The 144,179-nt window shown below is 39.1% G+C and overlaps 1 protein-coding gene across 8 annotated transcripts; it reads left to right on the top strand.

The window, feature by feature from the left end:
* Positions 1 to 31,849: 31,849 nt before the first annotated feature.
* Positions 31,850 to 124,031, top strand: SATB1 (SATB homeobox 1). Of its 8 annotated transcripts, XM_079300632.1 has the most exons (13): positions 50,674 to 50,887; positions 50,980 to 51,049; positions 53,792 to 54,027; positions 57,836 to 58,012; positions 58,814 to 58,940; positions 59,670 to 59,793; positions 77,536 to 77,647; positions 79,949 to 80,403; positions 88,719 to 88,931; positions 97,156 to 97,311; positions 119,026 to 119,229; positions 119,704 to 119,799; positions 122,305 to 124,031. In XM_079300632.1, exons 3-13 carry the CDS (start codon positions 53,817 to 53,819, stop codon positions 122,785 to 122,787), a joined length of 2,358 nt encoding a protein of 785 aa, XP_079156758.1. In that variant the 5' UTR covers positions 50,674 to 50,887; positions 50,980 to 51,049; positions 53,792 to 53,816; the 3' UTR covers positions 122,788 to 124,031. The 8 variants fall into 8 exon arrangements, with proteins under 8 accessions (XP_079156757.1, XP_079156761.1, XP_079156760.1 ...); XM_079300631.1 differs by lacking the exons at positions 50,674 to 50,887; positions 50,980 to 51,049 and adding an exon at positions 31,850 to 32,267; XM_079300633.1 differs by lacking the exon at positions 50,980 to 51,049 and having other exon boundaries at positions 122,308 to 124,031.
* The last annotated feature ends 20,148 nt before the right edge of the window (positions 124,032 to 144,179 follow it).

Here is a 144,179-nt window from a genome sequence, read left to right as displayed (position 1 = left end):
TCCTCCCATATGCATGGTTAAGAATTAGAGCTTTCCTAATCCTGCATAATTATTAACATGAGAGCAATTAGACAGAAAGATCAAATAGCTTGTTATTAAAAGACCAATGAAGAACATAAAGAGCTACCAATTGACATAAGAAATCTTGATTCCAGAATACTAAAACCCATAACCTATGGAATGTTTATTTTAAATTATATGATTTATATGCTATGGGACGTATCATTCAAATTCCACCTGTGCTGTGTGGGAACAGTATAATTCATCATGTAGATCTCCAGGTAAAGGAGAAATGATATCTTGCGTGGCTGTGTAGCCTAATCCCACATTTTTATGGTCAGACTTCAGAATATTATTTTAAGTTCAGCTAAAACATTAGTTAGAGATTCTGATTTATAGCTAATTTTTTTTTCATCATTGAACTGATAAAGTAAGCTATAATGAGAACTTTCTGGATGATAGATGTCATTCTTCTGAGTGGTGCTATTAGCACTTGTCCAGTTTCAGGAATATTTATTAAAAAAAAAAAGACACACATATGGCTTGGTATAATTATGTAGCCCTTCAGAGTAAAAGAACTGTTCAAGAGAACACATATTCCTAAAGCTATGTTTATCTCCTTTTAATTTCTTTTACTTTTTCCAAGTCTGTCAGCCTTACATATAATTTTACATTTTGTCAAATGAAGTTGATAACATTTATTTCACAGAAATAAAGGCCAACATTCATAAATTACAATAACAAGCCAACACATACTGGCATCTGTGAATGGAAAGGGGGATAGGAAAAAGGCCTTGTTTTGGTAGGCAAACAAACTTCAGTTTGCATTTCACAAGGAATTATCATTAGTCTTGAGCAAACTCAGTGTCTGTGAACATTTTACATTATTCTTGTGGGTTTTGAAGAGCTAGCTTGACTTTGCAGACATTTCTTTGATGTAACCTAAACCCTTCCCCCCCCCCCAACAGGAATTGGAATTGTACCATAACTTAGCATGTAGGTAAAAAAACCTCACACAGCTACCTAATCTGCCAGATATTTATTTGGACCATGAATAGAAGGTATTACTAGTATTCTTTCACAAGTATTTAATATTACTAGTATTTCCTTTCTTCTGTCCATATTATTGAATTAATTATTCACACAATGTTGATATTTCTTTTCCTATTCTGCTTTCTTCCCTTATTTTATCATTAGGTATTATTCTATGTCATCATCTTCTGAAAAGAACAAGCAGCTAATAATATTTCATGATTAGAAGTGGTCTTTGAATGGGCTTGTAATGAGGTAAAATGAGTTCACCCATCTCTAGTTGTTTTGTATACAATATTCTCCTAATAGTGAGAAATACTTTGACAGAATCCCCTTAATTAAAATATTCAACAAACTGAGAGCCTCTAGTAGCTGGCTTCGTAGGTTTGCACAGTACTGTACCTTAAGCAGTGGTTTGGGCTGAATTCAAGGGTAAATTCGTGTGGTCTATGATTTCTTTAGGCCAAAGGTATTTTATACTGTCTTAGCTTTTTTTTTTTTTAGTGTACTTAAACACCTTCTGAGTTACTTAATTATCCAGAATAATTTTGATTCACAATCACTAATTAATGTATGAGTTACATTCTTGTCCCTTTACACTAATCCTTCACCCTTAGTCTGTTTTACTATAAAAAGCTTTGACAATTTTGGGGTGTGCTTCACAGGATGTGCTGTTGTTTCACTAATGAACTTCTTGTGAATAGTGTAAATATCCAAGAGTTTTTTCTTTGTTTTAGGAATCAATTACAATTCCTTTTCCTTGCAAGCAACTGTGGGGTTTGCAGCTTTTTTCATAACATGGGGTTTTTTAAGAGAAGAAATGCAAAAAACTACTGATAGAAAGTTACTTTCTCATTGAAAGTTACTACAGCTTGTCTGTGGGCAGAGAAATTTTCACTTAATTTAAAGAGTCCAGAAAAAAGAGAGATGTTATAAAGAAACAAACCAAAACTACTATTTCATTGTAATATCCATGTCCCTTCTCCATAGATGATCTAAAATCAAGCCAGGAACACAAAACTGCCAAACTGTATACCAGCCACTGTTAGTAAAAGCAAAAACAAGATTAGCACATTGAGAAAGGAATAATACTGCACTTTTGGTGTCAATCTTTCTCTGGACTTTTCTATACCTGTGGCAGTTGCTCCAGAGAGGTGTGATGGACAGTGTGATGGGAGAGTGCTTGGCATAAGTGGTGCATTTGTCTAAAGTTGTAGGGCAGCAGCTCAGCTGGGTTCAAGTGAGTTCGTTGATGGTACTTCTTGGAATTACTTGTTCTTGGTGGTATACTTTGATTAACTCTTTGAAAAAAATAGTGTTCAGATGTTATGAGGCAGGAACTGACAGTCATTCTGCAATAGCGTGGGAGTTTATAGTTTACTCAGCAAAAGCTTGCATGCTGGTGTATTTTAAAAATGTTGGTCACCTCAGTACTTGAGAACTCATTCTTTTTGGAGTCTCTTAGTTCTCCAGAACAGAAATTAATTGCATAGTTTCAGAGTTTGGATTTCACTTATTATTTTGTCATATTCATAGAACCACCATTTGAGAAAGGTCTCCACTCTGTAGTTGAGAACAGTTATGAACTCACATGAACCATCTGTCCCTGACCCAGCAAACTCACCTTATTTACTCAGCACTGATGAGGCTAGGGTGGGGTCTTTCTCTTGATGAACTGACACAACTTGTCCAAAGTTTTCTGATGCCAAGGGAAGACCCTAACAGACCTCAGAAGTCTTGGGATCAAGCTGTTGTTTCAGACATCCAGGAATGAAAAAGGGCAATAAAAAACAGAAATGTCATTAGTACTGCAACCTTAATACAGCATATTTTATAGAAGCATGGTGTAAAATTCTTATGAACCACATTTTTACACATATATGTTCATGATCAAATTTCAGCTATAGTTGCTGAAGAGCAGTAATCACTGGAAAAGGCACACAGCATAATTTTAGTCTGCAAGGAATAAAAAAATGCTTGCAGCAGCATGCATTGGAGAAGAGCTTGTCAGTTTTATGAGGAAGAGAAGTGATGCACTGTGATGATAACAGCTCAGTCACAGTCTGGTTTTACCATGACCAGCATTCATCTGTATCCCCATGTGTATCTGCCTCCTATGTTGCCTGGGCTGGACATGTGTTCAGTGGTGTTAAACTCACATTCCCAAAAGCCTTCTTTGGGAAACCAAGGTTCCTAACATGTCTTTCCTCCTGTCTTGTGGGCATGTAGGAAGTGAATAATGTTCTCCACGATGTGCCCCATGCCCACATCATTGTGTTGTCAGTTGTTAGTCAATGCAGATCATTTAGCACAATCTACTTCACCTGCCAGGAGAACGTGGATCCAGTTTGACCCACTTATTTCACACTCTGCTGGAAATATCAGACAGTGTATCTATATATATCATACGTGTTTACTGTAACAATAGGAACAAGGACAGATCTAGCTGGTTTTGCTGCTATCAGGATAATGCTGCTGGCTTATGCAAGGCTTTATGGGAAAACTCATTGAATAATTTTTGAGGTGAATCACAACCACTAGGTTTGGAAAATGATTAGGTCATTTCGACCAGAACTTCTCAGTATTGCAGTGGACAGTAATACCATTGCAACATTTAATTACCAACATTTACGTAAGGAGGGAGTCAAACAAAAAGGAGGTAATAGTAAAGAAATACTGAGAGCTGTTAGTTTTTAAATGAAAAGTGTTGTAGTTGCACAACGTGAGGAAATTTTTTTTTTTTTCCAAAAACAAATACTTGTTAGTTTCTCCATTGATTTAAAGTGGCTGAAAAACTGTAGGCTCAGAAATGCTGGCAGAAAATTTAAAAAAAAAAAAACCTAAACGTTCTGTATTTGCGAGGAACTATTTAGTTGTTAAAAGTAATTGATAGTCTTCCTTTTAAAAGTAATGAACTATGTCCATATTTACATGTTGTTTTCACTGAGAACCACAAAGGCAGCATCATTTTCTCTAGTGTGATTCCCTAGTTGCTGCAAGAAGTTTCAAGTGTCATCAGCACTTGATTAAATTAAAGTTTCTCCAAGTTTTGTAGCTTCATTTAAAGCTATCCTACAGATTCTTTAAATGCCAACAAGTTTGCAGTTTCTTCCACAGAATATAAATTTGGTGCTGTTTCTTTCTGAAAAGTTCTTTTTCTCCTGTGCTTCCCATAAACAGTTGCAGTAAGAGTACTTAACGAATACAAAGTCATGTATATAATTCAAAAAAAGGCAGTGTAACAGCCATCTCTTCGTGTCCACTATGTGCAAAAAGTATGAGCCACAAGCAGACATTTTCATCTGTGTCAGAGATGGCTTCTGTGATGCTCATCAGTGTTGCTGTATAATGTCATTGGTTAGGCCATTTTAGGGGTTTTACTGTAAAATTTCTTCTCCAACTGTTTGTGAAGGGAAAACGGTGATTAAATCAGTATCTTTCAGAGATGGAAACTCTGAGGCCATATCAAAATTAGTCTTGATGACCAATACCTGGCGACTTAGATTAAACTTGCTTTCCTGAGAACCACATTGCAAAAAAACAAAGGCTTTTCTTTCCTCCCTGCTCTTATGGATAAAAGTTATATAGAAAATATTAGTTAAAGTGTGATGCGCTGGCTATCCTGTGATTTGTTCCCAGTAACCACAGGAAAATTTTATCTGACCTTGTGGATGTGTGGGGAGGCTTGGGAAGAAGCACATAATGCTTGTGCTATAGACTGCATCCTCACAGCAGAAAGGTTAATGCAAGTAGAGTCCAGGCTCTGAGCTGCCCTGCCTAGTTAATTCAGATGGTCATTTAATGAAAAGTAACCCTTGTTTTGGAGTTAAAGGGTTCAGGTGCAGAAAAAAATTAGGCAGTGATGCAAGTTGTCATTAAATGATACAGAGGAGTTGGCAGGGAAAAAACTTTCTGTTTCCTCCTTCCCACTCCCCACTTCACAGTTTGCCTCCCCCTGGTCATGCTGACACAACTAGAAGTTGGGCTGTGAAATAAACCAGATCCTTGAAATGATCCAAGTAAAAATAATCCTTCAGAAGTCTACGAATGAAGTATAACTCTAGCAGAGCTCTTGGAGACCAATTTTAATGCTTATTTTATTTAAAATAAATAAGACAGAAATGATTAATTGTGTTATCAGAAAAACACTATTGTTAAGCATTATAAAGCAGTGCATCATCCTTTTATCAATTCATAGATTTTAATTTTTTTTTTTTACAGCCAGAAGGGACTAAACATTATGAAGATGATTTCAAGTTCATGGAGAACAAATAAATTGAATTTTGAGTAAAAAGTAAAAATTGACACCCTAAAGTTAAAACTAGATTGTCAGGATATCTAAAAATGCAATACTGGGTATTTTAAAAAGAGAAAGAGAGTGAGATCTAACCTTAATAACAAGGAAACATGCAGACCAAGTGTAAGCTTTTGAAAGATAAATTTATCCCACTTACATATTACTGCTGCTTGCTAAAGCTGTCTTTGCCTATTTAAAAAAGATTGATGAAAAAATGCTAAATAATAGAAATTGAAACACAGAACAAGAGAATAAGCAGATTACCTAATAATCAATGTGTACATGGTAGGCAGGGATAACTTTTAAAACCAGTGCTCAAAGTCATGCCAAAGAGAAGAGATGGTAGGTAATGGCACAGGTCCAATAATATGGCAGTGGCATTTGGTTCCTAAATTATTTGTATAACTTGCACTGTATTGCAATTCTCTTACTTTCACAAAATATATGTGAAAGTTATGCTGTTTATGCTAGAGCACTTAAAGAATTGTCTGTGAAAGGCAAAGTGAGCAGAAAGAAAGCATTAAAGGTGTCCTGATTGAAAGTGTAGTCTCAAAAGAGGGTTTTGGCCCTTTACTTGAATGCTGCAACATTCTCTTTTCAGTCTGCTTAGTTTCCTGGACTAGAGAGCACAGTTACAAAACACTTATTCAAGGAAATTTCATTTTGATTACGGCAGCTTAGGAGGCTTCAGCGTAATTTTCTCATCTGCTTCTCTGTTTCACTCACTTACTTGAACAACTTTCTCTTCTCTGCTTGATTTGAAGCAACCTTTCATCAGCATCGTTCCAACCATCTCTTTCTTTCAGCTTCATCACTACCAGATGGCATGGTTTAGTATTAACCTGTTTACATTTTAGATTCTCTCCTCCCACACAGTAGGTAGCTGGGACTTGTTTGGCTACAAAAAAAAAATAGTAGTGGGAAAACATCCATTATTTTCTAGAGAAATTTTAGGAGAAGAGTGAAAAATTCTCTGTACTTTACAAAACAGAAAATAAACCCAGATTTACTGAACCCTTCTATATTGCATAAAATTGTATAAGCTTGCCACAATTTGAGTGAAGGAGTGACAGAGAAGGGCTTATCTACAATATAGTAATATATATCTGCAATATAGTAATGAGACGTTTCGTATGTTTCAGATTATGACAGTTCAGCCTTTTCTGAAACAGAAATATACTTTTGAATGTTAATGTTTTGCCATTTCAAAATCATTTATTGCTCAGCTCTAATAATATTTTTTTCTTCAGAGTGTCATTTTATTCTTTGCATATTCGTTAGGGTCTTGTTCTCAGCCATAACTTCTCAGACCTAACCTAACATGAACAAAACAATATTTAAATCAAAAAAATTTTGAACTCAGATTAGAGCACTCATATCTTCTGCAAACTCTTTGCCTTGGTGCCAGGTAATATATTTCTCCTTCTGACATGAATACGCACATGGTTTTACTAAGCTATATGTGGTAGATACCTTTGCAGTATTTCTTTCCCACATCCATATTTATCAAAAATCTTTTCAAAATGCTAATATAATCCTAAATGTTGGGAAGAAAACATCAGTTAAACTGAAATTTTCATTTCAATTTACTGGTGTTTATTTCTTCTAAATATTGAATTTTACCACTTATTTTTATCTAGGTTCCAGGCCTTTTGTGACCATTGTTTGGAGAAAGACAAGAGAACAGGATGAAAAGGATTTACAACACCTTTTCCCTCGTTAGTTACATCCATGTAATTATAGCAAAGCACTGAGTGGGTACCACTTTGCCATGCACCTGAAGCATTTTTTCCTTGACAGTGCACTGATAGTTTAGTAACACAGCCCCTACTGTGACTGACAGTTGGTTTTGGACTAAATCATATAAAATTGAATAGGAGACAGTGCCTATTGGCTAGTTCAGCCAAAGTCTATTTGGCAGAGTAGATTAACCTCCACGAAGCTCTGCAGTATTGCACAGCTCCATGCGATGCTGGTGTCTGCAGTACAGGCTTACCCTTAGCTTGGCTACTAAGAGTAGCCAAAGGCAGCGCTGTAGAAAAGCAGAGAATCACTGGAAAGGCTTTCTTTAGCAGCAACAAAGATTACATGTGTGCCAAACACATCAATATGGCAGATGACCTGACAGAATCGGTAGTTAAAACAATTTAGTCTTCTTAGGAATGTTGTTCCTGGGGAAAAAGCTCAAACCTCAGTTCACTCAAAAGAAAATTATTCTAGAGCATCATTTAACACCTTCGGATGGAAAAATGAGTAAATGAGTACTGTTGCTTCAACACTTTTATCTACTTCATTTATTATTTTCCAAGAGCCAGTTCAATGCCATCTGAATCTGTAAATTACAGAAATGAAAAACATTTAAGTCTGTTGATGGGGGATAAAAGCAAATAAAATCTTTCTATTGAAGAAGCCAAATATGAAGGTGATCTGAGAAACTGCATTAATTGAGCTTTTGCCTGGAATCACAGATGAGTCTAGTCATTGGTCTCTAGGGAAAGATGAGAAAATGAATAGGAGAGTAAGAAGAGGTTGAATGGAATCATGGTGTTAAGTCCTGCCATCTGACCTCTACCAGAAAAGCCCAATGTTGATGGGAGCACCTGTTTGAGTTTTCCAAACCAAATTTGCACTCTTCTCAATGGTGCCAGGACTGCAAGATTAGGGATCCTAGTGATCTGCACAGACCCCATTGAGGGAGGAGATTGTTATATAAAGGCATGCTTTACTTTAGACACCTAGACCAGTTGAAATTCAAAGTAATTAGTAGTAGGAGCCCAGGATTCAATTGCTTTCTTCCAAATTAGGCATCAAGTTCATGGGATAAGTTAGGGTAGCCAAGATACCAGCCCAAGGTTGACAGGTGTAACACGGACCCTATAGGAGAGCAGTGCCCTTCTGTAGCAGCAGCTGCAGGTTAGGCAAGTGACAGGAGGGTATCTCCTGCCTTGAAAAAGCTGACCTGAGAGCCTAATTTCTCTTTGTAACCCCCAGGAAGATGTAGCCACCTGCATCAGTTAATTCAGGGTGCTGAAGTTAGAGAACATGATTACAGCCCTCAGAAAGTATTTACACAGACAGATGGCTTTGTCCTTTCACCCTTGGAAATACACATCTCTCCTCAGTGTTAATGACCTTTCACTCCTGCCACTAAAACTAAGATGGAATTGACTCTACTGTCATGGAATGCAGGATTCCTTTTCCCTCTGCTGACTCCTGTCCTTCTCCAGGAGGGAGCTTTATTGAAGTGAGGCAATGACAAAACTCTGCCTGAGGCTGAAGCCTGCAGCTTCAGGCTGTCTTAATCCAGGCTGCTGTATCTCACCTCTTCTGCCTGGCCTCTGTATGACTGTGAATTACACTTAATTTAAATTCATTCAGGATGGAGGTAATATTTGTGCAGAGAGGTGGGGAAAATCCCACCCTTGAAAAAATACTAGGATGGTGAAAAGGGGGCATATTTTGTACATGACCTTTGGCAGGTTCAAATGTTCGATGAGAATGAAGCAAAATCGGGGCTTGAAGCAGGGTCTTTACCTTCCATGTGACTGTCCTGATATTCTATACATTATTGGCTTCTCCAGAGTTGCCTTAGAACACTTGTTTAATCCTGATACAAAGAGGGAAATTTCTGAATTTTTTGGCAGGATAGTAAAACCACCCAGCTACAGTCTCAAGGCATGCACCCTCTCTTCATGGGAGGTGAGCAATCACACGCCACGTTGTTCCCTCAGGTACTGGCCCAGCTCCACAGGCTGATAAAGAGGGATAATAGGTCTACAGCCCCACCTCCTTCCTTTGCCTTTTTGACATCCTGCTCCCCAAATCTGAGCGACAACAAAGGCTACCGTAGTTCTTGGGCTGCCTAGGACACCCACAAGGCAGCCTGTCAGGTCCTGCATGGATGCCGAGGCTCAGCTGGGAGCAGATCCTCCACAACACAAACAGCTTTGGAGGCTCAAAAGCAGTTCCTTCCTTTTCCAGCCACTGGCAGCATCACCCTGGGTAACCTGAATTATTCAGGGTCCAAAGTTTCCTTTCTACCCTGCCACTCCTCTCCTGCCTCACATATCCCCTACTGGCCAAACCTCACCTGTTAGAGGGGCAGGAAGCGGGGTGAAATTAAGCAGCCACGTAGAAGGCTCACACATAAAGCGGAAAGACAGCGAGCGCTGCAGCCAGCGCTGGCAGCGGCGGCGCAAACTTCCCCGCGCAGCGCTGCCAAGGCGGCTCGCTGCTGCCCGCGGCGCACCTGCGCGCCGGGAGACGCGCTGCCCGTGCCAGGGCTGCCCACCGCCCGGCCAAGACAGCCCGCTCCTCCCTGCCCGCAGCCAAATGCAGGCCTGCGGCTCTCAGTCCTGGTGCGCTGTGACACATCCTTTGCGCCCTTAGCACCTGTGTGTGTGCCACACACCAAACCAGGAAGTCACGCTTTTCTGTCTGTAGAATCCTCTGTGTGATTTACAGAACGTCACTGAGCACGTTTTAAGTGCTGAAAAAGATGATTTTCAGTGAATCTTTTATTAATCTACGCGTGCCAAATCATATCTGCAGGGGGAAAAGAAAATTCTAAAAGAAGCCCAAACAAAAATAATGGAACAATTATTGCTTGAAAATTCTGATTGCCTATAAATTATAAGTCTATTCAGCTCTGTGACAATTTATGTTTTCATTTATGAAACCATTCTTGTTATTAACTTTCAATCTTGTTTACTGAGGGAAGTAGGAATACACCAAGCAGGCAAATCATTTTAAACCGCGTCTTGAAAACCCAGGGTTATGGCACACGGGACACGTTTATTACCACTGTTTTAGAGCACATGATAAGTTTAAAATGGGGCCCTATTTCAAACAGCAGGGGTTGGTTAGGACAAGGCAACTTACCATGACCGCAGTTTCTAATGTAAAAGTGTCAATGTGCTCGGTATATTCATAATGTGTTTATTCTCATTACAGTTTTCAATTTGTCAGTGTTTTACTGGCATGCAACCACAGAGCACAGACAGCTATTGCTGGTTAACCTTGTTATTGCAGACAAGTTACAAGTCCTGACAAGAGTCTGATAACTGTGCCTACTTATTTTAAGCCATGCATGAGGAAAGGGTAGGAGGTTCAAAGTAAGTTATGCTTTCCTGTGTGAGTCCCCATATGATCACTCAAAGTTACTGTAAATATAAAAGCAGAAGTGCCTGATTGCCATTTTGTCATTATGACATTAGACAAGAAGGTAATCAAAAGACAGAATCAAACATGAGGCTGAAGTTGCAAAAGTGTAAAACCCTGAAGTTTCAGTCCTCTAAAGCAAATGTATGGATTTAGTCACCTGTGCAGGTCTTTGCAGGATGGAGGACTCATTCACTTGCAGATAATCTGTCCTGGAATCTGTATACCGGAAGAAACAGTGACCAAACAGGTAAAGAGTGGAAATTACTATTTCTTACGGAAAAAATATGTTTTTCTCCTCTTCCTCCTAGTTTTCTTCTTGAGATATTTACTGCTTATTCATCTGTCTCAGCACCTTGTTGTATCCTGATGTAGACTTTGTAAACTTGCTGGGTCAGAATAATCTTTCTTCCCATAAATTTCACAAAACCAAAGCAGCTTGCAGAAAAACCCATGATCTAGCTCTGATCTTTGACTTTGAGGCCACAAATCACTGCTGGAATGTAAATATGATCTTACTAGTTGACCAAATGCTTCACAGCAGTTAAATAATAAATATACAGTCATGGAGGAAAAAAGAAAAAAAAGTTTAGGCAGTTCCTGGGTGCAATTTCACAGATCATGGTAAATCAGATAACACTCTTACAACTTCCCAAAAAGAGACACATAAATAAAATCTTTTTAATATTCAGAGACACTGGCCATGCGCTGTTCTGTTCTTTAAAAGTGAGGATTGTGGATATGTAGCCCTACAATTATGGATTCATTTTCTGTTTAAATTTTTCCATTTAAATTAGGAAGCCACCAAGGACTGCAAGAAAAAAAAAAAAAAAAAAAAGAAAGAAAGAAAAGTCATCAATCTCTTATAAGCATCTGCCAGTGGCCATTTGCACATAACTTCTGATTGTTTTCCTGCTGAGGAGAGAAGCAGTGCTGTCCTGTGTACACCTTTGGTTTCAGCAGAACTTCCTTATCATTAAGGTCTATTAGAGTTCATTAGTGTCCTACAGCATGAGCAGCAAACATATGGGAGATAGAGCAGAGAGAGCCAGGATTTTGCTCCCAAACTGCATCTGATGCAGCTTTGAAATCCTGCTTCTTCAGTCTAGGAGCATGCTGCCTCTGGAAAGGCAGTATCATACACATATAGCATTTTTTCAATGAAGGCCAATTATACCAGAAAAAAAAACCCAAAACAGCTAAACTCAGAGAGCTGTGGAGCTGCTGTAAAATTAAAATTAAGAAACCCTTTTCTCATTCAGCTTTTAATGTTCCTTCAAATTAGATGGAGATGAGAGATAGTTCCTTGCTTCATCCTCACCCTTCTCTACCCTATCATTTAACCACAGAAAAGACTGATTTATAACAACAATAACTTCTGTACTATCAGACATCTACAAGTTTTTCAGTCTGCAATTTTACCTCACATGGATATATACTGCAGACTTAACACGCTTCAAAAGGTTAGAACCATTTAATGAACTACTACTAATGTGACTACACTTCTGAGGACATGCAGTTCTCTCAAATGTGTTTCCAAGTGAAATAATGCTTCTGAGATTTATTATAACATATATATTTTTTTCTTGAAAATTCGGGGCTCAACTAGTTAGAAAGCTGAGAGTGATGTGTACAGACCATTTTCAAGATAGATGGTTTTAAATAGAATTGTGCTTAAATTATTCTTAAGTATTTGAAAACTGTTTATTTTCTTCTTTTAAATCTGTTTTGATTGAATCTTGGTTTAAAGAAAAACAAAGATGGACTAAATGCAAAACTGTCCATTTCTGCATTTGTTGTTTTGCAGTCCTACGAATGTTTTGCATTAGGATACTCCAACTCAGAGTAGAAATTTCCCACATCATTTCACAAAGCTTCAAGATGAAACACCTATTCTTCTGATAGAATGTTTGTTTAAAGAAACCTCCCAAGCTGCTCAGTGGCAGTTTTGCCACCTTGGTAAATATTTATAAATGAGTCACAAGCCTCTGAACAAAAAGTTTGAATTGGAAGCCTGGCTGAAGCACTGATATTAACATACATATTCTTATTTCACTTGCTGACCTTGTATCTGCCACTTTTATGGGAAAATCAAATGCTTTTCATTATTACATTCAATTTCTGTCTTATATTTCAAGCCACATCTAAATTCCACTCCTTGAGGTTCATGATGCTGTGCTTCATGAATCATACAGTTGTCAGCACCATGGGTGTTGGGTAAAGTTAACACACCTGATAAAGCTAAACCATAAGGGACTTTTTGTTGGGTCTGTGAGAGTGAAATGGTACATTTAAGTTGATTCTGTTTGTATCCAATGCAAAAAAGAAATTTATTTTTATACTCTGACATACCTTGGTATTGGGAGGTGAAACATCAAGAGTCATAAGGAATAAAGGGGTCACAGACATTCCATGAAAACCACCAAAACAAATACACTTTTTTGTACATGAGATGCCATGCCAGGGTTAATCCTATTTTTAGCTCTGTGGCTGATAGTCCATAGGGACTGTGGTGTCTCCACACAGCTATGCTACATAGACAGCCCATGCAACTCTCATTGGGCCAGTAGATCCACATGGCAAAACACTGTTTTGGAAAAACATCAGACTTAAATTAACATTGTTTATTTGGGTTGTTTTTTTTTTTTTTTTTTCAATTAAGTGCCAAGGAGAACTTAAAAATGCAAGTGATTCCTGACCGCCATTTCTGTCCAGTTTTTCACAACTTTGAGAAGCCAGGCTGATTTTTCTTAGCCAGTTTTGTCTTAGGATCAAAACAGAATTCAGATCAAGGTTCTCTGAAATTAAAACAAAAACAAACAAAAAGAAGGAATATAGTGTCAGTTGCACTCCTCAAACTGATTTTCATGAGGCCAAGATCATTTCATCTATACCAACCACAACTGTCCTGATGAAACTGATGACCCAGAGATGTCAGGCTGATCACTTTGCATGTCTCCATAAAAGAATACTAGGGACATGAATTCCAACAGAAGTTGCAATTGGGAAACGAGCCTTCTACAGAAATGCAGGGAATGTGCTGGAAGGAAAAGACCTTTCTTTTAGGCATGCAAAGTAAAACCACAGTAGGTATTGTCTTTCAGGTCTCTGTAGTACCTGGACCTTCTAGTTGTTGGAATGATACACTTCCTGATCTGTAGCAGAACAAAACAAAACAAGCTTTAAAACAAAGAAAAGCATTTATTCATTTTTCCCCCTCTGTTTGGAAAGATGTGAGAAAGAAACCCTAAAGTTGAGGGTGAACAAGGCAAGGGAATTCATGGCTAAATAATTAACATTCATAATATTACAGTCACAATGGCTGATGGACTGAGGGCAGGCTGCTCATAAAAAGGTGAGGTATATAGGACATGATGGAGAAGGGTTTGAGTGGACAGTAATACAGGTGATAAAGAGTAAAAAAGAGTTATATTTCCATTAGTGTGCAACCTGCTGACATGGTTTTAAACAGCACTGCTCTTCCTTAAAATGTGCTAAAATATGGTAATTAGCCTGAATTGTAGTACAGCTCATTTTTCTAGTGCTAATAATCAGGACTGCAGAAAGAAAAACTATGAAGACCATAAACTAAGTACAATCCAATATGAGAATACCTCCATGTTTGTGGACAGACTGCCCCATTTATTGCAAAGGCATTAACTGGGACATTTCTCATGGTGTTTGAAAGTGTAACAAGATTATCCTCTGCAATATCTCAGTTAAGAAAGTGTGCAGGAACAGGCTGATTATCAGAAACAGCACAAATATTTTATTTTTCTGCCTGAAAATAGTTGAAGGCAATAGGAACAAGTATCTGGTGCCAAAAAAATACAAATATTATCACTCCAGCATGGGATTCATGAGCCAGCTCTCAAATTTGAGTCCAAACATTACTGACAATTCTTTAAAAAAAGTTCAGTAACATGTTTTTAAAAAATTCAAATGTTTCTGCAATTACTGTTTTCATCCAGATCACAAAGAAGAAGTATCAGAACATGAAGAGAAAGGTCTGGCAGTCCTGCTGAGCAAGATGAAAACACAAGAAGAGCTAGAAGACTCACAAAAACAAACAACCCCTTCTAACAGGCTGCTTTTTTTTTTTTTTTTAATTTTTTTTTTTGGTCGGTCTTTTTTTTTTAATTTTTCCCATTTCTCCAAAGAAGAAATTAGGAAAAGTGTTTGTATATTGAGGATAATATCCTACATTATTTCAAGTATTCTTCTCAACCCTGACTATTTATTAGAATATTATTTATTCATACTTGCCAAGCATGTCCTCTCAAACTGACTGAAATCAAAGGGACATTAAGGCAAATTCCCCTGCTTCACCCCATTTTCTGAGACAGCAGCAGAGAGCTGTGAGAGAGAGGACAAACCAGTCCCTGGTGGTGCCTCCATCCGCTGGGTGGCTGCAGGGCAAGGAAGGGTCCCAGGCGTTGCACAAACATCTCCTCACACACAAACCACAGAGATCCACATCCCAAATGTGCGTGTTGCTGAGCCCTGCACTAGCTGGGGTGGACTGACAGCAGCTTGTCACCATTGTCCGCAGAGAGCAGGGACAGAGGGAGATGCCTGAGCAGTTCCTGGGGTGAGAGCCGAGAGGAGCAGGGGCTGGGGCTCTGGAGGCAGACTCAGGCACAGGTGTCCACGAGCAGAGTGCCGGAGGGAGGGTCACCTCGCCAGCGTGGGTCCAGATGGCATTGCACATGGCTCTCCTCTTGCCGGAGCTGTGTCTACTGAGGCAGCACCTAAGGTCACGGCAAGCCTTGGCAGAGACCTTGCAGACCTCCCTCTCCCCCCACAGTTGCTCGGATTTGGAAGGCCAGTGGGTTTGCAAGTGACAAGCTGCTCTCCCTCAAGCTGGGGAGAGCTACCTGGTGACCTTCCAGAAGACAGTGCCTACAGACTTTGCCTGGCACGATCGACTTGCCTGCTCCGGGAAAAAAAGGAAAAGCAAAGCAAAGCACAGTGGTGGTCCTCCACCTATCCCAAAATTATGGGCAGAGGGTCAGTTGTTCCTTACCTGGGAGACCACTGCAGCATTATTTGGCTTGTGATAAGCACCCAGAGCAGCTGAGAATATTGGATCTGGGCTCAGAGGTAGCAGCTCTCGCTAGCCAGATACTGTGCAGCAGGCATGGAGTTAACTCTAGTGCTTGTCAAGGGGCCTTGGATGGTTGATATGGTGCCTGTTCTGGTTTTGATGCTCCCAACAGAACTAGCATTTTCTACTCTAGGCTGGAACATTGTGTTCTTCCTCCCTGCCTTCTCCAACCCCGAATGGCCACATACTGCAGCGAGCATGCATGTTGGTGAGACCTTCACGTGGGATCAAGTGTTAGGATGGCTTTACCAAGAAACCACAGTGACTATGAGAGTGGGGACATGACCAATGGCATGTGACACAGTGTGTGTCCCAGGGATGACACTGAAACAGTCTAGGACACTGCAAAGGTGCCTCTCTCATGAGGAAACAACAGGAGTCAGAGATGATACTCTCTGGGTCACCAATAGTTAAAGTTACCTTGAGATTGATACATAGTGACTATAGTGACTTTGATATATAGGATCATCAAACTTCTGCCCAGAACCACAAACTCCAGGAGTCTTGTGCCTTATACATAGATTTTATGGACTTTTTCTACAAATTCAGAGCATGAAAATACGACCCAAATATAATGAATGCAACTACAACTATACTATACATCACTCAAGCAGAAGCGAGAGTACTGTGCTGGACAGTGCTGTGCCCTCCAGTAAAGTATTAATATAATAGGAGGTGTACCAGCTTAGCTTATGAAACATTCCTCATTCTCATCCTTGAATTTAATTTGTTGTTGAGCATTTCAGCTCATTTAAGGAGTTATGACCCAGCACCATACCATGGCTACCATATTCCAAAAGGCTGAACATCGCTGTTAATCACAGCTTCCCAGCAGATCCAGAGAGGGAATACCATAAAATTGTTTAGTAAACAGTGCATCTGCTTTGAATAAAGATGAAAGCCCAGTTTGAAATATTTGAAAGTAATTTTTAAAGAAAAAAGAAAAGGCATAAATTCTTATTACACTTTTCCACAAAATCCTTTTCTGCTGCTGTTATGGCGTACCTTCCTGGGATAAATGTGGGGTTTACAGCATCTATGTTACAATGTATAACTTTTAGCACTTGTTTCTGTAACACATGCAAAGACATTTTCCTTTTTCTCCTCCATCTTCTTTTGGATATGATTTCTTAAGGCTTGTCTACTTGGGGAAAGTTAAGCAGCATAGCAATTCCAGGATAACTACTCTGTGATAGCTCCCTGTGGACACTTCAATGCAATAAAAAAAGAGACTTTATTTGGGAATAATTACCATGCATTGTGACTAGTGGAATAATTATTCTAAAATAAAAAACAGTCTAATTCCAAGATAAAATATATACACCCATGCAGGAGGTTTTGTCTGTTTGGGTTTTTACCACAGAATATGAATTTTGTGCAGGAGTAGCTAGAACATTTTATTTTCCCCCTAGAATAGCTATGTTAGTCCATTTTCCCTTATACATAAGGTTCTTCTTGGTATTGAGTTCTTCTTCTCAATATATTGAGTTAAATAAAAACATATGTCACCTGGATTCTTCTTGGTTTGAAATGCAGTTTTTCTCAGTCCAAAATATTTGTGTTGGCACCCAGCGACAGGCTGATGTGTCTTTCCTTGATAAGGATTTTCCATTTGGTGACAGGAGGACTTGTCCTCCCCAGTATGTTCTTTAGATAGGAAATCTGTAACAGGAAGCCAAAGTGTTACAAATTTTATTTTGTGGGATCACTCTGGGAATTATCTTCTTTTTTGTGTATCTCTAGCAAAAAGAACAATTGTCTCTGGCACATAAATCCAAAAGAATCATATTGTGACTGGCAAACTCTTATCTAATAGTGTTTTGTCTCTTTTTTCTCCCTAAATGCAACTGGCTATTTATTTTAAGCAATTGGGTAATAGACAAAGATCTGAGAAGGCCTTGATGCTTTGCCTGTTTAGCAAAGCTGAAATAGCTCTCCACCTGGCCGAGACACTGGCCAACCACAGGCATCTCTCCTGGTCTTGTAGCACCGATCTTTCTCCAAGTTCACTCAGGCATTTCCTACCTCCTGCATTTATGACCTCTCCTGCCTTTGTGTTTTAACTGGTTCTGCTCTCAGGCTGTGGGTGGAGAGAAATGTATAAAACCACCTGCCCATGATGATGTGTTTCCATTCAGCTTCAGGAAAAATGGTTTATTCAGTAATTAAAAACTCTTTTTTGTCTTTGGATGTGTCTAAGCGCTTCTAGCAGAGCATAAGACATGCAGACATTCCATTCCTCATCCATCTTGCTGGCCTGCCTTTCCCTTTTAAAGCCATGTAATTCTGTAATTTTGGTGGAAGGTGATCTTCAGGCTTCTTAGTCCTTTCATAATATGGCCTTTCATTTCCCTTCTTACCCTTTAGCATTTTTGAGATCTGGCAGCAAGGGCTGTTTCAGATACAGAATGCATTCATGGTACTAATAGTGTTTTAATACACCAGCCAGTGGAGATATTTAAAGCATCCCATCAACCATAAGGAGTTAAATTCAACTGACTTCAATATGAATCAGCTTTATGTGCAGATGAATTGCCAGGCAAAGAGCAAACTGCAAATGTTGCTCCTGATTCTGTGTACACCAGCATTTTTGGTAATTTTAAAACATTCTATATTATCTTTTAAACAACAGATGGTGTTAATAAAATTATAAACCACACCCCATAAAATACCAAACAGGAATAGCATTTTCCACAGAAATAATACAAGGTATAATATTTCTGTACTTATGAAAAGCTGAGCCTGACAAACATTCAGGTTGCAAAAGATAAGACCCAAAATACTCCTTTTCATTTCTTGTTAATGCAGCTTCAGCATTTTAATTAGTATCAATTACTGCGAATGGAGTTTTTGATGTGTTTTAACTTGTTCAAAAGTTTCAAAAAAGAAAGTTTTTATTTGTTTGGTATTAGTCTCACTGCAAGTTCAGATGTGCAATGCGTAAAAAAAAGGGATCTACTTTAAGAAATGGAGTTTGCTTTTAATCACTTAAACTGAAAGAGATGGATGACATGTTTTCTGTGAGCTCTGAGTATTAAATTACTTAATAAAAGAAAAGTAAAATTTGGCAATGCTGGGTAAGTAATCAGAAAATAATGAAAACACTCTTAAATAGGTGACAAGTCAAAGCTCTATCTAAAGGGCCAATTCATATTCCAGGAAATCTCACATTAACTTTGAACGAAGAAAGAGCTTTTGGTACTTCCACAGATGGAAAAAAACACAGACTAGTTAATGTAGAGATCTTTATTCTACTGACATTTTTCAACAGTTTATAAACTAGATGGAAGCACACTGGCTTTCTCCTTCAGACTAAACTTGTGGTCTGAATATCACTCCAGGAGAACACTGCAGTAGTTTCTCAGTTACACTATGGATATGGAGACATATGGACAAAACAAGTGTCTTCTATACATGCAGGAGAATGCCACCAAGCCTGTCATCACTTGGGTCATTCAGCACTTCCTCTGTCTATTTTGAGACCAGCCTGCTGCCATATCACACTATGCTGAAGGGAGAATCTGTTTCTTCTCTCCTCCATCTATCTTTCTGATATTCTCAAGGCAGTTCTCTTTTCCCCAGAAGCCCAGCAGTGATGGCAGTTCAGGTACTGATCTTAAAGAAATGAAAGCGGACAGTGTGTGTTAGAGAGCTGGGCAAAAAGTCTGGTAGCGAGGATGTGAGTGCAGCTAGACTGCAGCACAACGAAGTGTGAACCCAGTCAGACTCTGCACTTAATTATGGAAAGCAATGATTATGCAGGATGAAAGTCTCGTCTCAGCCAACTGCTGCCAGGTCTGCCTGTCTTAAGGTGTTCCAGCAAGGTGTGTGGCTGAATCCTCATAGCTCCACCCTCCTTTTGCAGTCTCCTGTGGCATGTGTGCATCTTCATTTTATAGTCTTCAGGGCTAGTCCTCTGAGTGCAGTTTGTATGAGTCAAGAGACTCACGCTGGCATTACTGAGATCAGAATCTAGCCATTTGTATGTCTGAGCACATATTCTCCTTGAAACAAGTTTGTGGTAGTGTATTCAGGAATGTTTCGCACTCAGGTTCAGATCTGGTTCCAGCTGGAGTTCCCTTGTAATGTTCCAAATCTCATTAAGTTAATGAGAGTTTTTTTCCAGCAATTCCAACGGGATTCCCTGTTTCTTTGCCCACATCCTCAGTTCAGCCGTGCACTCGGGAAGCCAGGGTGAGTGTTGGGAACAAGAGGTCACACTCCATCCTGGCTGCTCCCTTTGCATCAGGACACTGAGCAGGGAGGTAAAGCAGACAAGTAGCCATTCCTGCCTGCCTGTCTCATGCCTTGCCTTCCCCTGCTCCCCAGTATTTTCTGTTTATTGGTATGGTCAGAGACTTGAATTGAGGAATGCAGGGGTAGGACATTTGCACAAGCAGAAGAAAAATTATACATGAATTCTGTGGGGAGTGCACACTGACATTATGGTGATGGGCAATAGTGTGATCCCCCCATCTACAGGTCAAGTTCAATCATTTAACACATGCTTTTTTCCTTTTCCAACTATATTATCAAATAGGCCTGTCACACCTGGCTGCCTTGTTGACCATCCCAAAATAGACAGCAGATAGAAGAGCTTGCCCTCAGATGAACTGGGATGACTGGAAACCTTGCACAGCAGGTGACAAAGCTGACATTTTCATGGAAAGAAGACTGTAGCAATCAAGACAGTCAAACCAGTACCTTTAATGAGAACTAGATTCACCCACACAGACAAGTTGAATGGACTCAGAGATACGTATCTTCTCATATCCAAATCATATACTTCCTATTAGCACTACAATTATTATACAGACTCACTAAGAGAAGACAATCTTCCTAAATATTTATTTAGTGTTGATAGAATTGCTTACAAAACCTCTCTCTCATTCTGAGAATCCCTTACAAGACTCCCTTGTTCCCAAGTTCATTATTGCTACTTATATTATTACTGTAAATCTTTCTAATGCCTCAAATGCTTGGCTCAGAAGAACATTTTTATAATGAGGGTGGGGCAATGCAAAACTTTTCCTCTCCTAATTCATTGCTAAATTGTATTTGCAAGTTCAAATGCCAGAGTGATGAAATCACAATATTATTCATTGGATTTTGTTTGATTATTTGGTAGTGTTGTAGGGAACGTATCTATAAAACAACATGAAAAGCAAAGCAACAGAGCTGTAGGGGTTTTCCGGAATTTCTCTTCCGCACACATCAATTTTACTGGATGACTGTCCTGAAAGATTTATGCTTTGTGTTTTGAGGGCCAGGTTTTAAATGGCTTCACAGAATAAAAATATTAAAATTTAAATGCAACTTTAAAAATGTGTGTTGGACCTTTGGGCCTTCTGAAGAGGTCAAGTTCAAGACACTTATAAAAAGACCATTCCCAGAGAGACTGCATGGGAAAGCCTATTAACATTACTGCTTTCCCTTTATTTCCCTTTGATCATAAAATAAGGTTATGGGTGGCAAAAGCTGTAATGGTGGGAAGATCCCAAATAGGATAGTATGATTTAATCTACTGAATATAAAAAAACCCAAATTACCAACAACAATATGGTGGGTTACCGAGAAGGAGTATGACTACAAAATACCTTACTAAGGAGAAACAAAAACAATAACAACAGTGGGGGGGGGGGTGGGAAGCCCTGTACAATTCCACAGTAGGAACAAGGTTTGCTTTTTAAAAAAAAAAAAGAAAGAAAAAAAAAGGAAAAAGAGAAACTTCCTTAATTAAGTCTTATTTTGTCCATATGACAAAAAACATAACTACTATTTAAAATGTTCCTAAATATTGACTAAAGATAAACAAGCTCTGCATCTGGCTTAGAAAATTCTGAAAATTATCTGTTTATGCTAGTGACATGACATGAAATCTCCATATTCCACATAGAGGATATCAAAGCCCTTTTTTTCCTCCTTCTGTAGGTCTAATAGTGATAGAGAGTGATTTAGGTGAAGACAGGAAGAATCTACAAGTCGACATAAGCAGTTCTGAGTTAATTTTCATCCAAACAAACTGTCTTTGGACTGTTACATCTATTTTATATTAAAAGCTGTGGGCTTCTTCTCAATTTTACTGTATGAGGTAAAATGTAGAAAATATACTCTATGAACTTTACAAATTCTTCAGTTGCTGCTAAGGCCTTTTTTTACTATATGGGTATTAAAAAGTCCCTAGTGCAAAAAAAGGCTTAAACTTATTGATTTTAAATAGTCCCATCTAACTAAAAGCAAAATTTGGCTCTGAACACCTCTAACAGAAAACTCTGCTACTGTCATGAATATCTTAAATGTAATCTTTTTTCTTTTAATTAACATTCTAAAGAGAAGAGGAAGTTGGAAATCCAGATAAATCTGTTATGAGTCAATTAAGAAGCTGGGATTAGCATATGCAATCAAGATGGGTGCAGCAAGATTTAATGGAAGAGTTCATGAGGAAGCAACCAGGATGTATCATTTGCATGGGCAGCCTCCTTGGTTTGTGTTCTGCTCAACCTCAGTATTGTTGACTTGACTCACTGCATGAATATTGCCAAGCAGTAGCAAACCACAATTTCATTTTCCTACTTACACAGATGCAACTTACCTTGACATGCAGTTTTAAAAGGGACAAACCACATGAACTATGACCAACTGTAGTGGTACTTTTCTTCTTTCTGTAGATGTTCTTTTAATAAAATCTCTTCCCAATCCTCAGTTGTTTGAATGTCATCAGTAGATACTGTAGACTGTCCTACCCTTTTCTGATATGATAAATGTTATTGAATACTCCCCTGGGACTAAAGTGGGGTACTTCACACATAGGCCACCGGAGCAATGGAAGTCTTTAACAGAGTGTGCTTGCTTAGCAGACAATATAAAATGAATTTATGAACTCACAGGAGCACTATCAGCCAATAATTTATATTCTGAAGACAATGTCCAATCTACAAGAGAATGCAACACTTTTTTTTTTTTTCTTTTGTTTTTTCTTTTTTTAATTCTTATTTTTTGCTAGCAAAGTAAAGAACACATGACATTTATGCTTGAAATCTTTTTACATTTTTAGCTGATTATTCTAGAATTTGGTCATTGTGGAGCGTCTATCTGTCCATGGTTTACCTTTTCTACAAATAAACTGAAAGCATGAGTATCCTGGGACAAAAAGTAAATGTTTTCCTAGCTTCACCTTTCAAAGAAAGTAGATTTCAAGCCTTTTAAAATGTGATACTCAACAGCAATAAAAATAATTAAGTATACATGTGTGATCTCAATTGTTTTGAAGAAAGCTGTCCATAACACTGCAGAACAATACAAATTTAGCACAGCTGCTGAAAGACAGTCACTACTGAACTCATTTTCAACATATGGTGTGATTTTTGCTTAGATCTACAGATTGAGGGAGTTTGATGAAACCTAAACAATCGTTCATAAATCTCAAGCCTCGGTTACCATGGTTCACAGGACCTCACGCCAGTTAAGAAAACTATTTGTTTAGCAATGGCTACAACAAGATTATAGAACATGAAATAAGAAAAACAACTGAATTTCAGCCACCTGAAGCAGTGTTAGAAGACCATGTCTCCTTTTGCAGATTTCACATTCAGTAGTTATGATAGGCTTTGCACAACACTGCTTTCCCTCATATTGACCAAGACTTATGTTGATACTGGTGTAACACATGATTTTATCCCTTCAGATTCAACAAAGAAAATTATACTACATGACAAATGTAGTTTCCTACATTCCCTACATTGAAGTTTTTTGAAAAAAATACAATACTGAGGAGTTTGTGGGTTTTTTAAAACATGCTGCACAATGAAAGATGGCATGGCTCTGACAGTGCACTGAACACTGGCAAGCATAAGACTTTATTCTGGGACAGCAACATCAAAGTATTAAAAGAAACACATTAATATATATTCTTTTGTCTTACTAAATCATCATCATCAATCTAAAAAGAGGGAAAAAACCAGTAAGGGACCCTACTATTCAAAAATTCTCTACATGGACTACATTTTTTGAGGGTGTAAATACATTAGAATATATCAAGCTATATGAACAAATTAGGGTAAAAAGGTGTGTTCCAGAGGCTTCTGAATGTGTGCACTATTAAAATCTGTCTGAGATCTGTTTGGCAAAAGCAACAATTATATTTCTTATTAAAGAATATGCAATTACAGACCTCTTAGCACTTCCTGCTTCCTTCAACAATGAAGACCTGTCTGCACTGCAGATTATAAAGTCCTCCACTGTTTCACTGGGTCACCAGACTAAACAGGCCAATCCACTTTCACCACAATTTATTCCATATTTTCTCTTTTGGGACAACTTATTTTATAATAAAACTGGGCCTAGCTGGAGATTTACAGGACTGTCACCATAGGAGAGTTACCCCCTGTAAAATGGCATAGAATGTTCTTTAAATTTAAACACCAAAAACTTTTGTCAAGTCCCTAGTGTATTTGATCTCATATCTATTATCTTTGAATTCTTCATCAGACATTGAAAAATATAATCTGCAGACTTCTCACGCTTCCACAAAAGTTACCACAGCCATAGAGCTGGTGCAAATGCTTTATATACTAAACTATTATTTCAGTTCATGGTATATGTCTGTCATCAGAAAAACCAGAAAGTCTACAGTTCAGATTTCTCAGGATCATAAATGGTTTGATTAAACTGCAGATGTTAATTAAAACCCAAATCTGTATCTTCATGCATAGCCAGAATAACCAGCTTGTTAGCTAGGGAAAGCCCAAGATATTTAGAATATTCCATATTGTAGGATGTAGATCACAAGTGGAAGGGTTCCAGGGCAGCTTTGTAACCTACTCTTGACATATCAAGCAGGTTTGGGGAAGGAAACACAGATGGGGCAGACTGTCTGAACTGTGCCCCCACATCCTATATGTGGCAAAAGCAGTCAGTTATGCCATGGCAGAGGAAATCCATGCAATGGACTGCTGACAAGTAGTTATCTTTTTTGGAGGAAAATATTGTCCCCTGGTTTTGGAAGTTTTAAACAGGCAAAATGAAATTATTTTTAAAGAATAAATCAGCATCTTTAAATATTTTTACATTTTTCCTAGAAAAGCCAAAAATTTTAGTATGTATTTCCATTTTAATTTAGATAAATTCCATAAAAATATAATTGTAACCTTGCATCCCACAGGACTCAAAACAAATATGAGTGTCTAGCCATGCTAGCCATTAGAGCTTCTAATGGGAAACACTTACAGAGAGAATTTTCATTATAAGTAATATGCAATCCAACAGTTTCCTGTGCTGTCCTTTGTGATGCAAAATAAAAATGGAGCAGAAACTGTACCAAGAGAACAGTTCCCAGCAGATACCAAGTATTGCTGTTAATATGTAATGAACTGTTATGAATAATTAGATACTGATTTATATAGTTTATGGCCTAATCCTATAAAGGATCTTGGTGCTCCAATACTGAATTTTTTGTCCCATGGTTCCCTAACAGGTATCCAGAATCTTGTTTTGAAAGCATGACTTTCCTGCAGAGCACCAGGAGAGACACCTGGGCTGCCTGGAAAACAGCCAGCCCAGAGTGTCTTGACCTCAACATAAGACAACTGGAGTTGACAAGGAGAAAAATGAGGTTTGTCCCAAATCTACAGTCCTGCCTCCTTCTAAAGCCAAGGCTCTACCTGAGGGTTACATCTAAAGACAGGGGTCTACCCAGGGCTGTCTGAGAGATGCCTCCATCCACTCAATATCTACACCCTCGTTCTTTTTATGAAAATAGGTTCCTGTGATCTTTCCTTCAAAACTTATGTTTTATTAAAACATAGCTGGAGGAGAAGCTGGCTTCCCATCTCCCTCTATATAACAACTCCGTGATTAGAGCACTAATGCAATCATGGGATTCATCTCTGCTGCCCTGAAAGGCCCCAATTTACAACTCCTCTCACCCCAGGGAGGACTCTGACCACCAGGCTGATGGTTATTTTAGAAGAGGCAGTCTCGACCCTTCTGCTGAAACAGTGCCCTTGAGCACAAACGAATTCAAGATTCCTTAGATCATAATCTTATGTTTAGGTTATTCCCAGGGCTGGGGCGCACACACTGAGTTTTCTCGGGATTATTTTTGTCTTTACTCTGTTAAATTGTTGTGGAATACATACAACATCCCCCTAAAAGAAAATAAAAACAAAAATAAGAGTATGAGTAAAAATAAAAATAGTCCTGGGAATAAGTCCCATTATTACCACAGTGACCCCACTGCATTTTGTCAAGAATGCAGTCATGTCAGGGAGGCTGGGCACACTCCATGAGAAACCAGGAGGCCAAGCTGACCAAGACACTTGAGCAGAAGAATATTGAAGGTCTAGAGGACTTGGATGGGCATGAATGGCCACTTGGGAGTCCCAGGTGGAAAAGGAACTAACTCTAAGACAAACCTAGTGCTTTGGGGTTTAGGCAACTTCTTAGAGGAAGTTTTGTGAATCACAGCTGTTTGTTCATGTGTTTAAATTCCACCCAATTCCCACACTTCAACCCATCCAGATCACCTTACTGACCAAAATACAAATATTGACAGAGACATCTTTGTGCTCACCAAAATATCTTTTTATTAAGGAAAAAAACAGCAGCAGTTACTGAAGATCATTAACATTGAAAGCAATGAGTGGTTACCTTCACAGTATAATGCCTGTCATAGCTCATCTGACAGCCTGATTATTCAAAGTCTGGTGTCCCTATGGCTGGGAATCATATTGCAAGGCTTAGGGCTTGACACTAAAACTGCTCTGTCTGTCCACAGGAAGAATTATGCTAAATCCCATTCTCGTTTCACAATATTCCTGAAGTGAAAATATTATTTTGCCGAAGTAAAATGTTTATTTTGACATCGTGACTTATGTCTTCTACTCTATTAGAAACTACTTCTATATAGAAACATTAATAAAAGGCCTTACTAACTAGATGCTGTAAACTCCAGACCAAAGACATGTTTCTCTGAAACTTCCTTATTCTGGCCACATTCTTTTTAGGTCCTTACAAAATCTCTACATTTCTAGATACCAAGTGTACTTTTGTCTCTAAACAGCACAGTAGTGTGGCATTTTTATATTATCATCTATAGCAGGAAAAGCTTTTTCACTGGACTTACCAAAAACACCAGGAAAAAAGTTAAATTTGTCCTATTTCTTCTGGGTTTGTAAACCTACTTACTATGATCTAGTGGCACACCTTGTAATTCCTAGTTAGGTATTCAAAAGTGCAACATGACTACAAGTTAAATATAATTTGTGAAATATATGCCATATTTGATAAAAAATGCATGTAGTCAGAATCATATGATGATTTAATTTGCATAGATGTAAAACCGGAATTTATTATACACAACCTATATTCATAAAACTAGACAGTCACCTGGTTTCTCTTCACTGGTTTAATCTGGCAGTCCCTCACTAGAGGCAAGAGAATTTTTAAAAGCAGCCAAGACAAACCAGACACCAAGTGGAAGGAGAAAAGACCAGACAATGTGCAGGAAAAGTGGTTCACACAAATATTAATATATCTCCTTCAATTCTTTAAAAAATTGTACTTTTAGACGGATGGAAGAAGGAGACAGCAGCCAGGCAAAACAGATGTGAGTCTGACATCAGTGATGCACCTGCAAAAAGCTGATCTGAAAAGAACTTTCTTTTCCAAAAAGCAAAGTTCTATGAGGAAATCTACAGCATGCACTTTACTTTTTTAGGTAATCCTGATCTCCTGTAACAGAGATGTGGAGCAGAAAGTCATTACCATCATGGAGAGAGTCCTGAATGGACTGAGGTCCTGTGTAACAAAAGGGCCTGGAAACATGGGCCTTCACTGTAAGACTGGAGAGAACTTAAGCCAGTCCAGAGACAGACAGATGAGCATGTTATTATTGACATGATGCCCACTAAAAAAAAAAAAACTGAAGAGACATTCAAGTAGCAAGGTTATATAGGCCTTAGCTAGAGAGAATAGTGTCTAACCAACCAAGAGAATTCATAAATGCACTGAAGATACATTCAGAAAAAGACACCTATCTTCCACTGAGCCACTAGCAAGATGAAACACCAGAAAAGTTGTGGTACAGCTGATAATGGCCACTTGCATTTAAAATATGCACAGAAGGCTACTTCAGCATGGTTGTACCTGCTGACTACCATTTTCATCTACAACAGATAACATTTATAACTGGTTGGAACATAGTTACTCAAACTAAGTTTTAACATTTCATCAGGCTGCTGAGACATCCATGTGTAGACCATGCCAATATGCAGAATGCTTTGGTATGTTTCACAAATAATAACATATAAATAGTTTTCAAAACATAGGCTGAAGTTTTTGTATCTTAAGAAGGAAAAAGATTCAAATGTTATTTTCAGTTTCTGATGTGCTCAGCTTAATCAAACCATGACAAAAGCAAGCATTATAAAGAATGCTAGGTGGCATGTAGTGGTTTTCACTGATACAGCACTATCCACACACTAAAAGCTGGAAATAAACCATACTTGATAATGTACATATTACTTGAGAATGACATAAGTATCTGAGCACTACTGAGAGTTCTGTTGCTGTAATTTCAGGAAGATGGCTTTCTCTGTCAACCATGGGTCAACATAACTCTCAAGTAGGCACACGTTTCTGCAGCAATTCTTCTGGATAATGAACATTTCATTTAAAGCCCCAGGTAATATCAGATACAGAAAAAAACCCACATATGTATGTATTTGGTTCCTGGATCCATGTGGATGCTTTTAACCCCACTCTACTCCTTGCTGAACTTCACTTTCCACCCCTCTGTACTCATGTCTAAACATAAAGGTATTTACATGTCTGAAAGGAACTGGAAAGCAACTGTGATATTTCCCAGAGGATTTTAAAGCTCTTCTCACACAAAAGCAACACATCATTATGTCACAGTAGCACTTCAATAAGGGGCACCTCAGGAAGGGCCTCTGACATAGTTATGATTAGCAGATTCATCACTTTCACTATTTCACTTGTAAAAGAAAGACTGGAACAGAAATATTTTCAGTTAGTATTATCCTTCCCTGGTATCAGTTATGTCTGTAGCCTTATAAAATGTGCCATCAATAAGATGGTCTTTGGACAAATGTACTTTTATGCACTGTTGGAAGTACCTAAAACTGATGGGTCTTTGAAATCGTGTGTGTATCTGTTGTTCCTTGGCAGGTTCTAAATCCACAAATTCATGAGCGGCTTATTGTGATTCATATGCCACTTTCATTTTTGGCAGGTAATGCTAATGGTATTGGAGAATGACTATTTGAATGAGATCTGCACCCACTTCCCTCAAATCAGGGCTCTAAAAATGCTCAGAAAGGAGATGTCAGCATAAATAATAAAAAAAAAAAAAATTAAAAAATGCGAGCACTTATTCTGTACAGGGTTTCAACTTCACAATGTCAGGCATCAGGGATGAGCAGGATGCAGAGGAACTTTCTATAATTCCTCTAGAAGGCTGGGCAATCAAACATCTGGGGAGGGGGGATTAAGGAAGAGGTAATATCTTAATATCTATGTGTTAGTAATAGGAACGTTATACTGTACACATGGTTTTTAGGCATGCCATCTGTGCTCAGTCATAGCATATAGCTTTGATGACATGCCACAGCTAAAGGGCAGGCAATATATGTCTTGCTTCAGTGACATGAATGACACAACTTGGTGAAACTCACTGATTAATGATATATATCATAAATCTCAAACACTGTATATGGTTGTCCTGTATGTTTTTCAAAGTGTTTAGACACATACTTGCTATTTTGATAGTGAAAGCACTGAAACAGCATTATGGTGAAAACCAATGCACACTAGGTAAGCAAGAGCACCTTATCTGTACTAATGCTGGACTTCCCATCATATTTTGTTGGTTTGTAACAATACCGTAACATTCAGCTAATATTGTTTACAGTAGCCTAATAACAAGCAATTCTATTCCCATTACTGCTCACAGTCTGATATTAAATATTTGTTTCCAAAGTAAACTGCCTGATGTAGTTGAAAAGTATTACCACACTATCTTTTTAAAGCTGCTTTTAAAAACAAAATGCAACCTTCAAAAAAGTGTATATATTTTGACTAATATAAAAAGTTGATGAAAAATAAGGTTTATGTTACATTTCTATTTTAAGGAAGGATTTTTCATAATGCACTTGAGGATCTTTAAGAGGGAGATTGGTCTAAATTCAGTTCTAGTTCTGGATCTGGTCTTAAATCCATGTGTAGCCTCAGGCAAATGTGTTAATTTTCCTGTTTCAGTTTCCCTGCCTTTAAAGTGGGGATAACGTGACTAACCCAAATAGCTTAGCTGCAATTTGTAGCAATGAGTAACTTGATTATTAGATTTCTGAGACATGAAACATGATTATTATTAGGGCTTACTGACCAGCCAGTCAGAAATGTGATACAAATAAAGGAGATGGGTATTTGACAATAGAAGGATATAGGTTATTCAGTCAGTCAGTCAGAGTAGCTCTGCAAGGAGGCAACTCTAGGAAGTGGAGAGTTGGACCCATGAGAATGTCCCCTTTGTACTGATTTCCCATTTATTACCCTATGGTATCAAAAGGCCATAAAAAGCGAAGTCCTCTCAGAGAAATGAATAGGTCCAAAGCACTACAACAAATCAGCTGCAGGCAAATAAATTTTTATCTGTGTAAGTGAGCTCAACGTTATTTTCTAGTGGAAATGTCAGAATTGATTAAAGACCTAGCATTTCTATTTAAAATGAAAGAGTAGGGGATGATACATTTTAAACTGAGAAAAAGTCAGAGACATGAAGATAAAGGGGTGAATTAATTTCTGGTGTTGTTGCAGTAATTTGGTACCAACATATTGAGTCCAAATTTGCACCACTGTACTTATTATAAATAGTAGTGCCTTTTAATAACTGTGACAAAAATACTCTCCCCACTGGCAAGGTCAGTATTATTAATTGCTATTCCTATTATTAACCTTTGGGCTTGTGTATCCTCCATGGATTAATGATTATTCAATAACTGAGCTACAAGGTTAACTTACTAATAGCAATTAATAGAAGGACATACTGCAGGCTAACTAGGAAAAGCAATGACGTATCAACTGCTTGGCCTTGGTCTTGTTTCATGCAAAGGTTTACGGGAACTGTACCTGTCAGTTCCCAGAGCTGAAAGACAAAATCTGCCTCAAAGTTGAGACAAATTAAAAACGGAGCTTGGGCTGACATCCGGGGTCCGCTTTCTCCTCAGTCTCCTAGGGAATGAGGAACAGCCTCAGATTTCAGGGAAACCTGTGCTCATTCCCAGGGTCATTCTCCAGGAACTCGACTTCCAAATCCTGCATCAGCGAAGAGGGGAAATAAGGTCTTAAAAACGAGCGAGAAAAAAGAAAAAAAAAAAAAAAGAAAAAGAAAAAGGAGAGAAAAGTACTTCCCCGAGGAGAAGTTTCACGAATAAAGGCAATTCCCAAACAGCGTTACGGGGGAGCACGTGGTGCCAGGTGAAGCACCAGGCAGGAGCACCGGAGTGATGCGCGGCGGGACTCGGGCCCGCTCCGGCCCGACGTGGCAGCGGAGCTGCGGCAGGCAGAGGCCTCCGGGGGATGCTGCCCGCACCCGGGCATCCCCAGCCCGCCCAGGCCGCCAGCGCGGCAGCGCAGCTTCTCTGCCTCAGCCCCCCAGTCGCGGGGGGCCGTGGGGCGCTGCCTGCCCGAAAGGGGCTGCGCGGGGCTCCGCGAGTGGCGGCGGGGGGCGGCCAGAGGGCGCGGGGACAGCTGTGGAAATAAAGCAGCGGGGGCAGGATGGAGAGCAGGGGGAAGAGGCGGGCGGGGGCGCGGTGCCGGGGAAGGCAGTGCGGGGACGGTGGAGGGTTTCGGCCCGAGTTGCGGGGGGAAGGGGGCACGGCAGCATGGACACAGGCACAGCAGCATCCCCCGGCACTTCCACCAAGGCAGCCCCACCGCCCCGCGGGCCGGAGCCGCCGGAGGGAAGGAGCCGCCGCGCACACACAGACACACAGACACACGCCGCCGCTGCGCTCCAGCCGCCGCTCGGCTCTCCCCCTCCCACCGCCGCCGCGCAGGCAGGCGGCAGCGGGCGCGGAGCCGAGCGGGCGGCGCGGGGCTCGGAGTCCCCGGCCCCGGCCGGACCGGCCCCCAGCGGCCGCGCTGCCCCGACGGCACCGCCGCCCCCTCCCCGGGGGCAGCGCGCACTCCCCGCCCGGAGGGGCCGTGCAGGCAGCGGGCGGGGGAGCGCGGGCACACACACACTCTCTCACACACATATACACACACACACGCCGGCACACCCGCACAGACACACGCAGGCGGAGGCAGGGCTGCCCCACGCCGGTACCTTGCTGCCCTGGTGTTTTCCGTCCGGGCTCCTCCTTGCTGAGGCAGCTCGGGAGCGGAGCCGAGCGGGCGGGTGCGTGTGCGTGTGTGTGTGTGCGTGCGTGCATGCGTGTGCCTGTGTTGTGTGTGTGTGTGTGTGTGTGTGTGTGCGAGAGCGAGCGAGCGAGAGAGACTCTCCCCCCTCCCCCTCCTCCTCCTCGCTCTCCTTCCTTTAAACGCCCACTCCTGATGGGTGAAAAGACAACTTGAACTTCAGTGCAATTAACTTCGCCGGCGCCTCGGAAGCCGGAGGTGTCGCCGGCCTCGCCCGCCGCGCTCCCATGAGTGAGTCGGTCCCGCTCCTTCGGCGTCTCTCCTGGGGGACGTGGGGGACGGGGGGGGACAGTGCCGTGCCGGGGGCACCGCCGCGGCGATTTAGCGCGGCCGGCTGCTCGGGCCCGGGAGGGCGGGCGGGAGGGAGGCGCGGGGCGAGTGGCTGCGCTCGGCGCTGCCGCTGCCGGAGCCTCCCGGCCGGCACGGGCTCGCTCACACCTGCCGCCGCGCCGCTGCCGGCCGCCGGCCCCGCTCCACTCCGCTCCCTTGCCGGCTGCCGCCTCACCCGCCGCCGGCACGGGGGGAGCGGCGGGAGTTGGGGGTGGGGGCAAAGGGAAAAAAACCGCAGAAGTTTGGCAAAGTTGTTCCCCAGCCCCGCGCGCCTCCCGGCAGCGGCGGGCGCGGCGTCCCCGACGGCGCGGGGCGAAGCGGCGGGGCCGGGGGTCGCGGGGAAGGGGGATGGGGGGTCGCGGGGTGGCGCTTCCGCGGGGGCTGCGCGGGGCTGCGCGGGCGGCCGAGCGGCGCTGGCCCAGCCGGGGGCGCGCCCGTGGCGGTGGGTGGCACGTCCCCCCCGCCCGCCCGCCCGCGGCGCGACCCGGCGCTGCCGCTGTCACGGGGAGCGGCGCCGGGAGCTCGTCCGTGTGCTCCAGCGTTTTATTTTTCCGCTCCGTCTCCGAACCCGCCACCCGAGGTTTTGCTAAATCCTCTCCCCTTTGTCGCCGTCTCCGCCGGCTGCCGTGGGGAGCGCTCCTGACAGGCACCTGCCCGACCCGGAGTTTCCCTCTGCCAGTCTCCGGCTTTTTCTGACTGCGGGAGAAACTTCGCTACAATCTTAAGTTTTCTGAAACACTTTGCACCGGCTTCTAAACTGAAATGAGTTTTAACTGAGGCTCTCCGCTGTTTTTGGTCCGTGCAAATGAGCGCAGCGCTTCTGCAAAAAATAATTCACAAATTCAGATGCAGAGAGTCCAGGGCTTGTGATCTGGAGGTGCCCTTTCATTCTGGTCCGTGCTGCTTGGGTGGGAGTTAGCAGCAGCCCCTTATTTCTACTTTCTATTATTTTGGTACCGTGCATTCATATATTTGTCTGCTGTAGTCTGCTGGCAAACATTAGCATTCAAGCTTACATTTTTGACAAATGTGCAGACAGGAATAGCATGAATAGGCATCTTAAATATTAACAACCTAAGCATCTGTTGTGAAACAAATTTAATATATTTACTCTGTTTTTCTCACATTGTTAGGAAAGGTTACAATAAGTGTAAAATTTCAGCTGTAGTTAGCACAAGGAATGCTTGGATATTTCACTATCTCTTCAAGCATTTAACACAATCACCAGATAGAAATGTGTCAAATCAGGCGCACTATTCAAAAACAACTTGAAACTGTAAGCGTAGAGTGTATAGACATGAATATAGCATGTTATCTGCAATTCCTACCTTCTAATTACTCTTGAGCACTATTTGTAGAATTTGAGAATGCTCTTTCCAGTCCCGCACTCCTATATGCTCTTTAATATGTTTATACATACGCACACTCATTTTCTAATTCACTGTCTATTTGAGATCGTTATTGATATTGCATTCCTTTTCAAGTCGAAGCAATGGTTTTGCAAGGAAATGTGAAATAACATAGAGTAGGTAAAAAATGAGCAGGCAGAAAATGCAATGTGTTCACATATAAGCATGTGTCGGAACAGATAGTGAACACACATAATAAGCAATAGAAGAGAAATTAAAATCCTTGGCTAGTATGCTATGTATGCCCACTCTTCAATACAGCTAGTGGCAAAGAAACAACTGACTCCAAGGAATTCCTCTGTCCCTGTAATAAAACTGTTCAGAGTAGAACAAGAGCACAGAAGAGCGAAGCCGCCAAAAAGGCTGTAGAGTTATTTCAGGAATCAGTGCATTCCTTCCCTTTTTCCCACAAGTTCAAATATGTAATAAATAAGTCCTTTGTATGTAAAATAGTTTACTGGAACAAAAAGTATTTAAATGAAACGCTTTTTTGTGCATGAATTTTGAAAAACTGGCCATTTCCTTTTTATATTCTTTGTTCTTGATGCTTTAAATAGCAAAGTAACTCTCGCAGTTTCCCCTCTCATGCTATTTTAGCGACTCGTGTGAATCCTAACCTGCTGCTGTGCTCCTGAGAAAGCAGCGTGAATCTGTAACTCACTGATGGGACACAGTGCTTTGGCAGTGTCCGGAGCAGGGGGAGGCTGCCACGCCAGCCCCAGCCTGCACAGGAGCAGGGCACCTCTCTGCTTTGCAGCCTAGGCCCAGCAGGTCAGCAGATGAGCACCTGCCCTCTGTGGCTGCGCCTCCCAAGGCAGCACCAGCCCTGCCTGCAGCCCTGCCAGCATCCCACCACCACGTTCAGCCTTGCTGGGGACGTGGGCACATCCACCCCTGCAGCACTGAAGCCTCTTTGGAGAGGTTTCTCCCACATTAGATAGGGAGTTTGGGATAGAGAGGGGTTTACATGTGTGCAACTGCCATTTAGAAGATAATCTGCTGAGGTCTGGTGCTCTTCCTAAAAAAAAAGACCAACAAAAAACCCCACCAAATCTTTTAAATGTATCAACTACTTGATTTTTTCAAAGTATTGTCACCTTTTTTATGCCACCTTTTTTTTTTTTTTTTTTTTTTTTTTTAAATCTAAGTATTGTCAGAGGAATTTGAACTAATTCCTTAGGTTTCCAGCTGTATTTGAAAAAAAAAATTAAGGAGATTACTTTATTAATACATTAAAGTAGATTTCTGAATTAAAACTGGAGGAAATACGACTTCTGAAATGTTTTAGTCATATTTCTAGGAACTATGGTATTTTAACATAGACTCTAGTGAAGCATTTTATTGCCTTCTTGTATATAACTGCCATTGCTCTCTCTAGATATATTTAATATATATCCAGTGAAGCCACAAACTTTCCTTCTACAACAGTTTAAACACATCTGGAACATTTTACTTTCTTATAATTTATGTTAATAGATGTAGAGTGCATATACAATCTTCTCAGACATCATTGCTTTTTCCAAAGGGGAATTTTTTTACTTCCAGTCAGGGAATATATTTATAAGAACAAAATAACTCAAAGTATAGGCAATTCTATATATCATTTTATTTTCTGTTATATTAGGTTGATTATATAAAGCTTTCATTTAGAGCGATGGGATGATGAAATTACAGAGGAGTGATTGGCTTTTGTTTTTTCAAATGGTTCAAGTTGAGGGCTGCAAAAATGAATGTGTTTGGTAAAGTTCTTTGAGTGCATAGTATTTTTCATAGAATTCTGACAAATTAATTTAATAGAAAAGCCACAAGTCTCTTAGCCAGGTAAAATGGAAGTTCTGTTTTTGCCGTTATAGGCATCAGGCTTCAGTAATCTGCTCCTCTTGTGGAATGAACACTTTCTACTTAAAGCTATCATGCACCTACTGTTTATTTACGCTGCATTAAACTGACAGCACGGCAATCAGAGGAAAAAATATGACTTACTTTCCTGAAGTAAACACCAGTTTATAGGTTAGTGCCTGTATTTATATTCCTGTCGCCACTAAATAATGGCTGTCTCCATTTTAATATCTACCTGTGGTGTTACCCAGGGCAGCTGGCTCTTCCTTGTTTAAAACAAGGGGAAAAGGAAAAGCAGGGGGTGAGGAAGAGGAAAAAGTTTTGTTATCATTCCACTCTAAGAGGATCTTAATAGAAAAGTGATTCGGTATTCCATTCTGTAGCAAGCCAAAGCCAGTTTTAAAGGCATAGTATTCAGTTTTACTTGGTGTAATTGAATTGCATCTCAAACAGGGAAAACAGAATTCCTTAACAGTATTTGTCTATCCAAGACACTGAAATTGTATATTCAGGCAATGGCAGATTAAGGGCAGAAGCATTTTATTAATAACTGAAAGCACATATGTGTGTGTGATGAAAAATGTTCTGCAAATCTGTCACTATGCAATCAAGTGCATTTTTTAAACTTTAGTTGTCACAAAGTTGCTACTGATTCTAAAAAAAAAAAAAAAAAAAAAAAAAAAAAGAAAAAAAAAAAAGAAGTAAAACAGTTTGACGGTTAAAGAGTAACTTACAGCTCTTACTGCCTGTTATACGGAAATTTTGCAACTTTATAAAGTTAGTGTCAGAAAGCCCTGCTGATGTTACTTTTAATCTTGGAGAAATGAGTCCAAGTAGCCGGCATTTGAACTGAAGATAACCGCAGTCAGAATAACCTACAGTTTGCAAGAAGCTTCTCTAAATTCTCTGTTGAAGGGTTTCATTAATAACTTTCACATGAGAGGTTCATTTCTTCCTCAGATTCTGAAAGTATTATACTTAACACTAAATTGGCTTGTTGGTCAGTTCCCTTGGCTGTGGTATCATGAACTCTAAACAGCCCTGACCACAACTTGTAACTGTTACTTCCAAGAGAATATACTATGATGTTCCCTTCAAAAATGCGGGTGGTTTAGAACATTTGCCGTCCTGTGGCATCTGATTTTACCGCAGTTATCACCAACGCTTCATTACATAATGGGTATCCATTCTATTGCTTTGCAAATGTCAGCTTTCTAATGGTTGCTGCACAGCATTGCTCTCAGTAAGTTTAAGTCTTGATAGAGATTAATTTTAGGGAGTCTTGCCAGCACTGATCTTGTACATGTGTTCTGATCTGGTCCTTGTGCCCCTACCAGTTGAAATCTAGTATTAATCTGTTCTATCTGGTGCAGTGTACTAGGAATGGCATAGCAATAGTAGAGTGCAGTAGTAGAGTGTAGTAACATACCTCAGGCACCGTCTGAATTCTAAATATTTCCTTTTAAACTTGCTGAGCCTGACTTTGCTCCCATGCAGGCTGGTGTGTCACTGCAGAGCTTAGTTTTCACTGTTCCTGTAGAGGATCGGCGTTAGGTGTTCGGGTGGGCTGAGGGACACACTAACAATTAGTATTTGTGCCAAGGTCCAGCTTTTATATTTATTTAGAATGCCAACACACAGCAATCTCTTTGGAGATTGATTCTCCCCTGAAACACTGTGCATTTGTGTTTGCTGGGATTGGGACTGTAAGACTTGCTTTTACCAGAGTGCAGGCTAGCTGCTGTCTCTGAGTTGCTGTAAAGCATTGCTGATGACACCTCTGCACAGCTGTGGGTTCACAGGAGTTATCTCTGGCAGTGCTTTGCTGCTGTGAACTGCAGGTTAGAGAGGCAGAGGAGCCTGCTGGCCTGGGCTCCTGTCACCCCAGCTGCACCTGGGTGCAGAACATCAGGATGGGCCACGTCTGCCAGCTGCGTTGGCCTTACATAACTTCCAGTGACTATCTGCTCTATCTCTTTCCCGTGGCGCATTATGACATGATATGACCTGAGGAGATGAGGGAGGTGCTTTAAACCTCAAGTGCATCTTGTCTTCCCAGGATCCTGCTCTGACAGGATTTATTTGGCCAGCAGCAATCATTTGTGGGTCGTTACACTTGCTGCTCACTAGACAAAGTGGTGATGCACTCAGACCACCTATGCTTGGAGGACTGTCTCATCATCTTTTCTGGTGTCTAGACTTCTGGTTTCAGCCCTGAAAAAAAAAAAGTGCAATTTTGGGTTAATAACTGTCCATGCCATGTTTGCCATACTTGATGCTGTAACCCTTATTTTGAAAATGCTTAGCACATAACTTCATATGAAGGAAAAGGAAGCTGCAGCACACTATCCTTTTATAAATGCGGCCTTAATATGCTCCTGGTTTTATTATCCAGCTATAAAATTAGTAATATAGATGTTTCATAGAACACTAAAGGATTAAGTAATTCTTTATATTTGTAAATCAGTCCTAGAGTGGAAAACATTTTCAGCCAAGTGTCAAGAATTGCTGCTCTGAACTCAAACCCACATGCAAAGGTATGAGAAAGGTATTTCCTTTTCAGTAAGTGCACTTAGAATATGAGTCTGGTCATAATAGCCAGGTAATTAAAAACATTTTCAATGTAAAGGAAGAAAGTTCTAAATATCATACACACCCTATATTCCTACTTCTATTACATTAAATAAAAGACAGAAAAGAGAGGAAAGAGTGGGGGAGAACGTGCGTGTTTGCAGGCTCTCAGAAGGACCAAAGGCAAAAAATTAAATGGAGAGGAATTCCAGACTGAGTTTTAAAATGTTTATAATCAAAGATTAAATTAATATTTTTGTGGAGAGCAATATTAGAAAGATTTTAAATCATTAGTGCTTTTCATCATAGGTGGGCTTCCTTGATAAATGTAAGAAGTCTCAAGAATAATTAAAGGCATCTTAAAACTTAAAAATGACAGTTTTAGCTTCTAAGGATTCATTGTAATGTAATAATACTGTATGCTTTTTAGTGTTACTTCTGCACTAGACATTTAATTACAGTCTTTGTGAGACATGTTATCTGTATATTAACCAGTGCATAAAAAGAATGATATTTACTTTTACATACAAGCTCTTGCTTGCCAGCTTTCTTTTTAAGATTATAGATTAAGATCTCCAATCCAGAATGTTCATGACTTCAATGAAAACAACTTAATTTGACACAATTTTGGGGAGGATGGAGCATTTATTGCAATAGTACTGCTTCTCTAGTCACACTTTTTGCAATAGTACTTGAACTGCTGCTTAGCAGTGGGGTTGTTTTCTGTGCAAGGGCCCAAACTCACGTTTCATTGCTCGTTCAAAGGGTAGATTTTAGAATATCAAATGTAAAAGCATGTTTAATTTTTATCTTGAGGAGTAGGTTCTAAGCATAGTATGGTAGGTTTTTCCCAGGTACAGTTTATTGCTGAGAGGAATTTTGGAGCTTGCTTTTGCTGTGTCAGATATTGACTATTGTCTGAAACATACACTGGATGATATAAATTTATGGGGTTTGTAGCTTGGTCCACCTATTGCTGTGGAAAAAAAGGTGCATAAAATTAGTTTTTCTTTTGATATATTTCCAGATTCCCCTGACTGTGAAAAGTGCTTCTCAACACAGTGAACTTCCCACTAGGAAGTTCCCACTAGGTTCCGCACAGGATGGGGCACAAGGGAAACCGCATCCAGCTGTTTTAAAGCAGAGCTTTTCAGTCCATAATGTGTATCATACATCATCTTTCAGGTCTTGTTTTTCATTTCTTATCTAGAAGTCCTGTGCAGGAAAGGTATGATATAGGTTTTGAGTCTCTGGTTTCGGTATGCTTTGTAAGAAAATCCCACCATAAAGTCAATCGGTCGAAATCAATCTCTGTCCCATTGACTGTATTTTATTGACTTTCTTTTTTTCTTCACCTGACTCACTGGATACAATAATCATTTTTTCCATTACTGATGAATTTCATTATAATTTTTTCAAGACAATTTTATAGCATACTTGCATTTGAAACTTGTGATTCCACTACTTTATTTGGGCTGTGAGCCCTACAAGTAACCAACTTCTGCGCTGCCGCTTAAAATGACAATTAGGATACTCATAGGTGTAGTTATTGTTTTCTAAGCTTTCCAGAAGAATTTTATGGATACCATGCAAGAGAATTGAACCAGTAGAATTTCTTTATGTGCTTGGCAGGATGACAGATGTGCCGTAAGAAGCATTATACTGTCTGATAAATTGCATTACCAAGCACTATTTCATATAGGTTCTGTCTCTTTAAAAATGCAGTCTCCTCTATTTGCCCTATTAATTGTTGATATGTTGCCATCCACGAGACAAAAATTAGAGCTGTAATTAAATAATCATGTGATGCTCCTTAGTGCCAGTGAGAGCAAACTCATTTTTCCAGGCCCTGATGGTCACTGATTATTGTATTACTACTGGCTTGCTTTATTTTTTTTTAATGGCTCTATATTGCTGGGTTACCTAACCACTGCCCTTCTTTTCAAAATTAAAGGAATTGAAGAACATTAAGTCACTTAATTGGCCAGTAGTCTATGGGGATACAAAGTAGTCATACCTTCTCTGCTTTTTGGTCACTCAATTGGTTCTACTGGGAGAACTACATCAGTGGTGTGGTTGCGTGCCATTTAATTTACACTGGTGTTTTGGCTGGGATGGATGCATATAGGGAATGCCAGGAGAATTACAAAAGGAGCAGGGTATTAAAATTCAGAAATGATTAAAATTGAAATAAAAGGATGCTGCTGCTTTGCCAGTACTCTGGCAGTCATAATGACACATAGAGATTAGTTTCCACCTTCATCTTTTCCTTCTTTCTCATTTCCTCTTGTTTATTGTTGACACATTTTCCTTATGTCTCTGCTTCTCAGCGCTTTTTTTCACTGTTACATATTCCTACTTTTTCTCTTTCCTTAAGCATGGAGAAGCTTACTTAACCTTATTATAACAATAACAGAATAGGTTATTAATATTTAATATGCACATGATTAAAATTTCTCTCTTAAACATAGGTCAGCTCTATTATTAACTGACATGTTATTTTTCATTAAAAAATTTTTATTCTGCCCTTACGGTTTCTCAAACACCCTTTACTTTGGTGGTGATTTAACACATAATGTTTAGAAAACTGTGTTAGGCTAGTGAAAAAAAAGAACTTACCAGTCATGGATAATCAATTATGCATGAATTCAGATATAACAGATGGAAACTGGTGAGTTAAAGTTTCTCTTTAGCTTCGTGATTTTTTTGTTTTGTTTTTGTGACACCTGTCTCTTATGTATAGATAAACATCTAACATAGCATACTGCTTTTCATGCGTCTTTGTGTTTTTTTGCTTTTTGGGTTTGGGGATTTTTGTTTCTTTTTGGTTTTGTTGGTGTGGCATAAACTTATTTTCCCCTGTTTACAACTTACTATTTTTAATTTGTTTGTCTGTGAGCATTTCTATACTGCCTGCCTTTTCTAGGGCTGAAGTGTCCTGTGATGAAGCAAGCATTTAATCTTCTAGTAAACTACACAATATAATATGACCTTAAAATTGTGTCAGCACGATAGTTTAAATTATAGGAGTTCATTTTTGCCTTCAGCTGCTCATGGACTACAGTGTTATGACATTAAAGCAACAGGGTAGACGGCGGCTGGGCATATGTATTCATATATGCATATATGCACATTCTTGTGATTGTGATACTTATATAGGCGTTCCCTCCAAAGGCATTAATTAAATTTCTTTCAATCATTTGACAATGAAATAGATTGCTTTACTGCTTTTTATTAAAGTGTTCACTATGGGCTGAGCGCAATACTTCTTTTGGTCATGGAAAGATTTTTAGAGAACTGAATCAAGAAAAAATGGCAATAACTCATTGTGATATGCCCACAGCAATGACCACTCGGTATTAAGTATACGAAGATCTGAATATGTTTTCTTTTTCTTTTTATACAAAAGCATCTAAAAGAGTTTTAAGCACGGGCTTAGACGTGAGATGCGTTTCTGTGTAGTTCATTCATGACAGTGTATTGAGCGATTCTTGTCTTTGAAGGTGTCTCGTGTTTGAAAAATATGTGAGTAAGTTGATTTGGACATTATTCTTCTGTAACTGTAATAATTTGGATCATTTATTCACCTGGCCCCGTCCACTTTGGAAGTGGCACATTTGCAGATGTGGTGGAGAGAGGTTTTTCCCTCTGTATATCAATAAAAGAAAAATGAACTGAGAGAATTCACTGCATCTTTTATGAGCAGAATATTCCAAAACTCCCCTTTTTTATCAACATTTTTGAAGGAAAAATCTAATACAGGAAGGAGTTTGTAGTATAAACCAGAAGGAAATTACAGAGAAGACATTTTTCCCGACAAATTTTTGTATTTACCACAGGAACTAACTTTTTGCACACCTGTTATGGCATTTCCTTCAAGTATTTTCTGAGTATAAATTGCTATCATAAATATTAACCTAATTTTGCCCTGTACTGTATATAAAATTACTGTATTCTAGTGGGTTTCCAATTGCTGCTCTGCATCTCAGTTTGTTTCCATTGTAGCCACTCAACAGGAAATCTAGAAACATAGTTGCTTTAAGCAAATAAATACATCAAATACTTCAATACATTTTTGTTAATTTCTCTTTTGTGTATGTGTGTGTGTTTGTTTTTGTTTTGTGGTGGTTTTGTTATTTTTTTTTCCTAAATCAGAACAAGTATTAACATTTTCAAGTTATTTGGTTTTGCTTTATGTTGTTTGCATTAAACTTAGCATACTCTGACATATGTACAAATGACCTTTATCTTAGTGACATTGCATATGCTAAGCCTTTTTTAGTTAGCACCTGTTAATATTAACAGGTATCTTGTTCCTTAAAAGAGCTGTGAATATTAATAGCTAATTGCTCCTGAAAAAAACTGAAAAACTCATTTATTTCGTCTTTGTTACTGTGGAATCATCTGAGTTGGAAATTGGAAGGAGCCCTAGAAGAAAATGCTAATTTGGCCAAAACCACCAACTTTCAACTTGTTTTAGACCAAAACCACACATTTTGCATGCATTTCATGTGAATATTGACTCCTGTCAAGTTTGGCCGTAATTAGATGCAGAGTTTTACTTAAAAGGTTTTGAACCTTAGAAAAAGTATAGCAGAACATGTGCAGAGGTCTGAGTTAATAATGAAACTGGAAACAGGACATTTCATGTGGTTTTGTGTTTCATAATGAAAGTTTGACATAGTTCAATTCATCAATCAGTTCTAACCATTTCCTTCGACTTAAAACTCTTCCATGTTTTCAGTTTGTGTCAGTAGATTTTTATTTGTACTATCAGATCAATGAAGAGATTATTCTCCTGTTGATGAAGAATCCCTATGTAAGAACTCAGAGCGGTTTGAGCTCAACAAACATCTAAGCTCTAGATAATAATACTTGAATAATCCTCTGTAGGGCTAAATGCAACAGTTCAGGTGTTTTCTACTGTAATGCACAGCTTTGCTTGGGCTGTGTGAAATTCATCCTTGCCCAGAGTTGTTGGAGGAAATTTTTGTATTTTAAAAGCATACTAACTGGGATAGAAGCACTGTGGTTGGAAGTGAGGGAAAATGAGTCACATAATGGAACCAGTCAAAAAATTGCAAACAGGACTGAAAAACACTTTGGAGGTAATTTGGTGTAACTTCCCTTTTACATACTGTTAAATTAATAGAGATTCTATTCAGACACATCCCTAAAATAACCACTTATCAACTGACTCTTTTAGGTAACAATTATATGCCCATCTCATACCTAGGAGTTATCTAGTGCTGTGATGATGAGGGCTTTAACAGGAACCACTCTTTTTTAATCTCTCAGTGTCCCACATTAAGCATCTTCACATGAAAGACCTAAAAATTGTACCTCTGGGGAGAAAGCTGTGAAATTAGTGACCTGCTGAACATACACTTATGACATGGGAAACTTGACTGATCCTAAGATGCCAGTTTTCCTCCTTTCTTCCAGCTGCCTAATTGCATAAAATATTATTATATACAACTCTATTGCATTTTTTTGTTTGTTCTTTTTTTGTGGAAGTAGTTGGCTGTAGTTGCCACATGGAAATTACAAGCATGACTCATCAAGGTCCTAATCTAGTGTTAAGAATGGAAGAGAATATGGTCTTCAATATGCTTTTTTTAAAAGTTGAAGCTTTTTATTTGAAATGGTTCTGAAGTCCACAGTCATAAAATATACTGGCTGATATTAAATAACATATACACAGTGTTTGTGGGAATTGATGTCCTACTATAGATAGCAAAAAGTGAACTGTTTTTCCACATAGCAGGCAATAGACTGTGCATCTACAGAGTAAGATTTATGTGATTAACCATTAATATTGATTGCTGTGATCTTTTATGGAAAGTGGGCAACTCTCTATTACAATTTTAAGCAGCTAAGATTTTTTGTGGCAACCAGTGGTGAAAGACTCACTATTCTCATTAGTGCTCTTGTTCACCCTCCCCTATGTCAGGCCAAGCAGATTTGTTGGATTTTACTCCATAATTTTCTTCCAGCATTTTGCCTCTCCATGACTCACCAAGGGGTGAACTGAAATAACTGTAGGGGCCACATCTGCAGAAGTATGTATTTCCTTCAGTTGCACAAGCATCTTAGTCAAAATAGACATACAGCTATGAAATGACTTACACAAAATGGTGCAGTAGTTTGACTAAAAGTAACTTGTTTTATCCAAAATCACATTTTGCATATTCTTATTCAACTCCATTTTAAAAAAAGATTCTGTGATTGAAGTACATTGCAGATAATATTTGCAGGAGTAAACGAGCCTCGTCACAGAGGCAATCAATAGGGAAATGTCTGTTTGTATATGATTTTACATATCTGCAAGCTAGCTGAGACATCCAGCTAAAAAATGCTGCACCATGGGACACTGTGTAGATATCTGATGCTTCCCAGGGGCCTTGGGGTCTGTAAACTAATGAATGCACTACATGTAGCCATATATGTAGGTTTTTCACCTCTGACGAATATGGTAAGGATAATTTACTTCACTTAATATCCAATTAAGTGCAGTTCAATACAGCTGACTATCGTAAGTTAAATATTCATTTTACGTAACTGTTTCAGGACATGGTGTGTGAGAGAACACAAACGAGCAGAAATTGCTCATGCAAAATGTGAGAGGGGACGACAGCTTGTGTGCGATGCCTTTCAGTGCTATGAATTTCATTTCATAGCACTTTTGCTTTTTGACAGGCATCCTATCCAGGCTGGGGCAGGTTGCAGTCAAAAAAATCTAGGTTGGTATGTAACTTTTGAGTTCAGCGTGGGGGATGTCGCAGAATGCTGTGATTCACATTGGTGTGCATTGGATTCTTGGGTCGTATGTAAATTGCGATTGCCGCAGTCAGGTTGGTAGAAGCATTTGAGCGGTGTCAGGCAACTATTGTTGTTCAGGGCGAAGCGAAGGGGAAATTAGTCTGAGGAGACTGAAAAACAACTTCAGGTCGAAGTGTAAAACTCCTAGGGCCATGGGACTGCATTGTCACAACAGCGGTGATGTGCTGAGGTTTCACAGGCAGACGTGGGAAAGGACTGTGGGGTGCTCCCTTCCCCTTCACCCACACTTCTGTGTGACCCACATGGCAAGGAGGCACAAGCCCTCGGGGTGTCACCCACCCTCCAGCCACGGATGTTTACCTTCAGAAAGGCACGGAGTGGTACTGCCACTGCCTTGCTGTCCAGCAGTTACCAGTACCCATAGATGTGCACCCATCAAACCTCGCTGTGGGGGAAATGCATTCAGATCCCCAGTGAAGAGAATTGCCCAGCAGTCGCACGGCTGCTGCACAGCTCTGCATCATCTCCAGCACGGGATGGTGCTTACGGGCTGCCCAAAAGGCTGCAGCATTGTCAGATGTACATGTGTGTAAAAGCCAATCAGCCTGATCTCCCCAAAGAAATCTGATAAAAGAGAATGCACAGCCATGCTGGTTTTGCTCTGCTGCCAGGTCATTTCTGTTTGCATTGCACAAGAGCCAAGACTCAAGATTTGGGCCCGTATTTCCTAATTTATTTTGAACAAGAAAATATTGGAATAGAGACCTTAGGAGGCACTGAGGCAGCATGCCACACTAGAGAATTTGTGTTGCTTTGCAGCTACTGAGACTGCTGCTCGAGAGTTAATTCACCATGGGGTTGAAAATACACAGCCCAACTTTTAAAATATTTGTCTTATTTCAACATAAGATAGGGCAAAATGCATTTTTATATATAATAAAAACAGTGCAACAACTTTATTAAGGATTAATAACCTTTATTAAGCATGTATTTGCCTGCTGTATGTTGACTAGAAGCTATGAAAAATGTGATGTTACTATTGCCGCACGTGTAAATGATTGCCTGCATATGTATCCATGACAATATCTATTCATCTTCTGTTCTTTATATATATGTTTTTATTACAAATATCTTTATTCTAGCTGAACATTTTAATATCAAAGTTGACACAGTGAAGTGCAAATTGGAATAGGTCAAATGAAAATCAGATATCTGTATCTTGAATTATTTCCAAGTAGTTTGGTATTGATAAGAGATATCTGATTGTTGTCTATCTGTCAAGACACAGCAGCCTTCAGTAATTCGTGCTTTCTAGTCAAAGCAAGGGTTTCACGCTCAGCCTTCCAAGTCTGTAGTAAATACTTTACCAGGCATAAGTGGTGTATGGGAATTAGATTAATCCATGTGGTAGGGAGTTTATAAGGTTTAGTGCATATATGCAATTTCAAGAAGAGAGTTCTTTTCCATAATCATTTATCTCAAGCATAGGAAGCATATGCATGATTATATAATTAACAGAATATTTGTTTGTCAGTGTTTGGTTAGTGTGCGTAATAATATCATTATTAGGCCTTCTGTGCTCCTGTATTATCAGATTGTTATCTCCCTGCTCCTTTAATTCACCATCTCTGCTTTTTAGATTAATCACTTTGTTTTAATCCAAACATTTTGTTGCTTTGTTTTTTGGTGGGTTTTTTTTTTTTATTTTATCATGAACAGAATGATTTGTGAACACCAAAGCAAAAGTTATTTTAGAAGATTTTAATCTTTTGGTGTTATTTGTTTTGTTATTGTCATATCTAGTAATCATTTTTATAAGGTGGTATTTTAGTCTCAAATCTTGTTCCAGATCATATTTGCTCTATTCTAATCAGCTCTGCATCTCTTAAATTATCTTCAATGCCCTTTTCCTCCATCATGCTGCAGGCAGCATACTGCCAGCTGAAACTCTCATGTCCTTCATGATTTTCTTCTTTAGTGGCCAGTCTTGCTTACTGCTGAAGTTTAAGTTTACCTTATCAGGCTTTTCTGAAAATGTTGAAAAAATAAGACATTGATATTTTCCATTGTGCCCACAAAGTTTGAATTCAACTAGTTAACACAGTTTTCCTCCAAGTATTCAAATGTATTGGGAAGTACATATATATACACACACACATATATAATTTTTTTAAGTGGGACTGATTGATACTGTATCTTGTTGAAAAAGGATTGGTTTCTAAACAAACAACTCGCTAGACAGTTACCCCTTGATCATCTGTAATGGAAGATATCATCTACATTTTCCCTTGTTTTTCTTTGTGAAACATGTTTCTTTGGTTTTGGGGTTTTGGTTTTTATTTTTCCTTTTCAGCAGTCTCAGTAATGATCTTAGTAAACCTTTTCAAGATACACAACATAGGTACAACTTCTCATGTTTCATACATATGCCACCTCCACTTGCTCTGCTTTGAATAATAGTATTATGTAACAGTGTATTCATTTTCCAGCCTTGCATTTTTTTGCTTCTGAGATTATAATCTATTTTATGCACTGCAGAATATGATAAATATTTCATGCATTTTGCCCTATTACCATTTTCTTTTTCCTGCATGTTCTATATGCTGTTTGTGCTTATTTTAGTAAACATCAATGTGATTCTATACCTTGTCTTGATGTATTTCTCTTATTTGAATATATGCATAGTGCAAAATTCTCTGTTTATAGATTTAATGATTTGCCCTGTTTTCAAAGGCCGTACTATTTTGTGTATTACAGGACTGGTATTAGCCTTCTCACTCACCTACTTTTGCCGCTCATGTTTGTATTGTTTTTGTTGTTGTTTTGTCGGTTGTTTTAAAGTTACTGCCCTAGACATTTTGGTTATATACCTGTCTGTGCAGTAATTCATGTTTTTTTTGGTCGATGATGCAACTTTCCCTTTAGACATAGTCTATTCCAACACTACGCATTTTATCAATAAAGAAGTTTAATTTTTCTCTTATCTCGCAGCTTGTACAAACTTGTTGCTTTCAAGTTTGGCTAGTTGGGTTACTTTCTTCCAAGTGCATGACGGGAAAAAGCCATGTCTGTCTCGCAGTTACTTATTTTGTCAATACTTTACCACCTTTCAGCTTTCACCTTTCAGCGGTGGCTTTCGGTCCCGCGCCGCGGACTCGGCGCAGGGGCAGTTTCGTGGCGGGGGATGCGGCACGTCGCCGTCCCGAGCCCGGAGCGATGTCTCGCTGTGCCGCAGCTCGCTCTGCTGGTCGCGGCGCCCACCGGAGCTCCCGGAGCCGCGGTGGACGGTGCCCTGCGCGGAGCGGGGCCGCGTTCACTCAACCTTTCAGAACCGTGGCCGGTGCTTTTCTTTCACCCCCGTAGACACCGACGGCAAGGGGAGGGAAGGAGAAACTTCTCTTCCCCACGTGGGCCGCTGGCTTCCCGGGGCGGCCTCCGCGGCGCGGCCCCACCTGCGGGGCCGGGGCGGCCGCCGTGCACCTGCCCGCCGCGGCCCGCGCAGGCTCCGCGCCGAGGGGCGGGGGCTGCGCCAGCGCGGCGCGCCCGCCAGCGCCGGCAGGATATTGTTCAGCCTTCACCCCCGCCCCTCTTCCTCCTCCTGCTGCCGCTGCTGGTGCTGCCGTGCCCCCGCGCCCGTGCCCCCCGGCTCGCCCCCTCCGCCGCAGGCCCCATCTGCCGGGGGGGCGCGGCGCGGCGCGGGGCGGCGCGGAGCGGGCATTGTGCGCGGCGCAGGCAGGGCCGCCTCACCCGCACCCAGCGAGCTGCAAATTCGTGCGCGCCCGGAAGCCGCACGCCCTCTTCCCCCGGCCCCCCCGCTCACCTACCGCCGCCGGCGGCCGCCCCCCCGGCCCGGCCCGGCCCGGCCCGGCCCGGCGCCCCCTCCCCGCTCCTCGCTGCGGTCCCCCGCTGCCGCCGCACTCCTGCCGACCCCCCTCCCTCTGCCCGGCCTCCCCTCCCCCACGCCTCTCTCCTTCACCACCACCTCCGCCTCCTCATCCTCCTCCTCCTCCTCTGCCACTTTCTCTCTCTCTCCCAGGACGCGTCGGATGATCCGGGGCCGCTGGGGAAGGGCTCCGGGCAGCAGCAGGGAGGCTGCGTCCTCCTCCCGTCTCTGGCTGTGAAAAAAAAAAAAAAAAAAAAAAAAAAAGCCGGTGGCCTCGGTGTTATTTTGTATTAAAATGAGGAGGAGGAAGAAGAAGCAGCGGCAGCAGCGGCAGCGAGCGGTAGCGGAGAGGAGGAGAGGAGGCTGTGAGCAGGGGACGGCGGCGGCAGCAGCAGGAGGAGGAGGAGTAGTGATGAGTCAACTAATAATTTAATGGGGACAGAAACAGAGAGGGAGAGAGAGAGAGGAGGGGGGGGAGCAGAGCAGAGCGAGGCAGCTCCGTCCGGGGACACACACACATACACACACACACATATCCATGTAACATCCAGCAACAACCACCAAACCGGCCTAAATAACAACCGTACCCAGCCAGCCAGGGGAAACGAGAATTAAAAAAAAAAAAGACAAAAAAAAAAGACAAAATACAAAGCCTACCATTATTATTCTTTTTCAATTGTTACTGGGTGGTTGTGGTTTTTTTTTTTGCTGGCTTGGTTTTTGTTGTTGTTGGCTTTTTGCAACCTTTCTATTTTATATTTTTACCCCTTCTTGCGAGTAACTCTTCTCGGAGTTCCCAGATTTTCTTTTTTTTTATTTTTTTCCTTTGCAGAAGCAGAACCAGTTTTTTGTTGTTGGTTTTCTTTTTTTCCTTTTTTTCTTTTCTTTTCTTTTCCTTTTTTTTTTTTTTTTTTTTTTTTTTTTACCTAATAGGATTGGGTTTTTTTAAAATTATAATTTTTCCCGGTGTTGGTCTCGGAGGGAGTGAAACCTCGTCACTTTTTTGTAGTGGTGGTGGTGTGCCTTGTTGTGTGTTTCCTTCCTCCCCTCTGTTCTTTTTCTCTCTCCCCTCCTCTCGCTCCCTCTCCCCCCGTCACTCGCACAACAGCCCCCGGTAAATGAGAGGAGACAGGTCCTCTCTGCCTTTTTTTCTCTCTCTTTTTTTTTTTTTTTTTTTTTTTTTTTTTTTTCCTTTCCCTCCCCGGACCTCAAAGGCGAGATTAAAAGTGGCATTTTAGTGCCTTTTCCTGCAATTTTCTCTCCACTTTTTTTTTTTCTTTTTATCTCCAGTAGCGATCTCTGGGGCTGAGGTTTCCGCAGAAAGTTTGGGGGCTGTTACGGTGTATATTTTTGCGGAGGGGGAGGGGAGCGGGCTCCTTCTGTGTGTGCTGCTCCTCTGGGTGCCTATTGGAGAATAATAGTGTAAGTGACAACCTAGAAGTAGACTTTCTGCTCTTCACACTGGATAGAAAAGCTGCTTTTTTTTTTCTTTGCATTTTTTTTCCCAATAACCCCTTTTCTCACTTGATCCTTTATGCATTTGTTTTATTTTTGAAAGGATAGCTAGACTTAAATCACCCTCCACCTTAATTTAAACCTGCTACTTATTTTTAAATTATTATTATTCTTATTAATTCCTCATTTTGAGCGTTACACTTGTCTGATCAATTTGATCTGCAGCTCTGTCTTCCGTTGCTAAACCTCGAAAACTGGCTCTCTCAAAAGATATTTAATCTCTATTTTTTTTGTCCATTGCCATTTTTGCTCATGGCTACTCTGTTTCTCGCTATCTGTTTTTGCCCCTCCCCGCCTAGAGGAAAATAGCAACAAGGAAAAAAAAAGAAAAAAAAAAAAAAAGAGAATATTAGGGGAAGTAGTCCTCAGGTCTGCTGCCCCCCCCTCCCCCCCCCCCCCCCCCCTTCAGAAAGGGGGGGACCTAAAAACATCAGTCTTGAACTTCTTCCTCTTCAAGAGCTCGGGCTGCAAAGGAAACCTCCTTTGTTTTTGTTATTTATATGCTGTCAAGTTTTGAAGTGGTGAGTTTCGGGTCGGTTTTGCTAATTTCACTCAGAAAACTGCAGTGTTTCTGTTTCTAGATAAGTACTTTGCTTCTTTGTCTCTTTAAAAGGTCACAGGGAAAGCTTGGCCTGGATTGTGAGAGCCATATGGAACGGATAAGTGCGGAGCCTCTCTCAAATGTGATTATGGGTTTTTATGGGGGAGGGAGGGAAGAGGAGGGGAAAGGCATGGGGAGGGGGCTGATTCAGGAGGAGAGAAAGAAATAATATAATACCGGCAGCGTTACATCGCGACAAAAGGAGATACGGCACCGGCTCTCATTCAGAAATTGCGCGGTGTGCCTGTACGTGTACGCTGGCTCCGGGAAACTGTGCCTTGAAATCGTGCTCTTCTCTCACTGATCTGTGATGAAAACTTGTAGTTGTGAAAGATGACTAAATGCGAAACCCGGGGAAACTCTTGGCCTGGAACCGGCGGAGATGATAGGTCTTTCCTGCCACCCTCTCCCTGGGCAGGCCGTGCTGGTTGTTGCTCATCACTATTCCAAACTGAGGTTTCAGTGAACTTTAGCCTTGGGCATGGAGTTTAAATGAGTAAATTAGGTGTTTTATGTGCATGTAATTTTGCTTTGTAACATAAAGCTTTTTACAAGATGACTAAGCGGTGAAAGGATGCCGATGGGTGGGTATTCTCAGGCCAAGCGAAAATGACCCATTTGGTGTTTTGGTTGCAGTCAGTGTATTAACTAAGTGCCGATCTATCACTTTTATTCACTGTACATGATGTAGTGCGATTCTGACTCATGATGACTAGATACTTTTTGTAGCAAAGAGCCTTCGTGCCTTAGAGTACTTCTGAAGTTGCCAAAAGTGATGAGAAATTTCTTGTTCGAAGCTTTTTTGTATGTGTTTTCTTTTACTCTTTCCCACCCCCCCCCCCACATCCCCCCTTTTTTTTTAGTTTTTTTTTCTTTCTTTTTTTTTTTTTTTTTTTTTGGTTAATCCTCTTTTTCTTGAGATAGACCAGTCTCAGAATAGCAGCCCTATGGTATGTTAGCATTGTTAGAAACATCGGAAGATGTTAGCAGTTTCAGTCTGTAATTCTTTGATTAGGTTACATTCAGCACAGTTTAAAAAATTCTTTTTGAAAAGTGGCTAAAATAGGCATGTTTACTGCTAATGAGACGCATGACCTGAAACAGATGGGATAAAGATGAATGGTGAACCTTAGCCTGTCACCTAATAGCATAGGGAAAAATAACGATTGTCTGAACTTCATCTATTTGGTTGCATTCTTGAGGTTGCTTGTAAAGGTTCGAATTAATACATTGCCTCTGTCTTCACCGTATCGGGGAAAAACAGCGTGATGTTCAAACTAGAAAAGAAATATTCTACAAAATTATCATTGGCATGTATACTAGTGACATAGAAGTGTATATATATAAAGATTCCAAGATGTTTAGGCTCTAATAACTTCGCTATGAATTGTGCAGAAAATATATTGAATTACTAGGCAACTGAAAGAAAGTAGCAATTATCCGATTCACACCAGTCTTTCTAAATATGACTTCCCCAGTATTAGTATTTATATTTCTAATGTAAATACTAGTTCAAAGATTAATGTCTGCTGACCTGTCCTTAGTGCTTATATTATTTTGGTATATATACATAACATAATTGTCTGTTTAGTTATACCCTTCCCTATCAGGGAAAGGTGGGTAAAATACCTAACAATCACAACAGTATTGATTAGTGAAATCATAACCAGAAAGATGCCTTTGCTCTCAGCAAGGTTTTTTAATATAGTTGGCAAAACAATTTCTGATGAGTGGCAAAAGTCCTTAAAACACTCTCTGTTATGTTGTAGGCTTGAGAGATTTTTAGTGATTTAACTGCAATTGTTATGGACAGAAGTTTCAAAAGTTTATAGAAAGGGGAGTACAAGCATGCTTATATATGTACTTTTTCTTAATTTGTTGTTGAAATTCTGGTTTTTTGGTTTCAAATAGGTGTGTCAGCATCACCCAGGTTTTGGGCTTTTTATACTTAAGGGCATAAAAATTACTGTAGAAATTGTGGAGGATTTTTCCACAGCTTTATGTTTGGTGAGAAACTATTCAGTAATTTATCTTAATTGAATAAACTACTCTGTTTAACACTTGAAGCTTAATGTTGAAATATTAATATCTTAATATCTGAAAAATTATATGTTTTGAACCTTGCAAAAGTTGATAAACTCTGTATAATATTGGTTAGGAAACTCAAAAGCAACCATCTCCCGCCACTGCTTTCTGAAGTTAAATGTCAAATTCTTTTCTAACTTCTATTTGTAAAGGGGAGAGGAATTGTAAAGGGACAATAGTCTACATCTCTAATAAATCTGTTGCTCCTTCAACTAAAGTTTTAACAATCTCTCTATTGTTGTTCATCCATTTTATACTCAAATAGATCAAGAAATTTTTCATTAGAATCTTTATCTATCTCCACAATTAAAACATCCGCGATTAATAACAAACCTTTCTGTGAGATTTGTGACAATAGCTATCTTGGAGCACACACCTTGACAGTCATCATCACTTTATATGAGTTTTAGACTCTCTCAGTTTTAGCAGTAAATCTCCAAAGATTTTTTAATTTTAAATTTTTTTTAAGAGGTACTCTGGTTGGCTTTTAAGAAAACCATTCTACTAGATTATGATACAATCTATCTGTAAACTGGGGTATGTGGTAGTTTTTGAAGAATAAGTTTGTTTCTTTTAAAAAAGGCTTTTCTTTTTAGTTAAAATACTTATCTATTCTTCTTTATGAGCTTATGATACATATATATCTGTCTCTGTACATGTGCAGGCTGTGTACGTATACATATGCGCACACGTGTACAACATATATATATATATTTTTTTTTTTTTTTAATCATGGCAGGTGATCTTTAGAGGCGGGACTGAGTATGGATCATTTGAACGAGGCAACTCAGGGGAAAGAACATTCAGAAATGTCTAACAATGTAAGCGATCCGAAGGGTCCACCAGCCAAAATTGCGCGCTTGGAACAGAATGGGAGCCCATTAGGAAGAGGAAGACTTGGAAGTACAGGAACTAAAATGCAAGGAGTGCCTTTAAAACACTCTGGACACCTGATGAAAACTAATATTAGAAAAGGTAACACTTTTGATAATTCTGCATTGGAGAAATATGATTTATAATATTTGGGGGGGAAGCATACTTTTGCAGACTCTACTTCATTTATATTTCAGGATTAAAATCTCAATTCTAAAATACTATATATTCCCAATTCTGATATAAATCACATTTGGGAAATGTAAGGTTCATTCTTGGGTGGAGCATCTTGCTTTTCAGGGTGGAGTCTGATTTTTGTTAAGGTAAAGGCTAGCTGCTCTGATTAAAGCAAATTCTTACATTGAAATATAAGTAATTTGTTACATTAATTCTTTGCGCGCTGGGCGAAGAAATGCAAAAATATGTAAGAGTAAATACTGAACCCCCAAAACAAATTCTCGCCTTTCCTCCAAATGATGGTCCTAAGATTGGAAGTGTAGTAGAATTTCCTTAGCAGTTGCAAGTTGGTTTAAAGGAGAGAGTGTAAATCTTTAGGTATCACATTGGAAAAGTCATTTATGATGTCAATCTTCGCAGTTTATTTTCTTAAGTACAATTCATTATTGAACAATGAACAACTTGGGTGTCATATTTTTCAGTGGCTGGTTTGCTGTAATTAGACATTTACACAAGGAAAAGGCACATTTAGAATCACTGATGTTTGTACATGGATGGCTTTTGTTTGGATTGAAAATACTTTTAATGGACAATAATATACAAATTTTACTTATCAAAATTTGTAAGTCTTTTTGACCATGTCCTGTAGGCTTACTAATTTAAATCAAAATATGCTGCATGTAATTTAGCATATATTTTGAAACAGCCTCTACTTTTCCTAGTATAATCAGTTATGTTTATAATCCAGATTTTTCTTGTATTTGCTATGCAAAGTGCAAAATGCAACCAAGACTATTAAATGCACAAAGTTAGAAGGCAGAGGAATTTCATTGTTTCTGATGCATAACATTTATCGTACAATCATTTATTTTTTCCTCGGTTTGGCGAAAACAAAGAATATATTGATCCTGAAATGAACAGACACAGCAGTCCGTATTGTTAGATCTTTATCTATTAAAAATGGAAAAACAGCACTTCAGCAAATTCTTTGGCCTCTGCTCATGATTACCCTATTTATTGATTGTTTGCCAAGAATGTATGCATCTTAAGAAAGCCAGGGTAAGAGCATTAAAAATATAATTTATTACGGCTTTTCAAGCAGAGTGCATTAACATTGTACAGTGAAGCAGTGGGGCTGTATAAAAAGGACTTTCTGACGCCTGCAAACATATAAGTTCCATAAATTCCTAAATAGGAGATTTCAGCTGTCTCTGGTATTATGTGATATTTGCACAGCAAACTTTAATGCCAGGACAGTTTTAGACAAGGATTCTACAGACTTCACTGCTCCTTATGGCAGACGTGCTGTTTACACAGACTCGTAAACCTTCAGCAAAAGCTCTAACACTGCCTTCAGGTTTAAATCATGCTGTATTTTTAGCAGAGAGCACTGACCAATGCTCTCCCCTTTAATACTAGAAGGTTATGAAGTTGCTGCACTTGGAGGTCTTGCCAAGTACTAGCAGGAGTGATCAGCCAGCCGAGATTGTGCTCTCCTGTATAACATTTTTCACATTAACAGAAGGACACTAGTGACAGTTTGCTAAAAGATTTAGTGGCTTGATTTGTAGTCAGATGATACCTGTGTCACACTACAGGGATCCACCTCTGTTAATCTATGCTGTGCCTCAAAATTTGGCCAGGAGGCTCTCCTGTGTTGTTTAAAGTACCACGTTTCCCAAAATGCTGCAACTGAGGAAACTATGTACCTGGCATAAAGGGTGCTGGTAAGCAGCAAAGTACCTCTGTATTGTGTCTGATCATAGTTTAATTTGTAGGAGGTGATAAGGAGAAAAACAAATATGTTTTTGCTGATTTTGGATGTATCAGCACTGTTTGTTCGAATGAAGCTTTGCTTGCACTTTATCTTCAAGAATTACTGGTGAAACTACTTAAGAATTTTGAGCCCTTACTCTGAGTCAGATGGTAGTAGGTGAAACATCAGTTGTGAGAGCCTGGAAGGGAGAAAAAACCCAAAAAACAAACCACCACCTTTTTGCAGATGAATCGTGTTTGTCCACAGCTTATTTAAAAACAGTGAAGTAAACACTGCTTTGCATGTACTGCTTTTGCTTTGGTCTTCCTCTCCCTCCTGGCCAGTCTCACTCAGATTGCAAAAAAAAAAAAAAAAAAAAAAAAAGAGAAAAAGAAAAAAAAAGCTAGGGGAAAAAAAAATCTCCTTCCTGCACTACATAAATATTGGCAAGCTTTTGCTCTTGTCTTTCAGTCTTTCATGCTGAGCCTATTGGGCAAACTGGAGTGAGTTTTTGAGCTTTTCCTTGCAAGCCTGAAGGGGTTTGTTTGCCAGAGATTGGCTCTCTGGTGAACAGATGTACTTTAAATATACGTGCTTAAGAGGTATCTTTTTTATCATGATTTCTTACTATACATTAGAGCACAAATCAGCAGATGTGGTCTTACTCTATTGTCAAGAGTAAAGCTTCCTTTCAGACTACAGCATGTCTGGTGCACCTTAGCAGGTTAGGAGGTTTCCGTAAGTCTGGAGGGCAGTGGTTATAGAGGCATTAACATTGTAGGACTAATTGGAGTTCCTGGGTGCCCTGTTAAAATAACCCCTGTCATCATTTATGCTAAAGATGATACCCCTCTGGCAGGCTGCCATAAGACAGTTCTGTACATCTCCTTTTAACCCTTCTGCTTTCTGTCATTAAGAGATCCTAACCTGTGCTGCTGGAGGCAGCGGAACAGGATTGGAGCTTAAAACCACAGGGTCAGTGTGTCATGCATGTCCATCTGGGAGGCTGGAAGGGGTTTTCCCCAAGTCCAGGAATCTGGCTGCTGGGAGAGACTTTGTCCCTAAAATAGCTTGGGTCGTTTGTTACTTCTCTCTCTGTCATCAAAAGGGAGGAAAAAAAATAAAATAAAAGATTTTTTTTTTTTTTTTTTTTTTTTTAAAGCGTAAGGAAAGCAAAAAGGTTATTTGCTTAATATTCTCTGCAGTGTATGGAAGGGTTTGCCATATGATGCTACAAAACTGGAAATTAGTAATTAACTTTCAGGCATGCCAAAATAGCGTTGTGGGATGTAAAGTGCAGGAGACAACAACAACAAGAACAACAAAAATAAGCCTGAACTGCAGGTACACTTCTTAAAGCAGCATTGAAATCATGATTTGTTCCTTAAAGATGCGAGTGAAAGTAGTGCTCAAGTGCACTCAGTGAATGAAGCAGGAATTAGTGTTAACTTTTGCCTTGTTTCCTTGTGTACTCTTTCAGAGTGAATATATAACACACAAGGTGATTTGTTGTTGATGTTGAAAGCAATTAAATATTTTTGGCAGGACTAAGAAAGTTTTAATGTTAACAAACAAAATTATGTGGCTGGTACTAAAATGGCTTACAGTGAAGACATCTGCAGTATGTATTTAGGTTCTCATGCTGCCTGCTACTCACAACAAATCAGGCAGGACAGAGAGAATCAACTCTTCAGTCAACCCTGTTATTTCTATAGAAGGTAATTCTTTAAATCTATGTCTGATCAAGAGATAAATTTGCATTTCTGCCTTTCAGGGAGATGTATGTTTTGTAGAACTTTCTCTATTTTGGGGAGAGTGAGGGGAAAGGATTCGGGGAATATGTTGATCAAATATTTGTGATGATTCTTGATGCCTCCTCTGCCTGTTCGTACAGGTTTTATTTACATAACTCTGTATAGAGCCACCTTCTCTACTGTAACTCAAGTTTAATATGTTAAATTAAATTTTTTTTAACAGGAAGTATGCTTCCAGTTTTCTGTGTAGTGGAACATTATGAAAATGCCATTGAGTACGATTCTAAGGAGGAGCATGCAGAATTTGTGTTGGTGAGGAAGGATATGCTTTTCAACCAGCTGATTGAAATGGCATTGCTATCTCTTGGATATTCTCACAGCTCTGCTGCCCAAGCAAAAGGTAAATAAGATTATGAAATTGTACAATGAATTGTGTTTGTTTGTGGGGTCTTGGGGGAAGGGCAGGATTTCTTTCAGGAATGCAATGCAGGTTTTACTTCTTAAACTTCTTGCAGATTCACTGTCTGTATTTTTTTTTCCTTGGTGTGTTTTTATTTAGTTAGTGTACATTTTGTTCATGGGGAATGTGGAGGTAAATTCCTCTTTTTTTTCTTTTTTTTAAGAAGAAAAAAGACTTCAACTGAATCATTAGTATGCTTATTGACCTTAATAATCTGCTCCACTGAGGATCCACAAGGAAGTGTAAAGCATATTTGAGCAGATGGACTGTTGAGAGTCAACTTGCATTTATGACTGAATATCCAGCTCTGTTTCTTTTATTTTGTTCCTGATGGTTTTATAGACTGTGAAGCAAATTTTTTTTTGTGCTCAATTCTTGCATTGCAAAATCCTTTCTAATTTATTAAGAGGAATGCTAACTATTATATCATGTCCTATTGAATTCATGGGAACTTAGGAAAATATATTTCTATACATATTATAAAAATCTCTACTTCATTGCATTTGTATACTTTCATAATATAGATAAGGCCAATCCTTGGTGGTGTGTGGGTGGGGGTTTTTGGAGGGGATGGGGGTGTTCTTTTGTTTTGCCATATTTAAAAGGTTAGGAACAAAGGTGGTGATCTTGTTAAAATCAGATATTTCTTTTGCCCCCAGGAATTAGGTAAATCACTTTCTTTCAATTTTTCCTGCCCTTCTTGCCCACTCCCCCTCCCCTCTGAAAATTGTAATCTTGCAGGGCTTATCCAGGTTGGGAAGTGGAATCCAGTTCCACTCTCCTATGTGACAGATGCCCCTGATGCTACAGTAGCAGACATGCTGCAAGACGTGTATCATGTGGTCACACTGAAAATCCAGTTACACAGGTAAGTCATGTACCAGTTCATGGGGCATGAACTGTTACTTGTCTGCTCTTAACTGTTAATATTGCTTGTATTTAATTCCCACTGTGCTTTGTGCTCGAAGTACAAAGGCTTGCCTAAATTCCTTTTTAGTTACTCTAATTCTTCTTTAACTTACAGTATACTATTGCAGAAAACTTTTATAGCTCTGATACATAGATTTTCTTTGGATATCTCATTAAAACTATATTGCATTTTAGTCAATTAAATGATGCATTACAAGAAGGCATTTTACATAAAGTTTACTTAAGAGAAAAATATTTTTGCATATCATGAACAGTACCATCTGTGTGCATTTTGTTAAAGAATGACTTGCTCACACTTATTGTTGCTGTCTAGGTTCTTAAATTTCATGGCAACAAAAAAGAAAAAAACGGTTAATATATTAATGCTTTTCATGATCAGTCGTGAGAAAGCATTACACCTTAAATTGTTTTACCAAGCGCATCAGAGCAGGAAGGTAGAAGTAACATGAAAAAATAGTCGCCACATGCAGCTGATGTATAATTCATGCATCAATACAGCAGATGTGTTGTATAAAGTAATTAACTAATCGGAACAATCAGGAGACCGAGAGCAATCTCCAGATGCATCTGCTTGATGCGCAAAATGAAATCTGTCTGTCTTAAAGGAATGTTCTGCAGCAGGATGCAATCTTGTAATAATCCCTTTTCTAATCTGTGTTTCAAATAGTTGCCCTAAACTAGAAGACTTGCCTCCTGAACAATGGTCTCACACAACAGTAAGAAATGCTCTGAAGGACTTACTGAAGGATATGAACCAGAGTTCATTGGCCAAGGAATGTCCCCTTTCGCAGGTACTTAGCATAACATGTAATAAATAATAAAGCACTATAGGCAATGTTGATGTGAGATTTGAGATTTCTACAGACTGTAGCAAGTAGTACCCGTGGAGTGGATCTGCCAAAAATGCAAATGCATTTGACCACTTCATGATCTTTATAAATATGCCTGATTCATTTTGAACGTAGTCTTACAACATTTCCCATGGGGAGTTGTGAAAGGTTGTTTACACCACACTAAAATCATCTCACAGCAAACTGGATTTTAACTGGTTTTTGTCTGCAGTCTTTGAACTGCTTTGATGCAACTACTTTTTTCAAGCACATGTGTTCAAGATGTTAAAAGGCTCTTTACTTACTGCTGTCAAAAGTACTATTGAATCTGAATGCTTGTTAGATAACCTACAGTAGTTTTAAATGCTAATTCGTAAACTAAGACAGTCTTTGGCATGCTATATGAGAAGGGAATAAAGAATAAAGCTCTTTGGGTGATATGTTGTTGTTGCAAAGAACCAAAGGAAAATCAGTCATTTATTAGTTCTAATCAAAATATACCTAAGCAGAAATAAAACCTCAATTTATGCATTGCTAAATATTGAACCGATGTATTCCTCAAGTCTTAGTTGTATTGTTCTATTTTTGCCATTCTTTTTGTTCTTCTCTTGTCAAATTACTGCAAAGGCACGACTCGTTTTTCTATGCTGTATGATGTCCAATGATGCTGTGGTGGGAACATGGTATTTTTTTAACCTTTTAAATTTTAAAATGTATTTCATTATGGTGCAGTAGAGATGAATTCAGTGTACAAATAAATGATGCTAGTTGTAGCAGAAAGGGAAAAAGAGAAATTAAAGAAGTGAAGGTATTTTTATGGGGATTTTATTTCTCTTGCTTAGAATACTGGAGTCTTTGTCTCTGAAAGACTTCAGTTAATCTACAGGAGACTACTCTGCTCCTCTGTCTAATTTTAGTGAAGAGATTAGCAGACTTGTTTCCCATCACTTCTTTTCCCCTACGGTTAGATTGTTTTCAGTGATGTGGCTCCAATATAGGAAGTTTTGAAGTGGAAATAATCAAAATTATCTTCACTGGTTGCAAACCATTCCAGTAATATGTCTACAAAGTTATCTTGTATGTACCTACTGTAAAAGCATGTACAGTGCATTGCGCTGTTGGCTTATGGAGGCTGCAGATAACTTGGGATTTTTCTGCATTTTAATGTAATAGAGCTACTTTTTACTTGATACTGATAGAAAGCAAATAATTTCTATTGAGATGGAATATCCCATTTCTATTTGGACGTTGTGTTTCACAGAGGAGTTTCTGTATATGTGTATATGTAAAGCAGAAAAAAGCTATTAAAAGGAATGCTTTACTGTAGAAGGTATCATGGTACTGGAGACAATTCAATAATTACGTTTTTCTAAAAAATTCTTTTGAACTATACTGAATTTTTATGTAATAACTTTAATGGACAAAAAACTATCTTGCTTAATAGCAGCTCTTCAAGTTAATGCTTGAGATGACTAAAACTCCACAATACAGAACTCTGATTTGGGACTGTTTACTGGTTTGTATTTCTTTATTTTTAAAAGAATTTTCTGAAAGCTTCTTTCTGTTGTTAAAAGTGTGCTTATTACTTTTGCCTTCTCTTTTCTTCACCAGTGCTGCCATAGTTGAGTTTCAAAAATTTGAATAGCTTCTGATTTTCTTTTTTCTTTAAAAACCAAATAATATTAAGCTTAAAATACATTCATTTATTCTTAACGTTTGGAGAAAACAAGCTTTTACAGTAGTTGATCAAGAGCCCATCAGTCAGTCTAAATCTTCCTGTTTCCCTCTGGGAGCTTGAGGGAAGATGAGTTGATCCGACAGTGTCCTCTTCACATGAGTAAATTGATCTGAATACTTCCCATATTTGCCTTACCTCTAACTCCTTGTATATCATTTCTATGGAAAGGGCACTGATTTAAGAGTGTCAGTGTTTCATTAAAGGTATTAAAGTTTTTGAATTGCCCTACCGTGGCACGCTCCTGCAGCAGAGGTGAGAAGTAAGAGCAAGGCAGAGGTCAGGAGACGACGTTTCCTTAGGGGATCCATCAAAGTGCCAGCATAGGAAATTCTTCTGGGAGCAGAGAAGGGCTCTCTCCTGTTACGTTTTTCCACGGGTATAGGTAATGCCATATGAAGTGCTTCATCATAAATGCAAACTAATGCAGTGACACCGTACCATAACTTATTAACACTGTTATGGATATAATTTATTAACCACAGAAAAATGATTCAAAGTGGAAACGAGAGTAGTTATCGTTTTCTGTCACTGCCATTAGCAATACTCTGTTTTGTGTAGGTATGGAAGGACTGGCTTTAAAGTAATTAAGCCGCTGCGCTCAATGCATGGCATCTCTGAAGCCCCATTTTCACTTAGTTTACTGTATTTTCTGAAGCAATCTTGCATTTTGAATATTAAAAAAATTCTCATATTTGTTCAAAATACTGCAAAAAAAACCGAAAAACAAACAAGCAAACTATTTTATAGTGCAGATATACTTAATAACTTGAATATATGTGAACAAAATTTTGAGAACCAGTCTCTTTCAATTATAGAGTCTTGAAAACTTAACAGCATTATATGCTAGAGTGGTTTTTTTCTTTTTTTTTCTTTTAATATTTTTATCCATTTCATTTCTTGTCCAACTAAAACATTGAGGTGTAAATGTACTAATTCTTCACGCCTTTCTTGATAAAATGCCACTGTGGCTCTTGGTCTCATTAGGAGAGTTGAATACATGGTCCCTTTTGAAGCTGCTGTAATTCTCACTCTGTGATGATGTGGCCACCCCTGAAGGTCAGTTTTATTGCTCGGTATATGAGCCCACATCATGGAGAATCCCTGGCAACATGACTTGGGAGTGCTTAGGACGGACCGGAGCAAACGCACGCCTCTGAATTGCTGTGCAATTGCAAACAGCCGTTCAGACATTTAGCCTCAAATTTTTGGTATCAAGCAGTCAAGGTAAAAGGGCACTTCAGATTTTGCATGGAAGACCCAAGCCTGTTCTGAATTATGCGCTAAAGTGCGTATTTTCATGCTTTACATCGAGTTTGCAGATTTTATTGCTAGAGACTGGCAGCATGTGCGGAAGCCGACTGAAAGACTTTTTGCGTTTGATACGCACAGCTTGCTTCATTTCTGTTTCCTCTCCAGACCTCCTTTGATGGGGAAGGTAACTTGGAATTTAATCTAGGGCTCAATTTTGGGCCGTCTTGTGCATTCCATTAAATTGGTCTATCTCGCAAGTGGCCTAGATCTCATTTCCCTCCTGTTTTGGTTCTTCAGTCTCCAAAGGGTTGTAAAGAAATTGTTCTACCATCAATTCTTATTTCCAAACCCTTGCACAGAAGCTCTACTCTACTTTAGTCTTCTGGGAGCTGCTCTAAAGTGATCAGGCAGGCAGGCAGCTCTGTTGCATTTACTTATTTAATGTTAGTCCTTCAATGTCTTGCCTTAGTCTTAGCATTTTCATGCTTCACTTTCACAGTTTTGCTCTGTTTTGATTTTTACTGCAGAAGTTTCTTCTTACTTTCACAGTTATTAACTGAAATACTACACTCTGTATTTATTGTGATATTAGTAAGGGTTTTTTACCCCTCTTTTGCTGCTATTGAATTACTGCATCTTTCTCTGTTTCTCTGTGTATTTATATATATATATGTATTATATACATATATAGATCCATCAACTTTTATAGGGAAGAGGAGAGCAACATGGGGTCTAAGAAAAGGATAGGTAATCCTTTTGATAATTTTGCAACAAGCTCACCATGTGCTTTTGAGCATTTAGATGTATCCCTTATCTTGAATTCCTGTAACCTTTTCCATGAAAAGACGTAAGTCACCTACCAAATTGAGAGATTGTGGAAATTAATTAGTATCTAGGTACTGCTTTAAAAATATGGCAATGATCAAATGACATTGACTTTTCTACTGGTATAATCTTGCCGGATTTTTTCTACAAAAAGATATTCTAAATGGTTGTTGTTAGTATTCACAAACAGGCACTATCAAAGCACTGCAAAAGCACTTCTGAAGCAAGGTATTCTTTTTCTTATCCCATAGTATCCTGAAATGTGAAGGTATTTGGTTGGGGATTTTTTTTTCCTCCCTTTTGCTCATCCTTTGAGACTGTTTGTATCTAGTCTGACTCTCAGGACAACCACAAGTCAGTGCATTATAGATGAGAAGTTTCAGGCCTGTTATATAGTAGAATCTCAAATCTCAATGTCTTTTTTTCAATATTTTGCAGGGGACATGCAGTACTTAAAAATATGTATATCTAGAGGCTGCGATACTTAGGGACATAGTAATTTACAGACTATTTTAAAATTTTTGGATGATATTTGTTTGTTCCCCCTTTCCCTGCCTATAATGCTATTTACATAATTTTGCTCTTGGTAATGAGGAAATAGTATTATTTCAGTCAGAGGGATATATGCTTGCATTTCATGAAACCTATGCATACACAGTACAAGTACTGGTACAATACCCAAGTCTGCATAGTTTTGCACTTGTGACAAATATAATTATCCTGACTGCATTTTTAACAAGTTTTCATGCTGTAGTGAATGATTCTCTTCATCTGACATGGGCACGGTATAGTTCATACACTTTCCTTTCTGTTCAGATACCCTGGCCTGAATTTGCATGCTTTTTTATTCAGACTTTATATGATCTGGTGGAGACAACAGGCAGAAAGCTTTCTTGGTAAATCAGTGTTTCTCAGTTCACCTGATAGGAAGGCACTTGGCCTTCACAGCAAATAGGCAGCTCAACAGAAATGCTCTCGCATTTCCACCGCTGTGCTGATCCACCCTTCCAAAATCCTGACCAAAAAAGTTGTCTTTGCTAAAATAAAATTTCTTTACCTATATATAATCAAGGACTGAGCTATTAAGAGCTGCCAAAATGCATAGTTTTTATGAGCAGTTTTTGATTCATGCTTTACTAAACCAAAAGGTGTTTTTTGCCCCCTCCCCTTCCAATTTTACCTGCCTAGACCTGAGATCAAGTCCTTAGATTTCTTTGTTGCTTGTAAGTCTCTTCTGTCTTCCTCCCCTCCCCCAATAATTAATAACCTGAGTAAGGAATGCAGCTCTTTTTTCTGCTTTAGAAGTTACTGTACTTTAGATTTTAAAGATGTCATTAATTATTTCAGGAAAGTAAATCCTTGAGGGCCTGGGCTCAGCTTTTGGCAGGCAGGGCTTTTCAACCCACCCCCCAGTTGCTCAAGAGCGTTCACTGTGATGTCTCTTCAAGCTGACATGGTATCTGGATTTTTAAAACATTTGCAATTAACTATTAAAGTTAGAATTTGGGCCCATAATTTTTAATCATCCTGATAGAATGAGCAGTGCAGAGCCTATTGCTGATGGGATGAGCAAGATGCATGTAATAAGTGTTTGGGTAGAGCTGTGTGAGGACATTCACAGGATAGCTTTCAATCAATTGATTGTTTGATCATTGGTTGATGTTCTTTAGATGCATCTAAACACTCTTAGTGTTAAAGCTAGACCAGTCTAACTACAACTGTTTTATCTGCATAGCACCCTATTAAAGATGAAAATTTATAGCTTTTTTTCCAGCCTCTTTATTAGAATTAACAAGGATGTAAAGTTACTTTCCAAAACAGTTATGAGGCCCAAAATTATTGTGGGAGGAGGGGGAGAATATGCTTGATCTTCGCATAAATGCAGTGTCTGACTTCAGGGGTATCTGGAAGGTGTCAGCGTGCCCCTTGGTATCTGTGCTGTATTGAGGTCTTTTGTTTCCACTTCTGAAAAGTGGAGGAATCTAAGAGAGGAATAGCATTGAGGGGTTTTTTGGTTGTTGTTCTTGTTGTTTGATTTTTTATTTTTGTTTTTACACTCCTAAAGTCAGGAGTTATAACACTTGTCCTCCACCAGGCTCTCTTGTGAAAAGTACAAAATTAAAGCATTTTTGGGACTGTGCATCCCACTTTGAGTACTAACCATTTTTGATTGTATTTTTGGCAATTTTGAGAACTGTGTCATGTGAATGATTATCTGCATCATATGGACTTCAAGTTTTAGGGAAGTTATAGAATGAAAAAGGAACATAACAATGTGTTTTCTTCTGGTACATTTTCCTCCTAAAGCATGCATGTGCTGTAGAACTGAGCTCTACTTGACTTCTGTTTTCACTCAGTGTTCCTGAGAATGGTATATAGAATAACTTGCATTTAAAATATTTGTAGTGATGTTCTTTTTTTTTTTTTTTCTTTTTTTGTAGATACATACATATACATAACCACACTTTTCTTTTTTCTTCTGGGTACACTTAGTGGGTTAAGAGGCAGTCAAGTAATGCACTTCTACAGAATTTTGTATTCATTTCCACTCGTTCATGTTTCTTGCCTACCTCTTAACACAGTCATGGCCAAGTCAAGCCCTGGTTCATTTATATTTTCCATAACTTTATTAGAGAGTTAAGTAACCACTTCTCCAGTGTTCTTTAAAGCAAGATTGCAAATAAATATTTTTTTTTTAATTTTTTTTTTTTATTGGCAAATTTTTGGCTGTGGAATACTGCAAAAGTATAAACAACATGAGAGATCCTTTAACATAACATGAGAGAGCCTTTAGTCACTTTGCTCTCTAGCTTTGGAGCTCATTGCCAATTGAAGTAAGGAAAGCTTGGCAGTTGGGACTTTTAAATCTAGACTTAAAAGTTATTTGTTCTGTTTAGCATTTTTAAAATGATTCTATTAGGAATTGTATGTGCTTCAGTTTTAATTTTAACTCATAATGATTGTAAAGCACCCTGGGATGCTTGCATGAAGGGCGCTACAGAAACCCAAGATTGTATTGTACTGTGTTGTAATGTATTGTATTATTACATGGTACTGGAGTTGGACCACGGACAATTCATATAGAAAGCATTTGAATACTTAGCTAAAGATAAGGAGTGTGTGTGTGGGGGGCTACTGTCTTTTCTTGCTTCTTTTTCCCCTTTTCTGTCAGTTATTTTATTAAACTAAATTAACATGGCAGCTATTCCCTAAGAAATGCCAGCATAATTTACTGCTGCAAAGGGGCTCAAAATGTAAACCAGATGATAAACTAAAAATAAAAAAGTCCACATTAAGATTTAATTGCACTTCCCTTTCTATATTACGTTCTTATGTAAAATACATTACAAAACAGTACATTCTTTATCACTTCCTTCACTTTTAACTGAATTTCATTAACAATAAAGAAATATATTGTCTCTATTTTCAGTAATGTCACTTGACAGTTAATCCCTTAACTTGATGTACATGTCTTTAAGATTTTTTTTTTTTTTTTTTTTTTTTTAATAAAGAACACGATAGCACTGACTGGAGCCAAGTATTGCACAATCATGTGATTTGCAACTTTCCCAGCTCGCAGCTTTGCCAGTGCAGGTCAATTCACACCTGCCACACTTATGCCATTCTGGTCCTCATGTTGCTTTTCCTCAGTGATTGTCAGAGGTAGAGAGAGTTGTGCATGCGGCTCTTTCCTTCCCCCCTCCCTCCCCACTCCAAATGTGTGGTAAACCTTGTGCATTGGAAGTGTCTCCTCAGGAATTAAATGGAGTTTAATTTCTGTCCATTAGAAAGCTGCTATCCACATCGCCAATTAAGCCTTCTATTTAAAGGGCGAGGAGATACGTATGTCTGCATCTTAATCACTGCTGTGACTGGTTTGCAGAGACCTTCTCTGACTGGTTCAGTTATTACTAGCAGTGGTGGGAGGCACAGGGATCAGCGTGGTTATAAAACCTACCCAAAAGCTGAGCAAATTCTGTAGGTGCTGCAGCGTCACTGTCAGCAGATTTGAAGCTGAGGTACATCTGTGTTAGGGGACGCAGGGGTGTAGGCATAAAGATGCACCAGGGAAAAATCACTTGCATTGGTAATAATTTTTACCTGGCAGGAGCAGAAGCAAACAGGACCCACTTGTTGAGAGGCAATGTTCAGAGACATGCAACTCTCACCTTGTCAGACCGGACTCATTGCTTCACTATAATCATAACTTAGAAGAAAAGAGAGGAGTTTCTCAGACTGAGCAAAAGTCTGAAAGATTGCTCCCTCACCATCACCACTTTTTTCTTTTTTAATTAGTAATTAAGTTCTTCCTTTTTATATCCAAGAACTGTGGTAGGAGAACCCTAAGGCGAGGGTGAGCTTTGTCTGTCTTTCCCTGGACACTTCCTTAAGAGCAGCACAAATGGTATCAGATTCCACTGGTGCCTTGCAGCAGTGATCAGAGGACAGGTTTTTCAGGACAGTGGCAACCTCAGCTGTGCCTCACTTGAAGCCATGGAATAAACTGCTTAAAAGTGAAAAGTTCTGTTCCCCAGAAGTGGGAAAGGATGACATGTTCTCCTCATATATACCTGTCTCATTTATTTTTATTTTGTGTTTTAAGTACTAAGATTTCCTACACTTAGAACTGCAGTTCTTCTATAAACTTGGACTAGAAGAGGGGAAAGTGTGTTTGACTGTGCCCCTGTTCCAAGGGATTTGATAATTTACAGTAAACTGTCAGGGAGAAGGATGGGTTTTGTGATGATGAAAAACTGAGACACATGCAGAGGATATTGGAATCAATGGCCTTTGTGGAGCCAGAGAGAAGGTTTCAGCTCCATAAGTTTAATTAAGGTGTTTGTATTTGAATCAGTATATTGGGACTTTCTTAGAATTTTAAGGGTCGTGTGTGTATTTATATATTTGCATATATATATTGCAATAAAATTCCACCAAGATATATGTGCCAGCTCGCACATCTCCAAGTTCCTAAAGGTGTGTTCCTCACTCTGCACTTCTTGTAAGAAGGATCTTTGTGTGCTAAGTCTAATTCAGCTAATTTTTTTGGTTTTTAAAATTTATATATTTTAATGCAATGAGTACTCAAGAAAAATTTAGTAAATAGAACTATAAAGAGTACATACATATTCCTCATGGAAAGCTAGCTGGAACATTTCTCTTCTGAGATACCTTCATTGAATCTTGGATCTTTTTTTATGAGTTCTTCAGAGCATTTGTACTTTTCACAAAGTCTTACTAGTGAAAGATAGCAGCTAAGAGGCAAAACTTGGACCTTGGCTAACACAGCTGCTTACAATGTCACCTTTACCATCTTACATAGCAAAAGTTAAGAACCCATAGTGAATTTCATGCTGTAAATTACTTTTCTCCTGACAAATTTTTGTGTTTTTCTCAGTATAGAAAGAAGTGTGTTCATGTGCTTTTAGTAGCACATCCCTCATAGAATTTGGGTCTATATGATTAAGAATAATCAGATGTGCATGTGGTTCATAAAGAGGCATGTGACCTAAAACAGTAAATCTGAGACTTAACTATTTAAACAAAGGATAAATAAGGGATGTTACATTTGGCACTAGAGGGGTGTTTAAGGAAGCAATCAGAGGCATGAAAAATGCACTCACTAGGAGCAGAAATCAATGAAGTTCAAATAGCTAGTCATAAATTTTAAAAAAGAAAGAAGATGCATAAAAGGTATATTTAGAGGTTACAGAAAGAGATTACAATGAATGTGGTGGAACACATAGCACAAGAAGTCTTTAGATAAATACTTGATGAATTCTCTAGCTCAGCCACTGATAACTTGGCTGAACTCAGAAATTACTAGATGAAGTTCTAGGGTATCATTTTATGTAGATTCCAAAATGGATGCTCAAAATGGCCTCTTTTGACTTTAAAAATCTGCAAAAACTTATGTAGAAAATGGAAAAGAAATCAAAGGAAAGGCTTATCCTTAACACCAAAAGAAATTCAGCAAGACAACTGTTAGTGCTACTGAGTCTGATGACTTCTTGTCTGGACATTGTGCCTTAGGGCTCAGCTTCATGCCAGACATCTGATGCTTTGCTTAGCAGAACAGTGGAATCCGAGAAGAGACTTGCTGAAAATCATATCCTATTTCCCAGCAAGGAAATATTCCTTAACGTGGTGCGTAATATTAAGCAAAAACTGAAATTAAAAGAAACATTGTGGCTGAGTGAAGGAAGAGCAATTATCAACATCTCTATCAGGAGAATGTATATACTGCAGTTTTGTAGAAAATTTTAGCACACAGAAAGCTGACTTTAATGCATCAATAGGTCTAAAATGTCTTGTATCACACAAAGGATTTGCATTTAGGTTAGTATTTGAAAGCACTTTCATTAGGACAAGTGGATAGGAAACAAGGCAGAAGCACTCTGACCTAGCTGAAACAGAGTGAGTGGGAAGAAAAGCAATCCACCAGAGAGGAATGCTGAAGGTGTCTCATTTTCACCAAACCAGTCTGAGATCTCCAAGACCCCACCTACCTCTTTATTTCCATAGAAGAAATGCTGGTTTGTATGTTGGATTATTTAATTGTCCTCTTGGTTTCTAGTTTCCCCTAGTCCCATTCATTGCATCCCAAGAAGAGGTGACTGCAGGAGCACAGGCTTCATGTAGTAAATATCCTAGTGTAGGAACAGCAGCCTTCTGGAGAGAGGCTGAGGCTGTCACAACATGAAGCTTGTAAGGAGGGATAGATCTTGCCCTGGAATAATTTAATTCTGATTCTGTGGACTTAAAGTCCAGCACATGGCATCTGGGTTTGTCTTCATCCAGCAGAAATTCTGCCTGTACACCCCAAGATGGTGTTGTGGTGGGCACCAGTGGGGAGAGCTTCTGAAAACTTGCATCCCCAGCTCAAGCTGAAGGAGAAGTTTAAAGCAATCTATTAATTTCATAACAGCTCTTTCAAATGGATTCCTGGCTGAAATGGATAGCACATTTCTTACCCGTGGAACTCTCAAATTTCAGAGCTCTGCTGGCAAAGGCACTTGCATAATCAAAATCTTAGGGTGTAATAACTCACCCCTCAATTTCATTTTTTATTCTGTGAAGTAAACCAAGAATTAACTTATTAAATACTGGTTATTTTGCATTCTATATTTTATCCAAGTTGTTTTTAGGAAGGGTTTAGCCAGGACTTTTACTACTAAGTATCTGCCATTTACAAATCGTATGCAGTAAAATCAGGATTCTTAAAAAGATTTGTGTTGGACATCTGACAATAAAGACGAAAATGCGTTATGTCTCCTTATCTTTTATAGGTTGGGGTTGTGACTTCATTTTCTTTCTTTCTTTCCTTTTTTTTTTAAGTCTAAGGCACTGTGCCATGAAGCTTGTAACGCAGTTATGAAGTTCTTCAAATCTGAATTAACATTTCCCACCTACCTATCTTTCTCTCTTTTAAGCTTTTAACCTTTGTAGATATAAGAGTAGTATCTTGGGAAGCAGCTTTTATTTGAGCTTTATTTATATCTATCAGTGGGAGATGCTCGGAAAACATTGGGAGAATGCTGCTCTGTCATGCAGCAACTGGGAATTTACATTACAGAATGGTAAAAATAGTGCAAGGATCAGTTCCTTCAGATGCTGAATCTTCATTTCTGATTTTTGAAATCTTCCCATGTGTGGGTATATTTCTATCCATATATAAATATATGTGTATGTATGTATATATAATTTGGGTTCCTTTAGTTTTACATCTTCCCTCATTATACCAATGTAGCTCTATGTTTACATTAATACATACATTTATAATACTTAAAGACAACATAAGGCAGAAAAGGAGGAGGAGATAATTTCAGTTTTTCAAGGATAGGAGAAAAGATGAAAGGCATAGTAATGTATTGGAAGAAAGGCCTGTGCCATCACTGTAAATCTGCCTTTTACTCAGTTTTAACTTATATGCCCAGCATTTGCCATGCAGATCCTTATTCTCCTGACCCTGGCAACAGTATGGAGGTCAGATAGCCATCCAAGTGCAATGCCAAAGGCACAAACAAAAGTTTTTTTCTTCTCTGCCCATCTGTGGGTTTTTCCTAGATCCTACATGTTTATAGGGCATATGACAACAAATTCCGTTGCATTATTTGCTATAGTCTAAGCTAATGGACCAAGGAATTTAGCATAATTCTTTGTACACAGTTAAACTGTTTGTGTCAGGATTTCTTGCCCAAAAAACAGCTAGTGGCTAGATATATTTGGTCTGCTTTTATTCAGAATGGCAGATGATATTTCTCTGCCCTGCCAGAACACTAGGAACGACATTTTGCCCTGGTTGGTTTTTTTGCAGTACGTGGGCTGGTATAGGCTCAGGCAGGCTAAAACCTTTTGATTTGGGGATAATCTTGTGTTATCTGGTTGGGGCTTGAATGTTCCATTCTCATTTGAAAAATGTTAACGTGGAGCCTCCTGAGAAATAAGCACTCGTAAGAGTTCGGTGTCTGTTAGAACTGATGCTTGCTATTTCCACGCAAACAAAAGCCACTGATAGTGGCTAGAATAGGGGAAACAAAGTTCCTCTGTCCTTTCTGAAAAGATTCCCCCCCTCCCATCTGCCCCCAAATCTTTAAGTTCTGTTCTGCAACTTTATCACTATTCAAACTAGGTCTAGGGACAAAGGCTCATAGCTTTTCTCTTTTATTTTTTTTTTTAAAGCCATGTTAAGTTTGCAGCATTGGAACATGCTTCCCTGCTGGTGTCTAGGGATGTAAAGCAGAGGATTTATGGGAGACAAAATAGAATGAAGCCTTAAAAGTTTGGCTTTAAAAAATGGAGCCAGTGGTTTGACAGATTGTTCAGTAAATGTTCATTTTATTGAGAATTATAAAAAAGGTGCTTAACGCCTCTGTACCATTAATATAATACATTAAAAGGGTACTGTCAAGATTAGTGTTTCAGCTCTGAAAATTGACTGTAGGGTTTATGGGCAGCACTGTTCATACTCTGCCTGTATGATGAGGTATCTTCAACTTATCACTTTACAAAACCATTATGTTGTTACAAGCCTTTATACTGAAAACCTTGATAAATAGTAAAATGTAAATAAAATCTCATTTGAAAAGTGAGAGGATAGTTGCTGCCTGTCTTATAGCCAGATTTAGCAGATGCAGGTTTGAATGTAAAACAGTTGTGGAAATAGCCAGTGTCAAACTAGTGCAAAATTAAACTTGTGGGGTGTTCTGTTTTCAGTGTCTGTCATTGTTGAAGTACTCCATTTCAAAAGCATGCATTCCTTTCTACAGAAAAAAAAAAATCAGATTCCTTAGTTGAAATTAATTAGCATTCAGAAACCAGATAGCATGTTTTTGGGTATTCATGAGATCTCTGTTTGAAAAAATGTTTTTAACTTGTAGAAATGTGTTGCAACACACAGATGGGAAGAAAAAGAAAAAAAAATCTCTTTAGCAAGCACTGTGTGTAAAAGGAATATTACATTTTGCACGCTCCTGATTACCCTGTGTAAACAGTTTTTGACATCTGTCTTTATAGTTTTCGAGGAGAGGAAGACTTTGTTAAAAGAACCATTTTTATACAGCAGTCACCATTTCAGTCTTGCTTTACCTGTATTATGAAAGCAGATGGTCTGCATGTCTTTTGAATATTTATAACTATCAAAAACAATCTCTTGCTATTCACCCTTAGGCTTATGAGATGTCAGGACTGTTCTGGTTGAAAAAAAATCGTCTTGGGTGTTTACAGAAAGGGGATTACATTAAGCTGAAATGACTATACATTTTCCAGTTTAATATTTGTCCATCAGCTGTTTAATCGTATTTAGATAATTGTGTAAATAAGTTGTTGCAGCCCTTGCCCCTTTCACTGAGCAGGCTTGAAGCTTTAAACACCAATGAATGAGTTGCAAAAAAGCTCAGATTTTTTTTTCCTAGTTAAACAACCTGGAAGGCCTAAATAAGTTTTGGTTACAGTGCTTCTTTTGAGAAAAATGTTTAATTTGCAAAGGAATCCCTGATATCTAATTCAGCCGAGTTGTTCTAGCAAGCTGCTGTGTCTGTTGCTCTCTGCTAAGTCTGTTAGCATGTATTTGCTCTGTGTAAATACTGCTGCCCAAGTACCCCTTCATGAGGCATGAAAACAACCTTATTCCGCCCATATAAAAATAATTTTAAGGTTATTTAGGGGAAGTTTTGGGACTGTGGGGGTTAAAAGCTTTTTTGACTGGAAGCTGAGCAATCACTGATAACAGATTTTGCTGTGGTTGGTTGATTTGGCAGAAAAGCATGAACAGTTTTGGTTTAGATGATTGAATTAACCTGATTAACATTGTTTTTGTTGTTTTGCAAAAAGGACAACAGTATACTTTTAGCGATGATCGAGCAACACTTCACCTGGTTGAAGAGCAGTGTTAGAGGCAATGACTCAGAAATGCCTCCCTTGAAGCACCTGCAGCGGTGGCTGCAGCAACGAGCCGGCATGAAAGGCTCGGGTCCTTCCCGTATCTTGCAGGATGCACCTTGCGTTAGATTCTGGCACAAAACAAAAGGTGTCTGATGCTACCATTTTACTGGGTTTTGTTTGATGGGCATATGAAACAACTCCTGCTTGAGATCTATGATATTTCCCTAGGGAGTTCCCCAACTTCTTTGAGAAAAAGATGGTGTCTGGTATTTAATCTCTGGTATTTAATCTTCCAGAGAAAATGGGATTTGGTTCAATCTACGCTGGGTGAACCTCAGCTGAACCTCAGAACAAATTCTACCCCTACCTTCACACAGTTGTTGGATGCCTAATTATAATTAACTTATTTGGCTAAAAAAAGAGCACTTGGGCTGCAGCAGATGGTATCATTCCAGAATAGTGGGATTTCTGTGAAGGTGGCACCATTTCAGATGAGATCTCCCGACTCTCAGAACACGACTGCAAGTGATGTGGTTGGGGGGAGGGAAACATGGGACAGGGGAAAGAGGGAAATTTGAGATCTTGAAGGCTCACAGCTGACTTTCATGGATAAACTACAGGCAGATAAGTTAAGATTGCATATCTGTGACCAGTTTTTGCATTCTCTCAATTTTCTTTGCAACATGTGAAAAAGAAATCTGATTATGAGTGATGCATGTGATGCATTTGAATATTTGTATGATATATTTATATTCATCTTTGTGAGTGGAAGGCATCTGCCTCTGTGCCTCACAGATAAGGAGGATATGTGCAGTAGTACCAGGATATGATGTGCTTCAAATACAATAATTTTGATTATTGGTAATTTAAGACATAGGAAACTCCTCAAGTGTAATGACCCAGGTAGTATGAAAAGCTTCAATATGCCTTCAGTTTAGATAGTGAATCTCTGAAGACCACTGACTCATGGGGTTAATCTTAAATTTTAGGCCATAAGCATACCAGACATTTATATATATAGATTGGCATTAAAATGTACAGGAATTCTGTAGCAATAGGAAATTTCTATAGCCAAGTTCATCTCTCTGCACTGATGTGACTGCACGTTTGATGATAATAAATAACACATAGAAACAATGAAATTCAGTGTTGTCAAGATATTTTCTGAGTTAACAAGGTAATAATATTTTATCTGGCTTGTAAAATTTTGCCTTCAGTGAATTAGTAAATAAATCATTGATTCCTCCTGATGAGGATTCTTAGCGTAGGTAATATCACTTCATGCAAACATTCAAGTGTTCTCAAAGAAAATGCAGGATAATTTTCATTTTAAAATGTGTTTATAATGTCTGTCTTTTTTTTTTTTTTTTTTTTAATCTACTTTGAATAGCAGGAGTAACATTGCAGTGTTAGCCATCAAAGCTTGAAATTCACATTGTGTCAGAGAAGCTAAAATTCTCAGCAGTGTTTCTTAAACAGACCAGTCCCCTATTTGGTTGTATAGTAACTTCATTAAATTTATTCCTGAAGAAGCAGGGGATGTGTTGCAAACTGCCATGTCATTTGTGTATAGTTTTTGCAAAATGACATGGAAGGGAGCACTAGGAAATCTTAGACAAACATGCTCAGTAATAGGTAATTTACTAAAATTAATATACATGTTTTCATACTTTAAGTTAGTTGGGCAGGAGAACATAAAGGAAGAGAAACCCACTTTGAAGTCTAAATGACATTGACAAAATACACATGAGCTGGGGATGATGGGCTCTGACAGGTGCAGTTCCCCATTTTGCCCATACAGATCTGCAGTTTCTACAAGTAGTCTGTGCAGTCATATAATTTGCCATTTCACATCCACAGGACTTTTAAAATCATACCTTATGTACCATGTGCCCATGTTTAAGATGGTTTCATCTATAAAAGGGCTCAAAGATAATTTTGTAAATATTAGACATTAAGTATACTGTTGTTATACTGGAAGTTGAAATTGGGTTTAGTTGAGCTTGGTTCTGGTCATTCAGTCTAGGCTTGTGGTAGTCTGTAAAATTTCACTTTCCTTTTAGAAAGTGAAAAGGCTTCTAGCTAGTTTCGGAAATAGCAAGAATTTTGGTGATTTGGAGAAACATTAAAATACCTGCCTGGTGAGTAGGGGATATCCACATTTGGCACATAAATAATGCTGCCTCACTCTAGCAGTTCTGAGCCTCCACAAACAGCTTGCTACTGAGTAATACCTTAAAAAATGGTTATAATGAACTTCACTAAGATCAATAATGAAGTTAGGTTTAGTCAGAAACTGAACTAGGCTTTTAAAAGAAGACTTAGAGCAGCATTTATTGTATATTTACTTCAGAATCTTCCTTCCAGTGGCTATTGCAGTTGGTGTAACAAAGGGTTGATGCTCTAAATTATTCTTAAGACAGCACAAATATATCTAAATGTTACATGCTGAATAGTGAAGAAATGTAATAATCAAGGCTTTGTCTTCTAGACTGTCATTGCTGTTTTGATACACTGGACAATTCTTGTAGTTAAGCCAAAAGTAACTACTTTCCACATAGAAATTTAAAGGGTGGCAAAGTTCAGTCTGTTGAAATTATATTTGCTAATTTTGTTGTTTATACATCATACACTGAGTATAATTTTCAAATTGGAGCATTATCTCATTTTGCAAGGCTTAGTTTTAATTGATTTGTAAAAGAATGTACTGGAACTGAAAGTTTTATGCATTGTAAATTCTACTATTTTAAAACTGGTCATAACTGAGCAGAAGGTAAATTTCTCACTGTAGCTATCTGATATCTCGAGAACCTTTGAGAAAAAAATCATCTCGATTTTCCTTTGGTCTATTTTACAGCTAATATTCAGTTACAGAATTAGACATGACAATAAGCTTTTCATAAGCCTGTTTTTGCAAATCACTTAAAATACCCTGTTTAGGAAAAACAAGGCTGGGTTCATTTTGGGTTATTAGATACATATTTTATTCTACTATAAACCCCATATTTTATCCTGTTCAAAGGTCATTCAGATAAAGTTTTATCCTATCGTTTTTTGGCATCTACTCTGTGATAAGAGGCACAGAGCAACTGGATGTGGGTAACATGGGTCACTGCTTGCATTTGTAAAGGCAGTGTAGGAATTGTATGCCTGTCTGGGTATGTGAAGGGTCAATCAAATTTAAAAGCAGAAATAGGATGAACAAAATTCACTTTCAAGGTTAGCATCTTCTGTCCAGAGCCCATCCCATTGCATGATGTTTCTTGGTCGATAACTTTGTTCTTCCCTTAGTACATCTGCTATTTTTGCTCCCATTTACAATATACCTTGGTTTGTTTTCATGCCCAATTAATGAGTTTTTTAAAAGGCTTTGGATGATTGGATTTAAAATGCAATATGGTTCTCAAACTTTAAAAATATAATGGTTCAACAATTGAAATAATTTGTGCTTTGACTTGTACTGCTCTGTATTACAGATTTTTTTTTCTTCTCCCCTTTTCACACAGAGTATGATTTCTTCCATTGTGAACAGCACTTACTATGCAAATGTCTCAGCAGCAAAATGTCAGGAATTTGGAAGGTGGTATAAACATTTCAAGAAGGCAAAAGATATGATGGGTAAGCAAAAAAAAAAAATTGCCTTGATGGTGGTTACATACCATTATGTGTCACATTGAGGTCTGTCACAGTCATATAAGAAGCCAGTTCCCTTCATGATAAGTTTAGGATGCTTTTGATGAGTAGATGTAGAAAGTACATATATAGTGAAAGAATTCATTTAAATAAATATTTGCTATTGAAACAGCCAAGCTGACTTGGGTTGCCAGAGATGTAAAGCTGTCATTCTGTAAATCTAGAGATCTTCTACCACCCAGAATAATTGTTTAGAAAACCTGTTCCTGGAACTGTGACGAACTGATTTTTTAATGTATGTACTTTTTTCTTACTCTGGCTAATGTATATTTAAAGAAACAGGCTTCTACAGCTATCACTGCCTTCCAGCAAGAATGCTGTTATTTTTTAGAAATTAATATCTTTCTCTAACCTTGAGACCCTAATTTCAATTAATTTTAAAATATTGTTGAGGCAATTGTTTGCTTCTTGTAGTAAGCACAAGTAAATTATTGGAGGAAAAAATCTATAAATTCTATGATACCTTTTATCTTTTTTAAATCTGCTCACATAATTTTGGAGACTTTATGTCAGAAAATTTCTACGTAGATTTCAACAGAATGGAGAAATAGGACCTCAATTTGGATTGAATTTTGAGCTTGACTTAGCTTTCAGTATTTGAAGCAAAATCATTCATCTACCAAAACGGGTTCCTTGCCTTTTATAGCTTAAGGCTGTAATGAAGACAATGCATCACTTTTGTGATAATTGCTTGAATTACTGTTCCGAGTGAATGGCCCACTTGGGTTGATCTCTACTTTCCCTGAGTGAAAAAAAGCAGCTTCTTTCCTTAATCTACTTTGTACCTTCTATGCAACACAGAACCCTTCTTCTGAGACCACCAAATTTAGTGGGAAGACTTTACTTGGTTCCAGGTGGTGCATGTGTGAGGCAGCAAAGTGACCACATGGGGAGAGTGACCTTTCCACAGCAGTCTCCCCCATGTCCTTTGCAGCAGTGCTCCTGCATGGGGCAACCCATGCAAAATTTTACTTATAGGGTCTGCCAAGACAGGTTCATCTTCCATTGACTTGGAGTCAGTGAAGCCAGCAAGTAGAAAATGTGTGTGTATTCTTGCTGGCAGAAGAGGCAGCATTGCCCCCAAAGCCACCTGTATGAGGAGTAGCAGGGCCTCTGCTTGGGTATTGATCCAGGCTATGGACACCAGATCTCTGCAAATCAACTGGCTTGCTTTTTATTTATCGAATTTCTGCCCATGATAGGACAGGAGAGAAAGATGGGGATGTAGGTGGGAAGCCAAGTGGTGATTTCTTCATCCAGCTTCAATCCTTGTGGAGGAAAGGGTGGTCTTGCACTGATGACTGTTAGTAAAGATCATAATTACTGTGACAACCTCAGACACTGCATTAAAAAAAAAGTAAAGCCTTAATAATATAAGAAAAAAAAATGCTACACTTTTGTGAAAATACTGGACTTTTGGTTTTTAAATAAATCTTATTTTCTTAAGGGTATTTCCAGACCAGAGCTGTGAAAGCTTTAGAATAAAAGAAGTTACTAATGCTGATAAAAAGGAGACTCCTTTATATCAACCTAAAATTATTTTACATTGTTTAATCATGCACAAGAGGGGAACTGGAAGAACTCTTGTAGTTTAAAAAACTGTGCTGTTATTTGAAAAGGAGGGTGTGTCAAAGACAGATGAGTTAATATAAGAAAAAAATTCAACCATGTTGCAAGTCACTGAAAAAAACCATGCATACATGGTTGCAAGATAAAGCAGCCCATCTGTGTAATTTACATAAATTATACTAGTTCCTAGCAGTCCCATACAATTGATACAGCATCTAGAAATTAGCAGAGCATGGGGAGGTCTGCACCTCACCCTGCTTGTTACAGATTTCCAGTGGCTGAGAACTGCAGATGTCATGGCAGGGACCTCATGGGAGGAGCAAAACCCATCACCAGGGCTTCTCTCTCTCTGGCTGGGACATGTTTTCCCACAACAGCCCTCCCTACCCTTTGCACAGATACACTTGCTGTTTCACCTGCATCATCTGCAGCACAGAGTGGGTTTTTGTCTCTTGTCTTTGCCCCATCTCTAGCTGGTGACTGCTTTGTCTGAAGTCCCCTGTGTCTGTTACTGTGGGTCGCAGCAACCCACTCACGGTTGGGTTGCGTTGCACCATTTTAAATTTGTTTATTTTTATTAGCATGTCTTGTGAGGACAGTAAAGTTTGTGATTTTCAGTCTGATGTTGGCCTTTTCAATGTTTCTTTTCTGCTGTAGTTGAGATGGATAGCCTTTCTGAACTATCCCAGCAAGGTGCCAACCATGTCAACTTCGGTCAGCAGCCAGTCCCAGGGAACACAGCCGAACAGCCTCCATCTCCTGTTCAGCTTTCTCATGGTAGTCAACCATCAGTTCGGACCCCACTTCCAAACCTGCACCCTGGACTTGTATCTACTCCCATTAGCCCTCAGCTGGTAAATCAGCAGCTGGTAATGGCCCAGTTGCTGAACCAGCAGTATGCAGTGAACAGACTTCTAGCCCAGCAGTCCTTAAACCAACAGTACTTGAACCACCCTCCTCCTGTCAGTAGATCCATGAACAAGCCGTTGGAGCAGCAGGTCTCAACGAACACAGAGGTGTCTTCCGAAATCTACCAGTGGGTCCGTGATGAATTGAAACGAGCAGGAATCTCACAGGCAGTATTTGCACGTGTGGCTTTTAACCGAACTCAGGTCAGTCCTCTTTTTTCTTTTTTTTTTTTTTTCAAAGTCTAAGAGTCCCTTCTTTCTCTCACTAATTAGTAATTAATGTCTTCTGTCTTCTCATTTCTGCCCCGCCACTTAGCTCCTCTGAAGGAACCATGCTTCCTTGAAGGATCACTGTCCATGTTGATACATTACTGATGGAACTATCCGTTGTTCCTGCAGGAAGCATGGTTCCTCTCCAGTTTTGATGGCATATGAATAGCTGAATTTCCCAGTAAAGGAAATGAACAGCCCTATGCAGAGCCATTCACAAAATGACCCAACAGCTTGCCTTTTGTGTTGTAGAGTTGTACCTTAAACACACTAAACAACCTGTCTTCTTTCACAGGTGTACTGGCGATGGTCTTTTATCTGTACTTGCATTTTATTATTTTCCAGTGAAAGTCCTTTTCAGGCTTCTGAAAAGATTAAAAATTAAAAGCCTTATCTCTAGATCATCTACTCTCTTCCTGTATTTTTGTAGTTTGTTGCAAAAACAGTAGTTGTTGAGCTTGCCGGTGTCCACGTCAGAACATATACTTCAGCTCTTCAATGCAGAAAAAGCCAGCCCTAGCAAAGCTGATAAGTAACACTAAAATGTGTTATTTTTTACACCTGTTTTAGAAGCTAACCCTGTTATAATTTATTCTGCTCTATGAATTTAACTTAATGCCATGTTGCATGGAATTTAATCAAGCAGAAATTATGGAAGAAATGTCAGTATATTGGATGCAAATAAAAAGATCTCAAAATTTTAGAAGTATGTTATAACACAAAATAAGATATTTTTAATAGGACTTTCTAAAATGAGAAATATTTTAAAAAGACATAGGTAAAGTTGCTTTGGGTTCCACATTTTTAAATGAAAACACATACTTGGGGAACAATTTGCCATTGTAGATTATAGTATAATAAAAAAATCATAATTTGAGCTTCTCTTGAAACATTTTTGTTAGAGAATAAAACATTCTGTTTCAAATGCTCTAGTAGCAGGTTTGAACCAGCATGTCATTTATAATTGTTCTGAATTACTATTGCCTTACAATATTTTACATCCTCCTTTAGCTAAAAGAAAGTGGAGTCATTGTGTGAATTCTCTGTAGGGCTCTGTGTGTGTGTGTCTTTCCTCTTTACAGCAGAGGAGGTTTTCAAGATCTGGGCCTTTCATACCAAATTTCATGGGTTACATGAACTCATGCAGGGATTATTATTTACATTAAGTTAGGTCCAGGCAGTGTCAGTTGTTATATTTACGAATAAGTGAGTCTTGTTTAATACAGTGTTTAAAAATTTAATTATTAATACCCTAAAGTATTAAAGTAATAGTAGTAGCTTCATGTTACAGTGGTTTGCAGCTGCCATCTTACCTGGACAAAAAGCCAAGCAAGTAATTCAGAAAATAAAGTTTATTTTATATTTAATTCTTTCTCAGGTTTACCTAAAAGCACATTGTTTTATCTAAACTTTCCCCCCTCTGAAGTGGTCAGTTTTTGTCAGTTAGTTTTGCATACAGCTTTTGGCTTGTCCTTTGTGCCTAAGCAGTATTTGTTAGCTGAAATACAAGAATGATTGGTTCTGACTGGACACTGAATTTATATGACAGAATAGGAAGAAATGTTTTTTTGATGTGATGAATGCAACTGTAGAACCAGATTTCTAGTGCAAATACAAATTCTTTAATATTAGTATTATTATTAATTACTAAATATAATTAATATAATTAATTACTAAATATATATTAAAATATGTATTGCTATGTATTTTTCTTACTACAAATGTCATTAAATATTTGTTTAAACTTAAATTCTACCCCAGACTTTGTGATTAACCATCTTGGTTAAATGTGTTGAGAGTGACCCAGAACTGGGAGGAAACTCCAAAATGAACACTGAAAACAATTCCCCTAAAGAGATATTAAATACTCATATATATTTTTGCAATTTTCAACCAAATCTATTTGAAAGAACACAGAGTAGCATCCCTACATTCTACAAACTATTTTTGCTAACCAAGTCAGTATTTGCAGTTAGCAAGGTTAGATTTTGCAGTATTTGTTCTGTTTTGTGGCAAACATAAGGAGATAAAAGGAAAAATACTAGGAGCCTAGGGAGTGTCAGTCTCAGTTTTACCAATAAATATCTCAGCATACTTTTCATATGAAGCAAAGCCCTACTGAAATACAGAGGAGTTTTTTGGTGGTTCATTTCACCTTTGCAAACCTGGAAATTGTTAATTTTACCCACAGTGACAGCTAATATCCAAGGGTAAACACAGGTACAGCAATTCTTACATGAAAAACTTTTAAAATTTGTTCTGCTTGCTGTATTGTTGAATTCTTCACAACTTATTCAAGGATACATCCCATTGAGCTAAAGTTAGGATAGTGCTTTAATAACTGATGCTGTTGAGGAGTTATTTTCTAATAGTGATGTAATATCCTAAGTTGTTTCTCTGGTTTTGGCTTTTTTTTTTTTTTTTTTTTTTTTTTTTTGGCTAGAAAAGTGAAAAGGCTTGTTTAAATTCATATTCTGCTTTCTGAGATAGAAAGCTAACTCAGGCTTACCACTGACATTTTTGAAACTGTCATAAGCATATTTGAGCCGTCTCCAGGGACCATATCGTGCCATCAGTTTCTAAAGGCAAAAGAACTCACTGAAATCAGTTAGGAGTTCTGTGCAAGAAAACCCTGGTCTCAAGATACAGTCTCAGATGAGGGGAGAGATTTGCTTTCAGTGTAGAAGTTAAGGAAGGAAGCAATCTATAAATTAAGAGTGATTTAGCTTAATGTTTAGGCAATAAAATGGATTTTGAAATTTGTTGAAGATGCTTTTATTTTTCAGACTTATGCTCCACAATATCAATACAGAATTTAGGTTTTTGGGTGGGAAGTTTCTACCAATATAGTGTGGTAATTCAGCACTTGATCCTAATTTTCAAGATTTTTTAATTTAACTGCAAAAATGTCAACTAGAGATATTTCTATCTTTCCACAATCCAAGGATTTAGCAAAAATACTTCTGAAAACTAGAGTGTCTTTTTTCACTAATTATCTATAAAGCAGGAAAAAAACCCCTTAGCTATACCTTAGAAGCGTGTCCTTGAGAAAAAGTGTGACTTTGATGTGTTCTTGAATAATTTCCCCCCTACCCTTAAGTTCCAAATGGTAATTTCAAAACTGAATTCTCAGGAAGGTGCCTTGTAAGCTTTAATCAAAGTCCAGATACCTGTAACTTGAATGAAGCTTCGCATCTATACAAGTACAGTAGGACAATTGTTGCAGGGAGGAGAAGCAGTTTTGGTAGGAGGAATCTCTCTATGGTCCTTCTAGGAAGTCTTCAGAGCACAGTGGGATCTGAAGTTTTGCTTGTCCTTCAGCAGTTGTGATTCCAGCTCACTGGATGCAAAGAAACAGGTTGAATCCTGTTAGCACCTCCTTTCAGTGCACTGTGGAAAACTTTATTGAGTTAGTACTTGTGCTGGCAGATCTGAGTTTCACCTCAAGCAAGGTGTCCAAAGGTGACTACCAGTCTGCCAGAATAATTTTGGTAAATTGAGACGCTTATGTTTCAGTTGCCAGTTCATCAAATTAAGAAACATAATATTTTGGTTTTGCTGATGTCAGTGCACTGTGCAGATACCTCTACTGTCTTGAAAGAGCAAGTTTAGTATTTCTTGTGCTTTGCAGAGCAGAAAATGGTATTTGTGATCAGTTTGCTACCCTGGGTAGCCCCAAGCAGCCATTGGGTGACAGTGATGATGCACTGGGGTAAACCCCAAAGTGTTTGCCCACCACCCCACATCAGCAGACACTCTGCCTGCTGTTTCAAATGTTAAGTTAAACTGGGAGCTCCTCTACTCTGTTTTGTTCTTAGAGCTGAAATGCAGCATCAACATTTGTTGGGCTGAACTGCCCTCAGAGCCCTAAACAAATAAATAAACTCCTCTCCCATTTCTGTTGTGTGTTTTTAAATGTTAGCATGAGTCAGGAGGCGAAAGGCTTGGGTTCCCACAGGCAGCCTGACATTTGACTCGAAGGTGTAGCTTAGCCTGGTGCATGGTGGGGTGACGAGCAGGGAATTGTGTTAGTCATGGTAGTGGCTGGAGCTGGAACTGGGGGCTGCCTGCCTCTCTTTGTGCACACTTTCAGCTGTAAGGTTGCTGCAGGGACTCAGGTGCTGTTATAGTGACCTTATGGCTCTGACTGCATGAAAGAAGGAGGAATGGTTTTGCTCCCTTTCCATATCTGAATTTTGATACTTTTCTTTTTCCCACAAGTGACAACATTCGATCTGAAGGTTTTTGAATATTTCTCAGTGTTTCTAACTTTCTCTCTCCCTCATTTCTACTTGAGCCCCATGCTTGTTTAAAATATTAGCTGCCAGGACGTACTGCCTTTCTTTCATGTATAATACCTTTTCTCATATGTGAAAACTTCTGTGTATTTAGGACTGTGCTCATGCAAATTCTGGGCAATTGCTATTTCGAAGGAGAATGCTTGGATGCACTAAACGGCTCTATGTAATTGTAAAACAAAATCTTAGTTTACACAAACCACCTTCTCAGGCACTACTTTTTTTTTCCCCCTTCCACTTTGTCTTTGGCACACTTTATTTTCCAGTAAAATGAAAAATGAAGATGGATTATTCAAAATTGATAACAGTAATGGACCATCATGTAATGTTTTATTGAATTTGAGTTCTGTAAATTATGTGGTAGAGAGAAATTTGCCTGCTTAAGTATAACAGAAATTGCCACTGTATTCATATAATTCTTCATAGTGTAATTTAAGAAAAAGTACACTATCCATATCACTATTGAATAAAAGGTAAAAAGGTGCTATTACACTATCATGACAGCTCTCCTCTTGCTACCAAGCGAGGTAGATAAATGTGTCTGCTTATAACTTACTTGGCTAGGCTCCAGGCTTGAGGGTGGAGTTTGGGAATAATCTTCCACCTGGACATGGGATAGGAGCACCCTGCAACCAAGAGGGATAGTGTTCAGGGATGTTCTGCATGTTTTGGGAAGGTTTGGGCAAATTGCATGTTTCTTCTGGAAGCTTTGAAGTTCCATCACACTGATAAAAATCTATTTGAATCAGTGATTACATTCAAGGAGGAGACAAACTGGGGGCCAGACAGGCAGTGTTTTTGTTCATATTGGCAGACACTTTAATTTATCTCCATTTTTAAAGAATTTGTAATGAGCTTTTGAAAGCCTTGATAATATTTATTGAACATTTTTGTGCCATTAGTAATGAATTATACTTGTGATGACATGTAAAGCTTTTTTTTTTTTTACCAATAGAATATTTTACATTTCCAGTGCAAAAAGAATACAAAGGAGGAACCATGAGGAGGGCTCTTAGCCTAACAGTGTTGATAATATCTTTGCAAAACAAGCTTAGTTTTTATGCAACTTGAGGTACAATATCAGGAGATCACACCAAGACCAGTATCCTGGAAAACCAGTCCAAGCCTGGCAAAGTGAACAGTTAATCTGTGCACATCAGCACAGGCCAGAGTGCAAGAGCTGATATTTTCTTTCTAGGATTTTTCACATTGCACATCCTGTGTAACAACTTTTAGCTGGAGTTTTGTGCTCAAAAATTGAAGGAGTAGCAATGAAGTAATATGTCAAGCAGGCAAACTGTGTTCTAAGACTGTCTGCACCTGGTACTACATCTTCATTTTCATGGTTTAGAGCCTAGAAGCAAACTCCTTCTTTCCTTCTCTATGCTCTGTCATCTCCCCTCCTCTCTCTGCATCACTGTCCTCTGCTCTGCTCTGCTCCCAGATCAAAGCCATGACAGTGGTTGGGGAAGAGAGGAGAATGAATACTTAGTGGCATTTCTAAGACATTAAGAGGTGTCCCACAGCAGTGGGAATGCAAGCAAAAGTTAAAAAAAAACCCTGAAAAACACCAGCATTTGCTTTATTTCCTTATTTCCCTGAAGAGGGAAAAGTTATATGAGAAAAATAGCCTTTTCTACCTTTTTTAGCTGCCCACTATGTGGCTGAGGCTTATACAAGCAAATATTTTTTATTATGGCCTAAAGTATTTTTTAAGGACATTTCCTGTGGCTGACAGTGGGGCTGTTTGTAAAGAGTCTTCTCTCCTGACAATGGCCAGTCCACTTGAGTTTAGTTTTTCTTGCTTGTTTTTTCTTGGAGAGGTGTCTCCATCACAGAAACAGTCAGAAATCACTCATGTTTAAACCATCTATAAGGAGATGAACAATGTGGGCTTTGGGCTGTTCCACCAAGTAACAAGCAACAGGGTAAGAGAGAGTGTTCTCAGGTTTATGTCAGGGGATGTTTAGATTGGATATTAGGAAAAAATTATTCTTCAAAATGTTGTCCAGCACTGGAACAGGAAGACAGGGAAATGATGGAATCACCATCCCTGGAGGTATTTAAAAGACATATATATGTGGCACTTGGGGACATGGTTTAGTGGTGGGCTTGGCACTGCACGGTTAATGGATGGATGCAATGATCTTAAAGGTCCCTTCCAATCTAAATCTTTCTCTTCTGTTCTCTACATACTGTGCTCTGCAGAGAGCTTTGCCTTGTCTCCAGTAGAACAAAATAATTTTGTACCTTTTCTTGAGGTGGATTGTGTAACCCTACCACCAATAAGCATTGGTAACTGTGGGTTTGTACTTAAAAGTAGAAAAAAATGACAGAAACAAATTTATTTTCCGTGTTTGCTAATAAGTAAATTTATTATTAGACTAACCATTAAGAAAAAAATTAAAACATCACCTAAATGCCACATTTGTCAGTAACTCATTTATTTACCTTCTGAGTAATTTCTGCCTGCATACCAGAAAACAGGAGTGATCAAGAAAAGTGGTAAGAAAGTATCCCCCAAGATTATTTTTTTAAATTCTCCTACTCTGAAATATTTTTCATGCTTAATGCTGGAAAGATTGTTTGCTTTTTCCATCCCATTTCCCTGTTATGCATGCAGGCACAGACAGGAGCACACTGGCTAAGGTGTAGCATCTGTGCCTCTGTCTTCGTTGCCCAACAGGGAAGTTGAGCTCACACCCACACTGGGTGAGCCCTGGTCCTGTCTAAGCACAGCTACTTGTGAACAGTGGCTTTTCAGCAGCATCTTCCTGAGGGTCTTTTGCCTGGTAGGATAAGACCTTTGAAAGTGGTGATAACTTCCACAGGTGCTGTGGGCATCAGACTTCCCAGAAAGATTCCCTTGGCCATATCATTCTCTTGTACCCCCTTAGGAATAGATATATTCAGTATTACCTATCTTGGTTTTGGCTTTTTTATTGTCTGCTTCCCTCTCTCTATCTGCCCCTCCATTATCCTGAATAATGTAGAACAGTTCTTTAGGAGAAGAAACATTGAGTTATGTTATTTCTTGAAATTCACATGTGTGTTCCCTTGTTATACTGTAAGTATGAGCCTCCCATGCCAGTCCTCTCTCTTGCCCAGCATGGCAACAGAATTTATTCTAAGTAGTAGTTCACATCTGCTTTTCCAAGTTACCCTTCTTATCACCATCTTGTTATTCCAAGACAGTAGAGCATTTTGAATGCCTGACATTTAAATATTAAAAGGAGAATCTGGCATGGAGAAGAGACGTCAAGAACCTGTTGATATTAAATATAAATATCCCAGGTGTTGGACTGTTTGAGGATTAGGGTTGTCCTGATGATGAAGAGAGGAAGGTGCAAGAAGGAGGAACATGAGGGCATCCAACAAGTTTCCTCACTTGTTGTTAAACTCCAGTATGCAATTCTTAGAAAGAAATATTGACATACAAAAAGAGTCAGTGAAGCAGTACTTTAGGAAAGTTGCAAGTTTATAGTCTCAGATTAGTTGTGAAATATCACTTCCTTTCAAAGATCTATTTAAGTTGCTAGAAATGTGGAAAGCCTTTTTTTAAGGTTGGGTATGCATTTTGCCTGTGAAGCCTGAGAATCCCCCAGTGTATCTCACTTATCTTTAACGTCTCGTGATTGTCTGTGGACTGTGAAAGATGTCTTGGCAAGTTAAGCCAGTAAAAGGAGGAAGACCTATTAGGAAGATTCAGTTTATGCTGTATTTAAAACAGGTGCTTAATAAAATTAAGGGTACAATTGGGGTTCTCTTCTCTGCTACCTAAAATGCCATTAATATAATCCTATGTGGGGTGAATAGTGCATTTGCTGTTCTCATTCCAAGCCCAGTGGGAAGAAGAATGAGGACTGATGAGCAGTGGCTTTTCAGAGCACAGTTTTACAGACCCTCACCTAGTCTAACTCTCGAGCCTCTTTTTTTCTTCCTTCCCTACAGGGCTTGCTCTCAGAAATCCTCCGAAAAGAAGAGGATCCCAAGACTGCCTCGCAGTCCTTGCTGGTAAACCTTCGGGCTATGCAGAACTTCTTGCAGCTGCCAGAAGCAGAACGTGATCGAATTTACCAGGATGAGAGGGAAAGGAGCTTGAACGCCGCCTCTGCCATGGGCCCAGCGCCTCTCATAAGCACACCGCCCAGCCGGCCTCCACAAGTAAACCACTCTCTCTGCCTTTGGGGTTGGCTTGCTGTGTTCTCTCACTGTCCCACTGGGTGAGACCTTTCTGAAAAAGAGGAAGCCTTGTGCTGTCGAGTTTTTTAGACACTCATAGAATCATTACTTGCAGTGCATATCGCAAATTAAATTTAAGAAATATAATGGATGATAGTAGCAGTTTATTACTACCTATTTTCTAATTTTAAGATAAATTGTAGCCATTATGGTTCCTACCGAATTTTTTGCTCGCTTTATTGAGGTACAAGCTTTACTGGGCATGGAAGATGGTGGCTTTTAGCTGTCATCTTTTCTTACGATTCTTAGGTTCTTAATGTTATAGCTTCAGATAGGGATTTTGGAGGATTTGAACCATTAAACTGAGAGGGAATGAAAGCAGAAGTGTGAGTACCTTGTAGTGCCTTAAAAATTATTCTTCCAAGCAAACAGGTAAAACTAAAGTGATGGGGAAAAGTGATGGGCATGCTTTCACCAGCTTGAGCTACAGAAAACTTCATAAAACAACAGGCTTGCTATCCATCATTCTGAATGATTTGGTATGTTCATTGAAGCTTCATGTAGTATTTGTTAAAATGCAACTCTTATTGATTTCTCTAAAATTTATTCAATTATTCAAATATTGCAAAGTTTGATAGATTGGGATTGAGAGATTCACTGGTGCAGTCCTTGTGTCGATCAAGGAAACTCTAATGCTTGTTTTAAGGTACATGAAAAAGGTGCATGTGAGCCATAGGAATGCACAGGATTTCCACAAAGAAATGTTTCACTCCAAAACCTGTATATTTTCAGAAATACTCTGCATTTCTGTGGCTCAAGGTTGTACCTATGCAAGGGAAAACCAAACTGATCTGCAGATATGTGGTAATCATGCTGTATACACAGTCCAGTTTTACTAAACAAAGCAAGGATTTGAGATTTTGGGAATTTTGTGACGGGTGAGTTTTTGAAAAAAACAGCAGGTTTTTGTTAACCAGTCATAGGCTTGCGACTGTGACTATGTTCTATACCCATTCAGAATGCTATAAATTCCTCTAGAGGTTATTTTTCTAATTCTCCTTTAGCTAATGGATACTAAGGACCACACTAAAGTAACAAATAACAAAAGAGGGAGAAGATTGCCTTGACCTGCTGCAGTACTTTGCACAAGAGAAGGAATTTTTAGCAGAAAAAACAGACTGTACTAATAGTGTAGTTTTGTTATCATTAACTGAGTTTAGTCTGTAAAATCCACTATAGATATTCTTCAAGATAAAGGACAAAAATCTATTTACATAGTAATGCTTTACTGGGAAATAGTTAAATAGAGATAACTGTGTTTAAAATAACATTTGAGTTTGTTTTAATATCTGTACCTGCTCCCACAGCCCAGGTAATTCAGAGCCAAGGCTAACCCTCCTTCTTAACTTATCTCTTTCTGCCAAGGTAATGTCTCATTCTGTCTCAAGTGGTCTTGGGCAATTTCACAGCTAAAGAACAGAGTTAATTACAGGACCTTCCTGAAGGATGTCAAGTCGGAGGTAGTCCTTGTACTGGTTTTAATTCACACTTTAAACTGTATAAATCCCTTGCAGCCAGAAAGAAAGTGAGACTTAGGGGTTTTCTAAACTGACAAAACATACTGTAAGTCCAAATTCAGTGGAAAGGGGGGGCTGAATCTATCTGTCTCTACTGTGCTCTTGTTCATAATTACATTTCATTTTTTTAGTGTGAGTCAGGAGTATAGTTAACCTAATTGCGACAGTTCAAAGTGGAAGCAGCATATGTTTGTTTAATCCTTTTCAAAAGCAAAGCAAGTTTACAAGGAAGCCTTATAGACTAGTACTTGAGGTCTACAGAACAAAGCACTTATTTTTCCAATTGTTGTGCTATTCTCTGTCATTCAGCAAAACACACACATTTTCCCTAGTGAATAGATTGAGAATGTAGAAACCTCAGAGTTGTGATTCTTTGTGACCTTCTTACATGTTTCCAGAATTCCTCGATATAAACATCTGAAGCACTTTTCACCTGCTGCAAAGTGCTTAGAGTCCTAAGTTTGAAAATTGACATATCTGTGTTGGTAAGATAACTACAATACTTGATGCTTGAAATAATAGTGAAATTGCCCTAGTTGTAACACTGGCAAGTATAACTTTACAAGTCACAGCAGAAATAAATTACAGTCAGGATACTGCACTTTTTTTAATGCAAACTGCTACTGTGATACCGCCCCCAAAATGTCCACAGTTTATTGAATATTTGATACTAAGGAAATAAAACTACAATCATCCTTACTACTGTATTTATTATAAGCAATTATTTAAAGATTGCTTTGCAGGAATACAGAAAAATATTTTTCCAGCTTGACTATGAGCTTTCCGGATAACCATAGAAAGAGAAAACCAACCGTTTATCCTGACAACAGAATTTACGCAAGAGCCAACATATTTAATATTAAATCTTTAGACCAGTGTAACATTTGAAACAATTAAACTATGAAACCATGAAAAATGGGAGCTAATATGCCACACATGAAGGTTTATTTTGCAATTGCAAGTTATCAGTTTCGGAAGGATGTGAAAATAAACATCCTGAAAAGGATCTATTTTGCATTTTTGTGTTGCCAACTGGTGGCCAGACAGTAGAGCAGACTTAACCATTTAGCAGCTGAGCTTGTTCTATGCAAATTTTGCATTCTGTTGTATGCAAAAACAGAAAGTGTGACCTTGGAGGTCTGATTGGATAGTAGGAACTCACCAAGCATAAACCCTGGTGCCTGAGTTAGAAGGAACAGTGTTGAATTTATCTCATTTTTACAGCATTCTTAGTAGTTGCTACTTGAGCTAATGTATCTGGATTGTTTCCAATTCTTTTTTGAAATCCTTTAAGAAGTTCTTTGTCCCCCTTACTTCTTCCTTTCTCTCTGACTTAAACAAAATGCAAAATCTTACTTTTTTTATTTAATTTGAAATCATTAGTCTCTAATGCATGAGCTTTTGGGATGTGTGTGTAGCCCTTTAAGCTGGCCAAGTTGTAAAGTTCTGCTACTATCTTCCACACTGGTGGGCTGAGCACAAGGAGACGGCGTACACAAGGATTTTTCCCTTGGACATGGTTCGAGTTGCCACCCCTGGGGCAGAGGTCTGTCTGTCAGGCTAGTTCCTGGGGCACTGGAGTTTATAAGTGTTAGCATCTCCATCAGGTAGGTACTGCATGGAGACTCGTTTAACCTCTGCAGTCTAGAAGGAAGGGAAAAGGTCTTTTCATGTTCTATTTCTTGTAATAATTTCCCCCCTGCTCTTCAACACCTTAGCCTTGCAGATTTCCCCACAGAAGCTCTGAGGTATTCCTAGATCAAGTTGAGAGAATGACTATTGCATGCTATGTGGAAATGAGAGAATCTGAGGATACTTTAGAGAATATTGAGGTGCTAGGGGTGTCCTTTATGTCTCATCAGGGCAGTTTGGGAAGTGGGGGGAAGATGGCTCCCCCCCCCGTTATAATTTGTGGGGAAGGATGGAAACAGTGGCCAAGTTACAGATTTTCTTTTCCAAAATATTCTCTTAAAGGTTTTTAGCCATCCTGCAATTATAAACACTTCATTCTCAGGACAAGTAGTCTCCATTTTAGCAGAGCCAAGGAAGAAGTCTTTCTTATCACCCATATTCCCCAAAGAAAATTTGTGTTAACCCGTGAGGTCCATCATGATCCTGTGTAAAAATAGAGTATGTGTAATATCAAGAGATTAATATTATTTTAACAAGGCAATGTTTTAAGAAGTAGCCACAAATCTTGCATGAGTCATGGTTCTAGGTACTCATTGACCAAAACCTTCATCTCATAAATGCAATCTTGGCCTCTCTCTGAGTGCAGATAAATTACAGTTTCTTCATGTTAAAGCAATAGTGCATTGAGTCTCAGAGATATGATGTTATTCTTGAAAGATTGGTGTCTAGGGGACCACTGCTTTGATGGTGTATGAGGACCAGTGAATCTCCATTGCAGGGAGCTCTGGATAACACCAGCTTCCATGAACCTTTATGGTGGAGTCCTAGTCCCATGTGTATGTGCCATGTATCACCACCAGCAAAACTTTTACGTCGGCAAAATTTGAGATTTAGGTTGATAAACTTTGTGCCAAGTTGCACTTTAACAAAAGTAAAATGAACAAAATAATAAATGCAATCCTTTCCTCCTACCCCCGCAAAAACCACCATGGAGGAGAGTTAATGGAAACCCTGACACTTAACTATAACTGCACTTGCAGGCGCCACTGTAATAATGGAGTAGTAAACCTTGTCCTGATAAAAGCTGTTCTGAAAGCAACAGCATTTATTGTACCTCCTCTGCTATTTGCAGAGCAGAACTGAAAAGTAGTTTGTTTTGCCTGGAATGAACTACTTTATGAATTTTAATGTACAATGTAATATTAAAAGCTAAACCAGGATTAAAGAAGATTTTTGTTCCCAAGCTAAAACAGTACTTATGAGAATGTGTTATATAAATTTTTTTTTTTGTTTCAGTTTCAATGGGAAGGAGTGAGCTTCCATGTTTGTGAAAACCTCTTCATACTGGTTATTCCTTCTACGACAACTTACCCTTTTTTTAGGAATATTGAATTAATCCAAAACTTCTTGCTGCTGTAATCAGTCTCATTTGATGAGAAGATATATCTGGGTAGGCCAGGAGGAGATGGATGTGTTATTTTTTTTCAAGTATTCTTAGAAGACTAGATTGATTTGTGATAGGAAGATGGCCAAATGAATTCCTGATTCTCAGTGTGTTACATTTGTAAAATAATGCTTCCCTCTTCAGTTAGTATTTGCAAAATTTGGTTACTGTGAAAAAAAAAAAAAAAAAAAAAAAAAATTAGCTGATCTATAGTTTCTTTCCTAAACAGAAAATGTGGCTGTAGCTGTGGGTGGGGTGGGAGGTTGTGCTTAAGTGTGGATGAGATGAGAGATTATGTTTTGTTTTGTTTTTCTCTCCCAAGTGAATACTTTTTCCACCTCCTCACCCAAGTCCTGAAGTTGCACCATTAAGAGCTTTTTTGTTTTCTGTTGGATTTTTTTGAGGAGGAGGGTGTTTTTCCAACCCAGCTTCAAACAGCCTCTGTCTTGAACTCAATTCTAAATTCAACACGACAGCCTAGATGCTTGCTTATGTATAAATGATGAAACAGTTTTATGTATGGATATTCTCCAAGAGGGTAATTGGCATTATTGCATGGAATTCATCAGACCAGAGCAGACCAATAGTCCATCTAGATCAATCAGAGTCTATACCTGATCTTTGAAGAGAAACTATTAAGAGACAGGAAGAGAATTTTTATATTTGGCCAGTCAAGTGAATTTGAGATGGAGAGGGTGTGACTGCAAACCACAACCCCTGGTAATCCCCAAACGCATCATTTTATAACTTTAAGACTTTATTCCCCAGAAGATCTTTGGGCTAATACTGCTTTTTGATGCAGATATTAGTGTTTTCTGAATTCAATTAGTGTTCCCTAATTAAATATCAACAGAAGGCAATAGGAATTTGTTTGTTTGTTTTAACTTTGGTGACATATTAGATGCTGTTGAATTTATTGAACCTGTATAAAGATAGATGTGATTTGCAAACCAGAATGAGGATTTTCATTAATTCCCTTGGGTTAAATGCATATCCTTATTAAATTGGACATTGAAAAGTGTGGACTGAGTAGCATAGTTTAAATTATGTCTGCAGCATGGTGTGTGATGGTTTTTGATGATCTGGGTGTTCACAGCTCTGTTAAGTGATCTATGAAGTACTGCTACAGCATGAAGCTATCTTTTGAAGCTCAGTAGCAATCAAAAAGACAGTGTGCTTACAGAAGAGACACATTTTGATCAAGATCACAAGAGCAAAGTATTTCCTTCCCAAAAGACTTATGTATGCTAGCTGAATACCTTCATCTTCTCATCTTCCCCTTGGGTCCTTCAAAGATTAGTTACAAGTTAAAATTATTTTTGGGGGGAAGGACTGAAATTTGTTTTCCAAAATTTAAACCCAAGGTTCAAGAAGGCATGTTGACAAAGCCATCACTTTTTCATTCTCTAATTTAGCTTAGGCTGATTTTTACATGCACACAGATAAGTCTGTCTTCAGTTGTATGTTTAACATCCCCACCAGTTGTCAGTTATTTTCTTGTTTAAAGGTTAGAAAATTACCAATGGTTTTGTATTTTTAAATTTATGTTCAGGAAATGCACCTGCTCTTGCAGGCCTGCACTAATTTGTCTGGTGTGAGGCATAACTTTTCCTGCTCTGCTGTTGGAAGGAGAGAGTTTCATGGTGCTGCTCCTCATTGCCTGCTGCCAGGTGCCTCAAATGTTTCTGAGCAGCCTTTGGTCCAGCTTGGCCATCCTCTGCTGCAATGCCACTGGTAAAATGTTGCACTGCAAAAAAGGGCATGGCTTCAAAGTACTGTTTTCAGATGGAAAAAATCACATGATAACTGTATGCCACATTCTGGGATTTTCTTCATTTCTGTTTTTACTTAGGACCCTTGTTTTCAGACACCAGACAGTTCTAATGCCTGTCAGAATGGGGGCAAGGGGAAGTGCCTGTGGACACCTTGGTCTTGCTAGAATTTTGCCCCTTGTAGTTAATGAGTGTTTGTTAGCACAGTTCCTGAAAAGCCTGATGGACAAATGAGTCTTAGCAAAAGTGGCATGTACTCCCAGTTTCTGGGCCAGATTACTTTATATTAAAAGCACTGTGGATGATAGCTAACATGAACTGAGCATGGCATTTCTAGGAAAAAATGGGCTGCTGATTTGCCTAAGTACATCTCTCTTTCAAAGCCTTCAAATCCCATGTCGTGAGACCTGTGACATATGAGAGCTCGTAGAGAGTGAGATTAGAAGATGAATTATCATGTTTTCATGATTTCCTTTTGAACCTCAAGGGACTTCAGAGCACAGGAAGATGCTGACTTGGTCTGGATTAAACTGATAGTGAAAGTGTGGGTTTAGACGTACTTAAGAGTAGACTGAATCATCTTCTGGAAGTGCCAGGCTTTGTGCTGTTTAATGTTAGGCTGAATGACTGTCTTTAACTAGATGTATAACTTCAAAATAATTAAATTAATTCATCTCTCAATAATCTCAGTATGAATCAGTAGGTTTGAATTGAAATCTTAAGGTTTGATTTCGCTTGCACCATCACCTTGTGGGTTCTTGGCAGAAATCCAGTTTTCCTTTCCTCTGATCCACTTTAGGATTTGTAGCCCATTAGGTCCACTAATCTTGAGCAAGCCTTGCAAGAGTAACTGCTAAAGACAGACTATGTCCTTAACTACTGAGAATATTGTAGGATAAGCTGAGTACCTGCTGATTTTTTGTACCTCTCAACTGATATTGCAGAAACTGCAGTCTAACCTTGGTGGGATGATGCTTGGTGTTGAAACATCACTTCCATCATTTCCAGAGGATGAAGGAAAGGATAGTCTCCTGCACATCATGTCGCTACTGATGTATTTTTTTGTTGTTTTCCTTAGTGCTGCAGATGCAGCATAAAGGTGGTACTGTAATCATTCTGTCTTGTTTACATGTTTGGTGTTTATTTAATCTGGACTGCAAGAAGAACAAATACTTGATGTATGTAAGTGAAATACAACTAGAATCAGTAGCTTTAAGAAAGTCCTATCTTGGTTTCATGAAGGAGTGGTTAAAGTATGCATTATTCTAAACTGTCTCTTAAAAACAGCTTAAGAACTAAACTGATAATTTTTTTAAAAATTCAATCTAAAGCCACAACTTTACAACATTATCATGCATTTGACTGTACTGAGCATAAGACATGAATCAAGATATATCTGTCAGATTGCTGTTTCATTAGAGATTCTTTTATGTTGCAGTTACAAATTTCATTTAATTTGTGTGGGGCAAAGAAATCATGTAAGGATTCACAGGTCTCTAAAAGACTGACAGGTTTCCACCTAATTTATGACATTAAAATTTGCAATGGTCTATTAATGGTAACTCATATTTCAGATGCATTCACCTGTTACAATGCACTGAATTTTCCTGTTTCCCAGTTGCTTGAACCGTGGATAATTTATAATGTTTATTCTGCAAAATTCTGAAAGAATATCGGAGAAAGATTGGATAAAAGGAATTAAATGCAAAGGGAAGCTGCTTAGGGAGGGAAAGAGAGGAAAATAACTTTTTTCATAATGAAAAATGTCTCATATTTTCTAGGTCAAAACTGCTACTATTGCTACAGAGAGGAATGGAAAACCAGAAAACAATTCCATGAACATTAATGCTTCCATTTATGATGAGATTCAGCAGGAAATGAAGAGAGCTAAGGTGTCCCAAGCACTGTTTGCGAAGGTTGCGGCAACCAAAAGCCAGGTAAAGCTCCCAGGGCTCAAAGAGCTCCGTGTCCTGTGCAGTTACTCCCCCAGATCAGTTTCTATGTGCATTAAAATGAGTAGTTGTGTCAGTGTATCAGCCCAATACAAGAACTCAGAGCTCCTTGCTGAGTCTGGAGGTAGCCTCTGGTTGCCCTGGACCAGGCAGGGCAGAGAAGCAGCTTCCTCACTCCCTTTTCCCCACCAGCCAGACACCTTCCCTGTGTGCCCATGGGTCTTGGCGTGGCTCAGAAGGGATCAGGTTCATCAGTTCTTAGCTGGACGTGGCAAAAGCTGTGGTCAAGATCTGGGTGGGTATTGCTGCCAAATTCACCTCGAGGCTTTGGTGTTTTGCAATTACATGTGCTGGAATGAGGAACACTGGGGTGCTGGTTTTTTGCATAAAACTATTTAGTCAGACTCACTGGTGAGACTGCATGAGAGGTGGATTGTCAAAAAAAAAACCCTAAAAAAGGACCCAAAAAAAAAAAAAAAAAAGAAAATGCCTCAAAAAATTACTCTTGTTCAAGGTGAGAAAAAATGTATACTTTTGTGGAACACAATGTCTGCTTGGTTACCTGCTTGTGTGCATACATATATGTTGCATGTTCAGTTTTAAGGCTTTGTTTTGTGGTTTCCTATTCTGTTTTCTTTAACTGAAGGTTTTCTGTCAAGTGTAGTGGCAAGAGGGAAATCAGCAGGCACTTGTTGGGTGTGATTATCATAAATGATCTGAGAAAGATCACTGGAGTATGCGAAAACATTGATTTAAGTGAGTATGTACTCAACAAGTAAAGGAAAAATACATAGAAAAATAGGAAAAGCTAGGGTTCAAATGCTTGAAGGAAATCCAAAGACACCAGTGGTTGCAATGTTGAATTTTCATATTATATTGAGTATTAAATCCACTTAATCACTATTTCTTTGCTCTTCTAAAATTACTTCATAGAAAAATTCAGCATCTTCCAAGGAAAGCTAGTGAAGCTCAGTTAGACTGATGTTTCTTGGGCTGTCAGCATTTTGGTGCTGATTTTCTTTTTAACAAGTCTTTAACTTTTGACTTCTGTGCTGTTCACATTTTGGAGTTCACTTCATTGTACAGAAAGGATGTTGTCTCTTAAGTTATATGGTGTAAGGAGCACTTAAAGGGATATTTTGGAAATGTTGTATCAAAATGATTAAACTCAAGCTGTGGACTGTAAAAATTATAGCTTTATAGGCCACATGCCTGCCTACCCTTCAATCACTGTCAAAGTGATAATTTCAACAATAATATGTTTCTTTTATTGTGGGATTCTAAACACCAAGTGCTGTTTAAACATTAAACTGAATTGTTTATGTTAGTGCTGTACTCAGTGTGTCATACATCAGGCCACTATAATCTCCCATGGAATGTAAAAATTCTGTCATGAATCATGGCTTGTATATCGGAAATTACTGTAATTTTGATTGGAAATTACAGAGCTCTTGAAATGTTTCTAATTATGATAGAATGTTACAGCAGCTCCCAACCTGTGCGCTCTTCAGATGTCTTTATTTACATGTCAAATCTTGAGGTTAGAGAACTGTCCGTTTTCTGCACCTTCTCCTTTCCACTGCAGTCTTCTGTAAAACGAAGGTATGAAGCCAGTCTATCAGCCCATATAATTTTGTGCTGATCTGATTTGTGTGATAGTATATTTATTGAATTGCAAAGCCTTAAAATTTCTGGGTGGGTCAGCTCTTCCAATGCTGACTTTCAAAGGGACAGGTAATCAAAATGAAGCCTGAATGCTTCTAGAGGATGCCGTGCAGGTCTATTTGAGCAATTGTAAAAAATTTAGATTCTTGTACAAACTTTGCTACTAAGTACAGAAAACAACACCAAACACATAGTTCTCTTCCCTTTTACTCTGGTGATCATACCTGTATTCTCAGGGGTTATTTTTCTCCCCAGTTTCAGCAATGCAATGCTAATTTGTGTGTCTAGCAAGCTTTCAGGTCTGTAGTTAGATAAAGTGTAATTTGTACTCGAAAGCTGCTTTGGAGAAGTAACCTTCTAGGTAAAGTAGGATGTGTTGGGTCTTCTCAAACTAGCTGACTGCTAGTAACCTAATTAGTAACCCCACTGCTACATATATTAAAGATTATAATGATGATTATAATGATATAAAGATTATATATTTACAATCTTTTACATGTATTGCAAAAGATTATTCATTGAAGCTCTACAGTGGTTCAAGTAAATATTTATTGGGGCAAAAAAGTCTCCCAAGCAAAAAAGAGGCTTGTTCAAACATATTCTCTAAGAGAGCCTCTCTTGAGAGAGATCTCTTGCTAATATTTTCTTCATTTGGAGACATTGGTTCCATACTCAGAACTGGAAATCCCGAGATAACCCAAGTTATAGTGAAAAGTCTGAAGGACGCATGTTGGAAAATGATGTGTTGATTAACAGTTTTGTTTTTAAAAATTGTTAAAATTGAACATTGCTGATTTTATCTTATTTTGGATATAAAAGCTTGTTTAATTTCTGAGTGCAGTCTGGAGTTGTGATGTAAAACCGTATGTGACCTAAACCAGCTCTGCGAGGGTACAAAGGTAGTTATTTGCTGGAAGGTCTTGCCATTTTTTTTCCCCTTAATAAATTGATTTGGGGCAACATTAGATTGGATGTCTAAGCAGCCAGCATCTGCAAGGTGGCTGGGCTTGCCTGAGCCAGGAGACTGCAGATAATGTTCTGCTGAGTAGAGCACTTTGTACAGAATTGCTATTAAATGATGCGCTACAGGAGTTTCTATTTGGGTAGCGCCAAGGTAAAAAACGAGCATCTTCCCTTGAACTGTGTTAATGCCTTTGGCAAGAGTGGAACTGGAAATCCTAGGATAATCACTTCATTGCAGTGAAAAGTCTGGAGGAAACGTATTAGAAAATAATGTGTTGATTAACAGTTTTATTTTTAAATCCTCCTGGGTGGTGGAGGACCAACCACATGTGGACTTGATGCTCAGCAAAGCAGCTGGGTGGGTGCTGGGGCCTGGTGTGGCAGAGGTCGTGGGATCAGGCTGAGATTTCAGGGCTGTTTGAGACATTATGTGCTGATTTGTCTGCTTGAAGTTTCACTGTGGACTTTGCTGGCAGCTTGTTGGCTTTCCCAAAGGAAAGGGTCTGTCTGTTGCATGGGTTTGAATGGTGTGGGGACATTCCTTCAAATGCTGAATTCTTTCCCTATACAGGAATGCATACATTCTGTATACTTTTTAAGTTTCTATATTTTTAAGGATCAATACGCTATCTGCAGAATAAATTAAAAACCTGTTCAATTCAAAGCATACACTTTAAAAGTTAATATGATTATACTGAAAAGCTAAGGAAAATATTATAATTCAAATTCCTGCAATACATCATATCTTTGAGAAGTTTTAGAACTTTGATTGGCAAAGCAACTAATGTCCATGTTTAAAATCTTGTGATTTTATTGTAGGTTGTCTGTCCTGCATGGGTTTTTTTGTTAGATTACGTTGCAAAGAGAGCTTTGGAAAAATGCACACAAAAGGATGGTAGAAAGGGTTTACCAAGTGTTTTGTCTCTTCTTGCAGGTTGTTGGTTCTTAATGGTAGAGTGGCAATGCCAACAGTATTATTTGCTAAAATTTAATCAGCACACCTGAATAACTCTAAATTAAAAGAATTCACACATAAAATTGTGTGGCACACATTACTTTTACAATTTTGTCATATTGGATCTTTATTAAATTTATAACCTGAGAGTCTGATTTGAACAATTATGAAAGCACATTCTTAATTTTGTTATTAAAAAAAGGAAAAAAAAAAGAAAAAAAAGTTGATTTGTGTAATGATCATTAAGGTATCATGGTTCAGTAACTGTGCAGTGGTTACAATCTTCTCATGTGGGAGCCAGGAATGAGTTTTTCTTGATGGTGACAGATGCTGAAATCTAATTTTATTCCATAAAAACAGATAAACAAGCAAACAAAACCCCCAGACCTAAGAGCCCTGAGAGATAAGGCAGGTAGAGACTTGTAGTGTTTCTGTATGTTGTTATGTTTTGAGAAGTTACATTTATGTTATGGCTTATCCTGAAAAGCTGTGGCTTGCACATGCTAGTATGAAGCAGGGAAGAAAGCAGTACTTTGCTGAAAATCAGGTTAAGCTGAAGCTTTTTTAAATTGAGGAAATTACAGTTTGTAAAAACTGAGGTAATATCAAGCTCTGTACCTCTGAGAGTCCCATGCACTACAGCTGAAGGTCGCTAGCCTGCATTATTTACCTAAAGAAGTTTAATTTGTAGTAAAATAAACAGGTGAAATCAATAATCTTCTGCAGCATCAATCCTGCCGATAGCTCTTTATGGCCCCATAGGTGCCAAATGCCCTCTCTTCTCACCCAATGAAAATGCCTGTATGAGGAAGGTCAGACACCTGGTTCTTGCAGAATCATGCTTTGATTTTAATATAGGTCTAATGGAGTGCTAATCATACCTGCAGAAACCTCATCTAGTGATGTAGAGTTCTGACCTGTTACTTCTGAGCTGTTGTGCTGTGTTGCTCAGTTTCCTGTTCCATCCCTGTCTCTTGCTTCGGTTAGCAGTAGCTTCATGTACAAAGTGTGGAGGTAAAATCATGGGTTTCAGACCGTGCTAGAGGCTCCATCCTCAGCCATCAGGCAGGTATTTTATGCAGTGCTTTTTAATTAGAAGCATTTGATTTTTGCCTTTGTAAGCATCCGGAGTGTTCTCCTCCAGGAGAGTGCATGAGGAGATCTGATGGAGAGGCACTAGGCAGAGCATCTAGCCCTCATGAGTAGATGGGAAAGAGTTAAATGGGAAGGGAATGCTAAACATTGGCACTAAAAATGCTTTTGGCATGCAAATACCATGCTTTTCCTGACATAAATATTTTCAGAATAGGCCATTAGAGTTCAGGTATATAAAACCCTGCTTTTACTGGAAATTTTAATGTTGTAGTAAACCTAGAGATTTATAGTGAAAAATTGATGTCTGTTATCTCACTTTTATCTTTTTAACCAGCAGTTTTATAAATGCTATATCTTTGATCTGGCTTTTTCCATCTAGAGACTAAGCTATATACTCTAATAGGAAAGTCATTTTTAAACAGCTTCCCACACTGAACAAGCACGTTATTGTGGATCTGGCACAGAGATGTAACATGCCATTACCGCAGATATAGAACAATCTATTCAACTATTTTCCAGCTGGAGGAAAAGAAACCTTTTTATCACCGAAAGTAACCCTCTGGTAACAATGTGGCTGTAGGAGGGGATCTTGAAATTTATTTCCAAAGCTGTTTCCTCAGGGCACTGCACCTCAGGCTGCCCAGAGGGGTGCAACCTGCAGGGCAGGAGGGGGCTCGGTCCTCTGCCCATCACCCCGCTCTCCATCAAGTTCTCTCCTGCCTTTGTCTCCCTCAGAGCAGCTGAGTCACTTCCTGGGTTTAAATCTTGGCTTAAAAACCTTCTTCTCCCCCACCCCCCCTCCCCGAACCTCAGTGTACAATGGGTTCTCTGTGGAGCAGGGAGGGATGCTGCACAGGGAGACGCGAGGTGGAAGCACAATGTGTTCTGAGATCTGCTGCTTCACAAGTGCACCTGGAAATAAACCCCTCACCCTCGTGCAGAGGTAATAGTTAGAAAACATTAGCTGCAAAACACACAACGGCATCTATTTTTATTATTTTTTAATGTTATTTTCCTCCCCCCTCGTTGCCTGGGGGTGATTGCTCTGGCAGTTGAAGAGGTGCCATGAGCAGCAGGAGTCGGGGTGGGATCGGGTGTCAGCAGGGATGCAAGAGGAAGAGTGTGAACTGAGAAAGCAAGATGGGCTTTTGCATGCAATCAAGAACTGCCCCATAAAGCGGAATGTCATTCAGTGAAACTGTGAAACTTGGCAGATAGAGCTGATTTGTTTCTTTCACAAAATGCTGAGTTACAGAGTCATAGTGTGTTCTGTCTTGCCCAGGTTGGAGGAAAAAGGTTTTCAGGTTTCTGGTGGGGGGAAAACCTTAATGCGCCATGTCCTTCTTCTGCCCTGTGTCCTAGTCTCTTTTACAACATCTCCTCTCAGAAATAAAGGTCAAAAGCTCAGGAAATTTCATTTTTTCAAAAATTTACTTCTCAGAAAGAAGGCAGAAAAAGCAGAAAAATTGAGTTTAGTTGACTCTCTTATCTCTTCATCATGATAGACCTAAGAAAGGGCTGGCATTGATCCTGACTATATCCCACATTATTGGAATTGCTTTGGTGGAGTGGCTTGACTTCAGTGAGCCTTGGGTTCCCCCTAATAAAGAATAGACAGCAGCTTCATGAATCAACAAAGATGCACTGAAAAGAAACCACCTTAAAACCTTCAAGGTGGTTCACAACAGCATGCAATTGCCCACATAAATCTATGTAGAAGAGGGAGAAAAAGGTGTTAAAACCTGAAATAAGAAAAAAAGAAACAGGTACAGAATGGAAAATACTTAATTAGTAAGAGGATTATATTGACCTCTTCAAACAGCTCCTTGGAGCCAGGTAGCCCTTTCAACACATAAGGCAGAAGCTAGATTTGTTGACACACTGATGACAAAGTGTGCTTCCTGAGCATGCTTTACACCTGGGGTCAAATCGGCTGAGGCTGGAGGTTCCCAGCCAGGCAGGTGGCAGCAGGAGCTGTTCAAATGCTGCCGTTTGAAGGACTGGTAGCAGCTTCAGGAGACAGAATGTATTTGAGCCCTGAGGAGAGCCTCCCTGGAGGGATACAGTGCACACCTGCCCTGCTCTGGTTGGGAGAGTTAATGCTTAACGCTCCCACGGCCGCAGCCTGTGGCGCATCCCTGGGAGGCGCTGGGACCGCTGAGTGCCTGGCAGGATGCGGCCCGCAGGTGTCCAGAAACAGCAGAGTGGGGGGTTCTGGTTGGATGGTTTTTGTCTGGTGGAAAGAGCATAAATGAGTGAGAGAAGCTAGGAGAAGTACAAGTTTAAGTCATTAAATGTACAAATGAAAAAGGAGAGCCAAGAAGAGAAAGCTCTTTACAAAATATAAAATTATGTTAAAGCAGCAAGACGGCACAACATAAGGAATGTTTGGTACATGTTATTGAAACTGAAAAATCAGAGTATGGAATGAATTATAATTTAGCATAATCCATAATTTTACAGTTTTCATTTTGAATTATTTATCTTATATGATTTGATTAAAGATAAAACTGGCTGACAAGATCTCTAACATCTCTGCATGTCTTAATGTCAAATGAAAAAAACTCCATATTATAACTTCACCATTTTAAATTTTTTATCTGTATTGTTTCTATATACCTCCCTTTTATTTTTAAAGCATATTTCAGCTACACATTGTGTACATGCAATTCCATAACCCATCAGGCTTCAGTGTTGCCTCAGTACCTCTGATTCAGTAAATCAGATCATAGGCAGCATGCTGTCATATAATAAGGTGTCTGATCCTTATTACCAGTTTGTTGATGCACAGACTCCTTCAAATTGACCATTGCAACACATGGTTTCCCCTGAAACTAGCTGTGATAATTAGCGTGGCTCTAATGAGACAGAATGTCACTGATCTTGTGCTGAACTGTCGAGTATCGACGCTACGGATGGGAACTGTCAAAGCTTGCCATCTGTGACAGAGCTTGGCATATTCCATTTGCAAGGTAGAGCATGCTCAATAGACTGTTTTTAAACAAATGGTCCATTTCTTGATTAGGGCTCTGTGTTCTGTTACTGTGGAAGACTTTATATCATAGTTAAACTTTTTGCTTTTTTTCCCCCCTTTTTCTTCTGCTAGGGTAAGCTCATTAGGAAATGAAAATATTACTGATTCTCGAACTAGTCCTTCTGTCCTCTGTTAGACTTTTGGGGAGAGGTGGGGAGGAGCTGATCATGTATTTATTCTTCTTCCTTCCCCCAGTTATCTTAATGTATTTCTTCTAGGGCTTGCACTCCCACAAGCCTTTTATCTGATTTTTTTAAGCATCAAGGGGTAGGGATGGCATAGTTTTGAAGTACAGAGGAACAAAAATTAAAAAGTCTCAGGTGATTCCTCGGTGCAGCAGGAGCATGTGCACCTGGGATGAAAATTGAGCTGGTCAGGAGAGTCAGGCACCCAGGCTCCCGGGACTGGCCCTGGAAAATGCCATGCAAAAAGTCCAGCGCTGCTTATCATTCCAAAATATGCTTTGTTGCTTTTTATTTCCTCCTTCTCTGGCAGACCACACAGGGCTTGTTCTGAAGAACATTTTCACTAATCTGATCAGGCAGCCAAATACGCCGGGAAAACTGCTTTAATGATCCCACTAATTACCTCAAGTCAATATGAACTGTATTATTAGACTGAGGGAAAATATTCCATTAGGTCTCCCCCTTGGGAGTTTCTCCGCTTTGTGATGTCACCGAAGCCTTCGCCCTCTCGCTTGTAATTAATTTTATTTACACACGCAGGCACGCACAAGGTCACACCTGCACAACCGGAGCTGGCCAGGGAGCTAGTGGCACTCAGGCTTAATCAGATCTGTCATAATTACCATTCTGCATGTTTCTGACACACGCTGTGAAATATTTCAATTTAACTGCCGCTACCAGCACAACCAGATGTAGTGTGAGTGTGGCTGCATTGGAAATATTATTCCTCAGGATAAACTCTCTCCTCCTCCTTTTTCCTCCCACCCCCTCTCCCTTTTACAGCTAATGTGGCACAGAAGCTGATGTATCCTGTAAATCTTGAATGCAGTGCTAGATTGATAACAGCAGATTAGACAGTTTAACCACAAACAGCTTGTTCATTTTTCACAAATGAAAACCACATGTGGTGTAACTAAAATTTCAGGCTTTTTTTTTTTTTTTCCCCCTCCTCTTTGGTTGTTGTTTCCTTTTGTGTGTGCGTGTGTATGTTAAGGTCTGCCTTTAGCTGTAAAGGGGTGAAATAAAAGAGTAAACATACAGAGGGGAGAGACATTTCTGTCTTTGGAGATTATTTCTCCCTGACCTTTATTAAAAACCTTCCCTGTTTTGGCAAAGAAATCAGATACCGCACAGGGGTTTCACTCACTCTGAGACTTTCTAATCTTAGGGGTTTCTGCCCATTTATTAAAGAAGTCACCCTACTGTGCTGGTTTTCAAAATAACATGCCAGCAAACACCTCGCTTTAAGAAGAGCTTCTAACCAAAAAACATAGTCTTCACTGCTACATAAATTTAGCAGAAATAAAATTTTCTGCCAAAGTTTTTCACCATAGATTTTGTATTCTTGCTAACCCTTCCCTGTACCTCTTCCTTTGGGGAAAAGATTCTTTTTAAAAAAGAACCCTCAAAGTGTTTAGAAATTTTGGCAAATGGAAAATGAAAATATTTATTATTAAAATGCTCCCATTTTTTTTGAAAACAGATCATGAAAAATTAAACATTTTCTTATGAAAACACTTTTTATGAAATTAGAAATTTCTGTAAATTGTTTTGCTTTTTTTTCCATAAATATTTTTTCAGGTAGACTATGAAGCTTTCCCTAATTAAACAGCCATCAGTAAGGTGTTTTTTTAAAATCATCTACTCTTTAGTAGATCACAGTTGGCTAGTTTTCCTACACACAGAAAAAAAAAAAATTATGCTATTTTGATAGAAAGTTTTAATTATAAGACTCTAAAACAATTTTTGCAGCAAGGAAAAAAAATTTAAGTGTGCAGAATGGAACTGAGCAGATTCTCCGAAAGCTGTTCCAGGTATTGTCAGGTGGGAGAAGTGGTGCAGTGCTCTGGATAGAAATTCATCAAATCTAATCTGTAATAAGGCATCCAAGGGAGGTTTAAAAAAAAAAAAAAAATCCAAACAAGCAAAAAAAAGGTAGCTTTAGTATGAGGTTGTTTTATCATTGGTAGTGATTTGTGGTGCAGTGGCAATATTGAAAGTGCAAGAGTCAGAGTGCTAAGACTCAGTGTTCAAAGTCATTCACATGAAGATGAACAGGACAGGTTTTGAAAGCCACTAAAGGTGCAGTTTGTGGCAGGAAATTTGGATGTGTAGATGGCCCCCCAGGCTGCTGCAGACAAGGTTAAAGACCCATGCTCATACCAGTCGGCCAGCAGCTACGGACTGCATTACTGACTGCATTATTAGTTCCTCAGAGCTGAGTTGGTTGGTGCAGGTGTGCCATCGGTGTGCCTCACTGCATGGCAGGGCCATCTCTGTTACTGACTCCCCTAGGATCTGTTCAGGCCCCCAAAAAAAGTGAAAATCATATTCTGGAGGTGCAGCCAAAGCCCTGGGAGTGCTGTGGCTGCAGATATCACAAAAATAAGTCTGAAGTAAGATGAAGAGGAGGACAGGAAGGGCTCATATTGGACGAGGCAATGCTGAAATGAACTGTCAAGATTCTTGCAAAGATCTGGAAATACAGCACTCATTTCTCCAGAAAGCTATTCAAAAAATGTCATGCAGTTGGGAAGCACTGGATTGCCAAAAGAAGAAAGTATGGCACCCTCTCCCACCTCCACTGAGTCTTTTATTTTTAGTTTTTCTCTCTTAGGTAGAGGTGTTCTGATTCTACACTCCAGATGTGTGAATCAGCTCTTCCCCAGGCAGCACCTGCTGTCTGCCTGACAAGAGGTGCTGTTTCTGGCAGGATGGATTTTCTTAATCTCTCTTCCTGCTTTCTATACCCTCACCTTCTGTTTTGTTTTTATCTCACCACCTTCTCTTATTCCTCTCAGTATGGCTCATCTCTTAGTTTTCCTTGGACTTTTCCCACCCCTTCCTGTCCCTTAAATACCCTCACCACCCACTCTTGCTCCATCTGCCTCTTTATCCTGTCCTACCCCTGTTCCCTGCCTGCTGGAATCCCACCCCAGGCATACTCACCACAATTTTGTACATGTATTCCTTTTTGTCTGGGGCACAGTGTGGGCCCCCCATGCCCTTGGCCTTTGCTGGACTGGTCACCAGCACTGCTGACTTTGAGGGTGAAGCATCATTCCTTTCTCTGTGTGGTGACCCAGATTTAGCCAGGAAAAGAGCCATACTACTCTTGATTTCTCAGGTTGCTTGTGCAATGAGCAGATCACTGATTCAGGAGGCTTTTGAAGATTGAATATATCAGTGTTTTAACTATTAATAAAAATGGGAAAAGTTTGAGTGAGTTCTATGAGTGTTAACTAGGGGCATGAAAGAAAACAAAGCTGTGGTGGCAGAGGCGAGGAGGAGGCTGAGGAGTTAGCAAGCAGCCTGTGGTTCCTGGCTGTGGGGGAAGCAGGGTACCAAGTAAACAGCACAGAAAACAAAAGCGAGCTCAACCCGTAACTAAACAGGAAATGACAGGGTAGAATTCCTGCTGAAAACCGAGAGCTGCTAAATATGTAACTGCAAAGAATAAAGGCATCTTGTGCAAACACAAATATACAGTAACAGTCCGAGAAGCAATTTGTTAAAGGAGTGACCAATTACAGATCAGGTGAAGGGCTGCTGGGCAAAGGCAGGAGTGAGAAATAACAGATGTGTGTTTTGTCCCTCAGTGTTAAACTGTGTAATTCAAAACACATTACACCTGAAGAAATGTTGCAGGATTTCTAGGTGCAAGGTGAGAAACAATATTTTGTTCCAGATAAATTTTTATTTTGCTGTTCCTAATTTTCATTGCATCAATTTTTTTTTCTCTTCAAATTTAACCTCTAACTCAAACTTCAGATTTTTGGTTATGCATTAGCCCGAACTGTTGGCATCTATTGAATAGACTAGAGCAGGCACGCAGCAAGCTAAGTGGGGAAAATTCCAATTTGCAAATATTTATCTAATTTCAAATCTGCCAGATTCTATCTGAAAGCACATTGTTATTCGGGGGGCATCTCATTTTTATTCCTGTGTAGTGTTATGTTCCCTTACTTCAGGATGGAATTTTAGAAGCTTATAAATGTAGTTTTCAGAATCTTTGTAAAGCAAAGTTGTTTGGACTGAGAAGCCCTTAGCAGACCTGCCTGAAGTTTTGGACCCCAAGTTAGCAAGATTTGCACACATATCAGATAACATCTGTGGGTTTACTCAGGTGACTGGTTATTTTGCTGAGCCTGGTGCTTAGCATCTTTAGTACTTATAGCATGTGCAAGAGAAAGCTCTACTGATACAGGAACTTTCCACTCTTTAAGTAAGACCACTTATTTTTAAAAAAGCTGTGAAAGGTTTAAATTAGTTTGGGTTTGTTTGTTTTTTGTTTTTTGTTTTTGTTTTTTTTTTTGTTTGTTTGTTTTTGGTTTTTTTTTGCTTTATGTGAGCCAGTTTGCTTCACCTCCAATAAATCATTTGCTACTCCTATTTTGTATAAGGAGAGAGGCTAAAAGGATTAAGCTTTTTCACTGAGGAACAGGACAGGAGGGATTGGGGCAGGAAGAAGCGTGCTGCTCATGCAGTCCCTGACTTAAGAGCAGAAGGTGCTGCTGAAGCTGCTGTCTGGAAATACAGCTGGGACTGGGACTCAGCTGGGCTGGCACTCTTCTTGGCCAGTGAGAAAAACTGTAACAGTAAGAACTGCTCTCTCTAGGAACTTCTCCCTTGTGGCTGTTCTTGACCTCATCCTGATGGCAAACTACCTGGAAGCACTCTTGTGTTGGTTCCCACCCAGGAGAGAGAAATCTGATCTCTCCAGCTTCCCTTTTGATCCAGCTTTCCTATTGTTTTAAGTTTCTGCCGCAAGCAATTGTGCTCCAAGTAAGGGTATTTTAGCTTTCTGAGGATTTCACTGCCTTTCTTTTTCCATGAGTGAAATACAAGCTTCTGGCTGCTCCCTTCTCATTTTCTGGGAGGCATTGAACTCTCACAGGTGTGGATTTTAAAGATTTTTTTTTTCCTAACTGCTTTGAGATAATGAACATTATTAATTTTCTGACTGTTTCTGTGGTTAACAAAATCTGGAGGAAAGTCAGAGAAAAGTTTCTTTTCAATTTCCTTAAGATTCCCCTCACCCTTGGCTTTATCAGGGCATTAAGTGTTCTTCACTGTGAAACAGAGCCACAGAATCCAGCTAAACTGCAAGAGACATTTTCTTGGAATATTTAAATGTTTAATTCAAATCTATATGAAAGCTTTTAGTTAGGCTGTGAAAATCTGAAGGGATGTCTGAAAATGGATTTGAGTTGTCTATGTTTTGGAATGATGTCACTTGTTGGAATATCTTGTCAGCTGAACTGCATTTACAATGAAGTCCAAATATCTGTGAGCCCGTGATTCCTCAGTGTGTGGTAGATCTTCCCCTGATCCAAAATGAATTCTGGAAAGAAAAAACACATGTGAAAAGAATCCATGAAATTAAATTACTCCATCTGGGAAATTATATATTTTTAAAAATATATAACAACATGATGGGTAAACATATAAGTAATTACAAAAGTGACACTTTGGCCTAATGGCTCTTTTACTGAAAGTCTTTCCCCCCAAAGCAAATGTTAAATCTCTTTAAGCAATGTAATAGTAAACATTTGCTGTTCACTGTAAACTGATAGTAATAAAAAAGATTTTTTTAAATTGCCAGACTCTTTCTATTAAAGATTCTTCTCTATCTAAACTACAGATATAGCTGCCATACAAAATTGATTGCATGCTTAAGAATAAATAAATGTGGGCTGTTAAGGGTCGTGGTTGAATTTAGGGTTGTATTTACTTTCAAGGGACACATTGATATTGCAGTGAAATCACTATTTCTTTCGGCTTAAATAAAAGATAAAGGGCTATATATTATCAGTCACCCTCTGTGAAACCCACTGACCCATTTTATATGACTGTACTATAAAAAGTAATGTACCAGACTAAGATTGGCTTATTTAATAATTAGTAGGTGGTTTTTCTTTCTTTTTAGGTTTTTTTTTTTTTATATTTTATTATTGTTTAGTTCATTTTTGTCAGATGTTCTCTCATGCTTACAATGCCAATTGAATCAAGTGTGTGTGAAAGAGGAAGGATCTGGAGGAGAGGAAGGCAGAGTAAATCTTCACCCATTATTTTTTGCCTCTATTACTTTTTTCTTTTTTTGTATATAAATGTAGTTGCATTTTATATAAGATTTTCAAAGGTATATAAATTGTGGTTTTGATAAGGACTTGTGCCTATCTATCATTGCTAGGTAATTGAAGGCAATGCTGTAAAAAAAATACATTTGAACAGGTGAAGAAAGCTGAGAGCAGAGAAACCAAGCTTGGGAGAAGCCCTTCATTTAGATTATTGAATTTTTTCTGTACTCCACTAAAAAGTAATGATACTTACATTTTCACTCAGGTTTAGAGTTACAGGTTAGGTCTTTTCTGTCCATGAGCTGGTGGTGTGTGCAATGCTCATACACAGGGAGCACACAGACCAGTTTTGTAAGAGCCTCAGACTAATCTAGCTGTTTTTTTGCAAGCACTGGCTTTTAGCCACTCACCATGGCTCTGTGTAGAAACAGAGGGGTGGTATGACAGACAAGGCTGTGGGAGCAGCACAGCAGCTCTCCACATCATTTTGCTTCTGTACTTGTTGGATGCTTGTCATTGAATTTTAGAGGTTGCTTTAGCAAGTTACCCTTTCCTATTTAATTGTTTGGATGTTTACAAGAATAGAAATATGTATTTAACTTTGAAATTCTGCAGCTCGGGAGAGGAAAAGGCAGAGGGATGAAGAGACATTAGGAATCCTTTCCCCCTAAAATATCACTGAAAATTTGTGTACCACTGCTAAGTATTTGGTCATTTGTTTTTCACCACACAGACAATAGGTGGAGGTACCATGCAGACAGATGGTGTCACTGAATAATAGTTTGGACAAAAAAGTTAAGGAATGGCATAATCTGTCTCAGTGTTCCTCAGAGGAAGGCTTTTCTGACAGTAAAGTTTAACTTTCTTCTGAAAAGCTATGTGAGGTTGTAGGGTTTTCAGTTTCAAATCTCATCTATGATGATGGTGGATACAGATTTACTTAAAATCCACATCTGGCTTTCCTTTTCAATGTTCTAGTAATGAAAGCCAGTAAAATAGATGAACCAGGAATATCTGGAGATAAAGGACAGCTTCAGGTTTCAAACTTTTTCAGTGCTCAAATTCAAAGCCTGAAAGTTAAGGCTGATTAGTGTAAATAAAATGCTAATGCAACCATTGTTCTGGGGACATTTATTATCACTTTAGGCCAAATATCGAGAAAGATCGTTCATATTCTGGTATCTCCACTCATCTTCTGGAACCAGCTGAAAATGAGCTTTTGCTTCCTAAGTTCAAGATGAACAATTTTCTCAGAAAAATAGGGAAATCCCGAAGTACTGAATATTCACTGCAGATTTTAAGATTGGTCAAAACTATATTGAAGGAACATAGAAGGAAGGAATACTGAAGGAAGTTAGTGCTTAAAATTTCCAGAAAGAATATACTAAAATAAACTCTAACTAATGTTTTGGTCCATATAAAAAATTACTAAGTCTGGTAGACTATTAGTTTTCCCAGATTTTTATAAAAATACCTGTAGCCTTTCTTTTCATAGACTTCAGTTCTTCTATGAAGCACTTAGGTCTATTCAGCTTTGCATAGAAGCTGGCCAGGACACTTTATGTATTTTAGGAAAGATAAATCTGCAGTCAGAACAAATTTTCCTGCAGCAGGAAATTCCAGAATAACTTCTAAGGGTAAAAAGGACTGCTCTTGTCATCTAGGCTTGTTCCCACGTCTGAAGGCACAGGTGTTTTACAGAGAGACAGATTTAAGGGATCTTAGCATGAAAATGAATTTTGAATTAAATGCTCTGTTCTTACCCTGCAGCGGGTGTTCCCTGCTCTCACTGTTCTGTTTTTTCAGATAATGTAAATGTAACACAAACAACATTTGCCAGAGAAATTAAAGCAGTGTCCATTGTTACTTATTGGTCATATTTGTTTGTGCTGAAGTGACATTTGCTTATTTTTGTTTCTCAATGCCATATGTATGAGGTTACTGATTCAGAACTCCCTGAATTTTTGATCTTGTTGAACACTGTGAGAAATCTCAGTTGAAGGGTTTAATGCATTTTCCAATCAATGTGTAGGGGAAATTTGGCCTTATCAATTTAAATGCTGGAGATCCTTTCATTGCATTATGGAAGAATCTTCTCTAAGCAGAGATTATTCTTAAGAACTTCATAACATTTAAAGGTTAATATGTTAGGTAAAGAACAATATCTTAAGACAAACATTTTTATTACAGGACATGAAGGGATAGTTCTGATTAAATTACACGATTATTTGAATGGGAAAGAAGACAAAGTGCATCATTTCTTGCCCTCAACTTTAATGCCTTTAATCAAATAATGACCTTCTGGAAATAGTTAATTTTAAGCATTTGGAAAGATCAATACCACTTTGCCACCAAAAAATGGCCCAGATGATGAAATTTGATGTATTTAAAGTACCATTTCACCCTTTTAACCTAGTAAATAATTTAAAATGCTTTCAGTACTCCTTTGCTACCATTATGTATCTCACTCAAAGTATTATGACTTTTCCAAAAGCAACCTTTCTGTTCAATGTTCAGCTTACAAGTTTAATACTAAAGACTAATACTATATGCATATATGGTATTGGTTGTGTTGGCCCTTTTTCTTCCCTTGTATATGTGGAATCTGTTGTGTAAAGAACTAGAAGTACCTAAGATGAGTGCAGCCGTTTGGAACAATAATGAGATTGTAAAGCAAATTGGATGGCTTTTGAAGGGGAAAAAGTCAATATTTAAAGTTTAGTCCGTGAGTTCTTTTCCTTTGTTTTGTCTATAAGCTTCCTGTTAAAGGTGAAGGATTTGGATTGCTCAGACAATTAAGAGCCCATTTTACCAAGTGTAATTTCATATCTGCGTTCTATAAACTGGAGTGCCTTCAGCATTGTAAATAAAAAAAAATTGCCCTCTATTAGCATGTTTGTGGGCAGATTAAAAACAGTCTTCATTAGCATAAGTAACACTTACAGATTCTTTTAAAAGTAGAAAATTATTTGTTGAATGATAAATTGCTAGCTTTCTAGTTAGTTGCTGAAAATGTGCTCATTCAAAATGCCTACTTTAGTTTAGTCTACAATACTCATTTTTTTTTTTCGTTAGAAGTACTATTTAATGGATTATGTACTTAGTCTTTGTTCACGGTAGATGCTGAAATGCAATTCACACTTTCTGCTAAAATGTTTGTATCAAATACCTCCCCATTTAGATTGATTTCTTTTTAACACCATATATTTTTATTATACTATGTGCCCTAGAGAATGATACAAAATAATCTTAAATATACTATAACCACAAAAAACCCGAGTGTGTCTTAACGTTGATACTCTAAAATGTTTTCCAGACTTAGATTTAAGCTATAGCCTTTCTAAAAAATGCTGAAAGCATTGTTATTCTGTAAGAAATATTCATCATTTAGCAAATTATTATCACTGTAACAAATTGACCAAGCAAGTTCAATTGCTTCACCTTGTAGCCTTCCCTTCTCAGACTAGATGTGTTTGTTGCTGATTTGGAAAGCTTTGGCCAGAGAACATTTTTCATGATTTGTAATCTTAACCTCTTTCATATAATTAGGGTAGGTATTTACACCTTAGGTGTAATTTTTTTTTTTCCTTTCTATAATAAAGAATGGAAGATATTTTATTCAAAACTCTATGTGAAAGAGCAAAAATTTTATTTAAGCAGAGCAGAGGTCTAACTGAAAAGAATAGAATTTGGATGTACAGATAAAATGCATAGATGCTTTCTTTAACATAAGCATGCTCATGGGTATTGCAGAGCCCAAGTTTGGCAGTTATCCTCTTTGCGCTTTTCCTGCAATAGTTTGGCAGTTCGGCTTTCACAGGTTTTTTTTCCTCTAATGTCTTGTGTTTCTTTACTAAATCCCTATCAGAAAACCAGACAGAAGACTCTTATTTATTTTAAATATCTTAGGTTTAGCATCTTTTTTTTTTTTCACCATTTTCTTGCTTACTGTAGCAAGACCTTTGCAGATGGTACTTGGTTACTTGAAAGTGCATAACAGTATTTTCTTTGTAGCAGATGGATTTAAGACTTTTAGTTCCCAATAAATGTAGGTTTACAATACATAACTTTACAGGATTTGTGTTGTATATAACAGGTTTGAACATATTATCTCAGAATTCATCTGCATGGCATTTTCAGCTTATCCAGGGCCCATGCCAGTATTTTAAGTAATAGGGAGAGCATAGTGATTGATAGCAGCTAAAGGCGTGATTTTGAATAGAAACAAAGGTTTTAGAACAGAAGGTGTCAAATTAAACTTTGTCAGTTTGAAAAGTAGTAACATCCTGAAAGTTCTCCAAACATATTTACATGTGGCTAATGTTTATATTTTGCTTTGTACTCTCTTTATATTCAGTGTAATGTTGCCTGGCAAATTTACTCTGTTTTAAAATCAAGGTTGTTCCCAATGTCATTGCAGAGTTTTTGGGGAGTTTGCCTTCCTGCATAAATGTATCAACTTCATTATTTTAATGCTCTTTTCTTAACAATGTACTATATATGCTGTATAAAATGGTCATGATCAAATCTGATTTATAAATATTTCCTTATTATTTTGTGGTCATTTCCACTTCCTGTAAAACTATAAAGACAAGAAAAAAAGGAAACTAGGCAGAAAATGCTCTAGACTTAAAAAAGCATGGAAGGAGAAAAACCAGCCCTGCTACATTCACTTGTAAATTCAACTGCATTATCTGCAGCACTTCATACTGTTTTAGATCAAATGGAAACAAAACTTATAAATTTTACAGAACTTAAATTAACCATTAGAAAAGTCCAGATGATTTCCTAAATTTTGCAAAAACATTTCATACTTTCTCATGTATGTGACTTTTATGAATGAGCTTTATTTCATGTACAGAATGAACAAGAAACTAAATTAAATACTTCTATTTTTATTTATCTTGAACCAAAAGAAAGTACATTGGTATAAAGTTCTTACTCTCTTAGCAAAGTAAGCCCCTACAGTCTCTCTTACTGTCCATCCACTGTCTCTTCTGAGAACACTGGTGAGATCAACTTTCATAAATATGTACAGAAATAAACCATGAAGACCAAAAAATTGGTTCTATCCTTGTAATTGTAAAAGAATTCAGTTGTTTCTTTCCATGTTTTCCACCAAATGTTTCATCAGAGTGTGTCTACTTCTTTAAAAATGTGCCTGGTGTAGTAGAGACATTTTAGTAGAACAGTAATCTTTTCTGTGTTCCCTGTCAGAAGTATCTGTCTTCATTATCTCAAAATCCCTGAAAGGCTAGCAGAGACATGTTTCAGGTTACAATTCATCAAATAATTTTAGATAAGGAATTAGAAGTATTATTTCAGCGCAAAAATTGAGAAAAAAATATTGGAAATACAGTGTTAGCTATCAGTAGTTAATAAAAATAAGGTCTGACCTTATTTTAATAGGGAAACAGAAAAGACACTAAGGGCAGAAAGTATTTCTTAGTTAACAAAAACTGTTGTGAAATATATTTAATCAACACAAAATGGTATTGCCTAGGAATTTTTTTTCTACTGAATATTTTTTAATTATAAAGGGTTTCTACTGCATTTTTAAGAAAAAACCAAACCCTGTGATTCCCATGGTCAGCAGACAAAACATGTGCACTTTGTAAATGCATGGTGCAACTTCTTTCCCAGCCTCTGTGTATGCCTTGGGGAGGTGTCATGGGTGGAGACAAGTTGTCTTGTCTTTTTTTTTTTTTCCTTCCACCAAACTGCCATGATAGACAGCTCTGCTCTTTGTTTCACCACTGTTAAAAAGAGATCCAGCAGTTTCAGTGCAAAGCAGTGCAGATTCTAGACAACCAAAGGACAATTTTTACGCTTTGGCATGGGATGGTTTGTGGCTTTGGGGTTTTTAATTAAGAATTTTGTTACTGCTTTTCAGTTAAAAGATCTAGATTGGTTTCTCTTCATCACCTTCTCTCCTCTGTTCCCAACAAGCTGTCTTTGCACCACTCTTGACTCACTGCAATAAGCAAACGCTGCTGTTGAGTGTAACCCAGCACTCAGCATCCCCGTGGGTGCAAGGTGAGCAGAGAGCTATGAGCAACATGTTGGTTTTGTTAGGGGCAGGGAGAGCTCACCCTGCTAATACATTCCAGTGAGATTCCAGAGACCCTTGCTACTGTTTTGAAAACATGCCATATGATTCCAGCCAGGACAGGCTGTGTGGTCAGCCTGAAGGCATTTGGCTGCATTTCCAAGTCACCTTGCTGAACCTTGGGGCAATATCTAGCATCCCCACTTAGTGCATGGTCAAGCAATAGCGTATGCTCCATCCCTAGGGTGTAGGGGAACCCTTCTGCTGCCCCTGCTGTCCCCTGTCTCCACTCCCTCCCTAGCACACCTTGTGAGCACCTGGCAGATTTTGGCCCCATTTAAATTTTTGCTTTTTCAGCTCTGCTACCTCCATCTCTGTAACATTTGTCATTTTGATAGATTCTTGGGGGCATTTTCTTCTGTGTCATTTGTTCAGTTTTTCACTTATATCCAAGCAAATATACTTCAAATTTTAATACACACCTCACTAAATATTTTCATATACAATATGAATGCATTAACATTATTTGTTTACTTTTACTCTTCCTGTTGTGGCAATATTTTTACACTGCATTCATTAACTATTAGCTATGAGTATCTTCAAAAAAATACATATCTATATGTCTATTGTATCTGTTAGTAAACCAGTCAGGATAAATCATTAATCACCGGTACATATAAAAAGGATCTAAAAGCTTCTGTACATTTATATTATTTGTTGATTCAATAAAATGTCACATTATCTTTCCTACAGCATTAAGAAATAAAACTGCATGGACCTATTTTTGAAAACAGATCCTTGAAGCTAAAATAAAAGGAAATATGCATGTTTTATACATGTAATATTTTGTTCCTAAATTTTAATATATTAGAAAATTTCTGCTGATGCACACTGTCCTAGCTAGAGGGTTTGCATTCCTCTTTTAGAACTACCAATGCACAGTTACAAAAAAAATTCCTCAATTAAATTTTAAGAAGGTGTAAGGAAACATTAAATTTTTGTGATGAACTCATATGTCTCTTTCGGAAGCAAATTAGCAACTGCTTCAGTTCTTGCAGAGGATTCTGTCGCCAGCTTCATATTATGTATCCCAAAGACTCTTAGGCACCTTGCTGTCCTTGATGTGGGAATGTATAAAGGGTGTATCAGAAGCTAGAGCACATCTTCCTTCCCCCCAACCCCTAATAATCCTGTATGTAAAACTGAGAGACTGGTTTTTTTCTGGGTCTATGAGGACAATCTGGAAACAGTTATGTATAATTTCAAATAAGTTCACCTGCAGAGCAACCTCTTCTTTTAGCAGAAATTAAGAAGTTATCTCTTGAGTGCATCATCATAGGATTCCTGTATTTTGAAAGGATATTAGGACATTCCTCTACTGCTGTGATTTACATTAGGCAGCCCTTCAGCCAAGCAAACAAACAGCAGCGCTGTGGTGTGAGACCAAGGGGAAGGTGCTTTCCAAAACGCCTGTGGTTGGTAAGGTCTGTAAAATGGCTGGGCAGCCTCTCAGTGTATTGGTGTTTGCTTTAAGCCTAGTCTGTGCAGTGAAAGCCCTTTCGATCAGGTGAGAGCATGAGAGAATGCAGCACCTCTAAAGTATAGATTTCCCTCCTTTTGCCCCTTGAAGTGTGACCAAAAACCCCTAATGTTTTGCTGGTTTTATCTTCAAGGGATGGCTCTGTGAGCTGTTACGTTGGAAAGAAGATCCATCACCAGAGAACAGGACCCTCTGGGAGAATCTCTCCATGATCCGAAGGTTCCTCAGTCTTCCTCAGCCTGAACGCGATGCCATTTATGAACAAGAAAGCAATGCAGTTCATCACCATGGTGACAGGCCTTCCCACATTATCCATGTGCCAGCAGAACAGATTCAGGTTAGTTTACCTTGGCCAATCCCGCAGAGCGCAAAGTAAATAAAGCTTTAAACGGAGCAAAGGAAATTAGTGTTTCTTCCCTCCCGGCCAGGCTAAGCGCAGGTCTCCCGGTGCAAGATAAGAGCACTGTGTCCACACCGGGTTCAAAGGAGCCCGCGCGGCCACCCGCAGCTCTGGCTGCGGCTCAGCTGCCGGGGAACGTGTGTGCTGGCAGCGGGGGCAGGCAGGGAGCCTGTGCCGCCTGTGCCTGGCTGGACACGCACCAGCACCAGCAGGCAGGGCCCTGTGGCACCGCTGTCAAAGGTCTGCCCGACAGAGCAGGAGGACCTTGTGCCGCCGCTGTTCGGAAACTAAGCAAGGGCGCTCAGCAGTGGCGGCTGGTCCTGGGCAGGAGTGAAGGGAAGGGGATTCCTCATCCCATTTTAACCCCAGCTGAGACTGGGGCGAGTCAATATTTGTTTGTTTCTCCTTCAGAGCCCCTCTCCCACCACCCTTGGGAAAGGAGAGCATAGAGGCGCTTTCCTACCAGGCCTGCTGACCGCTGGACCTTGGCTGGGTGCTGCTCCTCAGGTGAGCTGGCACAAGGGCTCCATGTCAGGGAGAGACAGGAGGGACAAAAGACCCACACCATGAGGCTTGGAAAAGCTGCCCTCTGCTTCAGGGCAGCCCCAGCAGGGCCTCCTCCAGGAGCTGCAGGCACCCGTTTGGCTGGCACAGGCGCTGCCAGCCGGGAGCGGAGCTGGCTGTTGTGCTAAGCTGTGCAGCCCAGGTTGTCAGTGGGGACTGATGTCTCTCTGAGCTGGCGACTCTTTAATCGCTTCTCACAAAAGGCCTGAGGTCAGCCTTGTAACTGCTCCTTCTTAAAGGGCAGATATTACCCCATGCTTCCCCAACCTCAGCTGAGACCCTGTGTATCACTTGTATTACCTATACAGAAAAACATTTACAAAGCTAGGAAGGATAGAGTTATCTCACAGCCAGAAACAACACGAGTGTATATTAAAGATAAAGCAAACTGAATAAGACAATCCCTTAGGATATCAAGTACTAAAATAATTGTGAAAGCCTGGAAACTTGCTGTTTGATTTAGCAAAAAGAGAGAGAAAGATCTATATTAAGTAATAAAACAGCACTTGTTTGAAAATGTACATTGTTTTTAATAAAATCGCTTCTTAAGGGGATAAAAGGAGAAGCTTATGCACAGTATAAACATTCAACCACTATGCCACTTACTTAGATTTTCTTGCCTTGTTGATAAAAATTGTGTGTTTGATCTCATAAATATTATTCACATAAGCAGTTGCATTGTAATCTCTTAATAGGACTTGTATGAGTAAGGATTTGGAGATTGGGCCTGAGTTTTGTCTCCACTCTTCTACATGGTAATTGTTGTAGATGCATAAATATGTGGGTCAGACACAAGTTTTCAAACTGTATATACAAAGCCTCCAGTCTTGTAAGAATTTAATGTGCTGAGAGTAGTCTTGAATCTCTTCAGGACTGGAGCCTTGAATGGGACTGCTCACAGACCATAAAACATGAAAAGACCTGAATAGGGATGAGGAGGGAGCCCTAATTCCAGGGTATTTGTGTCATATCTTAAAACATGAAGATCACTTAAAGCCGTGTCTTCTAAACTGGTTATGGAGGTCTGTGCAAAGTCTCCACAACCACAGGAGTCCCTATGAAGTGGACAGAATTATAATCCCTCCAATATTTATACCATTTGTACAGCATTTTGTGCTTCTTAAGGTCTCAAAGAACTGCTGCTAGAAGCCTGGAAATCACTACCAAAACATAGCAAATTGTTGAAGGGAGACTCTCAAAGGGAAATAAAATGCAGTGATAGCAACTGCTTGTTTTGCTGTGGTTGTTTTTAATAATAACTGGTGGTTTGTACCATATGACAAGAAATTTGCTGATCCAAAATATCATACTAACCAGTGCTTCCTGTGCTATGCAGCAAAAGAATTGTCAACACAAACAGTAGCTGATAAATTTACTTTTGATTTTAAACATGATCTTATAGTGTACTGTACTCTGGTGGTAGATGGGAAAAACATTTCTGTCCCTAGGGCTTGGTGCCTCACCTTTTAAGAATGTTTCTGAATCCATGCTTGCAAAACTTCATTTTAAGCTCTTGTTAATTATTTACATCATGATTTGCTTTATCTTATTCTTCTGATGTGCATATTGGCTCATTTTTATTGCCTGAGTTTTTGGAATGCAGCATGTTCCCTTCTAATAATAATAGTGCAACTTATTTAGAGCTTTGCATCTTAGTGCTTTATAAATATTAACTAAACAATCCCCAGCACAAACACAGAGGCAGGTAAATAGGTCTGTAGCTGTTTATTTGTTGGGATATGGGCACTGCAGGTCTGCTCAGAGACCACAGGCAAGAGAGGTCAGATTCAGAAGGGGAAATACAGATTTCTTCCCTCCAGATCCCTTTGTCCTTGCCGAGGCTGGGTTTGACAGCGTCACGTTAGGCGCTTCCAGCCAGCACATTCTGTCGTAATGTTCACAAGTTCAACAAGACTTCAGTGCGTGCTGAGGTCAGATCAGCAGTGAGATATTTCTGTACCTAAGGAGCTAAAACTCTCTCCTTCCCCCTGACTCCCCAGTCCCTTCGTCTAGCTATTGCTAGAGATTTGCAGCCCTTGTTTTTGGGCAGCAGCTGCCGTTGCTGGCAGAGCTCCGGCATGTTTGCCCTCATCTGGCACTTTTCTCACTTTGTCCTTGCTACAGTTCTGGCTAAGCTGGTCAAGTTAATCCTATACTATGTCACCTCCTTAGCATTCTGTCTTGTCTGCACTTGACTCATGGAACATGTTCATTAAAATTTGTCAGCTAAACTGCACCGACGCTGTATCATCGGTGCTTTTGGTCCGGCAAACCTACGGTGTTCTTTTTGTTCTTTCTTTTTTCCCTTCCTTTTTGTTCTTTAAACTTACTAGGCCTTTATTTGTAGCTCTGCAATATCTTCGCCCCCGCTCCCTCCCCAGGATTTTCTCAGTAACAAAATATGAACAAGAATACATGTACAAAAAAACGCTGTTCTTTGTCTTGCAGCAGCAGCAGCAGCAACAGCAACAACAGCAGCAGCAACAGCAACAACAGCCAGGTCCCAGACTACCCCCAAGGCAACCGACAGTAGCATCACCAGCTGAATCTGAGGATGAAAATCGTCAGAAACCCCGACCGCGAACAAAGATTTCTGTTGAGGCCCTCGGGATCCTACAGAGTTTCATACAAGATGTAGGCCTGTATCCAGATGAAGAAGCAATCCAGACTCTCTCTGCTCAGCTTGATCTGCCCAAGTACACCATTATCAAGTTCTTTCAGAACCAGCGATATTATCTCAAGCACCATGGGAAGCTGAAGGACAATTCTGGTTTGGAGGTGGATGTTGCAGAATACAAGGAAGAAGAGCTGCTCAAGGATTTAGAAGACAGCATCCAAGACAAAAATGCAAACACGCTTTTTTCAGTTAAACTAGAAGAAGAGTTATCAGTAGAAGGGAACACAGAGATTAATGCTGAATTGAAAGACTGATTTAAAAGTATTATTTTCTTTCAACAGTGCCGCTGGTATTTACTAATGAAATGAAAATTCCATCTTGCGTTGTGTCAAAAACCCTTATTATTCATTGTTTGGCCAATGAATCTTCCAAAACTTGCACAAAAGTTGAAAAAAAGGATAATGCAGACTGCACTAGATGTTTTACTCTGTTTTACAAACTGCTTCGCAGCAACAGATGAAGCGTTGAGGATTGTTTGATATTAATTTGTGTTCACTGGATACACTGTGAGTGTACCCAATAAGCATGATACCAGTGATTTTGATTCTGGAGCCTTCAGACAAGCATTACAACTTTTGTGATTTACTGTTTTTTCGTTTCTGTTTTGTTCTTGTTTTTTAATTATTACTGTAGCACTCCACACTTGATCTTTGAAAAATCACATTTATTTAAAAAAATAAAATAAAAAGAGTTTGTTACTCTTGTTCTATTGTATGTTACAAAAGAACTATAGACTGTGGAATGCAGTTTAAAGATAACATATGCCAACAAATGCCTTGTATTATATGGCACTGCCGTAATTCAGATTTGTTTTCTTTTGGAAATAAAGGTCACTGTATTTTTTTTTTCCATTCTCATTGTTACATGGTTTTAGAGAAAATGAAAAAGAAAATGTGAAACACAATTTAGTCCTCATTATTTATTTGTAGATCCTGCAGCATCATGTTGTAATTAATTTTTTTGGAAGTTTCCGTTAAATGTAATATTGCTTCTCTTGTTACCATACTGATTTTTTTTCTATTTATAAATGTATTTTGATGGGCAGTAAAACAAAGTGTCTTAAAAGTTTTAAATAGAGAAAATGTGCTTTACACAGTTGCCTATAAAAAGTGCTCTATGTTATCCAAGCAATTCATACTATAAGCTTCACTCTTATTGTTGTATGCAATTTTTACTATCATGCAAATAAGCTTAGGTAAATAAAACTAATAGATCACCTTAGAAACTTATGCAATTAATGTGAAAATAATTGATGTTTGCAATGTGTCTTCCTTTGGTTTACAATCAATTTTAAAGCTACAGCTGTATAAATTTTCTGTATAAAGGTGTATTTCTTTTTTATGAGTTTATTGCTATGAAAACACCAGTTATTTTGTTACAGCTGGCTGTTTTTATAAGTGTATCACAATTTTCTTTATGCAGAAATGTTCTGACTAGGAGTGGTTATTGACTGTAACTACACAATTAAAATTGTTTGTATGGTATGATATGGCAGGGTTTGTCTGCGTATGTGTATATCTGGGAGGAATAACTTCTTCTTAGTGCACATCATACCTTCTTGCCACCACTTTGTTCTCCTTTAAAATCACAGGCAGATTTTTTTAATGACCTTCTTAAAATTTGAATTTAGATAATATACCTCAAAAAGAAACACAGTTTGGTTATGAAAATCATAACCTGTCTTTTCTTGGTTTAAAAACTTGCCTGCCCAACAGAGATAGCAGGATATTATTGAGTCAGAAGGCTATCAGGCATAAACATATTTACAGTTCCTGGCAGTAATGCACTTATAATGGATACAGCTGGTTTTATTTTACACTAGAATTATGCTAACACTGTTCCTTGCACTAATGTATAAACATTAAAAAAAACATTAATAGTCATAAAATAAATAGAAAAGATGGGCTTTGCCCATAGCAGTCTCCTTCTAAGCAAGATTATTTTTAATGATCACTAATAAGGTTCTTGATAAAGCCATAACAATTGGTGACCTCTGAATTTATGCAAGTCTCATGTCTAGGCTAAAGACCAATCTGCAGCTAAAAGTTATGGAGTACACACTGTTGTTCTCCTAGGAGAGAAATAGCTCATGCAGTGTGACTTGGATGGGCATTCAGCTCAGCTCTTCCCAAAATGACTAAAAGTTTGCAAAACTCAACATGAATTTCAAAGGCACAAATGACTCTTAGCAAATGCCTTGGTTTAGTTCCATGAAATTCATAAGGAAATTTAAGGCTGCTGCAGGTTGTCCTTTGTCTCAATGTCCTTGTGGGTCCATTGAGCAGCTCTCAGCTGCAGCACCTCTTGGTTCTCCCAAGACTGTGTTGAGTCTGCACCATAGTTTGGGCTTGGGACCCAGTCCAGTTTGAAGGAAAGCCTTAGTACCACTCTGGGAGGGAAATAAGCCTTAGGAGGGACACATACTTGTAATTTGGCATTGCATTGCAATAAAAAGGCAGTAAAACCATGCTCTCACTTAAGGGACTTGTAGTAGCTATAAAACTATTGACAGCCCAAAGCTATGCTGGTCACTAAAAGGCAAAATTAAGCCTAGTCTAGGGAAGTCACAGTGATCATGATTGGATTTCTTCCCTTATTTCAAATGGCATTGTTGCTTTGTGCAGCCATGCAGACGGAGCTAGGGCTGACCTTGTACCCTGCTAAGGGGCAGGGTATGTAGCCCAGGCAGTGCAAACTGTTTTGGTGGGCAGGACAATACTGCTGGCACCTTAGGTACACTCTGAAACAATGTGTGCACATACAAGGCAGAAGGGGGAGTGAAGGAAAGACTTTCCTAGAATATACCTCTATCCACACTAAACACTAGTACACACAGCATTCCAAATACCAGAAAGAGGGCAACCCTAGAAGAGCATAAGAAGAAAAGTTTATAAAGTAGTCTTTGCTATTTCGCAAACAATTTCCTTTTCTTTTATCATTTTAAGTTTTATGGGTGCTGAAGTAGAGGCCATGTGTGCTTGCAGATGGTTATTATAGCTGTTTCTTTTCCATTATCTTCATTGTTCTTTCTCTTACTGTAGCTGAGGTTATCTTCCAAATAGTTCACCCTCTGTGGTCACACATTACCTGCATGGGAGTTCAAATCATTGCCCTTTTGTATCCCAGTGGGTGGGCTGCAAGTACAGTCTTTTAACTTGGCCTATGTGACCAAAAGCATTTTTGTTAAATCTTTGGCAGTGTTTTCAAATGTGATATGGGTAGAAAGGAATCCAGCTTTCTGTGAATGCAAGAGATTTGTACTGTTAGGAGTTCAGCTACAAAAAGCATATGCTACCTTGACTCATAGACCAGGAAGACTACCTAGAAAATTACCTTATGCCCTTTTCTGTTCCTAAAGTTCCTTTTTCTCACCATCCAGTGGAAACCTACCAAACACACCCCCCTCCCCCCCAAAAAAAAAACCAAATAAACAAACAAACAAACACACCTTTCCACTTCAACAAAGATTAAGAAATCAGACTGGAATTCTGTAATGAAGCACAAAAATTGAGACATAAAACCACTCTTAGTTGGGAAGTTGTTAGCAAAACTCAGTGGGTAGGGCTTCTCTGAGTATATGAATGAGTATTTCATACATACTTAGGGAAGAACAGGGAAGGAGTATTACTAAGAATAGAATTTACGCTGCAAAGAAATCCAAATGCCTAAAAAGAGAGTGAAATGGGTGCTGGGAAGGGATGGCAGGACTTAGGTTTTACTATAAAACTTAGGTATTTACCATGTTTTATGGTGTTTACAATAAAAAGTGGAGTATTTTTACTCCCTGACGATTCCGATTATTCTATATTTAACTGACAAGATTTATGTGCATATGCTGGAATCCCCACTGTGTGTTTTTCCACTCTGAAAGAAACCCAAATAGACCCCAGATTCCAAGTGGTCTGTGGCCTGGGGACAGTCTTAAGCCCTAGTCACATCAGATACCACACCCTACAATGCAGGAGTTTAGATTTGTGTTTTGTAGAACTACTTAAATTGGTAAGATGACCCAGCAAAACCTGTCCATGCATAAAAGTAAATTATTACACCTTTATTTTTTTGAGTTGGGAAGGTGCAGCAAATGAAGAAAGGATAAGGTTTCTCCAAACCAGTGATTTTGTTGCAATGATTTACAGAGTCAGTGCTTTGATTGTGTGCTGGGAAAGCACCAAATATTACTAAGTTCATTTGCCAAAGCAAATGCTCCATATGTTAAGAGCAGTATAAATTAGATATTATAGAGGCTCTACTAGAACATCAAGTATTACCGATTCTGCTTAACTTATTGAACTTGTGCTTTGAAGTCAGGTACATTGCAGAGACCAAAGGTATTTTGATTTTTACATAATGATTTATATTGTGCTTTGAATAACAGTCCCATAGCAAAGCAGGGATATAAATATACTCCCAGGTCTTTTTTTGCACACAGAGGTAATTTAGGTTGGTCTCCTCACAGTGCCTTGCGTCCACACAGTCTTTTACTACAACAAATGAGCTAATAATTCAAACTGCAATAAGTGATCCTCCTTGGAGCAGGAGTGTTGCTACTTGGCAGTGAGTTTGTTTGCTTTCAGGTTCATACGGGAGCCTTCCCGCCCGCTCTGCTGCTGGCAGCCCTCCCACTATCTCACACTGTATTGTTCCATTTTGGCCTGACCCAGGCACTCTTCCTGCTCCAGGTCATCTTGGCCAAATGTCATCTCTGCTGGTTAGAGGCCATTACTCAGGTGTATGTGCCACGGTTTAATATGAGGCAGCAAGGACTGTGTGTATCTGATGCCACCAGCCCTTTGTCATCGCCATTCGTGCTGTGAGCCCTTGCAGAGCTGCTTGAATAAGCCACTTGCATTGGAGAGAGTGGCACCTGGAGCAAACCCACAGGAGACAGGTTGCTTCTGAACTGATGGAGTAGAAGGGGCAAGGGGACATGCATTCCAGAGGGTAGAAGGAAGGAAAGTGCCAGAGAAGGATGAAAGAATCAGGAAGGTCACAATAGCTTGCCTTTGCATGGACAATGGAGCTTTTTTGCAAGGTGTGCTGTGGCAATATTCAAAATACTACAGAGTACTGCCATGACTCCATGAAAAATGCACAGCTGTCTATAATTGTGGGATTTGCCCTGTCAGGCATTATCTAACTTAACACAAAAACCTCCTCAGCTGTCCATGGCTGAAGAGGTCCCCTATCAGTTTGTCCTCTGGTACTGTCCCTGTGCATAAGATATGGAGGATTTTTTTGCCAGCTCCTGACATGTTACCATGGCGGATGCAGCTGGTACTCTCTTTCTAGGCTACTTGCTTACCCATAAATGTGCTATAGTAGTATCCAAGCTGTAAGCCCTCTCATTTTCTTCCAGGATCACATCCAAATACAGGCAGTGTGCTTGCAGCCTCAATCCTACTTTTTGGAGCTGTCTCCTTCTTCTTGTACCAGATGTGCCACAGCAAATATATTGTGTAGCTCAGATGTTTATCATAGTGTGAGAAAACAGAAAAAGCATTACTTTTGTGGGTGCAGAGATGTATAAAGCACACACAGTTGAGAAGTTTTGGAGCAAGTAAACTGCCCCAAGAGGCTTCAGAGAGAGATTTCCTACTACTGTAGTCATCTCAAAATCAATTGCAATGATTGAGAATTCTTGGGGCTAGCAAATTTCATGTACAGTCCTACAGATTTGCAGAGGACCTTATGCCAGAGCAGAATCTGGAACAAAGGGCACTCTGTTTAGTTATTTGCATTACACAATAAACATTCTTTGCAGTACAAACCTTGTTTCTCTTCCACATCTACACTCAGGATCCTGTCCTGGTAACAAGCAGCACTGTCTCAGCTCTTTGTCCCTTTGTGTGCCCCATCTCCAGGGGCTCCCCTGAATGTGGAATGCCCCAAAACATCTTCACTCTTCTTCACTCTCCCATCATCAACCATGGCCTTTCATCTGCAGTCAGTATTTTCACCTGGGGAAAACAATTTAGAAAACAACTTACCTCAGAGCAAACCAGGGCAGGGAAGGGTAAACTAGGCTGTCTTTCCACAAGGGAAGGAAAAGGGATTTTTTTATCATTAACAGCATGGCAGCTTGCACTGTGAAATAAGTGGAGGTGTTGTTGTTGGCTTGCCTTAGTAGGAAAAATGCTATATCCCCAACTTAATAAAGATTTAATAGCAGCTGGAAGAAGAGTAAAGAAGACAGAAAAGGAGGAAAAGAGAGTGAGAAGAAATATCTAGATAAAACCTTACTGGGGGCAGTCATGCCTAGAGATGGCTTGAGAACTACAAGACTAGTTTAAATTAAAGGAAATCTAAATCAGCCACAAAGAAAAACTAAGCGAGAGCCACTTTGTGGTTCACATACTGATGTGATACAGGATGTCCTGTGAAAATGGGGAAAGAGTGAACACAGTAACAGAGTTGTTTCAGAGGAAAGATTAAGTAGAAAAGTCTTGTAAAAGGGCAGCTCAGCTTGCTACATAACCATAAGTGATGCGTGGAAGGTGAACACAGAAAAAAAATTCAGAACTTCTTGTAACACAATCAGAGGCAATGTTTGAAATTATCAACTACCAGGATTAAAAATCAGTAAAAGGGAGCATTTTTCTGCACATCCAACTGCTGAGCTCACTGCTATACACGCCCCTTCATAACAAAAAGCACAAATGGCTTTTTTAAAAGTGCAAAGAAATTGTGAAAACAAAGAGTTGATCATCTCTTGAAGGGGGCAAGGACTGTTTTCCACTCTTATACTGGACAACTGTCAGCCCAGTGATGGCATCCATATGGACAGTGTCCAGCATCCAGCCAATTGCTTTCAGTCCTTCACAGTCACAAGTGTGACACATTTGAGTGGGCTGAAATTTGCTTGGTCAGGTATGCTAAATGCAGTCTGTGCACTTTATTCACTATATTCTTCATAACCAGATTTTTAAAAAATGGATTTGAATAATTTCATTGAGGAGTAGGTCACCTCATATTTACCAAACATTCCCTCCCACGCATGCCAGCATGACAATTTATACCCAAATCATTTTGGTCATTGCCATGGTACCAGTACAGTTGCTGTTCACAACTGTGCTCCAACTGCAGCAAGGGTAAAGTGGGGCTCCTTTGACCCCATTTGCCTACAAAACTGGACCATTTTTTATCACTTGTCACCACCATTCTTTCAGCCTCCCCTCTGCACACCCCACTTCCATTCAGGTTTAGCTGGCATGTTCCTTGCTCTTCTTCAAAAGCCCTGAGGAAAGGTTCACACAGGATAAAAAAAAAAATAAATAAATAAAAAGAGAAGTGTAAATGTTTACATCATCACCTCATAAGCGATCCCTCCCAAGCTTTTAAGGATGCGCTACAGGATGGCCAGGAGAAGAATCTCAGGAATGAACTGGTTTGAGTCCAGGTCTCCTCCAGCTCTCACTGGGTTTCCTGGAGCACACTCTGGGTGATGGGATGGTCACTGCTGGGGGTACCTCCCTGGACACCACACAGCCCATGAGTCTGACACCGCTTGCAAACGCTGTTGGACCAAAAGAGCGCCGTGGGAAGGCAGATCAAAGCAATGTGATTGCATTTCACGTTTGATGCAGCTCATTCCTGAAGCCAGAGTGAATTGCCTAATCCAATGTATCATTTCTGTGCAGGCAGACCCTTGGGCTGGCACCGTGTCCCATGGAGCACTGCTCCAGTGTGCAGCATCTGCCACCATCTGCCCTAGGGTTTGGCTTCAGATTGCCCTCCTCCTTTCCACCTCCTTTTGGGAGATGCTTTGCACAAACTTTGAAGGCCAAAACTCAGGCTGTTTTAGGCCCTTCAGGGCATTTATTACTCTCCCACTTCCTCCATTACTTAACCTTTTATCCACACTCCTGACCTTTAAAGATCCAAAGGGGCATATTTCCAGTGATTTAGCTTCAGTTTCACTCTCTATTATTTTTGGAAATAAAAGTCTATCTGCTTACCCGTTGTCTCTCCTCTTTAATCAATATGTCAGCTGTTGATCACAACCTCTGCCAGCCAGCCAGTAGATGGGACAATTATTCTCACAAGGACTTTCAAGTCCAGACTTTTAACCCACAGGGTCTAACACAGAGCAGCTGCAAGAGCTCTGAGTAGCAGCTGCCCCTTTTCTACTGCAGCTGCTGAGCTGCTCTCCTGATGGTCTCTGGCTACTTTGCTAGGGCAAGGGGAAAACTACTTTGTTTTCTAGGCATCACAGCATAATATAGTTCACTGCTGCTGGAATAAATGAGGTGAAATGCAGTGGTCAGTTCCCACCCAGCATGGTCATGGTGCAGGTTAGGGTAGCTGGGGTAGCTCTTTCTACCTTGTACCCAGCCAAAAATTGAGTGAGAGGCATGAGACACAACAGGAAAGCTATTCCTGGCCTTATAGTCACAGAGCACTGAGACTGGGGATAAAAATGTTTAATTTAAGGCTATATTGCCCCACACCTCCCTGGTTTTGCTGTAAGCATTGGTCATCAGTATCAAACCATCTGTACTGCTAGAGCTGGGGGATATAAAGCTATAGCTGCAAAGTGTTACTGCTGATAGTAAGAAGTTATGTGCCACATGCAAGTCAAGCAGCTATAGCTGCAGTTTTCTGCCTGGACATGTGGTCTTTTATCCACTCCTTCAACACTGGTGTCTGGCAGGGTAGGCAGGAGGGCATTCCTGACTTCAAGGAAATTCCCTCCTTCTGCTGATTTGTCCTTCCTGAGTTCTTCCAGAGCCTGGTTCATGTGATTCATTAAGGGAAAGCAAGACACAAATTGAATTCATATCCACTTGCCCAGTCCTTTCACAATACCTCAAAGTGAGTTGCAGGGCTGGCTGTAGGGTCAGGAAATTGTTTCAGAGGATTTGTGCTGACTTTTTTCAAGTGTTCTATCCAGCTGTGTAATCAGCTGTTACATCAAGGCACCTTGATGCCCCACAGAGGCAGGCAGATGAGAGGGTCCTTCAGCACAGAGCCATGACAGAGCTGGGTCTGTGTGTGTCAATGGCCCAGCACTGAAACAGCACAGGGGAGAAAACATGTCAATGGGAAGGATTTCCATGATACTGAAAAAGTGGAAGAAACAATAGAAAGAGGAGAGGAAAACAAGAAATAAAAGACAGGCAACAGAAATACACACTAGTATCAGTTAAGTGTCTTACCCCTCATCTACACTAAAGTTATTCCAGTATTTCCTCCCATGACTTGCACAGACTTGACAGTTTTACACTCAGACAGAAAAAAAGAAACAAGTAGAAGCTATACCTTCCCCAGTGAAGGGAGTGTTTTTAACTTTTATGGACTTGGATTCTTCTTTATTATTATTATTCTTTCTTTTGGGTCTATACACATGATGTTTATCTCATCCACGTATGAGAAGAGGGGGAGGAATGGGTAGGCTTGACTTGTGCTAACTGTTGACAACAGTTGTTTAATTTTTTTGCAACATGCACCCAAGTATCATGAGACTGAGTAAAATATAAATAAATATGGTCTTTGGAAACCCCATACATCTTTATGGCCCACAATACCTTCAAATCATGAGAAAACACATGTTTATTTGTTTGTTTGTTTTGAAAAAATATTTTGGTGGCAATGCTACCTCCCATCGCTGTAAACAAGGTCAGGAGGCCAAAATTAGTCTGTCCTATTTTGCACAAAATAGTCAACAACTTAAGATGTTTTTGCAATAATCAGAAAATTATTGACCGGTGTCAACACCCCCTTTCTGATAAACTGTTGAAATGTTAATATTCTTGGCAAAATTGTTTTTGCTCTAATTACTGTATCCATCTGCTCTATAAGATTGATTATACTGTGAGAATGTTTGTTCTCTTGTCTCCTGCAATGATGGGCCTCTCCTTGGCTCAGAAATAGTCCTGCCTCATCTTTACACAAACATGCAGCAGAAATCAGAATAGAATTTATTCAAGTCCTAGGGAGTTGAATAAAAACTCCTCAAAGGAATAACAGCAGACATCAACTCCCTCTTGGATGGACCAACCCTTGGAAAACTATTGCCCTGCCCCAGATGAAAATAGCTGGTTTTCACCCAGCATGGGTATCAGTGACCAGCAAGGCCACCAAAAACCTGGGAGCCCACAAGTGCTGGCATTTCTGCAGCCTTACTGATTCAGCTGAGGAGAAGTTTGGCTGCTTGGCAGTGCCAGCCCCCTCTGCAGCAGCTCCTTGGCACTGAGCAGCTGAGCTGTGTGAGGAGAAGAGCTTTTCCTGTCTGATCTTCCATCAGCACCTGCAAAGGCTAATGCTACCTGGATTGGATGGGCTGTTTCTGGAGCCAGTATGTAATATATGTGCTCACTGTGGCATGTGCCAATAAAGTCCCAGTAAAAGTAATGTCAAGTATTAATCATTATTAAATCTGATTAAAACAAAACAAACCACAACAAGACCCCCATATGTTTTCTTTTGGAAAGAAAAAAAAAGCGAAAAAATACAAAGCCAGTGGAAAAATGATTGCTTTATTAGAAAAATCTGGTTTCTCATGGCAGGAAAGGGAGAAATTAAAAATTGCACTTGATTTTATACTACTATTTCAAAATACATGCACAAAAAATGTCGTACTAACTCAAAAAGTTTATTTTCTTTGAGCATTCTTGCACAGCACCTGAATATTTTTCATGGAAGCTGATGTTTTTCTCATGCACACAAAATGAAATTCTGCAAAAGCATTTCTTTTTAGAGATAAAATTTTAATTAAAAGAAAAAATTAAAGCAGCTATTCTTTTCCAGATAGTGAACTGTGTAGTCATGTCTAGAGCATTCAAAAGCCACTGATATTCAGGCTGAGATTTTTTTCTAAGTTTTACACTTTAAAATAGATATAGGATCTTTGTAAATATATTCCAAGTTCTTGACTCCATAGGGTGTACTCAATGCATATGATTATCCTTGCAGAAAGAAGCTTAAGGGCTAGAAACTTCCCAAAAGGAAGGAGGACATTCTAGATATTGGAGAGATGGCTTTTTCACAGTTTTAAATTCAGGATGTATGAGTACATGTAACTTCTTTGGAACTGTAACTTCAACACAGCCTAAAGAGCATCTGCATTCATTTGCACCTTTGTGTTAACCCTTCGTTTGTGCCAGCAGGGAGTATTAAGCTGTACTCGACTAATCCAGGCTGCTTCCAGTGTCCCAGCTACTGTACTGTGCAAGAATATTTTCAGAAGGGTTTAATGCAGAAGGAGGAGAACACTAACAGAAGAATTGTTATTAGATTTATTGGAGATAGTATGGGAGAATGAGGTTTTTAAGTGAAATTCTGCCTCAGAAAAATATGTTGTATGTCCACTTCCTTATTTTGCTGTTACACTGCTTAGTAAATTTTTTTGCACCTGAGAAATATTTCAGTGGGAAAAGGGTGACTGTAGTCCAGCCTTTACAGAACATCTCTTCTGTCTTCTTTGTGCTTACCTTCTCTTCCTGTTTCTCACAGCAGTTTCCAGCCTTAAGAGCCAGCACAATGTCTTCTCATTCCTTCCATTGCATTAGCAGGAGAAATGCAGGAAGATATCCTGTAGGAGAAATGTAGTAGAAGTTTCTGAAGACTTCTTCCTTCAAATAGGGTTTCTCAGGCTTGACAGCAAGCACCCAAGACTTCTACTCTGCCATTACTCACTCATGTTTTTGTGTCTGGTGACCACCATTCGAAGGACTTCCCACCTGGAAAAAACAGGTTTCTCCTATTGCAAAAGCCAGGGAGTAAGAAGATTCTTTTCAAAATTAGCAAAGGTTTAGTTAGGTACCTGACAGATGTAAGTCTGGGGTAGCTGACACTGAAGTCAGAAGTGATTTTTAATCAAAATTTGAGCTGACAGCTATTTTCAAATTATTTTTTTTTAAAAAAAACTTTTTCAAGGTGTATGATTCTAGCAAACACCATGGCAAAAATATCCCAGAAAGTTTTGACACTAAAATCTCTAAATCTCAGAAAGGAGAAGGATTGAAACTTACAATCCTTACCTAGAACAAATACAAATAAGACAGAAAAGGACACCAGCAACAATGAAGACCCCATATTCCATGAAGAGCCATTGGGAAATCCAGAAATTCAGAGATAAACTAGGGATTCCCTAAACATTACCCACTATGGTTACTCTTTGTGCTGGGACCTGAGCACTTTCTCATCGTTCCCTGAACAAAATACAGTGGAGAATTGCAGTGGCTGAATTAAGCTTAATAATTTCCTGTCTGCCTGCAGACTCAGACTGACATCCTGACGCTGTCCTACACTGGAGGACTATTTTAAAAGCTGCCTTTACAGGCATGCTGGATGTAATGCACTCTTATTTTTAAATGAAATCTTTGATTATGGAGAACAAACCCATGGCTAGGGAAGCAAGCTACAGAACCACAGTCTGTGGGGGACCATGCTTATCACAGCAAAATCGCCTTCTCAGTGTTCAGCATTGCTGCCGTGTCATGTTTCTGTAATAACTGCAGATGAAGAGCTTTTAATTCATTGATAAAAGCAGAAGGCTGGAGTAGCTGGCTAGCTGTAATGAAGCTTATTATTCTGCAGCTAATTTGCTGATTATGTTAGAGTTTTATTTCTGAGCACTTGTACCAGAAGACAGCATTATCAACATAATATCTAAGCATAGAACGTCCTGGGAAGAATGTTAATGAGCTGTCACCTATCTCAACAAAGGTCCCCATTATTAATAGTGGGAATCCTAAGTATAGATCAGAAACCCTCCCTGAAGAGTGTGCAACCTGTGTGAAATATGATTGCTCATTTGGAACATAACCAGAAAGTAATGGCAAAGTCATGTCTCCTTTAAAAGATTGTGGTTTCTTTAGTGATAGTAAGTGGATAAGGGCTCAGATGAAGCACCCTGGTGTAGCAGCAGGATTCCCACACATCCCAGCAGCCCCAGCTGGAGACTTAACCTGGGGGGAAAAGCTGCTTATATTCCCTATTTCTACTTTCTTTAACACTTCTTTTTCCTTTTTCTCACTCTCTGGGAGCCAGGAGCCCTTGAAGACTACTGAAATGCAGGAACTCATCATTTCTCTTACTTCTACCACTGAGATCCTCCAAAAGCCTGAAAGAGGATAACAACACACCTACTTTTGTGTCAGGGAATAAAAGCAGTGTCATGATAGATACACAAGTAAAGAACATAATATCTGAGGACCCACCTATCACCAAGATCCAAGCAGACCTTTACTCAATCACATACAATTATGGCATCTTCCCTGGAATTCTGAGACAGGTTTTTGCTATCCTAAAACCCTTTCAAAATCTCACTGGGAAAAGGAGTTCTTTCATAACCTCTTGCTTTGCTGTGGCTGGTCTCCCACCATTCCCAGACACACAAGTCCAGCTCCTTCTGTGTGTTTAGCAGAACACAACATCATATTAAAACAGCATCTCCTTAGATCTCCTTAGACCATCCCCTTTCAGGAAAAAACATCACCACTGAGCTTCCTTGTGCCTTAGGAGTGAGGAAGAGCAAGAATTGCTTTATTTGTTTGGAAATTTTGCATATCTATATCTACTTGTTGGTAAGCTGATGACAAAGCCATATATTGAGCTAGACTTTGGCAGGTTCAGGCTAGACTGAAAGCACAGCAGATATTGCTGTAGGATATACTTTGGGTCTGTATGTAGCAACACTGTAGTTCAGAAAGGTTATTTATCCTAATCCACAGAAGCCCATAATTGCTTTGCAAGCTCACTGCCTGTTCAAGGGAATTACAGGCCTGAGAGTTTCTCATCTGTGTTGTGTCCTGCCAGAAAAATCGATCTTCTACCTCTAAGGAAAAAAAAAAAAAAAAGGAAACAAAAAATGCAAAAGCCCTCTCATTTTCATTAAAACATAATACTCAGCAGCAGGTACAATCTCTTTCTCTTTCCTATTCATTTAAATATCACTGTCAAAAAAACTTGCTGTCATTTCCTATTGGCAGTGTGTTCTGGTTGTTAAAATCAGCTTAAAATTGTACTTCATGACTGATTTGTAAAAGCATCAATTGCTGGAAATATTAACAGCAAACTGATACAGCTGACATCAGATAATCATTGTCTGTCCCCACAGAAGGAGCTGTGGCAGGCCAAGGGTGAATGGTTGATCCCATGGCTATCCCAGAGATGCTGTGTGAGGGGTGGCATGGCCATGGGGGCTGGATGACAGGGGCACCCACATCTGTTCTTGCCCTTCCTTTTGGGCAGCTGGCCTCTGCCATGCTCGGGGCCACCTGGAGCCAGGAGGAAGACTAAAGAGAGCTACCTCATTCATGAGATTTACTTCAATCTGATCCTTGTTTTTTTCCAGAAAGGGACATTTGGGGGTCAATTCCACTCTAAACTGTGCTGCCTGTGCTCCAGCACATGCTGATTAGCCATGAAACACCAGGCTGCCAAGAAGAGCAGGCACACTGCATGCCAAGCAGCTTTCCATGGCAGTTCCTCAGCTGCATGACCCCAATGCCATGCCTGGGTGCAGAGTTCCTGCATCCCAGAGCGGGACAGTGTCCAGACACCCACAGAGAGTGCTGGGGGTCTGATGCATGGGATCCACAGCCTTTGGGAAAGGGAAAGAAATGCTTTGCAAAACAGCTGAGGAGATGGACAGCGATGGCAAATTCCCCTTCCCGAAAAATGTCAACGAACCAGCACAACCTCCTGTGCATATAAGAAATTTTGTCTATTAGAGACCAATCCACGTAGCTACAGCAATCTAGACTCCTTAGGGAAACAGAAGGTTGCCTACTTAGACTTATTAGAATGGGAAATGGCTGAGCAGCTGGATGAACAGGCAAAAATAAACTACCTGATATTCTTCCAAGTGCTGTACAGACACCATCCCCATTTCTCTTCAGTCCTCTTGGCTTTGCAAAACCAAAGGGAATTAGATGCTTAACATTCAGGACTTAGAAACCCAAATCATTGAAACATAAATAGGGGGCTTTGAAAATCTGTCTTAGGAAACAGTACCACTGATTTTCCATTAGACTTCCACAGGTCTGGCAAGGGCATCTGTAATTGGCAAGACATTTTGAAGATGTTTACATTCACAATGGCCTGGCATGGGGATAGCAGTGAAGAATATAGGACTCACCCCAAAAACCTGGTAAGATCCAAGTAGATCACAAAACCCTTCCTAATAAGATCTAATTCAGGAAGGAGGAGATCTCTACTGCTTACACCACAGCAATCTAGACAGAGCACCAGACATCAAACTGCAGCTGACAGAAGAGTCATCATTATATCATGTGCCATTCAACCATGAAAAAATTTTAAGGGATTATAGAACCAGCTCACATAACTGTTAATTTTTTATGTGTTTTTTTTTCTTTATCAAAACATTTTTTCAACAAACCACTCTTTGATATCAATGGCTTTGTGTAAAGCTTTATGACTAGAACAGTTACAAATGTTTTGTAACAAATGAGTATGTATGAATAGTTCAAATAGTTCATTCTTGTAACTGTGGATTACCTTGAACTCTTGTCCCACAAACTCAGTGCAATCAGTGCATTTAATTTCAATTTTTTCAATGATTCTTTTTTTTTCTTGAAAGAAAGAAATACACTGTAGCTTACTAAGCATCTTTATATTGGTGGGAGGCTGAGAAAAACTATTTAATTCCCATTCTGTCTCTAAAGTCTCTTATCCTGTGTTCCTTGAATATGGAGACCAACATTTTCCAACAGACTGTGCAATGTTAGGCATTTGAATCCATATCTATACACGTAAATAAAGTTAGGCCTGCTTTTCAGAGAACTCTCAGATCCCATCAGTGGGAGTTTTTATGGACAGAAGACTGAATAAGCATTGCAGGATTTAATTAGTACTATTACCCAAAGGAGTGCTTTAAAGATGGCTATATCAGAGGACGCTGATACAGTTCAGCACATAACTGTTCTTTTTTTTACTGTGTATAAGCTTTCAGTGATGTTTAAGAGAGGAGAATATTGTTCCTTAAAAATTAAGTTCAGCTATGTACTGCTTGCAGTGGTATTTATTCTATTAACTTGTCATGTGTTAAAGTCAGAAAAAGGGAAGCATAGAAAACTAGAGTCAGAGTAAGAAAACTGTCTCTTCAGAGCTAATCTTTACTGCTGACTTAGTAGAAGAACAATCAAGGACAGTTAAAAACACCTTTAGGAGTAGCACATAACACAAACCCACACAGCTTCTGAAAAGGAGTAGCACTCATCACACATATCCTTGAAAAAGGAGGAAGTCCGAAGTCAAAAACCACCATAAAATTTACGACCATCTTCAGCTGGTGCCTCAGCTGGTGTAAATCAGTGAGCTCTTCTTGTTTGGAGGGAATGACACTGATTTACACTGGCTGTATTGGACTGCTGTGCAAATGTGCTTCTTACATACCTAAAGACAGAAAAAAAAATTGAAATATAAGGGGGGGGGAAAGGTTTTTAAATCTACAGTAGAAAATGAGCCAGGAATTCTGTACCTATGTTAGCTATATGAACACAGGTATTTTACTAATTAACAGCCTCATAATAAAAGTAAATTTTCAATATTGCAGGCATCACACAATGACAATTTAAAAAGTTTGTGTAACAGAATTAAATTGCTTATATATATATTGCTGTGATGGTTTGGCATATCTGTCTTTACAGAACCAGTGGGTTCACTTGGACATTGTGGACTCAGCCTACTCTCTTGATTTTGCTATATTCTCAGTTTTTACTGTATTATATATTTACTTGTAGTGAGGCTATGAAGCCTGAGCCTGAATGTCTGTATGTCAATAGGTCAGGTATTATATTGCTCATAAACTGAATAAAATAAATATACTGTACAGATCAGCCCTAACAAATGCTAGGATGACTTCAGCCCATTATTCAGAATAATGTTGCTGCAGTAGGTTTTCTTGTTCTCAGAAAAAAAAGACAAAGATAAGACATGTAGAATAGGCATTTTGAAAGAATTTGTGAAAGGGTAAGGAACAAAAAAGGAATGACTATGTGTAATTTTATGCTCAAGAAAAGAAAGCTGAGCTTAAAAAAATTACAAAGATGTTACAAAAAGGAATCTTCTAGTGTCCCAAAAGGACATCGCTCAAAATCCAAAGGCCTGTCAGGAGAAATGCAAGAACAGCTGAATTAATTTTGCAGTGAATTCAGTCATTTTTGTCCTGACCATAATAAAGAGAGCAATACTTGGGAAACATTCTGCAAAGTGTACAACTTATTTATTTAGACAAGTATTTTTTTCATGAAAGGCTACACTGGGAAAAAAAAATAGGTGCAGCAAAAGCCCTTGGAGGGGGCACCTGAGGTCTTTGTGGTGATTCCATTGGAGTGGGCTCCTGCAGGGGCAGAGGCAGAGCAGGGCAATGAGCCTCTCTGCTGGGAGGGCAGAGGGAGGGGAAGGTAGGGGCTGCCCACAGAGGAGCTGCTTGTCCTGCAGTCCAGGACATCTGCCCAGCACCAAGATCTCTGCAGTGACCTTCAAAGACCTGGTAGGGTCTGAGGACCCCCAGAGCTGCTTCTCTATGAGACCTCCAGCCACACCCAGAGAGGGCTTGAGCTGGTCTAAAGGCAGTCCTTCTCTACTTCTGCTAGATCTTACACCTTGCAGATAGCTGAGCCAGTGGGATCATTTCTCAGTTCCTACAGATTTAATCATTTAGTCATATTCATTTCACCCACCTCTCACATTACAGCCCTGCTTTTCAACAGATCTGTATTTGTCTGGATGTACAAGCCCCTCCCTCTGCACTGAGTTCATAATAGAAAAGTAAAGCAAGAAAAACAGCCAACAGAAGAATACCCAGAGGTTTATGCTGAAAATGTCCATTTTCAACTTTTTTAAGGTTTTCAGAGTTGGCCTAGACTGAAGTGCCTCCCTTGTCATAAAGTATGGTAGGCAAGGAGAGCCTGGTTGAGGTAAAAAATTTTGAGTAGAAAGTGGTTGAATGGGAGCTGAGATGGAAAAGATCTTCCTGACTCTGGCATAAAAACACCATTGGCATGGTGGAGAAAAGTGCAAAAGTGGATAAGTATTGCAGCCATAAGCAGTGACTGCAGCGGGTGTTCACATGTGTTAGAGACAGATGAATGATTTAGTAGATAAATGGCAAAACAGGTGACATGACTTCTGATTCTGACTTATGGAAATTGATACCTCTGCTGAAGTACAACCTGTTCTCCAAATCCTGACATTAAGACGAATAGCAGCCAAAAGGCAACCCCAGCATTTGATATTTGCAGGAGCTCAAATATTGATTGCACTACTTATTAATGAGTTTCATTCATAATAAATACATGGTATGTTTGCACAGAGGAGGTGTTTTCTAGGGGAGGCATTACATGCTGTATTAAACAATGAATAATTTCTTAATCTTAAATGTGAGTAAACAGCAGGATAGTAAGTGTCATGGTTATAGGCAATTTCAGAAAGGTGCAAGTGTAGAAAGTGCTCCAGCACACCTGATGAGCCATCCCTCACTCCAAATGAAGATTTCTTTGATATCAATCACTATGTGAGGTGCTATGTGCTAGAAACCACTGCCCTAAGTTATAACAGATAAAGGGATGCCTTTCAAAGTACTAAATTCCATGTTGTTTCACTTCTGTGTTTATTATGGCAATTTCTGTGTTGCCATTTTAGAGCTTCTCCTACCTTAATTAAAACTACTTCTACAATATCTGGTCTTGGCCAAACCCCCATTTTTTTATTCTCATGTAGATCTATTTCAAATAAAGTGTTTCCTTTATAGGACAAATGACACATTTGAAATCCAGAGAAAATAATGTATCATAAAACCTACACAGAACGGACTTTTTTAGAAATGGATGCCCATCATTGCCTTTCATAATGCTGTCCTGCTCATGTTGCTGGTCCAGTTGCCATTTACTGTAATGAAACAGAAGATGAGGAACTCTAGAAACTCCAGAGCTCTCAGCATTCACTCCTCTTTTTTCACTACATATTTTTCACTACAGTTCCTAGGTGTTACATTTCTGTGATCAGCTTTTGGTATAAGAGGCAAAATAGGTGAGTATGGATAAGCAGAACATCCAACCAACAGTAAAAATTATCACTATTTTATACTAAATGTGCAGCTTTTCTTGCAGAAATATTCTCCCAGAATACAGATCATTACAACTGGGCTACTTGAAAAATTTAATATAAAACTACTGTGGAATGTTTTCTTTCCTTCATAGTTAATACCCACAGGTCTCTGTTTGCACAGGTCTCCAGGAGTTCATTCCAAGACTCCCTGAAGGAAAAGAAAACTCAGTAAACATGGACATACCTACACTGTCCTGCCAGGTCAGTGCTCCAGCTCAGACTCTCCACCGGCCCAGCCTGCTTAAATCCATGGCTGAGACAATCCACCCTTGTACCTGGGGAAACCCCAGCCCTGCAGAGGACAGAATATTGGCTTTAGCTGCCACATGAGCCATGGTCATGCAGTGGGACAGGGACAGCTCTTTTAGACCACACAGAGAAGCAACTCCTGCCTGCAGACAGGCACAGCTAAGAGTACAGAGCTCAGCAGAGCAAATCCACTCCTGCTGAGGGAGGAAGACATACATAAACATTTGTGTTTAGGGGAACAAAGAGATAAAACTCTTCCAAGGTTTGATGTGATTCACAGAGCAAACAGCAGATTGGTAACTATTTGCAGAATTCCTGCAGTAAAGTTTCAGCATTTTACCATCACCGTAGGCCACCAAATTTCCCATCTAATACTAGCAAGAATAAGATTGTTCTCAAGAGGAGCAAACAGCAACTCTCACCCTTGTGCCTGGAGCTCTGTCTAGTTCTCAGACACACAAGCACTGGACTCCATCTGCAAAGTTGCATCTTAAAAGTTTCATCATTGGCTCCAATGCAGCTCCACTGAGACACCAAACTCTTTTATTAGCTTCTTGACAGTGGTGGCAGCCTCTTGGATAGGAGAAGCATCACTTATTTTTGAGAAACAACATATGGTACTTAGAATCCAGTGGTTGCCAGCTTGTGATGTAATTAGCCATGATCTCTGAACATCTGCACTCATCAGTTAGCCTTTAAGTTGGTGATCTATTGTTGTACATTGGAATTGAGATTACTCTTTCTTTGGGCATGCTTCCTTCAAGAATGCTTAATATCTTTAGTTAAAGTTCTTAGCTTCAAAACCCTGTGAGTACTCTGTAGGCAGAAATCCTATTACAGATTATCACCTCGTCACACTCGAAAAGTTCTCCTGAGACTAGGAAAAGGGGACTGCTTAAAAGGCACTGTAGGACACTGAAGGACCACAATACATGATGGTATTGTCAAAACAGAAATGCCCTCCTCAGAATAACAATGTTTACTAAATCATATTTGTAGCCCGATACTGTCAGACTTACTGTCATGCATATGCATGAGGCAAGTCCCATAGATTTGTAATAGGAAAACTGGAGTTTAAAGATACTAGTCAGAAGAGCCAAGAAGATGAAAATATTTCAAAATTTTGCTAGAGCTTGTCATTAGAATTAGAATTTTCACTAGACTTTTTGAAGTCAAAGAGTTACAAGATTAGCAAGGAAAAACCATTTATGCAAAGTTTTTTTTTTCTTTTTGAATTGCAAAAACAAAGTATTAACCTAGTATTTGTGACCAGTTATAACCTTGGATTACCAGATGGATTGAAAGAGACAGTAAGGCAAGAGAGAGAAACTATTAGTTAAACAAGTAATCTCATTGAAGCCATATGGGCTGTTTAGGCAATTAGGATTACTCATAGAAAAAAGGACTCAAGGAGTCTTTCAGAAAGTCCATTATATTTGATAGCAAGGTTACACTGGGCAATGTGAACTATCTGGAAGAGAGATTATGATGGAAGAAAAGTGAAAAGAAAGAAAAAAGTTGAAAAGAAGGGTGAAACCCTGGGAATAACAATTACATCTAAAATAGCAAAACCAAACAATAAATGAATTGATACATAGTTTCCCTAGATGCATAGAAAATACTGTTAATTAGTCTTGTGGCAAAAGAAGGAGACAGAAAACAGTTACTGTCATGAATGCTGGGCATTCAGCAATAAATCACTCTTTTTTTTCTGGCTCTGTATTAGCACTACTCATGTACATAACTGTAGGACTTCCAACACAGGTCAAGGGCAATGTTAATATTTGAGTTGTCAAGCTTAGTGCAAATAATAGTCCAGCTTCTCAGTAAACAGAAGAAGGCTATCACGTCTATATTGAATTTTCTTAATGCAAGTTGAGGAGTTTCTGTCACGCTACATTCCCTGGCAGAGTTTCTCTGCAGCTCCTGCAAGGTAACTAATACACACTGCATTTTGTACTGAAGCTTTATTCCCAGGCTAAACACACCACTCAAGTGTTCCACAGAAGTTAGGCACTGGAGAATGTACCTGGAAGATGAACAGATACATTCAAAAGAGCCCAAACACAGACTGGTGCAGACTGAGCTGGCTGAACTTTCAGCACAGTCAATCCTCTTGGTTTGCCCAACAGTCATTAAGTCTTGCTAGGGAATTCCAAGCAAGATTATCTTCCATCACCACATTACACCACCCCTAACAGGTTTAAAGTCTCATCCTGATTCACAGTGGAAGCTCATTATGAAGCATGAATCCTGCATGCTGTCTAGTATCAAGATTAAATCCTTCCATATGTGAGAGATGAAAAATTCTTCCTTTTTGAGA

The sequence above is a fragment of the Erithacus rubecula genome (assembly GCF_903797595.1).
Source record: "Erithacus rubecula genome assembly, chromosome: 3".
In the NCBI taxonomy this organism is placed as follows: domain Eukaryota; kingdom Metazoa; phylum Chordata; class Aves; order Passeriformes; family Muscicapidae; genus Erithacus; species Erithacus rubecula.
Note: the sequence above shows the minus strand (reverse complement) of the source record. Positions and strands in the feature narration are given on the sequence as shown.

What these genes read in the sequence shown, in the direction of transcription:
- SATB1 (XM_079300631.1), top strand. Translation starts at nt 53,817, where the DNA reads ATGGATCATTTGAACGAGGCAACTCAGGGGAAAGAACATTCAGAAATG. An exon ending in AGGAATGTCCCCTTTCGCAG is followed by an intron (nt 59,794 to 77,535) that starts GTACTTAGCATA and finishes CTTTTCACACAG; the next exon opens with AGTATGATTTCTTCCATTGT. An exon ending in TTGCGGCAACCAAAAGCCAG is followed by an intron (nt 97,312 to 119,025) that starts GTAAAGCTCCCA and finishes TTTATCTTCAAG; the next exon opens with GGATGGCTCTGTGAGCTGTT.